Consider the following 144,179-nt stretch of genomic DNA (forward strand, 5'->3'; position numbering starts at 1 on the left):
GAAACAATATGCATAAGATAGAAATGATCTGACCCTTGAAGGTTCAATAAAACTTGCCTGTAAATCCTTCTTAGTATCTTTTAGGTGTGGAGATTTTTAACTAACAATGAATTTGAATGGTGGTCATCACTAGTTTGTAAGCTTTGCCCATTATATACTATACAACATTTATTTAATCACTCTGTGTCTTAGTTTCATCACCTGTAAATCAAGGGAAATGAAAGTACTTATTTATAAAGCTTATAAATATTATTCATTTTTCTAATCTTTCTTCTTGAGAGAATTTTGGTCCTATGATTTTACAGAAATATAATTTTCATATTTATTATATAAAGTTTTTTATCATTTATCGAATTGATTTCCTATCTGTAGTGATGTCTCCCTCTTTATTGTACAGACTTTTTAGTGCCTTCTTTTATCCCCACAATACATCTTGCTTGAGGTTTTTTATATTTTTCTTTTCAAATAATTAGTTTTCAGTATTATCAAGCCTATTTAAATTGCGTTTGTTTTTATACTTAATTATTTTAGTGTTCACACAAAGACTTGTACACAAATATTAGTAGCAGCTCTATTTTTAATAGTCAAATCTGAAATTAACCCAAGGGTCCCACAAGAAGTGAATTTTGGTAACATAGGGCACCTGTTGTCCACAGCTCCTTTGGCTCATATAGGCAGTGCCCACCAGAGGGCACTCTAAGCACCACTCAGTCTATTTGCTTCCATGTGCACCTCCTCTGCATTCCATTTTCTTAGCCCTACTCTCTGCCTGTATCAGTCAGCCGAAGGGGTGCTGATGCAAAATACCAGAAATTGGTTAGTTTTTATAAAGGGTATTTATTTGGGGTAGGAGCTTACAGATAACAGGCCATAAAGCATAAGTTACTTCCCTCACGAAAGTCTATTTTCATGTGTTGGAGCAAGATGGCTGCCGACATCTGCGAGGGTTCAGGCTTCCTGGGTTCCTTATTTCCTGGGTCTTGCTTCTTCCTGGGCTCAGGGTCCCTCTCTTCCTGGGTCTTGCCTCTCTCTGGGCTCAGGGTTCCTCTCTTCCTGGGGCTTCCTTCTCTTTCCTCTGTGATCTTACTTCCAGGGCTCCAGCTTAAGGCTTCAGCATCAAATTCCAACATCAAAACTCCAACATCAAAAACCCTCAACTCTGTCCTTTGCCATGCCTTTTATCTGTGAGTCCCCATCCACCAAGGGGCAGGGATCCAATGCCCTAATGACATGGCCCTATCAAAGCCCTCATCATAACTTAATCACACCCAGGTACAAACCAGATTACAAACATAATCCAATATCTATTTTTGGAATTCACAACCATATCAAACTGCTACATTTTTATGTCCCCTATATACATGCCCTGGAGAACTCCCTCCCAACCATGTGCCCCCCATCAATAACACCCCACACCAGTGTTCCTCCCCTGCCATAGTTGAACCTCTTTGTGATCCAAAATTTCTTCAACAATGAAGCCTAATATATTGCCAAATTCAATTAATAGGAAAATTAAATACAGTGATGGGTTTAAAGATTAGAAATAGAATACATACTAATGTAGAAATACTAAAATAAAGTAAAAAATTTAAAAAATGAAAAAAATTATAAAGCTTTGTTTTTAATGTTTTGCCTTCCATCACTGTAAGGAAGGATGGTCCAATGATGAGCCCTTGATACTGAGGACTATGCTTATGAGTCTATGTGCCTGAAATATAAACTAGAGCTGCAGGGTGCCTAAGTGTTACCTCCTGAGAGCCTCCATGTGGCCACTCTCTAAGCCAAACTCAGCATGTAAATGCATTACCTTCCCCCCAGTGTGGGACATGACTCCCAGTGATGAGTCTCCCTGGTGCCAAGGGATTACTACCAATCACTAACACCTGATGCAACTAGAAAGGGACCTTGAATAAAAGGGTCAACTCAGACCAGCAGAATATCAGCCTACATGTAGGATCATGTGGTAAAAACTGCTTTTTGACCTTGAATAAAAGGGAGAAATGGCAAAGACAAATGAGTTTATATGGCTAAGAGACTTCCAAAAAGAGTTGGAAGGTCATCAGAGAGGTCACACTTACGCACACCTCAGCAGGACCCCAGAGAGAGCCAAAGTAGATACAACCCTAGGTACTGGTTATCCTGAAGGCTATGGAGACCCACAAGGTATATATGGTCATGGCAAGTGGATTTGGAGTTCTGTGCCATGTCAGAAGGCCCTACTTTGGAATTTGTGCTCCCGAGTGTGATGGAGCTGGACTCAGATGTGACCTTCCTACACATGCCTCTTCTGTCACTTTTACTGAACCTGTGGTTGAAGCTAGAGATGGTGCATACTCAGGGGTCTTGAATCTCTGGACTGCCCATGTGCCAGCTGGGCCCTGAGCCTCAGCAGAGTTGCAACTCCTACTCTCTGGGTCGTTGGACTTACCCAGGTCACATAGCAGGGAGGTGAAGATAGTCAACCACCACACCAGGGAATCAAGAGTGCCTACAACTGCAAGTAGAAGAATTGCACTCATCATCCATGGGGAATCTAAGCCCCCTCTTGATCTATAGGTGGAGTGGACATTACCATCCCAGGGTCCACAGAATGGAGGAATAACATATGGATTAGAGTGGACTTACTGATATTCTACTATAAAACTATTGTGACTAGTAATAGAAGAAATTGTAGCACTGAGGTGGAGAAAATGGCCACAGTAGTTGCTGAGGGCAGAGAGGGAAGAAGAGATGTGGGGGCATTTTTGGGACTTTGAGTTGTCCTAAATGATATGGCAGGGTCAGATACTGGACTTTATATATCCTGCCATAACCCACTGAATGTTCTGGGGGAGAGTGTGTACCACAGGGTAAACTATTATCCATGTGATGCAGCAGTGCTCAAAAATGTGTTTGCCGAGTACAATGAGTGTGCCACAGTGATGGGGGAGGTTGTTGGTGTGAAAGGAGTGATGTGTGGGGGGATGGGGGGGTATACGGGAACCTCATGTTTAATGTAATATTTTTTGTGAGGTATAAATCTTCAAAGATGGGGGTGGGGGTGAGGAGAGGGTTATATGGGAACCTCTTAAGTTTTTTAATGTAAGGTTCTCTGTGATCTATTAACTTTAATTTTTTTAAAGTGTAAAAAAAACGGCTACACTGCCTGTGAGAATAAGAGGTCAACTGTACCAATTAAGCCTTGCCAAGAGTTATTTAACATAGTGTCATTTCAGTTCACTTGGTGCTTTCACACAACTGAAAACGATGTTTCCCAAAAGGTGCTAAGGTTGGAATTTCAGACAATATGGGTGGCTGAAAAGGAAGGTATTTGGGTCAAACGCTCTTTTAGACTTCCTCAAATCAGACTGCAGGAGGTGCATAAGACTAGCCTCTTCTGAAATGAAAACCGCAGTACAGAGTCCTCAAATTTAATGTGCATAAGAATTATCTTGGGGCGGCGGACTTGGCCCAGTGGTTAGGGCATCCGTCTACCACATGGGAGGTCCACGGTTCAAACCCCTGGCCTCCTTGACCCATGTGGAGCTGGCCCATGTGCAGTGCTGATGTGCACAAGGAGTGGCACCCGTGCCACGTTGGGGTGTCCCCCACTTAGGGGATCCCCACGTGCAAGGAGTGCACCCTGTAAGGAGAGCCGCCCAGCACGAAAGAAAGAGCAGCCTGCCCAGGAATGGCACCACACATACGGAGAATGACACAACAAGATAATGCAGCAAGATGATGCAACAAAAAGAAACACAGATTCCCGTGTCACTGACAACAACAGAAGCGGACAAAGAACAAGCAGCAAATAGACACAGAGAACAGACAACCGGGGTGGGGCAGGGGGAAGGGGAGAGAAATAAATAAGTAAATAAATAAATCTTTTTTTAAAAAATTCCTTCTTCAACATGTAAATATCCAAGTTTCTCAATCAATATTTACTTAGTGAATGAAAATTTTCATGTGCTTGTATTCAGAGTTCACCAGGCATCTGTATTTTTCCTTATAGTTCTTATGTACTAAAGGAAAACCTTGAATCTATTGAACTGATATGAAACAAAATGATTCTAGTTTTGTCTAACTTATATCTCTAAATCTTTTAGAACAGAAGGAAAATACATGAGAATTTGTGACAAAGTATGATGACTTTTAAGTCCCAGTAGGTTCTGCTGATAATTCTGCTGGTAGTGAAATGGGAGGGTGGTGTCAGAGTATTCCTAGCAAAAGAAAAACTTCTATGACATTAGGAAGGGGAATGCCTGGGTTTGTTAGAAAAGAGTAAACTTCAGCTGAATTGAAAAGGTTGAATAAGGATAAGAGAATTAGTAGTCTCGGGGTCCTAGTACTATTTTAATCTTTAAAATTTGTCTATCCTAAATTTTCAACTAAATTTATTAGGGAATTTTCTCACCATTAAAATACATCCCCAGTTTATAATGGTCACCATGAGGACCCAGCTTATGTGACTAACTCTTTGAAGCCATCCCAGACTCCTTCAGATACCTCTGCCACCTAGGCTTTCTCAAATCCTCCACAGTCTTGTCAACTGAGGGAGACTGCCAGCCTCTGTTCGGGTTTTCCCTTCCTGTGCTGTGGACTGGAAATTCTCTCTGGTCAATAATCTGGAGCGACCATGGACTTACCTTGTTTCCCTTTGCACAGGAACCACTGCCATGTGCACCCTGTTGTTCAATATCTGAAAACATTGTTTTTCTAATATTGTTTTTCTAATATTTTTCCAATATTGTAGTTTTTCTAATATTGTTTTTCTAATATTGTAGTTGTAAATCCAGTTCCTATTACTATGACCAGAAGTGAAATTTCCATGACCCAAATTTCTATATGTTCTTTTAATTTGCATTTGATTTGAAATATGTTCCCATTTCCCTTGTGATTTCTTCTTCAATATATAGGTTATTTGAAAGTCTGTGGACAATTTCCAGATATTTAGAGAGTTTTCCATGTATCTATCAGTCATTGCTTTTGGTTTAGCCCATTGTGTTCAGAAAACATTTTATGTGATGCCCATTCTTTTAAATTTGTTAAGAACTGGGTTTGGGCCCAGAATTTGGTGTATACAGGTCCATTAAAAAAAGTTTTGTTTTGCTTTTCTTGGGTGAAGTGTTCTATAAATGGCAATTAGATCAAGTTGGATAATAGTGCTGATATGACCTTCTAGATCTTTGTCAATGTTTTGTTTAATTGTTCCATCAGTAACTGAGAGAGGAGAGTTGAAATTAACCTACAATTTTGGGTTAATCTATTTTCGTTTCAGTTCTATTAGTTTTGCTTTATATATTTTGAAGCTCTGTTATTTGTTGTATATACACTTAGGCTTGTTTTGTCTTCTAGATGAATTAGATTCTTTATCATACTGTAATGTCTCCTTTCACCCCCTGTAATATTACTTGCTCTAAAACCTAGTTAATCTGATATTAATATAACCAATCAAGATTTGATTTTAAAGGACTTCTGGGAAGATGGATGATTAGAGAAACGGAGGGAACACTTCTTCCCCAGAAAAAATAGCTGAAGGACAGGTGGAGACTATCTGGAATACTGCTCTGAGACTCAGTATATCAGGGAAAGGGGAGAAGCCACCCAGGAGAGGGGTAAAGCAAAGGAGTCTCAGCTGGCTGAAAAATTCCGTGAGTAGAGGTACAAAAGCAGGTGACCATTCCCCCACCTTTGGAGCAAATAGCAGTCTGCTGTCTGCAGCAGCTGTGGACTACAGTGGAGGGGGTTACAGGGGTTTTCTCTTTCCCAAGAAAGGGGAGAAGGAGAGATACAGCTTACAGAAAATTCAGATTTTGTCCAGAGAACTTGGTCTGCTGCGTTGGAGGGGTTGCACAGTTCCAGGCTGTATGGGGATCGGCATTATTTACACTGAGAGTTGGCAGAGACCTAAAGATAATTTGCCTTCTGGAACACCCTCCATATTGCCCCAGGCTGGTTGCTGAACAGACAGAGGGAGGGAGGCTGAGGCCAGTCAATGATGGAGAACAGCCTCTGAGAAAGTTTGTTTGTGAGGCTTGGCCAACCCTGAGGGCATTGCTTTTGTTTTTTTTTGTTTTTTTTTTTTTAATTTTTTTATTTTTTATTGACTTTGTAATAATATTACATTAAAAATATATATGTGAGGTCCCATTCAACCCCACCCCCCCACCCCCCCCTCTCCCCCCCCCCCAACAACACTCGTTCCCATCATCATGACATATCCATTGGATTTGGTAAGTACATCTTTGGGCACCTCTGCACCTCATATACATTGGTTCACATCATGGCCCATACTCTCCTCTATTCCATCAAGTAGGCCCTGTGAGGATTTACAATGTCCGGTGATTACCTCTGAAGCACCATCCAGGGCAGCTCCATGTCCCGAAGACGCCTCCACCTCTCATCTCTTCCTGCCTTTCCCCATACCCTTTGTCCATTATGTCCCCTTTTCCCAATCCAATGCCACCTCTTCTATGTGGACACTGGATTGGTTGTGTCCATTGCACCTTTATGTCAAGAGGAGGCTCAGATTCCACCTGGATGCTGGATGCAATCCTCCCATTTTCAGTTGTAATCACTCTAGGCTCCATGGTGTGGTGGTTGTCCTTCTTCACCTCCATCTTAGCTGAGTGTGGTAAGTCCAATAAATCAGATTGTAGGTGCTGGAGTCTGTTGAGGCTCAGGATCTGGCTATCACATTGTCAGTCCAGAGATTCAAATCCCCTAAATATATCTTAAACCCCAACATTAACTGCACCTCCAGCACATTAGCATGGAAGTCTTATGAAGGGAGATCCCATCTGAGTCCAGATTCATCACACATAAACACCATTTCCAAAGAGGGGCCATCTGGAGGGCATTGCTTTTGTACCACCCACCCACCCACCCAAGGAGTTACAATGAATGCATGGACCCCTGGCTCCTGAGGTCTGAGCTGAGAGGTCTGCCAAAGAGCACCATCTGCTGACCAGATCAGAAAAGTGCATAAACAGGGAAAAATAATAAATAAATAATAAGTAGATAGATAGATAGATAGATAGATAGATAGATAGATAGATAGATGACAAATAGGTACCTTTACTGCCACCCTCTCCAAAGTCCTTGGAAACTGGCCTGCCAACCTATTACTCGGACCTTTTGAGCAGTTAAAAGGGGGCAATCTTAAAGATCTGAGTAAATATCTGAGTAAACTCAGCATCAGAACCAGTTGCCTAGACATCAGCAAGAAATTACAAGCCATACAAAGAAAAAGGAAGCTATAACTCATGCAAAGGAATAAATGAAAGCTCCAGACAAGACACAGGACTTGAAACAGCTAACCAATGAGGTTCATATAAACCTCCTAAGTCAAACCTTAGAGTTGAAGGACAACATGGCAAAGAAATAAAAGACATTAAGAAGGCACTGGATGAGAACAAAGAAATATTTGATATCTTGGACAGAAAAATAGCAAAGCTTATGGGAATGAAAGACACAATAATTCAGAATAAAAATATAATAGAGCCACACAACAGCAGATTTGAAATAATAGAAGAAATAATCAGCAATGTAGAGGAAAGAAGACTAAAACTGAAAAGAGAAGAACAGAGAGAGAAAAGAATGGGGAAAAAATGAGCAAGGGCTCAGGGAGCTAAATGACAACATGAAGCACACCAACAAATGTGTTATGGAAGTTCCAGAAGGAGATGAGAAGGGAAAAGGGGCTGAAAGAGTATTTGAAGAAATACTGGCTGAAAATTTCCCAATTCTCATGAAAGATATGAATACACTTGTCCAAGAATCTCAGTGCACTCCAATTAGAATAAATTCAAATAAAACTACCCCAAGACATATAATATGCAAAATGCAAAATGCCAAAGATAAAGAGAAAATTCTAAAAGCAGCAGGGGAAAAGCAAAACATCACATGTAAAGGATATCCAATAAGAAGGGTGGATTTCTCTTCAGAAACCATATAGGTGAGAAGACAGTGGTATTATATAAATAAGGTACTGAAAGAGAAAAGCTGCAAGCCAAGAATATTTTATCTGGCAAAACCATCCTTCAAATATGACTGTGGGTTTAAAATGTTCACAGATAAACAGAAACTAAGAGCATTCATAGACATGAATCCAGTTCTACAGGAAAAACTGAAGAGGGTTAAGATAAGAGAAGAGCAAAAGTCTTGGAGGGGAGTGTAGAACTGAAAACTATTGGAAAGGATAAAAAGATGAGCAAAAATAATAGATGATGTATGAAAGTCAAAGGATAAAACGGCTGAAGTAATGGCTTTACAGTAAAAACATGGAATGTTAATGAATTAAACTCCCCAATCAAAGGACATAGGCGCCAACCATAGGCTGTATAGAGAGGACTCACCATAGGCCCAAGGATGCAAATGGACTGAAAGTGAAAGTTTGGGAAAAGATATTTCACTCAAATAGTAATCAAAAGAGAGTGGAGTAGCATTACTTGTATCAGACAAAACAGACTTTAAATGCAAAAAAGGTATAAGAGATACAGAAGACCATTACATTTTAATAAAAGGGAAAAATCTACCAGGTGGAGTAACAGTCATAAATATCTATGCACTTGACCAGGGTGCTCCAAAATACATGAGGCAAACTCTGGCAAAACTGAAAGGAAAAATAGACATGTCTACAATAATAGTTGGAGACTTCAACATGCCACTCACATCAATAGAACAATGAAACAGAAGATCACAAAAGAAACAGAGTGTTTGAATAACATGATAAATGAGCTGGATCTGACAAACATATACAGAACATTTTATTCCAAGTCATCAGGTTATACATTCTTTTCAGGTGTTCATGAGTCTTTCTTCAGGATAGACCACATGTTGGGCCACAACACAGCTCTCAATAAATTTAAGAAGATTGAAATTATACACAATACCTTCTTTGGTTATAATGGAATGAAGCTAGAAATCAATAATACTTGGGAAAGGGGGAAATTTGCAAACATGTAGAGGCTAAACAACACACTCCTAAACAATCAGTGGGTTGAAGAAGAAATTGCAGTAGAAATTAGTAGATATCTTGAGACAAATGAAAACAAAAACAAAACATCAAAACTTATGGGATGCAATGAAGGCAGTGCTGAGAGGGAAATTTATAGTCCTAAATGCCTATATAAACTGCTTAATAAACAAATAAATTTTGCAATTGTGCAAGAATAGCCAGAAATGGCTGCTATGGATAAAGCAGATACAACCCCCAGATATTGGTTCCTTTGAGGGCTAAAGAGACCCATGGGAGTTATGGTCATGGCCGATGGGGTTAACTACCAGGGCAGATGGCCCCTCTTTGGAAATGGTGTTTATGTGTGATGAATCTGGACTCAGATGGGATCTCCCTTCATAAGACTTTCATGCTAATGTGCTGGAGGTGCAGTTAATGTTGGGGTTTAAGATATATTTAGGGGATTTGAATCTCTGGACTGACAATGTGATAGCCAGATCCTGAGCCTCAACAGACTCCAGCACCTACAATCTGATTTATTGGACTTACCACACTCAGCTAAGATGGAGGTGAAGAAGGACAACCACCACACCATGGAGCCTAGAGTGATTACAACTGAAAATGGGAGGATTGCATCCAGCATCCAGGTGGAATCTGAGCCTCCTCTTGACATAAAGGTGCAATGGACACAACCAATCCAGTGTCCACATAGAAGAGGTGGCATTGGATTGGGAAAAGTGGACATAATGGACAAAGGGTATGGGGAAAGGCAGGAAGAGATGAGAGGTGGAGGCGTCTTCGGGACATGGAGCTGCCCTGGATGGTGCTTCAGAGGTAATCACCGGACATTGTAAATCCTCACAGGGCCTACATGATGGAATAGAGGAGAGTATGGGCCATGATGTGAACCAATGCATATGAGGTGCAGAGGTGCCCAAAGATGTACTTACCAAATCCAATGGATGTGTCATGATGATGGGAACGAGTGTTGTTGGGGGGGGGGGAGAGGGGGGGTGGGGGGGTGGGGTTGAATGGGACCTCACATATATATTTTTAATGTAATATTATTACAAAGTCAATAAAAAATTAAAAAATTAAAAAAAAAAAAAAAAAGAAATGGCTGCTATGTACAGCAGGGGAAACAGAGAGTTTGAGAGGGGAGGAATTTCCTTGTTTGTCTGTTTTTGTTTATTAATATCATTGTTGAAATAAGAAAAAGCTTTAATAATGATTGAAGTTAGGAATGCAGAGCTATGTGATTGTACCACATACCACTGATTGTATACTTTGGATAAATTTTATGCTTTATTAATATGTATCAATAAAATTGATTCGTTAGGGGAAAAAAAAGAAGTAAGAGCTAAAATCAAAGATCTAACCTAACAACAGGAGAAACTGGAAAAGTAACAGCAAGCCAATCCCAAAGCAAGCAGAAAGAAAGAAAGAAAGAAAGATTAGAGCAGAAATAAATGAAATTGAGAACAAGAACAAAAAAAACAGAGAAAACCAACAAAACCGAAAGCTGTTTGTTTGAGAAAAACAATAAAATTGACAAACTCTTAACAAGACTAACAAAGAAAAAGAGAGAGAAGATGCAAATACATGAAATCAGAAATGAGAGGGGGGTGATTACAACTGACCCCACAGAAAAAAAGGATCATAAGAGGCTATCATGAGAAACTGTATGCAAACAAATTAGACAACCTACATGAAATGGACAAATTCTAGAAATGCACAAGCAACCTACATTGACTCTACAAGAAATACAGGACGTTAACAAACCAATCACCAGCAAAGAGATTGAATCAGTCAATAAGTATCTTCCAACAAAGAAAAGTCCAGGACAAGATGACTTCACAGGTGAATTCTACCAAGTATTTCAAGAAGAATGAATACCAACCTGTTTTTTAAAATGCTCCCAAAAAAAATTGAAGAGGAGGGAAAATTACCCAACACATCACCCTAATATCAAAGCCAGATAAAGATACTACAAGAAAAGAAAATTATAGACCAATGTCTCTAGTGAACATAGATGCAAAAATTCTCAACAAAATACTTGCAAATCAAATCCAGCAGCATATGAAAAAGAGTTATACACCATGACCAAGTGGGTTTTATTCCTGGTTTGCAAGGGTGATTCAAAATAAGAAAATCAATCAGAGTAATATACCACATTAACAATTTGAAGGAAAAACCCCACACAATCACCTCAATTGATACAGAAAAGGCATTTGACAAACTCCAGCATCCTTTCTTAATAAAAAAAAAACACTTCAAAAGGTAAGTATAGAAGGAAAATTCCTCAACTTAAGAAAGGGAAAATATGAAAATCCCACAGACAACATCATACTCAGTGGGGAGAGGTTGAAAGCTTTCCCTCTAATATCAGGAGTAAGTCAAGGATGCCTACTGTCACCACTGTTATTCAACATTAGAGCTAATAAATGAGTACAGCAAAGTGGCAGAATATAAAATCAACATGTAAAACTCAGTAGCATTTCCATACACTAGTAATAAGTAAGACTTTAATGAATGGAAAGACATTCCATGGTCATGGATTGGAAGACTAAACATCATGATGAACACATAATGAAGCAGTGCTACTAACCATGATTTGTAATTTACATTGTGGTTTACACTTTGCACCACACAATTTTATAGGTTTTGTCAAAATGTATGATGGCCTGTATCATCATTGCAATGTCATGCAGAACATTTCCAATGCCCCCAAAATGCCCTATGTTACACCTATTCTTCCCTCTCCCTCCCCGCAGAACCTCTAGTGACCACTGTCTTTATGTCAGTGTTAAAAGTTCTACTCTACTTTAGTCCATGGTCGCATTCCCCCTTATGTTTGTTCATTCTTCAATCTCAACTTTCATTGGACCCTGCATGCCTGTGTCACAGAGGGGTCTCTCTTTATGCTCCCACAATGGTAGACTGCTGTCACTCGTTAACTGGTATGAGTTGTGTGATGGAGGCCATGGGCTCAGGGAGATTGGAGATTTCTCAACATTTCTACTCCTCACCCTACTCCATACCCATAGCCAAACACTTGTCTACGGGAAGCCTTGGGCAAATGAGTTTCTTGACTCTCACAACCCCAATTGTAGCAGATCTCATCTTGGATTCTGGGCCTGATTGGATTTCCTGTTCTTCCCTCAGGAGCAGACAGCTTTGCTTCTACACTTCCCTTATCGTCCCAGGAACTCTGCCCAGATCTGGGCAATTTCCTGACCCTCCTTCTGTGGTAGACTGCTAATGCTTGTTAGTCAATGCAAGGTTTATGATGGGGACAGGTGGATTTTCTACCCCTTCCCCCACCTACAGAGAGAGTGTTTACTTCTACCCCTTTCTCAGTGGCATTATAACTTTTTTCTGGGACTAGGGTAGGGAGAATTTCCTCATCCCTCTTCTCCCCTGATGTTTTTCACTATATCTTCCCCACTTCCCCAGCTAGAGGCAGTGAACCTTTGTCTGGGCCCTGAGAGAAGGAGGGTTTCCTGCCCCTCCCTCAGCATGTACAGCTCTTGTTTTGTATAAGAGAAGGGTCTGGGATTCCGTGGGCTTTTGAATTCCTGCAGCACCAAAGAGGGACTTTCTCAGATCTCCTTCCCTATCCCCAATCTTTCTTCCTTTTTTTTTTTCCTCTCCCCTTCCCACCCCCCACCCCAGTTGTCTATCCTCTGTGTTTGCTGCGTCTTCTTCTTTATCTGCTTCTGTTGTTGTCAGCGTAACAGGAATCTGTGTTTCTTTTTGTTGTGTCATCTTGTTGTGTCAGCTCTCTGTGTGTGCGGTGCCATTCTTGGGCAGGCTGCACTTTCTTTCACGCTGGGCGGCTCTCCTTACGGGGCGCACTCCTTGCGCGTGGGACTCCCCTACATGGGGGACACCCCTGCATGGCAGGGCACTCCTTGCGCGCATCAGCACTGTGCATGGGCCAGCTCCACACGGGTCAAGGAGGCCCGGGGTTTGAACTGTGGACCTCCCATGTGGTAGACAGACGCCCTGACTCCTGGGCCAAGTCCGCTGCCCCCAATCTTTCTTATAAGCTCTACATGGACGTTGGGTGAAAAACCTGACCAATGAGCATTTAGTAAGGTGACCAGTCCATCTTCATCTGCCCTGGAATTTCATGGTTTTAGCACTGAAAGTCATGTGCCCCTAGAAGCCCCCAGTCCTGAGCTGATCTGTGTCATCCTAGTAGATTCCCTTTGTGTCTGAGATCCCCAGGGAGTCTAATCTCATGCTAGCCTCCCATACTATGCCAAAAGTGAAACAGTTTGTATGTTCCATTTTGCCCCCTCAGATTCAGTTCTTCTTGGTTGCCTTCCTATCTCAGCTCTTTAAAGGGCTCAAGAAAAGTGATGATTTTATAGATTACATGGCTTTTTTCTCACTTTTGGGGTAGGAGTGATGATCTCTTGTGGCTTTCTACATACTAAGTGGGGGCAAAACTCCATGGCCCTTTATTTTTCCTCTCATAATTTTTTTCCACATTTATTTATTTATTTATTTATTTATTTATTTATTTATTTATTTATTAAGCAGTTTTTGCTTTCAAAGAATTGAGCACTAGTATTAAATCACAGTCCTTGTGGGAATGTTATCGGAGAAGGTGTGTAGGTGTCTAGGTTCTTGGTTTCATCACTAGAAAATACAAGGACAGGCCATAAATCAATTAAACAAGCAGAGTATTTATTGGGGGTAAAGTAAGAAAAAGAAAGTACACTTTTCTGAGTTACAGACGGCATTTTCAAGGGAGAAAATGCAAAGTTCTGCCCTGGGGTCCCCAATTTTATGTGGGTACAGTACTCCGGGGTATGCACTGATAAGCAAAGGCTTAAGGTATGGGAATCAGGGGTGTGGGGTGCCTAGGAGTATGGGGGACTGCTGTCCAGTGGCAATTGGCTTCTGGCTGCTGTCAATGACCTCTACAGGGCATGTTGACCCATAGTTATTAGCCTCTGGTCACTGTCCTCGAGGTGTGATGTCACTGTCCATGAGGTGTGGGGTAACCTGAAAACTAGGTGGGTGGATGGTGGTGATGCCCCTCTCGCCCCTTCCCTCTTTGCTGGCTGCCTTCTGATAATACAGGCTTTGGGTGCGTGTGCTGCAAGCTGCAAGGTGTGGGTGCTTGTAAGCTGCCCCTTTCTAATTTGCCTATGTGACTCAAGAAGCTAGTACTAGTAATCAGGCCTTTGCCTCAGTTTCTCTTATTAGGTTTTCTGCCCCCTTCCTCCTTAGATCCCTATTTCATCCTGCCTCAGGAGGCCATTATAAGAAGCCACACAGAATTAATCACTGTATTTATTAGTAAGATGTTTCCATGAATGTAATTCCCCACACCTTGCAGAGAAAAAAATTTATCATAAACTATTGCAGTACCAACAATAGTTGTGCTCCCTGATCAATGAGTTCCTTTTTTTTTCTTCTTTTAATCTTATGGACACTGTAAACTTAGCAAAGGATCATTTCAGCATCAAGGATAAATTACTGCAAACAATTTCTTTAATGAAATAGTAGCTGAAAAGCAACTTGTGATGAATGCAATAATTAAAACTTTACTTGATTTTTTAATGGTATTTACTTTCTAAGCAACTCTTAAAAAATGCGTCCTTAGAGAGAGGAATCCTTTCCTTTAGAGCCTCTGTAGTAAAGGAAAACAGAGATCATGAAAAAGGGGAAACCCTGAAGGATGTTTATTCCTTTGAATGGTCCCTTCTGCCCATTGGCTTCATGGACCTTGCACACTGCCACACACTTCTCAGAATAATTACATCACCCCATTCTCATGTCACTGGTACAGGCTTAAAACCATCTTTATGAGGTGAGCAGACAGAAATATAATTAACTTATTTATTGTAAGGCACAGTCGCATGGTTTGTGTTTAAAGAAACTCAATTCCTTCTCATATGAAAAAGGAGTTCTATGAAGAGCTTCTTCTTTCTCTCAGAGGGACTTCTTTGTTTGGGAGCATTAGGAGGGGGTCAGGTTTACCCAGTCCAGGCACAAGGGAAAGGGAAGAAGCTCACTCTTTCAGGGGAAGCTACCCTCTCCCAAGACCCTTTGCTTGACTTGACTGCCAACTCCTCTTGTTTCCCACATATCTCCCCACCTTCCTCTACTTTTTCCCTGTTCTTCTCTTCCTAGCCAGGCTCCATCTGGTAGAAGATATTGGATATCACTCATCTGGACTCTTACCACACTGTACAAAGCCAAAAGCTGAACCTTAAAAGGCCAAGACTAAAGGAAATAGCACAGCTAGATGTGTTTTTTAACCTTCCCCCATAATTCATCTCATTCCCAAATCCCAAGCCAGGATGGTAGGAAGAAATGAGATAAAAGACACAGAACACATAGAACCTCTTAAGATCACAGCTCAGTGGACTCAGAGAGAGAATGAATAAATCTTTTACTTAAAAATTAAATCTATTCAATGGGCTATTACATCATCTAAGCACCCACATTGCCATCTGGCTCCATGCCCCTTCTTTTATCATGGGTTATTATAGATGCTATTAAACCATCAACAGTTTTCTCTAGAAGGTTTGGTTTTACATATAATATTGCACTGTTTATTTGCACTGCCTGGACCTCAGCCCATGGCCTATTAGAGAATTAAAAGGCCAGGCAGGAAAAGAAATGACTCTTCATGAGTTCATTCCTTCATGAGGTTTGCTCTCGTGCTTCTTAGTAAGATTACCATGAGGTTACCACACAAATTGCAAAATTACAGGGCAGTAAAATCATAGGTTTATTTATTTGTTCCTAAAATGATTTAAGCCACCTAAATCACTATTTAAGTACAAATTTCTCATTAGAGCTTTTTTCCTTTTAGAATACAGAGGAGCCAATGTTGCTCCCCATCAAGATAAGTGTTAGGGATAAAGAGAGTTTGTGACTTGAAATCTTTTCCAGACTGAGCACAAATGTAATCTGAACTACATGTAGGTGGAAAATCCCATTTTGCTAAATAGGTTTATGACAAGGGCATCAGCCTAATCCTCCCACAGAAGGAGAGAAACAGATTATACTCAAGCATTCACATGAAAGTTGGCATGTATTTGAACTCTGGTATAGAATTTATGCTTTGGCTATTTTCCTCCTGTATGAGTTCTTTAAAATTTCAAATTGCAGCCACTAAAGTGCAAGAATCATGTCTAAGTCAACAATATCCTACTTCTTAATGTTTTCCATTTCATAAACACTCAATAAATGGTTATTGCGTGAATAACCATGCTAGGCCTTAAAATCCACAGCCATCTGGGTTGGCTCTGTTGGGTCTCTCTTGGAAAGGCTGCTAAGTGTTAAAGAAAGCCCACTGTCCCTCAAAGGGATCAGATAAGATGCCTATTCAGTCCAGCTACACGACCTTAGGGAGGCATTTTAACTCTGCTGGTCTCAGGGGAAAACAGGCTCACTGTGGCCAGATCCTCCAAAGTTTCAATGGAAAGAAGAATACCAGAGTTTGATGTAGAAACCTCCACTGACTTTTAAATTTTGGATAGTGAATGTAAAAAAATAAAATAAAAAATAAAACTAAGTGTGAAACACTGTCTGAGCCGAACAAAAAGGCTTTCTGCCCAGATGCTCCCCTCTGGTTGCAGTGCTCAGTCAATGTCCTCAGGACATTTGGTGACTGATTTTCAAGCCACCCCCAGGAGATATCACCTTGAGCAGGTCCTGAGAATCATGATGAAGAAAGTCCAGCAGAGACAAGTTGCTCATTGCTTCCTGTGTACTTCACAGTCATTGCAGCTATAGCCCCAAGGCAAGCAGTATACAATCTTATTCTTGAATTCCCCTTATTTGCCACTTTCTCATTATTTGCATATTTCTTCCGGTTTCTAAGAATATGAGATTTTGTGGTGTCTATTGTAAAATACTTCTTTATTCTCACCACAATCATCCAAGGCCATTTCTTTTACCTTGTAGTCATTAAAACCCATCTCTACACATGCCTCTTCTGTCACTGTTACTGAATCTATGGTTGGTGCTGGGGTTGGTGTATGTCCAGGAGACTCAAATCTCTGGACTGTCGGTGTACCAGCTGGGCCCTGAGTCTCAGCAGAGTTGCAACACCTTCTCTCTAGTTCATTGGACTTACCCAGGTCAGCTAACAAGGAGGTGAAGATATCAACCACACCAGGGAACCAAGAGTGCCTACAACTGCAAGCAGGAGAATTGCATCTATCATCCATGTGGAATGTAAGCCCCCTCTCAATTTAGAGGTGGAGTGGACATCATCATCCCAGGGTCCTCAGGATGGAGGAATAAAATATGGATTACAGTGGACTTGCTGGTATTCTACTACAGAATTATTGTGACTCTAGCAATGGAAGAAACTATCATTGATGTGGAGACAGTGGCCACAGGAGTTGCTGAAGGTAGGGAGAGGGAAAAAGAGGTATAGTATGGGGCCACTTTTGGGACTTGGAGTTGTCCTCAATGATATTGCAGGGACAGATGCAGGGCATCATATCTCCTGCCATAACTCACTGAATGGACTGGGAAAGAGTATAAACTATAACATAGACTATAATCCATACTGTGTAACAGTGCTCCAAAATGTATTCATCAATTGCAATGAATGTACCACACTAATGAAAGAAGTTGTTGTGGGAGGAGTGAGGGGTGTGAGGAGTAAGGTATATGGGAACCTCTTATATTTTTAAATATAGCATCTTGTGTGATTTAAGACTTGACTGGGTTACTGTTGTAGAGGGGTGTGGAGGAGATTTGCTCTGTGTCTGTGTGGCTTCAGAATTTAAATATCTCCTAATTTGTATAGGTGTAAAGCATGTACCTTTAGCACTACCTCCAACCGAATATTTCTTGTCTACAGAGCTGTCCTATATTGATATACAGTGGGTATAAAGCCACAATGCACTTGACTCTCTCAACGAAAAAAAAAAAGTAGGAAAAGTTTTGCACTTTCTAAGAGAAAAAGCAAAGAAGCAAACATCTCCATGTGGAAAAGGGCCTTGTTGAAGCCTCAGTAGATGAGGCTAAAGCCCTGGGAGGAAGACAGAGCACACTAACGGGAAAGCCATTCAGAATTCCCAAGTCAGTTGCCGGGACACTGAGAGGCCTGCTAGTATATATACAGCAGAACTTTAAAAGTTATGGATTCAGCAGCTTGATGCTTTTCGTTGGTATTGTAGGAGTTTGCACTTTCTTAAATTCGGTTTCTTTAAAAGATGAATGGAATAAGGACTTTCCGAGATTTAGGGTAGTCCTCAAACATCTTGAGGTAGAACCTAAAAGACAGGAAAGGAATAAATATAAAATGGGTTCAAACAGCGGTCACCAGTTGAATTTTGCTGTGTCTGAAATCCTTGCTACAAGCCACCTGCAGTTATTCAGGGCCTAACTTTTGAAGATGGCCATTTGTCCATCTTCTTTCTCCTTCCTATAGTCTATCTCTTAGAAACTTTGAAGCTTCTCCATCCCATGATAAATAAAGGCATTGGTGGGGGGAGGAGAGGGTGAAATAACCAGAAAGATCCACCCATTTGGATTCAGCTGAAAAGTACACCAGAGACCCCAAAGACTATGGACATGGTTAAATTTGAGGAACTGGCAGGGTTCCCAGGAAAAATAGCCCTTTATAAGGCCTGGGCAGTCCAAGAAAATGTTGCCTTGTAAAAAGGCTTTTATCACCAGGCTGTCCTCTGAACTAGTTGAAGCCGGGAGCCCTCAAGTTATAGTCAAAAAGATATTCGTTTGTGAAAGTACCTTAGTTTAAACTTGGGGACAAATGATATTACAAGAGATGGCTGCTTTTAAGTGATGTGATTTGAGGGGACCGGTGGACTGCGTCTCCCACAAACGCTTGCCCATGCTTTCTAAGAACCTGGACAAAGTCCACTTAGTGTTATAAAAAGATGCCCCCCCAGGTTCCTCTGGGCTGCTTCACATAACAGAAGAGGGCCTCTGTTTGGGATTTCATGGTTTGTTACATCAGCTGGAAACTTCTGGTGGAATTGCTGGGCCTTCCCTGACCAAGCACGGCTAATTCCAACTTCTGAGGGCTTCTTCTCTGCCTCAGGGTGGGGCAACAGACCCAGCCTTGAAGGGGCAAGGACTGTTTCACTTAACCCCTCACAGGCTGGGGACCTTCCGCTGCCCTCCCCCACCGAGTCTGGGGGGAATGGGATTAGGACGTGAGTAGAGCTGTTGTTTCAGTCATTTCTGATGGGTCTGTGTCTTTAAAAAGGAACCCACTCTTAATCTAACGGTCTAAACTACAAAATTAGCCATGAACCAGACTGAAAGAGCTAGGAAAGGGGTTAGGGGGTTCCCCCAAGACCCTGGCCCCAAGTCTGCTCCCCCTTTGGGTGTCTCCTCCCTCTCCCTCTATCCTCAGTAATCATGGGCTTTCTCTTTCCTTCAGCCACGAAAGTCCATCTTTTAGGGAAAGTTTTGGAAATTCACACTTGGTTTAAAGCTTGACAGCTTAATTAGCTACCCTTTCCCTTCCAGGACAATTTTCGGCATTCATTCTCCCACCGCACCCCAGGTTTGAGGGGAGCGCGGGTTAGGAAAGCTTTGGGTTTTGCTGGTAGCATAAAGATTCTAAAATGCTGTAATTCCCACATGCCCCAGCAGTTGGGGCAGTCCTGAAATCACAGGACACAAGCGCCATCTTCCCAGAAAACCTGCAACATCCTTGGCTATGATTTATTGAGGGTGGGTAGGACGTAAAGAGGGAAGTATCAAAATAAGCCCTGGTATTAGACAGAATTCAAGGAAAATAAAACTTCTGGAGTTTCCAGGGCTCTATAAGTACCCCAGGCTGTTAGCACCAAACCCAGAATTAAAAATGGCCTCACCGGGCACCAGCCAGTGCTTTTCCCATGGTTCCCAATCCTGGCTGTTCCTCAGAATTAGCTGTAAACCTTTCTAAAAGTGCTGGCCACGGTATCCCCTATCGGGCACACTTTGAGAAACGTGATACAAGTGAACTGAGTTGAAGCATGGAACCAAAACAGGTATCTCGTGGCTTGTTTAGAGCATCCTGCCAACCAGGAGCCATCACCAGGTAAGCTTGCAGGGAGGACACAGTCTGACTTCATGTGCACACTGCCCGTGGCTCAGGCCCTCTGGTGGGGAAGCGGTTTTCAACAAGGCAGGCACGGTGGCTGTCTGCAGCCACCCTGGGCACCTCGGTCTACACTGGTCTGCTTTTGCTCTTAGAAAACATTTATTACTACTACTGTCATCCTGCTAGATTTCAACTTCAGTGAAAGCTTACAAAATCATAATTTACCAGTTTAAATTATTGTATCAGCTTGACCTTATAAAAATAAATATCTGAGGTTTTTAAAGCTGATCTCCTGTGCTAAAAGCCTGTTTACAGAAAAAGGCTACATAGATACTCCGTCTTTATTAAAAAGTTTACCTATGGTGGTGAAAAGCTCTCAGCCCAAGAAAACAAAGCGTGAAAAATGCAAATGCAAGTGCTGGGAAAGACCAAGTGGCCAAGGCATAGCCCATCCATTCAATGATCTCGCCAAGGAAATTGGCTCCAGAAATATACTTGAACAATCCACCTGTGTGCACAAGAATGAAAAGGTCAATAATCAGAACTGAATCATTGTGACATTAAACCCCCTATTTTATTTCAATGTAACAAGGGCTGCTAGAAAGGAATGGAGCTTGAGAGACTAAAGCAACAGCAACCTGTAGCCTTAGAATGTCCTGGTATCTGACTGTTTGAAGAGACCCATCCATTAACTTGGGGCAGAACAAGGAAGATGTGCAGAAGGCTGAGGTTTTGTTTCATCCCATTATGGAAAGTTTCCAGGTCATCTCTAACCTCCCCATTCCTTTTTCCTGAACACCCTCCCTGATGATCAGCATATTGCACGTGCACAGTCAGACAAAGTATAACAACACACTGCATTAAAAATAATACAACTCTAATTGATACAAGAAGTAACTAGATTCGCTTTTGGCATTTACCCTCTCATCTCTGCACAGAAGTATACACTGTGCAAGTTTAAAGTAGGGAGTAGGAGCTATAGGCATTTGCCCTGGTTGAAGCTGGTGAAGTCTACTTCAATTGCTTCATTTTCTACCCAACCAAAATAATTGAGTTTGAAGAGGACTTCAGACATTTCTGCTTTCAGAACTGTATCCACAATGAACATATTTCAAATAAATTAAATATATCCACACCCAAATTTTCTATCCCACACTAAACTGGGAAAGTTTTGCCCAAAACAATTTTTTTCTTTCCATAGTTATATAATGAATACTTTGTTTTAAAGTGTTGTAACTCAGCAGTTGGAAACTAATCTTGGAAATCTAGCTTTTAAGTGTTTTCTCTGTGCTTCTTTATTTATCTAGTTATTGAGTGAAGATTTAAAAAATTAAAGTTGTCTTCCTTAAGGCTGTCAAGGCAACAGTGGTTCCGGACCTGTGATTCTCCAGGCGCCCCAGGGGAAACGTGGAGCAATTGCAAAGCATCAATGAATTGTCTATAAATATATAAATGATATGTCTCATATCTACTGTATTATTTTGCTTGGTGTGGGTACTGTTATGATTCATTTAAGTGTTAACTGAATTCATAATAGTTTTGTCATGATTTTCTTTACCAATGGATATTAACATACACTAACACCTTGTCATAATTCAGTAAATTTTTTTATGTAAATAAAATGTTTTAAGACAAAAATGATGGGAGCCACAGACCTATATGATTACCACCTGGAATATATGGAAGAATTACTCTGGCTGATTCACTTGCACCTGCTCATATTTGTTAACATTACATCCTAGTTTCCTGGGAACATTAGGATTTCAAAATAGTCTGCAACTTTTCCTCCAAAATTGCACGTGTGCTTATAAGAGTTCCTATCCTAATTTTTGTTTCCATAAGTACACCTTTAAGAGTTCACAAGGAGCAGGAAATATACAAGCACTTACCACTAGCTAAGTCTAGATCAGTTTGAGGGGACACACTTGGTCATACATTAGTCAACTTTACTAATCTAGGAAGGATTGACACTCTGCATGCATGACAATTTGATGTACTGCAACTAGGCTGTAGCCTAATGCCACCCTACCCCCAAACCCTACTCCCTCCCTTCTTCTGGCTCTCCCTACCCTCCTGAGGGTTCACAGACATCTCTTTGGCTTCCACATTTAAATCAGAAATGCACACATGCTGCAGGTGGGATGGGTTGTGGAGGAGAAGTCAGGGGCAGGTTGGGATTATCCAGTCATCCGTGACCTCACTGTCCCCTCTCCACTTACTGCTCATAGCATACTCGGCAGAGAGTCTCCCAAGGAAGAGTGGGAATCAGGAGGACAGGGGAGACATTACCTTGTGGAATACTGTAGTTGACTTCTCCAGGCTTCCTGAGCTGGCGCAATATATAGTCACTATGAATGTTGATTCCCATTCCCACAATAAACAAGAAAACACCTTGGCAAAGAAGAGAGAAGGGAGAAGTTAAAAATGCATCATGATTTTGATGTTTTCCCCACAAGCTAAGATTTTTCTTCTAAAAATGAAGAGAAAAACATTTAATTTCTAATTCCGAAGGGTGGAACTAAGATGTAGAGGAAAAAAAAATAGTTGGGGGTGGACACTTACCCCTGGTCTGAAGTTTGGGTGGTGGGGCTATTCTGCTTTATGGACCAAAAGGCTGAAACTTCAGAGTGACTCATGATGAAAGCAGTCAGGATAGGCGAGAAAAAGAGGCAGCACCACTGCCCAATACTTAAATCAACAAATAGGTAAATAAACAAATAAATGAATAAATAAATAGCAAGCCCTTGGCTCATTCACAAATCCACTTGTGGCTGGCCAGCTCAACAGCCAATTCCAATGCCCTTCCCCACTGCCATCCCTCCCCTACAGAGGATGGAAAAACAGCAAGGTGATCATGTGACCCAGTTCTGCAAGTTGTAAAGGAAGTCTTCTGGGGGTTTCCTTGGAAACCTTCTGCTTTCCTGATAAAAAGAAGCCTCTACTTCCTCCTCTTGCCTTGATTGCCACGTGTGATGCCCTGAGCTACAGCAGCAGCCTTCCAACTATGACATGACTAACATGAGGAGAAGCAAACATGCTAAGACCAGTGGAGCAGAAATGCAGAAATACAGTGTCATTCTTAATGACACTGGTAAGCAACCAAACCAATGCAGAAACCACTTACCTTGGGACACCTCTGGTTATTATGTAAGCAATAGGAACTCTTAATTATTTAAGCCACTGTTAGTTTTCTGTGACTCGTTGTTGAAAGCATTTGTGACTGAAGCACTCACTCTTATTAAAGTAATGAGAGCTGGATTGGAGGGTTTGGCACCTGAACATCCATTTTCCACCACGGCTGGTTCATAGACACACACACACACACACACACTCCTTCCCTGCTCACCGGTACCAACATGACCCTGGTCTGAGGAGAGAAGAACCCAGGATCAGGGACACCAGGTCCTGTATCCCAACAGGCACTATTACAACCCAGAAACACATTCCCAACAGACACCCAACCTCCCTCTCACCAAAGTGCATTTGTGCTGAGTTGCATTTTAAAATCTACTAAAAACAAGGTGAGATCTAATTGGTGGAGTTTCGGGGGAAAGCAGGAACCTTGCACCAGTTGTCTGTGTCCCTGGGCAAGTCACTTAATCTCTCTCAGCCTCAGTTCTCTCACCCGTAAAATGTAGATTTAATAGTATTATTAAAGGGAGAATTGGAAGCAGCCCACCTGCTTATTTTTGTTTATTTTTAAGTTTTTTTATTAGAGAAGCTGTGGGTTGACTGAACAATCATGCATAAAATATAGGATTCTCATACACCACCACCCATCAACACCTTGCATTGGTGTGGAACATTTGTTACAACTGATGATAGTACATTTTAAAAAATAATTGAACAATTTAAGCCCATGGTTTAACTTAGTTTCCCTGTGTATGTAGTGTAGTTCCATGCACTTTTTAATTCGTTTATCATATATACAGCCTAATATTTCCCCTTTTAATCATATTCAGGTATATGTTTCAGTGCTGTTAATTGTATTCACAGTATTGTGCTACCATCACCACCATCCATTCCCTAAACATTTCCATCTTCCCAAATAGGATTCATGTGCATTTTAAGCTTTAACTTTCTATTACTTATCCCCACTCTGACCCCTATTGTTTCAAATCTAGAGATCATACAATATTTGCCCTTTTGTGTCCTGTTTATTACACTCAAATGATATCTTCAAGGTTCATCCATGTTGTCACATGTATCATAACTTCATTCCTTTTCATGGCTGGATAATATTCCATTGTATGTATATAACACATGGTATTTACCCCCACATTTTATTTATCCATTCACAAGTTGCTGGACACTTGGGTTGCTTCCTCTATGGGAAATTGTGAATAATGTTGCTATGAACATCAGTGTGCAAATATCTGTTTGAGTTCTGCTTTCAAGTCTTTTGAGTACATACCTAATAGTGGGATTACTAGGTCATATGGTAGTTCTATTCTTAGCTTTCTGAGGAACCACCAAACTGTTTTCCACAGGGCTGCACCATTTCACCAACAGCAAAGAATGAGTGTTCCTATTTCTCCACATTCTCTCCAACACTTGTTATTTTCTGTTTTGTTTTGTTTTTAATAGCAACTATTCTAATGGGTGTAAAATGTTACCTCATGGTGGTTTTGATTTGCATTTCCATGGTGGCTAATGATGTTGATCATCTTTTCATGTCCTTTCTGGCCATTTGTGTATCTTATTTAGGGAGTTCTCTATTCAAGTCTTTTAAATTTTTGTTGTTTGTCTTTTTATTGTGAACTTGAAGAATATCCTTACATATTCAGGATATTAAATCTTTATTAGACATGAGATTTCCAAATAGTTTCTCCCATTGTGTAAGTTGTCGTTTTACTTTCATGATAAAACCCTTTGAGATCCAAAAGTTCTTAATTTTATGAAGTCTCATTTACATATTTTGGTTGTTGTTGCTTATTATTTAGGTGTAAATTCTGAGAGACCATTGCCTAACACAAGGTCCAGAAAATGCTTTCCTACATTTTCTAAGAGTTTGAGAGTTCCAGCTCTTATATTTAGGTCTTTGATCCATTTCAAGTTGATTTTTGTATATGGTGTGAGATAGGGGTCCTTTTTTTTTTTTTTTAATCAAATGAAGATCCAGTTTTCCACCATTTGTTCAAGAGACTGTTCATTCCCAATTGAATGGTCTTTGCCACCTCATCAAAACTCAGTTGGTCATATGTGAGGATCGCTGAACTCTCAATTCACTTCCATTGGTCTACATTTCGGTCCTTGTGCCAGTGCCACTCTGTTTTGATTACTGTGACTCTTTAATATGTTTTAAGATCTGGAAATGTGAATCCTCCAACTTCATTCTTCTTTTTCAAGATGGTTTTAGCTATTTGGGGCCCCTTATCCTTCCATATAAACTTGATGACTTTTCCACTTCTTCAAAGAAGGCTGTTGGAATTTTGATTGGGATTGCATTGAATCTTTAAATCACTTTTGGTAGGATTGATATCTTAATGATAATCTTCCAATCCATGAACACCGAATATCCTTTGATTTATTTAGATCTTTTTAAATTTCTTTTAGCATTTTTTTAATGTTAATTTTTTCTTTATTTTTGAAGAAGTTTTAGATTACTTTAAAGTTACATAAAAAAATATAGGGGATTCCCATATACCCCACCCCCTCCTCCACTCACATTTTCCCCTATTAATAACGTCTTTCATTAGTGTGGTACATTTGTTACATGTTATGAACAAATACTGAAGCATTACTACTAACCATGGTCTGTAGTTTACATTATGGTTTACATTTTGCACCATTCAATTTAATAGGTTTTGACAAAATGTATAATGGCCTGTATCCATTATTGCAATATCAGCAGAACAATTCCAATATCCCAAAACTACCCCATGTTACAGCTATTCTTCCCTCTCACTCCCCTCAGAACCTCTGGTGACCACTGTCTTTATATCAGTGTGACAAGTTCTTTCATTAATAGAATAATAATAAGTCTACTTTGGTCCATAGTTGCACTACCCCCTTTATGTGTATTCATTCCTCAATCTTGAGGATTTTGGATTGGTGATGCCCACTGCATCCAATTGAGAGGGGCTTAAATCCCATGGGGCTAATGGATGGAATAGTCTTGCTTGCAGTTGTAGATATTCTCTGCTTTTTAGGATGGCAGTTTTCCATTATCATCATTTTGTTTGTTGTCCTGGGCAAGTCCAATGAACTGGAGAGTAGGTGTTGGCCACAACTCTGCTGAGATTCAGTGCTCAACCAGCATATTAACAGACCAAAAATTTAAGTCTCTAGGACATATGATTAATGGGTATAGTATAATTATAGGTGCAAATAAAAGAGGCATAAGAATGATGTATAGGAATATTATAAATGAGTAACTCTGTTATATTGGGGAGTTAGGTTATCATATATTCCAAGGTAAGGCCCACCGATGGGGTACCAATTTTCTGGGGTTGTCTGTCCTGCCTATAGTATCCAGATGTTTATAGAGCCCTCAAGAGCTCCACTGCTTGAGGCATTGTTTACTGCAGCAGTCAGTGAGATCCTCTTGAGACATGCATAAGTATAACCTCTGGAATGACCTCCCAACTCACTTTGAAATCTCTTAACCATAAAAACTCATTTGTGTTTAATACCCCCCCCTTTTGATCAAGGTCTTTTTCCAAATGCATCACTAGTTGGTGCTCAGCAATAATCCCTCAGTGTTAGGGAGGCCCATCCCTAGGAGACATGTCCCACACCGTGGGGAAGGCACTAAGCTTATATGCTGAGTTTGGCTTAGAGAGAGAACACATTTGAGTAAAAAGGAGGTTTTCAGGGGGCAACTCATAGGCAATATATTACTAGGATAAGTTTCAGTTTTACGAGAACAAGGTTCATAAGTACAAACATTAATTTCAAGGGCCTGGCATATTGATCTACCCTCTTCCACTAGGCACAACTTATATACCTTATAGAGATTCTTGCCATTCTATTAGAGAATGTAGCAGGTCTCCCCAGGATGAGAATTTAATATTGTTTTGGTTATTGTGAGGATAACCCACCGAGATAACACCCCATGTCCACATAAACACATTCATATCCCATAAAGACAAGCCCCAGGTACATCCTTCCCCACACATCCCCCCACCACTGACACCCTGCACCAGCGATCCTCCCCTGCCATGCTTGTAATTTTTCTGTAATCCAAAAACTCACCAAAAACAAAAACAAAAAAAATTATTGCATTGTGCCTTTCATTACCATAACATCTGTTCTTTATATGTATATTTACAATTTCTTCTGTATGTTCCCCCAGTGTCTTTTTTTTTTCACTTTATTTTCAAAGAAGATTTAGATTACAGAAAAGTCACATCAATTGTATAGAGGATTCCACGTACTTTACCCCGCCTCCCCTCACATTTCCCCTATGAATTACATCTTACATGAGGATGGTACATTTGTTACAAATGATGAACAAATATTGAAGCATTGCTACTAACCATGGTCAGTGGTTTACATTATAGTTTACACTTTGCACTGTATGCTTTTATAGGTTTTGACAAAGTGTATAAAGGCCTATATCAGTCATTACAAAATCATGCAGAATAATTCCAATGTCCTAAAAATGCCCTATGTTCCACCTATTCTTCCCTTCCCTTCCCCTCAGAAACTATGGTAACCACTAAGTTTCAATTTTTCAAGAATAAAGGTCATAGTTACATGCATTAATATTGAGAGGCTGCAGGGGAGGAGCACTGATGTGGGGTGTAGTTGATGGGGGATTCATGGGTGGGAGGGAGTTCTCCAGGGCATGCATATAGGGTATTTAGATATGTTCTGTATGGTCTAATGATGGGCCCTTGATACTGATGACTATGCTTATGAGCCTGTGTGCTGGAAATTTCAACTAAGCCCAAAGCTGCAGGGTGCCTAAGAGTTATCTCCTGAGAACCTCCATGTTGCTCAAATGCAGCCACTCTCTAAGCCAAACTCACCATGTAAATGCATTACCTTCCCCTCAGCATGAGACATGACTCCTGGGAATGAGCCTCCCTGGTGCTGAAGGGTTACTACCAAGCACCAGCTGGTGATGCAACTAGAAAAAGACCTTGAATACAAGGGGGAAACTGTAAAGACAAATGAGTTTATATGGCTAAGAGACTTCAGAGTGAATTGGGAGGTCATCAGAGGTGTCATGCTTATGCAAATCTTAGAGGATCTCAGAGACAGCCAAAGTAGATACAACCTCAGGTAGTGGAGCTCCTTAGGGCTATGGAGACACTGAGGTCTTACAGTCATGATAAATGGCTCTGTAGTTCAGTGCCTTGCCAGTTGACCCTGCTTTGGAATTTGTGCTCCTGAGTGTGATGGAGTTGGACTCAGATGTGACCTCTCTAAGCATGCCTCTTCTGTCACTTTTACTGAACCTGTGGTTGGTGCTGGGGTTGGTGCATGCTCAGAAGACTTGAATCCCTGGACTGTCTATGTGCTAGCTGTGCTCTGAACCTCAGCAGAGCTGCAACACCTACTCTTCAGTTCATTGGACTTACCCAAATCAGCTAACAGAGAGGTAAGGATGGTCAACCACCAGGGGACTCAAAGGGTCTACATCTGCAAGCAGGAGAATTCCATCCATCAGCCATGTGGGATCTAAGCCCCTCTCAATTTAGAGGTGGAGTGGACAATTGCCATCCCAGGGTACTCAGGATGGAGGAAAAAAATATGGATTAGAGTGGACTTACTGGTATTCTACTATAGAATTATTGTGACTCTAGCAATGGAAGAAATTATATCATTGATGTGGAGAGAGTGGTTGCTGGAGTTACTGAATGCAGGGAGAAGGAAAAAGAGGGGCGATATTGTGGCATTTTTGGGACTTGGAGTTGTCCTGAATGATATTGCAGGGACAGATGCAGAACATTATGTATCCTGCCATAACCCACTGAATGGACTGGGAGAGAGTGTAAACTACAACATAAACTACAATCCATGCTGTGTAGCAATGCTCCAAAATGTACTCATCAAATGCAGTGAATGGACCACACTAATGAAAGAAGTTGTCAATGTGGGAGGAGTGGGGGGTGGGGGGAGTGGGGTATAAGGGAACCTCTTATATTCTTTAATGTAAAATTTTGTGTGATTTATTTATCTTCAAAAAAAGATAATAAAAAAATATTGAGAGCTTGACATGCTGGTATGTTTTCTTCTATTAGGCACTGTATTAGGCAGGCAAAGGAGTGCTAATGCAAAATATCAGAAATATGTTAGCTTTTACAAAGAGTATTTATTTGGGGTAGAAGCTTACAGTTACCAGGCCATAAAGCACAAATTACTTCCCTCACCAAAGTCTATTGCCACATGTTCAGGCAAAATGGCTGCCAATATCTGCCAAGAGTTCAGGCTTCTTGGGTTCCTCTCTTCCTGGGATTTTGTTTCTCTCTGGGCTCAGCTACTGTGCTCTCTCCACAGGCCAGCTGTATACTATCAGGCAAATGGCTCTGTCTCTTCCCAAGGCTTCTGCTTTGTCTAAGGAGCCATCTCTATTCATCTGTGTTCTTCTCCTGTGTGCTCACTTCCCAGGCTCCAGCTCAAAACTCAAAACTCACTTCTCTGTGGTGTGGTTTCTCTGTGAGTCCCTACCCACCAAGGGGGTGGGGACACAACATCCTACCGACATTGCCCAATCAAAGCCTTAATCATTATTTAATTAAGTAAAAGTGAAACCTATAAATCCAATATACTCTAATATGCGTGGAGGGATAGACCCAAATATAATCTAATATCTATTTTTGGAATTCATAACCATATTAAACTGCTACAGGCACTGCCTATATATTTGAGAGATTCTTAACCCTCTATTTGATAAAGCAGGAGGACTTCCCAGAATGGAAGTTTAACATTTTCTTGTTTATTGTGTCGTCTCCACCCACTGAGATAACACACTATGACAAGATGAACCCATTCATATTGCATAGAAGCATGCCCCAGTTGCACCCTTTCCCACATATCCTCCCACCCCCAACAACCTGCACAGTGACCCTCCCCTGCCATATTTTAGCATTTCTTTGGTAGTTTTCTATGTACATTCCTTTATATTCTTGGTTAGATTTATTCCTAGATATTTGATTCTTTTAATTGCTATTGTGAATGGAATTCTTTTCTTGGTTCCTTCTTCCATTTCTTCACTGCTTATGTATAGAAACACCATTGATTTTGGGGTGTTGATCTTGTACCCTGACACTTTACTGAATTCATTTATTAGATTTAGGAATTTGGTTATAGATTTTTCAAGATTTTATGTCTATAGCATCATATCATTTGCAAGTAGGGTAAGTTGTACTTCTTCCTTTCCATCCTGGATGCCTTTTGTTTCTTTCCCTTGCCTAACCACTCTGGCAAGAATTTCAGTGCAGTGTTGAACAATATTGGTGATAGTGGACATCCTTGTCTTGTTCCGGATTTTAGAGGGAAAGCTTTTAATTTTTCACCATTAAGTAGTATGTTAGCTGTGGACTTCCAGATATGCCCTTTATCATGTTGAAGAAGTTTCCTTCTATTCCTAGTATTCTAAGTGTTTTTATCATGAAGAGATGCTAGGTTTTGTCAAATGCCTTTTCTGGCTCAATTAAGATGACCATGTGGAATTTTTCCTTTATTCTGTTTATGTGGTTTATCACATTAATTAATTTTCTTATGTTGAACCAATCTTTCATATCAGGGATAAATCTCATTTGATCATTGTGTATAATTCTTTCAATATGCTGTTGGGTTTGGTTTGCTAGTATTTTATTATGTTGAGGATTTTTGCATCTATAGTAATAAGAAATATTGGTCTATAGTTTTCTTTTCTTGTGGTATCCTTATCTGGCATTGGTATGAGGGTGATGTTAGCCTTGTAGAATGAATTAGGAAGTGTTCTCTCTTCCTTAATTTTTTGGGAGAGTTTAAGCAGAATTGGAGCTAAATCTTCTTGGAATGTTTGGTAGAACTTCCTGTGAAGCCATCTGGTCCTGGGCTTTTCTTTGTTGGGAGGTTTTTGATTACTGAGTCATTGATTTGTTGAGATATTCTATTTCTTCTTGAGTAAACATAGGTAATATGTTTCTAATAATTTTTCCACTTCATCTAAGCTATCTAATTTATTGGTATACAGTTGTTCATAGTATCCTCTTATTGTTCTTTCTATGTCAGCAGGGTTGGTAGTAATGCCCCCTTTTCATTTCTGATTTACATTACTTTTATCCTTTCTCTTCTTTTCTTTGTCAGTATAGCTAAAGATTTGTCAATTTTACTGATCTTTTCAGAGAACCAAATTTTGGTTATGTTAATTCTATTGTATATTTTTTTTCTATCTCAAAATGTAGATTTTAACAGTACCTATCTCACAGGGATCATATGATGATCATTCATATATTTATTCATTCCATTAATATTTATTGAGGGTTTACTATATGCCAAGCACTGTCCTAAACCCTGAGAATGCAGCAGTGGGAAAAATAATAAAAGATTTCTGTTCTTATGGAACTTACATTCTACTGGGAGAACACAAGAATGAATCAAAAGAATTTAAAAATTAAATTGCACCCAAATGCCCCTTACAGCTGGTTTGTGAAAACCAGGATCCAATATAGGACCACACCTGATATCTGGTCTTTATGTTAAGTAAGGCTCTTTTTTAAAATATATATTTTATTAGAGAAGTTGTGAACTTACAAAACAATAATGTACTTGTGTGGAATTCCCATTCCACCAAATCACTATAATGTTGGTGAACATTTATTACAGACTATGAGACAATTTCATCAGACTACTACCACTAACTATGGTCTATGGCATGCATTTGGTATATTTTTTCCATACCCCCTATTGTTAATACAGTACATCTTTGGCACTGACACAAGAATATTACAGTATTGTTGCTAACTCTAATCCATAGGTTACATTAATTGTATTTTTCCCATGCTTCTCCACTTTCTACCACCTTGCAATAGTGATGCACATTTGTTCTAGTTCATAGAAGGACATTTTTGTATTTGTACTATTAACCACAATTCTCATCCACCTCTGAGTTCACTGTTATTAGTCCTAACTAAGTCTCTTTTAATCTAATCCAGACCCCCACTTTTTTTTCCCTTTTCAGGACATTAACTTGTCAAAGAGACTAGATCCATTGTCCCTCCGAAAGCCCCCTTTCTAGATATGCCTTGCCTATTTCTTCATGAAGGTGTTTAACTTGTTTATTATCTGCATTTCTTGTAAAGTGGAATAAATCATTTTCCCATATGGTTATGTTAGTAGTTTGATATGTAGTTAGATACATTTATTTGTTTGTTTTCAATTTGGGTGTCTTTTCTTCAAATTAGTTTGTTCTTTTTAAACTAGATAATGAAGCCTCACAATTCAAAGAACTAAACTATAGTAAAGGGAAATCTTGGCTTCTTCTCCTGCCCACCCACCTTGCTTTCTGTACCCAAAGACCTATAGGTAAACTTTTTAATTGAGTTCTCTCTTTCTCTCTCTCACACACACACACACAGTCACACACACATTTTCCCTCTATCCCATTCTTACATAAAAAATGGCATACAGTATACACTGTTCACATCTTTATTTATTTTTATCTAACCATATATCTTGGAGATATTTCCACAAATACACACAAAAGTCTTCCTGGGTTTTGTGTTTTACTTGCTTATTGTTTGTTTCTGTGGCTGCATAATACTCCATTGTGTGGTTGTACCAGCATTCATGCAATTAATCCATTAGCCATTTGTGGGGGGTTTTTTTGTTTTTTTTTAAGATTTATTTTTTATTTATTTCTCTCCCCTTCCTCTCCGCCCCTTGGCGGCTCTCTATGTCTATTCACTGTGTGTGTTCTTCTATGTCCACTTGGATTCTTGTCAGCGACACCAAGAATCTGTCTCTTTTTGTTGCATCATCTTGCTTTGTCAACTCTCCATGTGTGCAGCCCCACTCCTGGGCAGGCTGCACTTGTTTTGTGAGGACGGCTCTCCTTATGGGGCGCAATCCTTGCGTGTGGGGCTCCCCTACGTGGGGGACTCCCCTGTGTGGCACAGCACTCCTTGCGTGCATCAGCACTGCATGTGGGCCAGCTCACCACATGGGTCAGGAGGCCCTGGGTTTGAACCCTGGGCCTCCCATGTGGTAGGCAGACACTCTATCAGTTGAGTCAAATCTGCTTCCCAATTGTGTTCTTAAATATCTACTCTGAGTGCTCTGTGGCTAGCAGGCTCTTGAAGGACTAGAATTAGAGGTCCTTGTGGTAGTCCAGGCAAGTGATCCTTGACTTGGACTAGAATGATAGCAGTGAAATTGATGAGGAATTATACCAGTTGGCACATGTTTTGGAGATAGAGCCAAAATATCAAGTTTATGGATGGAATGTGATATATGATGCGAAGAAAAAAATGAAGGCTAATCCCTATATTTTGGTTTGATCCAAAATAACGTACAAACCCTTGCACCTTCCGAAACTCCGAAACTCTTGCAGAAAATGAAAAAATAATCCACAATCAGTGAGTTCAACTATTTTAGATAAGGTGGACAGGAAAAGTCCCTTTGAGGAGGTACAAATTGGAAGGTACCTAAATAAAGTGAGGGACCAAGCTCCAAGAAAATACAGAAGCAGAGTACTCCAGGTGGTGGGAGTGGTCTGTATAAAGGCTCTGGAGTAGGACAACTTGACAATTTCCAGCACAGCAGGAAGGCCATTGAGGCCAGACCACAGTGAATGAGGTAGAAAGAGGCAGGAATGGGTTGGAAAATTGGGCAGGACCAAGAATATTAGAGTTTCACAGGCAGTGGTAAGGAATTTGTATTTCACTCTGAGTAACAGAAATCCATTTGTTTGAAATGAGAATGACATGATATGTTTTTAGAGATCTCTCCAGCAGCTATGTAAGGAAAAGGCCGGCTGGGGTAGGGGTGGCAGAGGGGTAGAATAGATTCATTAGTGGTTTATCTCAGTGGTGTGGAGAGAGAGGGCAGGGACTTAGACTGTAGAAAGGAATGTTAGCAGAGAAATGGGGGAGAAGGGTCAGATTTACTTACCCAGGCTAAACCGTGTATCAGTGTACCATTCTTCAGGGTATTCAGCACAGTAAATCAGATAGTAGCCTTGAAGTAATCCATTTCCGAAACAGAAGGCAAAACTTCTGAAAATTAGTAAAACTGGAAGAGGCCTCCCTCTAGTGAGCAATGAGTAAATAAATGTCCTGGAATACATGGGGGTGGGGAGGGAAGGAAGGAAGGAAGGAAGGGAGTGAGGGAGGGAGAGAGGGAAAGAGGGAGGGAGGAAAGAAGTGAGAGAGAAAGGAAGGAAAAATCAGTGAGAGCAAAGGTTTCAAAAAGATAACCACATCAAACCCACTTTTAAATACCATTTCCCCTTAAATCTGTGGACTAAAAGAGCATTATCTGATTCTAGGGCAAGCATTTCTGCCATTTTTTGTCTTGTTTCATTAAAATTCACAAGTAGCAACCAGTTACTCATCTTATTTTTTCCCTGCAAAAGCCTCGAGAGGCAAATATCATTCCCATCCAATAGTTAGTAAGTTAATCTTTGAGCCCTAGATTGGAGATAAGCTTTATATAAATCCAGAAGTGAAATCTAATTTATACGGGAAAGTGGGGAAACTGTCTTACCCCAAGTGTCGAGGGAATTGCATTTTGATAGAAACTACTTGACCACAATATGTGCTCCCACAGTGCTTCCCACATGTTTCTAAACATGATTTAGATACTGATATTGTAGCATTCCCTAGAATATGGGCTGCAGAACCCCTGGAGAAAAGAGAGAAACCCTTTTAATGGTAGGTGTATATCTTTAAAATTATAAATGCTTTCGAAATAAGAAATTGCCTAAAATATAATGCTAAATACTAGACCACAAGTGATGTCTTCTTCATAATTTCTCTTCTTTGAAGGTGCAATATAATATTCATACAGAAGACTCCATTAACATATGTGAAGAGTTTAATGAATAATTGTGAAATAAATACCCATGTAACCACTATCCAGGTCAAGAAATAAAACATTTCCATCATCCAGAATCCCCCTGTGTTCACAATCCTACCACTCCTGGAGGCAACCACGGTCCTAATTTTTGTAATAGCCACATCCTTTTGTTCTTTCAAGTTTTACCACAATTATTGGTATCTTTAAAAATATAGATTAATTCCATATGAATGGAATCATATTCTATGATTCTTGGAGTATTTTTCGCACCTTGTTTCTTTAACTCATCATTATATTTATGAGACTCAAGCATGTGACTGCATATAGCTGTAGTTCCTTTATTTTCCTTGCTGTATATTATTCTTCTTATATGAATATTTCACATGGGTTCATCTATTTTACTTTGATGGGTGTTTGCATATTTCTAATTTGGGGCTACTATAAACAATGTTATTATAAATATTCTTTTTAATTTGTATTTATTTTTTATTTTTACTAACACTCCCACTTCCCCCTTTCCATAAATCCCCTTTCCCAACACATGTTATTTTCTGTTTTGGGTGGTTTTTTTGTTTTTTTTTTTAATAATAATCATCCTTGTGAATGTGAAGTGGTATCTCATTGTGGTTTTATTTTGCATTTCCTAATGGCTAGTGATGTTGATCATCTTTTCATATGTTTATGGATCATTTCTGTATCTTCTTTAGAGAAATAGCTATTCAAGCCTTTTGTTAATCTTTTTGTTGTTGCATTGTAAAGGTACTAATATATGTTGGATATTAAACCCTTATTTGATATATGGTTTGCAATTATTTTCTTCCATTCTATAGGTTGTCTTTTCACTTTCTTGATAATTTCCTCAAATGCATAAAAGTTTTTAGTTTTTATGAAATTAAATTTATCTATTGTTTCTTTCGTTGCTTGTGCTCTTTGAGTCATACCTAAGAATCCATTGCCAAATCCCAGGTCATGAATATTTGTCTCTATGTTATTGTTTAAGAGTTTTATAGTTTTAACTCTTATATTTATGTACTTGATCCATTTTGAGTTTATTATGTATATGGTGTGAAGTAGGTATTTAAATTCATTCTTTTGCATATGGCTATCCAGTTGTCCCAACACTATGAGTGCTTTCCCTATTGTTTGTGTGGTAAACTTGTCAAAGATCAGTTGCCTATTGACACAGTGTTTTATTATCTGGACTCTCAATTCTATTCTATTCATCAATATATTTTCCTTATGCCAATAACACATTTTCTTGATTATCACTGGTTTTTTCCACATTGGAAAGTGTGACTCCTCTTACTTTGTTCTCGTTTTTCAAGATTATTTTGTTATCCCTTGCAATTACATATGAACTTTTAAATCAGATTGTCAATTTCTACAGAAAAGTCAGCTAGAATTCTGGTATAGATTGCCTTGATCTGTTGATCAATTTGAGGCACATTGCCATCTTAAAAATGTTAAGTTATCTCTGTTTATGAATATGGGATGTTTTTCCAGATACAGTTTGTTTTTATCTGGCAAGGCCAATACTACATTTTCACAGTCTTGCCTCGGGGTCACATCAAATCTCCTGCTCTCTGCCATAATATAATCATCAAATATATTGATCATATTAACATACCAAAAATATCACACTGGTCCACTTCACTGATTTGATTTGATGAGCAAAAATGGAAAGTACTTTAGATAGTAAAATATAAGCAAATTAAAGGGTAGAAGATAAACCCTACAAAAATTCTCAGTCCCACAACCTCAGTGAGGTTTCAATATGAAGCAAATTAAGATAATTCTGCAAAGGTAAGAGTAAATTGCTTGCACTGCATGCCACCAGAAAAGAAGTACAATGTTTGTCAAGTCTTTTTGGATTTTGAAGACAAGGCAACATACTCCACTTTTGAATGTGCTACTTTAAAACAACTATAGTCCCCATATGTTTGCCAGTTTTGAGTGTGGACCAAAACAAAAGGGAGCTCTTTAGTTCAAATAGCTCACCCATTTGGGCCTTGTGATCCAGCAGATGCAATGATACCCAAAGCGCCCATGCTGTATAGTAATACTGTATGGAGCCTCTGAGAAACACCAATGGAATTACATTGCTAATCTCCAGGATTTTAGAGAAAATCTATTGTCCTCCTCTGCAGATAACTATTCTCCTTTTGAGAAAAAACTTCTGGATTGTTACTGGATCTCAGTAGAAATGCACACTAACCATTAACTCTGTACTTCACACCATAAACTGGAGGTTGTCTGACACACCAAGTCATAAGATTTGGCACGTGTAGCAACAGTACATCATTAAGCATAAATAGCATATCAGAGACTGAAACCATGCAGATAGCTCAAGCAGGTCGTCTTATCAGCAAGTAGCTCAGACAGACTTCTTTAAAATCAATTCATTCTGTATGCCTCCTAAGTTGATGTTTATAGTTTCATGGATATTTACTTATAGACAGCTGATTGAGAATAAAAAGATTCAAGATTGGCTTACAGAAGGTTCTGTACCCCATGAAAGTCTGTGGCTGCAGATTTACAGCCCCTCTCAGAAGAGTCCAGAAGAACAGTGGTGGAAGGAAATCCTCACACTGACCAGAACTTCTGCACATGATTTGTCTGTCCACTTCATCACAAGTGAGACGTGGCCAGAAATGTGAATCTATACTGATTCATGGTCAGTTGCTAATGTTTTAGTCAAATGGTCAGTGACTTCAAAGAAAAAGAATTGGAAAGTTGGTAACAAGGAATTCTGGGGAAGAGATGCATGGATAGTCCTCTTGGAGTAGGTTCAGACCTTAAAGATATTTGGTTTTTTTTTTGTTTTTTTTATTTTTATTTTTTATTGATTTTGTAAAAATATTACATTAAAAAAAATATGAGGTCCCATTCGACCCCACCACCCCCACCGCACCCCTCCCCCCCCAGCAACACTCACTCCCATCATCATGACACATCCATTGCATTTGGTAAGTACATCTCTGGGTATCTCTGCACCTCATGGTCATTGGTCCACATCATGGCCCACACTCTCCCCCATTCCATCCAGTGAGCCCTGGGAGGATTAACAATGTCCGGTGATTGCCCCTGAAGCACCATCCAGGGCAACTCCAAGATATTTGTGATTCATGCTCACCAAAAGGCATTAAGGCAGAGAAAGCTCTTGATAATCAAGAGAACAAAATGGTACTCTCTGTTATTAATCTTAATGAATAGTCTATGTATAGTTGGAAAGAATGCATATTCTGAAATTGTTAAATGTATTTTCTATAATATCAGTTAGGTTGATTTTGTATACAATTAGAGTTGTTCAATTCTTCTACATCCTTGCTGCTTTTTTTGTCTACATGTTTATTCACTTAATGAGAAAGGAAGCCTAAGTTTGATTGGAGTATTAAATGCCCTCAAAGGTAAAAACAAAAGAGATTCTGTGTTCTGTTGTTATGCTTACTTCTTCTAGGTCTTACACCTCCATTTTAATCCAGTGATTCTTTATTATTTTATCACCTCAATGATGCAGAGTCATCTTTCTTCAACACACGGCAGCTGTCTTTGGTGAGAAAGCACCTCTGATGGTGCCTTCATTTAGATATTTTACAGTCTCAGAACTGTAAGCTTTTACCCCCAAATCAACCCCCTATATAAAAGCTAACCCATTTCTAGTACTTTATATCAGCAGCCCTTTAGCAAACTACAATAGATAGCAAAACAGACTTAGAATAAAGACAACATGATCCAGATATATGCAGTATATATATGAGACACACCTTAGATTTCAGTGCAAATATGTTGAAAATAAAGGGAGGAAAAAAGATATACTATGCAAATGGCATCCAAAAGAGAGCCAGAGCAGTCACACTAATATCATACAAAAAGACTTTAAGACAAAAATTAACAAAAAATTGAGACACAGATATAAATTCTAAAATGATAAAAGGGCCAATAAACCAAGAATATATAGCAACTATAACCATATACATACTTAATAACAGAGTCCAAAAATATAAGTAGTGAAAAATGACAAACTTGAAGTGAGAAATAAACAATTCAACAATAGTAGTTGGAGATCTCAATATTCCACTTTTGTTAAAGGAAAGAACAACTACTCAGAAGATCAGCAAGAAAACAGAGGACTCGAACAATATTATAAGTCAAATAGGTCTAACACACATCTACAGAATATGTCACTCAACAACAGAACACACATTCTTCTCAAGTACATATGGAGCATTCTCCAAGACACCAAATATTAGATCTTAAAACAAGTCTCAATAAATTTAAAAGGATTGCAATTACACAAAATATCTTCTCTGACCACAATAGAATGAAGCATAGTCAATAACAGAAGAGACACTGAAAATCCTTAAAGATATAGAAATTAAACAATATGCTTTTAACAACCAATGGGTCAAAGAAGAGATCCCAATGTAAATTATAAAATACTTGGAGACTAATTAAAGTGAAAACACAACATACCAAAACCTACAGGATGCCAAGAAATCATTGCTCAGATGGAAATTTATGACTGAAATGCCTACATTAAAAAAGAGAAAAAAGATCTCAAATAAATAACCTAATAGTACACCTTAAGGAACCAGGGAAAGAAGGGCAAACCAAACACAAAGCTATCAGAATAAAAGAAAATAAATATTAGAGCAGAGATAAATGTAATAGAAAATAGAAAAATAACACAGAGAATCAACAAAGCCAAAAGTTGGTTCTTGAAAGGATAAACAAAGTTGACAAACCATTAGAATGACTGACCAAAAATAAAAGAAGACTCAAATTACTAAAATCAGGAATAAACAAGGGAACATTACTATTGATCTTAAATGAGTAAAAAGGGTTATGAAAGAATACTATTAACAGTCATATGCCCTTAATTAGATAATCAAGATGAAATTTTAAAACTCTTAGAAAAACACAAACTAACAAAACTGGTTCAGCAAGAAATAGAAACCATATATAGTTTATCAGTTTCATGAGACTGCATTATCATTTCCCAATTCACTATACCTCAATTTTTTGCCCATTGATATGAGAATAAATAGATAGATATGATAAAGATATGAGATTTTATCAATAACATAGCAAATATGTTAAAATGCCTTTTCAACATCTATGAAAATAATGATATGGTTTTTTCTTTTATATTTCCCAATATGGGAAATTATATTAATAGTTTATATATCCCACCTTGTACTCCTGGGATAAAACTTATCAGGTCATGGTATATTATCCTTTTAATGAATAACTAGATTCTGATTGCTAACATTGTAGTTAGAATTTTTTGCATTGATATTCAAAAGAGAAATTTGGGGAAGTGGATATGGCTCAAACCATTGGGCTCCTGTCTACCTTAGGTCCAAAGTTTGATTCCTGGGGCCTCCTGATAAAGACAAACTGGCCTGTGCAGGAGTGCTGGCCCACACAGAGAGCTGGTACAGCAAGATGACATAACAAAAAGAGACACAGAGGAGAGACAATAGGAGACACAGCAGACCAGGGCACTGAGGTGGTACAAGAGATTGAACTCCTCTCTCCTACTCCAGAAGGTCCCAGGATCGGTTCCCAGTGCTGTCTAAAGAGAAGACAACAGACACAGAAGAACACACAGTGAATAGACACAGAAAGCAGACAGCAAGTGCAAAGCAATGGGGGGAGAGGGGTTGGGGAATAAATAAATAAATCTTTTTTAAAAAAGGAGAGAAATTTGTCTTTTCTATTCAAACATCATTAGATTTTGGAATCAGTGTGATACTTCTCTCTTAAAAGAATCTGGAAACCCCTTCTTTGGCCATGCTCTGGGATGATATAAATAGCATTATAAATACTTAGTCTTTAATATTTAGTAGAAGTTCTTTGTGAAATCAGAGATTGTATTATCAAGAGAAGTGGTTGTTAATATTACTAACAATATCTCTATTTCTTTCATGGTAATTGGTTTGTTTAGATCTTCTATGCCTTCTGGCTATCCTGATGAAATCTGGAAAATTATAATTTCTTAGGCAAAAATTATAACTTCTTCAGGTGAGCTAATGGTTTATCCGGGATTTGGGGGCAGGGTGCACTTTTCAATGATTCTTCTGTGTTCTTTCAAATTCATTTTGCCCTTTTTTGATTCTCCAGAAAAATTAATTTCTGCTTTTGGTTAATACAAATTTCCCTCTACTTTAATGAAGTTTATTATGTTGTTCTTTTTCTAACTTCTTCAAATTTATGCTTAATTAATCCATTGCTTTTTATTTCTTTTGTGTTTACCAATAAACACAGGTGCTTAAGGTTGTGAATTTTCCTCAGAGAACTGTTTTAACGGCATCCCAAAGGTTTTATGATATAATGCTTTCATTACTGTTATTTTCAAAATATTCTTTAACTTCAGTTTTTATTTCTTCTTTGACACAAGATGATTTAGAGAGGTGTTTTATTTTGTTTGGCAGGGACTTTCAGATTTTATTAATTTCTCATTTTATTTTACTATAATAATAAATATCTGTCTGTTCTTGCTATGCTTTCTGAAATTCATTGAAGTTATATACTTCATGTTCTATAAGCATTTGAAGAACTGTATTCTCTATGTTCACTGTAGAGTGTTTCAAATGTGTATCATTTAGAAATGCCTTATTAATTATGTTGTCATTTTTCTCTTAACTTATTTAAGGCTGACAGGTGGATTAAAAATCTTCTACTAATTCACTTCTATTTCTACAGGTGTTTAATCTTGTCTTCCTTTATGGATAATAATAATAGTAATAACAACAACAATAACAGTAATAGATAACATTTGTTGAGTACTTATCAAACACTGCTCTAGAGGCTAACCAATTTTATTAGAAACATATTCATAATACCTATATCTTCTCTATGGCTTTTACCTTTTATCACTCTAAAATGCTTTTCTTTTCTCACTTCATATTATTGGCCCAGAGTTCAGCCTTGTATAAAATTAAAGGCATGAATCCCAGCTTTCTTCTTATTTGCATTTGTTGGTACACCTTGCCCATTACTTCCCATCATTATAAGTCATTTTATTTTAGTTAAGTCCTTTGTATAAATACATTGTTATATTTTTCTTTGTGATATAGTATGAGACTCTTTTCTTTCAATCAAGTTATAGCTGTTTGATATATTGATATGATAGTTCTGCTTGGTCTTAGTTCAGGCATATTATGCTTTGCATTTTCATGAGTTTTAAAAAATTCATTGAATTATGTTTTCTTTGATTTTTGTTTTGTTGTGATTGTTTGAAGGGTTTACATTTTTATTCTGATGATTACCTTGATAATTTTAACTTTAGGTAAAATATTTTTTCTTTATTTCTTCACATATTATTTTTTACTTCCTACTGTAAGTAGAGATGAAATTAGTATATTTCCACTTAATCCCATCTCCATCACACCTCTCCTTACCCTATTTTTTGTTGATTTTAATATATTTTTCTGTTTACCTTTATAAATATAAATATGTGTGTAGGGCAACCTCTTTATTCATCAGTGCTAAAAGATATCATTTGACTTCTAGCTACAAAAGATCAGAGAATCATTGAGTTGACATTACTTCCAACCTTCTCTTTCCATCCATCTTTCAACTTTTGTTTGTCTATGTTTGTAGATATATCTACATCAAATCTACACAGACATGTCAGTTTCAAACCCAGTAGTTTACTTCATGGCAGAACACAATGGACACACTTCTGCTAAGTCAGGAAAAGGCAAGGATGCCTGCTATCTACATTATATTTGAAATTGCACTGGAGATATTAGCTAACACAAACAGACTCTGACAATGGAAAGTATTGGAGGCATTCAATGAAGAAGAGAATTCAATAAAGAACAATATAAAAGAAATCAGTAGTTTTCACATATGTAAACAACAATTAATTAAAACATATGAGCTCTTATTTACATTAAAATAGAGTATACAAAACCTAGATATAAGCTGAAAAGAAAATATGCAAATTCTATGAGAATTACTTTGAAAGGGCACAAAAAAAGATATGAACAGATGCTCTTAGATAATACAGCTCAACCTTACAATGATGTTAATTCTCCCTAGATTAGCAAATGTTATCCTAATAAAAATATCAATAAGGTTTTTACTCTGGAGGTGACAAATGACTCTAAAGTTAATGTGGGGGCGGCAGACTTGGCCCAGTGGTTAGGGCGTCCGTCTACCACATGGGAGGTCTGCGGTTCAAACCCCAGGCCTCCTTGACCCATGTGGAGCTGGCCCACGTGCAGTGCTGATGCGCGCAAGGAGTGCCCTGCCACGAAGGGGTGTCCCCTGCATAGGGGAGCTCCATGCACAAGGAGTGCACCCTGTAAGGAGAGCTGCCCTGTGCGAGAGAAAGTGCAGCCTTCCCAGGAATGGTGCCACACACACAGAGAGCTGACACAACAAGATGACACAACGAAAAGAAACACAGATTCCTGTGCCGCTGACAACAACAGAAGCGGACAAAGAAGATGCAGCAAATAGACACAGAGAACAGACAATCGGGGTAGGAGTGTGGGGAAGGGGAAAAAATAAATAATAAATAAATCTTTAAAATATATATATAGTTAATATGGAAAAACAAACAAGCCAGCCATATCTTGAGACAAGGGTGGGGGTGGGGAAAAAAGAAAACTTACCCTACAATATATAAAACTAACTATAAAGCTTCCATAATTAAAACAATTTTATACTGGTGCATGAATAAAATAAAATAATAGAACATCCATAAAAAGACCTAAGTACATATGGAAAAAATGGAATCTAAATCATTATGGGAAAAGTAGATTTTTAAACAACTGGTTCTGAGACAATTAGATAGCAAAGGTAGAATTGGATCCACATCTCACATCATACCCCAGAAAAGACTTCAAAATAATGAAAGCGCTAAATATAAGCATGAAACTATAAAATACTAGACAAAAACAAGATTGAACTCTTTTATAACACAGAATGAAAAAAGTCTTTCAAACCATGAATCAAAATTCAGCAAAAACCAAAAGAACAGATTGATCAATTCTGTTATATTCCATATAAATGGAATTATACACTGCATGACCTTTTGTGTCTGGCTTATTTCATTTATCATAATTTTTTTAAGTTTCATTATGTTACAGCATTTATCAGCATCCTATTCCTTTTTATTGTCAAATCCATTGTATGAATATACCACTTTTTGTTCATCACTTCATTTGTTGATGAGCATTTCAATTGATTTCACTTTCTGGTGATTGTGAATAATGCTGTTATGGACATTCATATTCAAATTTTTATGTGAAAGTATGTGTTCATTTCTCTTGGTAGATATGTAGAAACTGAGTTACCTGGTTATAGGTAACTTTACAATAAACATTCTAAGGAACTGACAAACTATTTTCCAAAGTGGGTATATTTGCTTATTTTTGACCAAAAAACAACACACACACACAGCTAAAACCACAAATGGGAAACTAATTTTTTAAAATATTTACTTTATAGAATATGAGAAGAGTGGGGGATAAAGGGTAGGAAGAATTGAGATGGGAGTGAAACTTTTCCCTTTTTATATAGTTTTGTCTTTGGACCATATAAATGCATTCTCATATTTAAAAATAAAATTATGAAAAAAAGAGCAAATCCTAACACTGAAAACTAAAACTAAAACAAATGAATCCAATTATATGCAAAAGCCAACACAACCATCTACAAAAAATAAAGTAACATTTCAAGTGACTTTTGAACATAGTTTTCATATTGTACATCCTTAGTGAGACATATGAAAGGCAAAAAAAGAATCCAGAAAGAATGGAAGGACTATCAATGGCCCAGAATCTTCAGGAATGAAGGCTTGGGTCACCCCACCAGGCAAAGAACTATGACCAGCTGACATGCTTGCTGAGGGAAAAGGGAACATGGAATGGACAGTGGAAGAAGTAGTGATAAATACAAACTTCAACCACATGACCAGTTACAGAAACAAGGGCTGTAATGGTCATAAATATTTCTTTCTTGTTTTGTTATGAGTATGTTTGTATATGAACATAAAACAAATATCTTTGTTTTCTTCCCTATCCTTTCCCCTTATCATATGACATAAGTTGTATTAGTTTCATGTCATAGATTTAAGGATGTCAAGTTTAAGAGTGAATATTACCCAAGGGCTTGTACCCTAATCTGGAGGGATTTAGTGCATTTCTATGTATGCAGAAGAGTTGAGTATTGTTAGGCAGAAGAAGAAAAAACATGTACACTGTCGGAAACTGAGGCATAGTGGCCTCTTAAGGAAAGATGTGCTGTCTCCATGCTAGTGCTGTCTCCGTGGCTACGCTTGCAACCTAAGGAATGCGGTTATTAAGAGTTCCCGGCAAATGGGATGAAGCTGTTAAAGGCTGAAAGAAAAGAGGAGCACGTACCTTTTGTAGTGAATAGAACACTTAGACTTTGTACCTTAAAACAGATTTTTTTAAAAATTCCTTAGACTATGGGTAATGCTGATAGTTAATACGTGTTGCTGCTTGATGACACATAGGTTATGTGTTTATGCTTATTGGCATGTAGGCTACGTATGCCTACTTCTTGTCATGTACACTGGGGTATATACAGAGCCCCTTGTAAACAATAAAGTGGTCTGAGGAGTTATTACTCACAGACCCCCTGATCCCAGCTCTCTCGTTCTTTTTCTCTCACTCTTTCTTTGTCACTGTTTCCTTCTCTCTTTTCTCTTTCTTTCATTCCTGATACCCTTTGAATCCAAATCTCCAACAGTACACATATATGTCTGTTATTGTTTTTATTTAGAAAATAATTATAATTTAAGGTGATGTGTATGGCTGCCAAGTTGACAAGGAGTGGACTGTGATGGTCAGGCTAATGTGTCAACTTGGCCAGGTAATGGTGCCCAGTTGTTTGGCCAAGCAAGCACTGGGATAACTGTAATACAAGGGCATGGGTTTTAATCATCCATGAGTTGGTTGCTTAGATGGCTTGTTACATCTACAATCAACTGAGGAGATTGCTGTCAGTAACGAGTGAAGTCCCATCCAATCAGTTGAAGGCCTTTAAGAAAGTGATTTTGGCATTGAGAGAGAGAATTCCCATCTCTATTTCAGAAAGACAGCTTCTCCTGGGGAACTCAACTAGGACCTTCATCAGAGTCCTTGGTTTGCAGCTTGCCTTATGGAATTTTCATCCCCTTATGAATTCCCATTGTTGCATGAGACAATTTTATAAAATATACTATTATAGATATTTCCTATTGGTTCAGTTTCCCTAGAAAACCCTGACTAATACAACTTTATTCACAAATTATTCCATTTATTTGTTATACCCTGGCTGGGGGCTACCTGATGTAAGGTACTCATATCCATTTCACCTAATTCAGAATACACTCAGGGCAGCAGAAGAACAGGCATTAATCAAAAACATTGTAAGGTGAATGAAAAATCTGCCACCACCTGGGGCAAATGACCATGGTTGAGACATATAATAGACTGCCTAAGGCCAGGGATCAAAAGCCCAGAGAGGAGTTTCTTTGAGAAATTAGAATAATCAAAAGCCCATATATCCTGGGGATTTAGGAAAACACATGCATTTCCAGGACCAGATGCATGTTCAGAAAAGATCATAAAAGATCCTCACTGGTCTCTAGGCTCAGTGCAAGAAGGAACTGAAGGCTGAGGTAGAGTTGTAACTGGTCTGCCTAAGTGTTAAATGAATGCTCCAGGCCAGAGTCAATCCACAAACACTGGAAGAGGTGTTTTTTTAAGCTCCAGGAAGTCAAAGAAATTCTGTCAAAACACTTACTGAACACAAGTTAAGAATTCAGTAATCAAGACTAGCAAACCCTGGGGAAAGGGGGAGTCTGATTTCCAAAGTTACCATATTATAATATTTGAAGGTCCATTTTTCAACAACAGCAACAAAAAATAATGGCAAGGCATTGAAAGAAACAGGATAGTATGATCCATTCAAAGGGAAAAAATAAATTGACAGAAATTGTCCTTGAAGAAGTCCAGGCATCAAACTTTACTAGACAAAGACTTAAGATCAACTGTCTTAAATATGCTCCAAGAGCTAAAGGAAACCATGTACAAATAAAGGAAATCAGGAAAACAATGTATGAACAAAATGAGAATATCAGTAAAGAGATAGAAATTATAAAAGGCAACCAAATAGAAATCCTGGAGATGAACATTAAAATAATAATGAAAATTCACTAGAGGGGCTCAACAGTGGATTTAAACAGGCAAAAGAATGAATCAACAAATTTGGAAATAGGATAATTAAAATCCAGTCTAAGGAGCAGAAAGAAAAAGAGAATTAAAAAAATTAACAACCTAAGGGACCTGTGGGACACTATTAAACAGACCAACATATGCATCATGGGAGTGCCAGAAAGGGAGCAAGAAAGAAAAAGGCAGAAAGAACATAATGGCTGAAAATCTCCCAAATTTAATGCAAGACATAAATCTATACATCCAAGAAGCTCACAAAATCCAAGCACAATATATTCGAAGAATTCTACAACAAGACACATGTTAGTTGAATTGTTAAAAGACAAAGAGAAAATCTTGGAAGCAGCAAGGGAGAAACAATTCATCAAACACAAGTGATTCTCAGTAACATTAACAGCTGATTTCTCATCAGAAACCAAGGAAGCCAGAAGGCAATGGGATGACATATTTAAAGGGCTGAAAGAAAAAACTGCTAACCAGTAATTATATATCCAGAAAAATTATCCTTTAAGAATGAAGGAGAAGTTAAGACAGTCCCAGACAAACAAAAACTAAGAGAGTTCATTACTAGTAAAATCTTCCCTACACAAAAAAGCTAAAGGGAGTCCTTCAGACTGAACGAGAGGACACTAGATACTAACTCAAAGCCGTATAAAGAACTAAAGGATACTGGTAAAGGTAACTACATAGGTAAATACAAAAGCCAGTATTATTGTACTTTCAGTTTTTAATTCCTCTTTTTTTTCCTATATGATATAATATGTGATAATAACAAAGTAAAGGGAGGGCAGAGATGTATAGGAGCAGAGTGTTAGTACACTATTGAACCTTAGTATTACTCCAACTAGGTTGTTATTAGTTTAATACGTTAATTGTAATTACAAAGGAAACCACTAAGAAAATAGCTTAAAAAATATATTGAAAAGTAAAGAAGAGAATCAAAATGATTCACTAAATATAAAATCAGTTAAATACAAAAAAGGCAATAATAAGGGAACTAAGGAATAAAAAAAAATCTAAGACATAAAGAAAGCAAAAAGTTAATGGCAGAGGGAAGCAGACATGGTTCAACTGATAGAGCATCCACCTACCATATGGAAGGTCCAGGGTTCGGTACCCAGGGCCTCCTAGCCCATGTGGTGAGCTGGCCCATGCACAGTGCTGCTGAATGCAAGGAGTGCTATGCCATGTAGGGATGTTCCCTGCATAGGGGTGCCCCACATGCAAGGAGTGCACCCCGCAAGGAGAGCCGCCCTGTGCGAAAAAAGCGCAGCCCGCGCAGGAGTGGCACGGCACACACAGAGAGCTAATGCAGCAAGATGACACAACAAAAAGAGACACAGATTCCCAGTGCTGCCTGACAAGAATGCAAGCGGACACAGAAGAACACACAGCGAAAGGACACAGAGAGCAGACAATGGGGGAAGGGGGAGAGAAATAAATAAATAAATAAATCTTAAAAAAAATTACTGGCAGAATTTAGTTTTCATTATCAGTAGTTATTTTAAATGGATTAAACTCTCCAGTTAGAAGGTAAAGATTAGCAAAACAGCTGTCTACCAGAGACTTTTTTTTTTTGGGGGGTGGGTAATCTTTATTTTTTAATTTTTATTATTTTATTATTAAAGTTAATAGATCACAAGGATTACATTAAAAAAACATTAAAAAACAAAAAACTTAAGAGGTTCCCATATATCCCACTCCCTACCCCCTACCACATCATTTTTGTAAATTATATTTTTTTGAAGATATATACATCATAAAAAAAAGTTACACTAAAAAATATAAGAGGTTCCTGTATACCCCCCACCCCACTCCTCCCACACCAACACCCTTCCTCATCATTGTGGCACACTCATCACACTCGGTGAACACATTTTGGGCACTGCTGCACTACACAGATAATAGTTTACCCTGTAGTTCACATTCTCCCCCAGTACATTCAGTGGATTATGGAAGGATATATAAAGTCCAGCATCTGACCCAGCAATATCATTAAGGACAACTCAAAATCCCAAAAATGGCCCCCACATCACATCTCTCCTACCCTCTCCCTGCCCTCAGCAACTACTGTGGCCACTTTCTCCATCTCGATGATAAAATTTCTTCTACTACACATCACAATAGTTTTGTAGTAGAATATCAGTGTGTCCACTCTAGTCCATATTTTATTCCTCCATTCCTAGACCCTGGGATGATGATGTCCTCTCCACCTATAGATCAAGAAGGAGCTTAGATTCTACATGGATGACGGAAGAGACTCTCTTTAGATACAAAGACACATGAGGTAGAACGTACAAGGATGAAAAAATATATTCCATGCAAACAATAACCAAAAGAGAGCTGGGGTGGCTGTATTATTATAACACAATGTAAATTTAAGTCACAAAGGGTGAACATAGGCAAAGGACATTGAATATTGATGAAAGATGAACCCACCAAGGAAACATAACAACTATAAACAAATACACACCTAAAATCAGAGCCTGAAAATAAATGAAGCAAAAATTAACAGAATTGAAAGGAGAAATAGTTTTGCAATAATAGTTGGAGACTTCCAATACCTCTATTTCAATAATGGATAGGATAAACACAGAGACGATCAACAAGGAAACAGAGGACTCAACACTATAAACTGGTTACCTGATAGATATATACAACACTCCACTCAGCAATAACAGAACACACACTCTTCTCAAGTGTACATGGAATATTCTCCAAAACAGTTCATATGTTAGGCCACAAAAAAAGAGTTAATAAATTTTAAGAGCAAAACCATGCAAGGCATCTTTTAAGACTGCCAAGGAATAAACTAGAACTCAATAACAAAAATGAAAATGGAAAACAAAAATATTTGGAAATTAAATAATATACTCTTGAAAAATAAATGTATCATTAAAAGACATAAGAAAAAATGGAAAATACATATACTAATAAAATAGCCTTCAAATAGTGTGAGTACTCTGTTAAAATGTAAAGATTATAGACCTTTCTTTATGGAACATAAATATAAGAAAAGCACAGTTTTCCAGGAAAATGTAAGAAAGTCTAAACTTTGTGTTTTGAAGAAGTGCAATTTAAAAATAAGCATGGGGAAGATTTAATAATATAAAAATGTGTCATAGAATTCTTACAACAGCACAATACAAAATTAGATGTATAATAAATATTTTTCTTATAATCTTTCACTCAAATGTCTTTGTAACTGATGCAGGAGAAATGTGGTACTGGAGTTTAATGAACCTAACCCTATTTGAATTGTTGTACAATAAAATGAGTTGAGTACACAGCCAGGGTGTGCTTCTCATTTGTTTCCTATCCCTCCATCTTCTGAAGCAAGTGAAAAAACTGGGCTGTGTTAGAAACACACCAAATCAAGAATTAATCTAAAAAGAAGCTTAAAAGCCCTATTTAAAAGGCAATTTAATGGGGTCATTACTATCAATCTTACAGAAATAAAAAGGATTATAAGAAAATATATGAATAATTGACTGCCAACAAACTAGGTAACCTAGATTAAATAGGCAAATTCCTAGAAACAGACAAACTATCAAAACTGATGCTGGAAGAAATAGAAAATCTGAGTAAAGAGTAACAAGTAGAGATTAAAACAATAATCAAAAACCTTCCAATAAAGAAAACCCCAGGATCACATGGCTTCACTCATGAATTTTACCAAATATTTAAAGTAGAATTAACACCAATCCTCAAATTTTTCCAAAAAAAATTGAAAAGGGTGGAACTCCCCCCAATTCATTCTGAAGCCAGCACTGCTCTGATGCTGAAATCAAACAAAGACATCACAAGAAAAGAAAACTATGGAAATCAATAATCCTTATGAATATGGATCCAAAAGCCTTGACAAAATACTAGCAAACCAAACTCAGCAAGATATTAAAAGAATTATACATCATAACCAAGAGGGATTTATCTCAGGAATTTAAGGGTCATTAACCATAAGTAAACTAACCAATGCAATACACTACACTAAAGAAATAAAGGTAAAAACCACATGATCATCTCAATTAATGCAGCGAAAGTTTTTGACACAATCAACACCCTTTCATGATTAAAAAAAAAATCACTCAATAACTAGGAATAGAGGGGAGTTTCCTCAGCATGATAAAAACCATATATGAACATACATACAACAATGGCAAAAGATTGAAAGCTTTTCCCCTAAGATCAGTACAAGACAAGAGGCCTGATTTAATCACTTCTACTGAACATAGTCCTGGATGTTCTAGCAATAAATATAGAAATAGAAATAAAAAGCATACAAATTAAAAAGGAGGAAGTAAAGCCATCTCTATTCTCAGCTGACATGATCTTATATGTATAAAACTCTAAAGAATTCATGAAAAATGGATTGATTTAACTTAATTCAAAGAAGTTGTAGAATATCTATTTGACATGCAAAACTCAGTTGTATTTCTATACATTGACAGTGAACGATCCAAAAAGGAAACTAAGAAAACAATTCCATTTACAATAGTATCAAAAAGAATAAAATATTTAAGAATAAATTTAAGCAAGGAGGTACATTACTTTTATATTGAAAACTACAAAAGATTCTGAAAGAAATTAAAGAAGATATGAATAAATATTAATAGAAAGATATCCTGTATTCATGAATTGGAAGACTTGATGTTAAGATGACAGTACTACCAAAGTGATATAAAAGCTCAATGTAAACCCTACCAAAATCCTAATGGCATTTTTTGCAGAAATGGAAAAACTCATCTTAAAATTCATATGGAGTTCCAAAGGGCAATATATGTCAACAGAAACTTCTCAAACAGAAAAGCTAAGAGAAAAATGAATGAAAGTAATGGAATAGAATATCTAGGGAACTTGCAAGAACTAGGGAAATTGCAAAGATGCAACATATGCAATATGGAAATACAAATTGGAAAAGAAAGAGAGAAATGAACAGAAGAAATATTTGATGTAATAAAGACTGAAAATTTTCCAGATTAATGATAAATATCAAACCATAGCTGAAGAAAGCATCATGGACCAGAGAACATCAAGCAGTATTAATATAAAAATTTAAACCTATGCATATCATATTCAAACTGCAGAAAATAAAAGACAAAGAGAAAATCCTGAAAGTAGTCAGATGAAAAAAAACTTCACCTATTTTGATAAGAATTACATCAGACTTCTCTTCATAATCTAAACAAGCAAGAAGAGAGTGGAGTGAAATATTGAAAATATTGAAAGAAAGGGAAAAAAACTCATCTAGAACTCTGAATCCAGTGAAATTATCCTCCAAAACTGAAGAAGAAATAAAGACTGGCTTAGACAAACAAAAATCAAGGGAATTTGTCACCAGTAGATCTACCGTGAAGGAAATGCTAAAAGATATTTTTCACTAAGAAGGAAAATGATATAGATTGCAAACTTGGGTCTACATAAAGAAAGGAAGTGCATTTGAGAATGAATAAGTGAAGGCAAAATAAATTATTTCATTTTTCTTATTCTTAATTGATCTAACAGGTAATAGTTTATTCAAACTAATAATACATGCAAAATACTGTGTGATTATAGCTTTTGGACAAGTGACGTATATGACAGCAATATCAGAAGGAATAAGAAGGCAAATTAGAAAGACTCTATTACAAAGTACCTGCACCATCCATGAAATAGTGTAGTGCAATATTATTTGGAGATAGACTTATACTCTTTGTAAATATATATTGCAAAGTCTAAGTTAAACACTAATTTTTAAAATAAGCATAATTGATATGAGAGGAGAAAATACAATCATATAAAATGCTCAAATACTACTATGGAATTATTATGATTCTAGCAATGGAAGAAATTATATCTTTGATGTGGAGACAGTGGCCATGGGAGTTGCCAAAGGCAGAAAGAGGTAAAAAGAAGTGTGATATTGGGCATTTGGGGGACTTGGTGTTGTCCTCAATGATATTGCATGGACAGATGCAGGACATTATATATCCTGCCATAACCCACTAAATGGACTGGGAGAGCATATAAACTATAACGTAAACTATAATCCATGCTGTGTAGCAATGCTCCAAAATGTACTCAGTAAATGCAATGAATGTACCACACTAATGAAAGAAGTTGTCAATGTGGGAGGAGTGCGGGATGTGGGGAGTGCAGTATTTGGGAAACTCATATTTTTTCATATAACATTTTGTGTGATATGCATCTATAAAAAGTATAATAAAAATGAAAAAATTATATACAAATATAAAAAATAAAATAAATTAAAATTTAAAAAATTTAAAAATCTTTAAAATGCTCAAATAAAATCAGAAAAGGCAGGAAAAGAGTGTAAGACCAAAAAAAATGAAGAATATGGATAATGAATAGAAGACAGTTGCAAATATGATAGGTATTAATCCAACTATATCAATAATCATTTTAAATATGAATGGCTTAAATACATCAATTAAAAAAAGAAAAAAGACCAAAAGTATCTTGTATACAAAGAAAATTTTACTTTAAAACTGAAGAAACAAAGTAAAGGGGAGGAGGCAGTTCTGGGAAGATGGTGTCAGAGTAGGCAGGCTGGGCTCAACTCTCCCATGAAAACAATGTAGAAAGAGCCAAAAGATGTCTGAAAGGCCTTTAAGGGTCAACAGACCTGGACATTCCTACACAACTCCTAGGAGTTTGAGGGACAGAGAGGCAAAGGATCTGAAACAACAAACACGAGTGACCAAACCCCCACCGTGACTGGGAAGGGCTCTCCTCCTCCACCCCTAAGATATTAAGCTTGGGTAAAACCTTTGACTCACTGCAACCGAGAGGGGAAAAGACATCTTCCTCCCTGTTAGCTGCTATAAGGACAATGGGAGGGGAAGTTGGGGGGCTTCTCTTCAGTAAATTTGGCCACCAGAGCCTGCTTTGAATCTTGGCTCTGATCAGACCAAAACTTAGGAAAGCAGAGATTGAAACACCTCCATGGAAAGGTGTGCTGATGAGCGCCATTGCTGGCTAGTCAGGAAATTGCATGGACAAAATCTGCTTTGGGGTCTCTCTGTACCCCAACTACAAGGAGAAAATCTGTGCCCCATTAGTGAATCTCTGGTCAGATTTTTATAACTTAAGCTGGACAGTTTTGAAGACTTAGAATAAGTTGAATCAACTATCAAAGAAAAGCTGTGAAATAAAAACAATCAGCAAGGGAGAGAGATTGGTCATCAGAGTAAATTCACCAACATATTCAGATGCCTAGACATCAGCAAAAAATTACAAGCCATACAAGGAAACAGGAAGATATGGCAGAGCCAAAGGAAAAAACCAAGTATCCTGAAAAGATACAGGCTTTAAGATAACTGATCAATGATAATCACACAAATCTCCTAAATCAATTTAAAGAATTGAAGGAAAATATGACTATGAAAGAAATGATGGATGAGATTAAAAATACATTAGGTGCACATAAGAGCAGATTTGAATTGCTTAAGACAGAACTAGTGATTTAGAAGGCAGACCATCTGTACTGGAAAAGACAAGAGAAGAGAATGGAAAAAATGAAACAGGATCTCAGGGAATTGAAGGACAACACAAAATGCATAAACATAAACATTATCAGGGTCCCAGAAGAAGAAAAGAATGGAAAAGAGGCAGAAAGAATATATGAGGAAATAATGATCAAAAACTTCCCAACCCTTATGAAATACATAAATATCAATATCCAAGAAGGACAATGCACCCAAACAGAGTAAATCTGAATAGCCTTCCCTGAGACACATACTATTCAGAATGACAAATATCAGCAATAAAGAGAGGATTCTGAAAGCAGTAAGAGAAAAGTAAAGCATCACATTCAAGAGAACCTCAATGAGATTAAGTACCAACCTCTCACAGAAACCATGCAGGCAAGAAGAAAGTGGTATGATGTATTTAAGGTACTGAAAGAGAAACTGCTGGCCAAGAATTCAGTATCCAGCAAAACTATCTTTAAAAATGAGTGTGAGTTTAAAGTCTGTACAGATGAACAAAAATTGAGGGAGTATGTTACCAAAAAAACCAGAGTTATAAGAGATATTACAGGGAGTGCTGCAGCCTGAAAGGAAAAAACAAGGGTGAAAGACTTGGAGAAGAATGAAGAAATAAAGATTATTAGGATGGGTAAATAAAAGGGTAAAAAGACAGACAATAGTACAATATGACAATGGAAAGTTGAAGGACAAAGTGGATGAAGTAAGTAATGCTTTTATAGTAATAACATTGAATGTTAATAGCTTGAACTCCCCAATCAAAAGACATAGACTGACAGAATGGATTAAAAAAATATGAGTTATCTCTATGTCATCTACAAGAGACTCCCTCAGATATAAGGACAAAACCAGGTTAAAAGTGAAAGGTTGGAAAAAGATATCCCATGCAAATAGTAACCAAAAAAAATCTGGAGTAGTAATTCTAATATCTGACAAACTAGGTTTTAAATGCAAAACTGTTATAAGGGATGAAGAAGATCATTATATATTAATAAAAGGGGCAATTCTCCAAGAAGAAAAAACTATACTAAATATGCACCTAACCTGAGTGCCCCAAGATACATGAGACACACACTGGAAAAACAGAAGAGAGAAATAGATGTCTTTACAATAATAGTTGGAGACTTCAATGAACCATGCTCAATATCAAATAGAATATCTGGACAGAGGATAATTAAAGAAACAGAGAGTTTGAATAATAATAATAAGTGAACTAGACCTATCAGTCATCTATAGAGCATTGCACCCCAAAACAGAGGGGTATACATTCTTCATAAGTGCCCCTGGATCCTACTCCAAGATAGACTATATGTTGGGTCACAAGACTAGTCTCAATAAATTTTAAAAGATTGAAATTATTCAAAACACTTTCTCTGATCATAATGAAATGAAGCTGGAAATCAATACTGGATAGAAAAATGGAAAATTCATAAATATATGGAGATTAAACAACACACTCTTAAATAATCACTGAGTCGAAGAAGAAATTGCAAGACAATTCACCAAATATCCTGAGATGAATGAAAATGCAAACAGGCTCAGCTGCTGTGCTCTCTCTACAAGGCCAGCTTGCAGACTATCAGGCAAAGGGCTCTGTCTGTCTCTCCTAGGCTTCTGCTGTGTCTAAGGAGCCATCTTTATTCCTGTGTTCTTCTCCTGTGTGTTTACCTCCCAGGCTCCAATATCAAACCTCCAATCTCCCTTCTCTGCCCCACCACCAAGGGGGCGGGGACTCAATGTCCTGCTGACCTGGCCCAGTCAAAGCTTTAATCATTATTTAATCAAGTAAAAGTAAAACCTCTGAATCCAATACACTCTAATATGCCCGGAAGGACAGACCAGTTTACAAACATAATCCAATATCTATTTTTGGAATTCATAATCAATATCAAACTGTCACACTACCCAATTTAAAAATGGGCAAAGACTTGAAAAGACATTTGTCCAAAGAAGAAAGACAAATGGCAAAAAAAAAACACATGAAAAAATGTTCAACATCACTAGTGATTAGGGAAATACAAATCAAAAATACAATGAGATATCATTTTGGACATATTAGACTGACCGCTATTAATAGGTCAGAAAACAGTAAATGTTGGAGAGGATGTGGAGAGATAGGAATGCTTATTCGCTGTTGGAGGGGATGGTAGAATGGTACAGCCACTGTGGAGGACTATTTGACAGTTCCTAAGGAAGTTGAATATAGACTTGCCATAGGACCTGGCAATATCATTACTTAGGTATATAGTTAGAAGAACTGAGAGCAGTAACATGAACAGACATCTGCACATTGATGTTCAAAGTGGCATTATTCAGTATTGCCAAAAGTTGGGAACAACCCAGGCGCCCATCCATTGATGAATGGATAAATAAATTGGGTGTACCCACACAGTGGATTATGAAGCTGTAAGAAGAAATGAAGTCTTGAAGAATTGATAATGTTGAGTGACCAAGCCAGACAAAAAAAGGACAAATACTGTATGAATGTACTATTATGAACTAAATATATTACATAAATTCGTAGAGTTAATAATTAGAATATAGGTCACCACAAAACAGAATGAGAATGGAAAGCTGAGGGTTATTCTGCACAGAAGTGGTTAAAAGGTTATTTGTAAAATCTTTGGAAATGAATGGAAATGGTGAGAGTACATCATGCTGGTTATGACTAGCAGAGCTATTATATGTGTATAACAGTGGTTGAAATGGACAGTCTAAGGACATGTATATTACTAGAAGGACAGCTAAAAAATGTAACATGGGACTGTATAGCATAGTGATACTACCTGTAAAATATGAATATAGGTAATATTGCACATATAAGACTGTTTTACAAAATATAAATACAAATATACTAACGAGAAGGAAATGGAATAGCAGCTATGTACAGAAAGGGAAGCTTCAAGAGATTGAGAGGTGATGAGTTTTGTTTGTTTGGTTGGTTGGGTTTTGTTTTTTATTCTTATTGTTTCTGGAATAATGAAAATGCTCTAAAAATTATTGAAGTGATGAATGCACAACTATGTGATTATACCAAATACCACTGATTGTACACTTCAGATGGATTTATGCTTTATTAATAGGTATTGACAAAATGTATTTGTTTAAAAAAAAAAAAAAGGTAAAGGAGAGAGCTAGTGGCTGAATGCTTGCTTCCCAAGTATGAGGTCCTGGGTTCAATATCTAGTACCTCCTAAAAAATATATAAAATAAATAAAATAAAATAAAAATAAAAAGTATTTGAGTATAACAGGAAAAAAATTAGATTAAAAAATTAATGAAATTAGGGAGTCCCCAGACAGGTTAAAACAGATAACCACTATTCTTTGAGAACAAGATCCACTCTGCTCCCTCCTGCACCAGAAACGCACCTTGGGAATGCTGGCTTCCATTTTCAAGATGACCACTGCTCTGTTTGAGGGGGAATGGGGTAAGGTACTTTGGAAGTTCATCTTATGGGCTTCAAAGATATCCTAGAGAATGTCCCTGGATGAACAAAAGCAACATCAGTTGCACCACCTGGTTGGAGTCCAAGTGAAACCATGATATCATGAGCAGAATGATTAAAAGTAAAAGTGGAAGTAGTCAAAATCTCCTAAAAACTGATGATTTGTTCAATGATGTGTGCTGTTTTGAAGCTGGATAATACTGTGGTTGATCAAACTAGTTGAAAACCCATTCCAATCAGTCATGTGGTCAGAAGTTTACACTGGAACTAGACAGGTCACGTGACAGTTTATTGCCATGACTGGCAGTCTCTGTGTGCTGTAAAATTTCTGATTTAGGAGATTTTTTTGGACAATGAATGCCATGGCATGTGTCTCTTTTTGGAACCACAGGGTACTTTATTTGCAGAGGTTACATTTTTAATCCAGTTACTGAAAGAAGACCAAAACTCCAAAGGCAAAAGAACATTTTTTTCAAAACAAGGCAAAACATTTCTCAGAGCTCCTCGAATGAATATTAATATTGCCGCTTGGGGAAGGCCTGTGAGAAGAGCTATTCCTACAGTAAATCATTCTGGCACCTTCAGCCTCAAGCTCCTGTGCCTGCTACAGTACCAGTGGTTGATGTTCGCATCCCTGCACTAACATCTCTAGCTAGGGATTCCACAGTAACCAAATTGGACTTTCATCTTGAACCTGAACTTCCTCCAGCCCCACCTTGGGCTTCTTCCCTTGGATAATTAGATGAGTCCCCTAAATTAAGACTGATGGAGGGAAGCGGATTTGGCTCAACTGATAGAGTATCCGCCTACCACCTGGGAGGTCCAGGGTTCAAACCCGGGGCCTCCTGACCCCTGTGGTGAGCTGCACCACGTGCAGTGCTGATGCGCACAAGGAGTGCTGTGCCACACAGGGGTGCCCCCGTGCAAGGAGTGTGCCCTGTAAGGAAAGCCACCCCGCGTGAGAAAAGTGCAGGCTGCCCAGGAGTGGCACCGTACACACAGAGAACTGACCCGGCAAGACAACACAACAAAAAGAGACACAGATTCCCAGTGCCGCTGACAAGAATAAGTGGACACAGAAGAACACACAGCGAATGGACACAGAAAGCGGACAACTGGAGGGGGTGGGGGGAAGAGGAGAGAAATAAAATAAAAAATAAATCTTTAAAAAAATATAGTATAGGGAAACGGACTTGGCCCAGTGGTTAGGGAGTCTGTCTACCACATGGGAGGTCCAAGGTTCAAACCCCGGGCCTCCTTGACCCGTGTGCAGCTGGCCCATGCACAGTGCTGATGCGCGTAAGGAGTGCCATGCCACATAAGGGTGTCCCCAGCGTAGGGGAGCCCCATGCACAAGGAGTGCGCCCACAAGGAGAGCCGCCCAGCGTGAAAGAAAGTGCAGCCTGCCCAGGAATGGCGCCGCCCACACTTCCCGTGCCGCTGACGACAACAGAAGCGGACAAAGAAACAAGACGCAGCAAATAGACACAGAGAACAGACAACGGGGGGGGGGGATTAAATAAATAAATAAATCTTTAAATATATATATATATATAGTATAAAAAAAAAAAGACTGATGGATACACCAGGACAGGAATCAGAAACTGCTTTTGATATTGAAAAAGTCAGAAATAGTATATTTCCAACAACCAAATCTGAGTACGAACCTGGTATTCCTCATTCAGGCCTAGAATATAGTAGCATTTGAGAACTTGAGGATAGAAGGTACTTTGGTCTGAATATAAATACACAAATGATGTGTTTGCTGTAAAAGCCCTGAAGAAAGGAGATGCTGTGGCTCGAGATGAGGTAGACAGTCTAATGTGAATTAAAATAATTTAATTATTAATGTAGTCAATTAATATAATTGAACAAGAATTTTTGAAACTGTGAAGAAGAGTTTAGGGCGTCCCTTTTTGGTGAAACTTTTTGCATGTTTCCAAGCCGATGAGCACATTTGCTTTGCGATGGAATATGCTGCCAGCAGGGACCTAATGATGAACACTCATAGCGATGTCTTTTCTGAACCAAGGGTTGTATTTTATGCTGCATGTGTAGTTCTTGGGTTGCAATTTTTACCTGAACACAAAATTGTGTATAGGGATTTGAAACTGGATAAATTATTGATAGCTACAGAGGGCTTTGTGAAAATTGCTGATTTTGTTCTTTGCAAAGAAAGAATGGGATATGGGGATAGAACAAGCATATTTTGCAGCACTCCTGACTTTCTTGCCTCAGAATTATTAACAGAAAACATCCTTTAGCAGAGTTGTAGATTGGGCCTTGGTGTACTTACATATGAAATGCTTGTTGGTGAGTCTCCCTTCCCTGGTGAGGAGGAGGAGGAGGGTTTTGACAGTATTGTAAATGAAGAAGTAAGGTATCCAAGGTTCTTATCTACAGAAGCTATTTCCATAATGAGAAGGACACCAAACTGCACAAATGATTATAGGAGTTTTATTCATAATTGCCAAAAATTGAAAGCAACTAAGATGCCCTTCAAAAGGTGAATGGATTAACTAAACTGTGGTACATCCATACAATGGAATTTTATTCAGCCTTAAAAAGAAATGAGCTATTAAGCTATGCAAAGATATTAAAGAAATTTACATGCAGACTGCTGAGGGCAAGAAGCCAGTCTGAAAGTCTACATGCTATATGATTCCAATTATATGACATTCTGGAAAAAGCAAAACTATAGAGACGATAAAAAGGTCAGTAGTTGCCAGGGGTTCAGGGTGAGGACGGTGTTGAAAATAGAAAGCAAAGGGGATATTTAAGACAATGAAACTAGTCTATATAATACTGTAATGGTGGAGACATGACATTATGCATCTGTCAAAACTGATAAAACTACAACAGAGTGAACCTTAATGTAAGCCATGGATTTCAATTATTGATAATGTATGACGATTGGTTCATCGTTAGTGTGGTACTACCACACTAATACAAGATATTAATAATAGGAGACACTGTGTGCAGCAGGGGATGAAGGGGATATATAAGAACTCTCTGTACTTTCTGCACAATTTTTCTGTAAGCCTAAAACTGCTCTAAAAATAAAGTCTATTTTTTTAAAAAGTTTTCGCTTTCAGAGGAATAAGAGCTAAGTGAGGAAAGGAAGATATAAAATTAGGAAAGCTGTCATTCACAGGCTTTCAAATCACTCCACAGATTATGTACTAATTACAGAGGGACATACACTTTAAAATGGTCACCACTTCGATCAAGTCACCACACCTGGCATCACTAAGTATGGGAAAAAATTAATATGCATCTCCTGGTAAGATGTACCATGTATTATGCAGCAACTCCTACAAAGCATTTTTCCAAAAAAATGTTTAACCCAGGTGCGTGAGGTGAGCAGGATCAGAGATAAGACCAGGGTCCAAATTGGCATCTGACAAGCTGGCTGGGCTGCCACAAAGGATTATCAAGGAAACCCAGTGTTTGCTGGCAGAACCAATTCTAGTATTAAAGCAGAACCAGAAGAGAACACCGTTATTTTCATGTGGCCATTGCTTGCCCCCAAAATTCCCTCTTTAAAGGAGGCACTTTTCAACTTGAACTATTCCTTCCAGAAGAATTCCCAATGGTAGACCCTAAGTACTTTTCATGACCAAAATGTATCACCCTAAAGTAGACAAGTTGGGAAGAATATGTTTAGGTATTTTGAAAGGTAAGTGGTCCTCTGCACTGCAGATCCACAAAGTTCCGCTATCAATCCAGGCTTCGTAAAATGCTACCAATCCAGATGGTCCATGGGCAAATTATGTAGCAGAGCAGGGGAAGACCAATTAAGACCAAGCTGTAGAAAGAGCTAGAGCATGGACTAGGCTCTATGTCATGAACAATATTTAAATCGATCTGATCATCAAGTGTGCATCACACCTCCTATTCTGCCAAGACTTCTTTTTTGTTTGCGTTTAATGAACACAGTTTTAGAAACATTACAGAATAAAAGCCCAGACATCTTCACTCTTTTCGTGATTAAATGCACATTAGCAAATCTATGCCTTGTCCTGATGGCTGTTGGAAAGCATGCGCGGAGAGGCTAGAAGTGCCACCTGGATTTTGTGAAATGTTTAAAAGCCATGGCCCTGTCCTCCTTTTATTCATTTCCCCCATCACGGTTTAAGTATAAAGCACTGTGAATGAAGGTAATTGTCAGGGTTAGCTGCAGGGGTGTGCATGTTTTTTATTTTATTTTTATTTTTGAGGAGAGAGGTAGTTTTACTTTAATTTTATGAGCTCCTTTTTATGGTGGCCTAATTAAATGCATTGGTTAAAAGCAACTAACCAGTTGTTCTTAGAATATACTCTCTACCCACACAGTGGGAGAAAATATTTGGCAACCATATATCTGATAAGAAACTTATAACTTGCATATATAAAGAACTCCTATATCTTGAAAATAAAAAGATAAACAACCCATTTAAAAAATGGGAAAAAGACTTAAACAGACACTTCTCCAAAGAAGAAATACAAATGGCTAAAAAGCACATGAAAAAATGTCCCAATTCTCTAGCTATCAAGGAAATGCAAATCAAAACCACAATGAGATACCATCTTACACCCATAAGATTGGCAGCTATGAAAAAAACAGAAGAATACAAGTGCTGGAGAGGATGTGAAGAAAGGGGAACACTCATCCACTGCTGGTGGGAATGCAGAAGGATCCAACCATTCTGGAGGACAGTATGGCGGTCTCTCAAAAAACTAGCCATAGATTTGCCATATGACCCAGCAATACCACTGCTGGGTATATACCCAGCAGAACTGAAAACAAGGACACAAACCGATATATGTACACCAATGTTCATAGCAGCATTGTTCACTATCGCCAAAAGTTGGAATCAATCCAAATGCCCATCAACAGATGAGTGGATCAATAAAATGTGGTATATACACACAATGGAATACTACTCGGTTGTAAGAACAAACACACTACAAACACATGTGATAGCATGGATGAATCTTGAGAACCTTATGTTGAGTGAAGCAACCCAGACATTGAAGGACAAATACTACATGACCTCAATGATATAAAATAACCAAGCTGCCCTAGATAGCAAGAGACTGAATGATAGGCTTACAGGAAATCGGAGGGTGGAGGAAGGATGTGAGCCGATGTCTGCAGGGGTGGAATTTAAGACGAGATGGTGGTAAGTATGAACACAAAGAAGAGATAAAATGGGGGCAAGGGGTTGCCTTTGGTTGGGGCTTTGCGGGTTTGAGAGTGGCTGGGGATGGGCAGATGGGTAATATTGCCCAAAAGTGGGGGGAGGGAGGGGTAGCATATGAACACAGGAGAGTGTCAGGTGTTGGTGGAGAGTAAAATGCCGAGAAAATCATATCAAAATATAATAAAGAGGGAAACGGACTTTGGCCCAGTGGTTAGGGCGTCCGTCTACCATATGGGAGGTCCGCGGTTCAAACCCCGGGCCTCCTCGACCCGTGTGGAGCTGGCCATGCGCAGTGCTGATGCGCGCAAGGAGTGCCGTGCCACGCAAGGGTGTCCCCCGCGTGGGGGAGCCCCCACGCGCAAGGAGTGCGCCCGTGAGGAAAGCCGCCCAGCGTGAAAAGAAAGTGCAGCCTGCCCAGGAATGGCGCCGCCCACACTTCCCATGCCGCTGACGACAACAGAAGCGGACAAAGAAACAAAAGCAGACAAAGAAACAAGACGCAACAAATAGACACCAAGAACAGACAACCAGGGGAGGGGGGGAAATTAAATAAATAAATAAATCTTTTAAAAATATATATATATAATAAAGAGGGTTACCTGTTTAGAATGCTCGGAGGGGAGGGTTGATGCAGGACGGGCTCCTGGGGAATGTCTAAATGCTCATTCTGCCAGAGTGGGTGACACCATGGGGTAGAAACCCAAGTAGTGAGAGTGGGGGTGGACCCACATCCTGGGGAGGTCTAATGCCATCAAATAGAGGGAATTGTATCCCTCGAGAGAAAGGGTGGCTCCCAGGGCATTGGGGCAGTTGAGCAAGTTAGGCCCTGAACACTATTTCATCTATCTCTGGAAGTGGCTCCTCGGGAAACAGAGGTTGGCTGTCACTGTGGGCACCAAGGTGGAAGGGAAAATGGACGTTAAATGTGTGGAACCAAGGTAAATGGGGGGTAAGAGAGGAGTTTCGTGAGAGTACACAAGGATAGATATAAAACATGTAATATTACACCATAACATATAGGAGATGACAGACTGATAATGTAAACCATAATGTAAAACATAGGATAACTAAGAATTTAAAAAACTGTGTATCCTAAAGTATGCACCACAATGTAAGCACAGATGTCACCTTGTTTGAAAGCTATTGTCTCAGACTCTGTACATCACGTTAAGTAAATATGATGTGAATAGGGTGTAAGAGTATCGCTGTGGAAGGGAAAAGGTTTTGTGGTGGATGTATGGGAGTGCTGTATATTATATATATGCATTGCTGTGGTCTAGGGCTCCTGTGAAGTTCAATAATTAGGGGAAAAAAAAAAAAAGAAAAAGATAGGATGTAGAATTTTTTCCAAGTCAACACGTATTCTTTATCTAACCTTTAAACCCATCGCTATATGCCATTTCCTAGTTAGGGATCCTGACATTATATTGGGCTTCAAATTTCGGGGAGTTCTGGATCACAGAGTGGTTCAACAATGGCAACGGAGGAATACTGGTATAGGATACCACTGACAGGTGATATATGGCTGACAGGGAGCTGTACAGAACATATGTCCAGGGTGCATGGTAATGTTTGGATATACTCATAGTGGCAACAATTAAAAACCACAGCAGGGGGGGTACTGGGTTCCTGGCCAGTGGTGCTTTGTCATGGTCCCTAGGGGAGCAGCGACAGTCTCCCAGGTGCAGCGGCGGGGACCGGGAGGGAGTGAGGGTCCAACAGTGAGCCCCTGACGCTAATGACTATGCTTGTGAGCTGATAAGCCTAAAATAAGAACAAGGCCTAGAGCAGCATTGTGCCTGGGAATTTCCTCCTGTCAGCCTTCATGTTAATCAAATGTGGCCAGTCTCGAAGCCAAACTCAGCATGTAAATGCAATGCCTTCCCCCCAGCGTGGGACATGACACCCGGGGATGAGCCTCCCTGGCACCGAGGGACCACTATCAACTACCAACTGATGATGCAACTGGAAAATGACCTTATATGGAAGGTTCAATGCAGATCAGCAGAATATCCCTGTCTACATAAAATAACATGACTTTAAAAGGCTGTTTGACCTAATGTAAGGGGGAAATGGAAAGGAGAAATGAGTTTATATGGCTACGAGTCTCTAAAAAAGAGTCTGGAGGCTGTCAGAAGGATTGCCCTTATGCACAACTGAGCAGAGTCTGAGAGACAGATAAAGCAGATACAACCCCCAGGTATTGGTTCCTTTGAGGGCTAAAGAGACCCATGAGAGTTATGGTCATGGCAGATGGGGTTAACTACCAGGTCAGATGGCCCCTCTTTGGAACTGGTGTTTATGTGTGATGAATCTAGTCTCAGATGGGATCTCTCTTCATAAGACTTTCATGCTAATGTGCTGGAGTTGCAGTTAGTGTTGGGGTTTAAGATATATCTAGGGGATTTGAATCTCTGGACTGACAATGTGATAGCCAGGTCCTGAGCCTCAACAGACTCCAGCACCTACAATCTGATTTATTGGACTCACCACACTCAGCTAAGATGGAGTTGAAGAAGGATAACCACCAAACCATGGAGCCTAGAGTGATTACAACTGAAAGTGGGAGGATTGCATCCAGCATCCATGTGGAATCTGAGCCTCCTCTTGACATAGAGGTGCAATGGACACAACCAATCCAATGTCCACATAGAAAAGGTGGCATTGGATTGGGAAAAGTGGACATGGTGACTGATGGGTATGGGGAAAGGCAGGAAGAGATGAGAGGTGGAGGCGTCTTTGGGACATGGAGCTGCCCTGGATGGTGCTTCAGGGGCAATCACCGGACATTGTAAATCCTCACAGGGCCCACTGGATGGAATGGGGGAGAGTATGGGCCATGATGTGGACCATTGACCATGAGGTGCAGAGGTGCCCAAAGATGTACTTACCAAATGCAATGGATGTGTCATGATGATGGGAATGAGTGTTGCTGGGGGGGGAGAGGTGGGGTGGGGGTGGTGGGGTTGAATGGGACCTCATATATATATATTTTTAATGTAATATTATTACAAAGTCAATAAAAAAAAAAAGAATATACTCTCTAGCCAAATCTAACTTTATTTAGACACTGTAGATGGACAAGCTTGATTGTTCGACCCAAAATGAGAACATTAAGCAAACATCACGGCCCTCACTAATAATATTGTGAATTTGCTGTCAAAAGCAGAAGTTTCCATTGGCCAGACAGCCCCATCAGGCATTTTCCTCACCTGACTCTCAGTGCCACCAAGGGCTCTCCCTTCTGGCCAGACAGTGCCATTGAGGGTCCTCCCTACAGGTAAAGAAGCCCACCTCAGGTTCTTCTGACAGACCAGGTGGTCCCAACAGAGCTTCTTGCTCCATACCATCCAATCTTGAGGGAGGGTTCTACCTGTGAACCAGAATGTCAGCCCCAGTATTCAGCTCAGTCAGCCTGTAGCGTCAGGAGTTCTGATGGACCAGTCTGTGAGGGCTTGGGTCCTGCAGCTTGATCAGTCTATTACTACCAACCTTCTGCTGGTGAGTCAGCCAGTTAGACCCAGTGCTTCACAGAATACCACTGTTAACCTCTGGCTCTATTCTCAAACAGATAATACCAACAGGCAGACAGGTCAGTGGAATTCCTGCATACATACTTGCACCAGCGTCCTTCACTTTGCCTGTTCTACCTGGAAGCATTGCCACTCTCATCCCCCTGCACACACATAGGTGTCCATTCAGCTTCTGCAGCCAGGGGCACCTGCGCAGATAGTTCCACGGCGGGTGTGTCCCCCACAGGTGATAAATGCCACTCAGAATATGTTTGTGCAGGCTTCTTTGTGTCAGGCAAATCAAGCTCTCAAACAGGCTAAGCAATAGAAAACCTGTCCTGTTTGCAACAAACTCTTTCCTTCCAATGTCTACCAGGTCCATGTGGAAGTGGCTCATAAAGACAGAGAGTCCAAAACTGGGGAAAGACTAGAACCTGAGAAACTTGTGGCTTGTGCACCATTTCTGAAGTGGATGAAAGAAAAGACAGTTTGGTGTCTGTCATGTAAATGCCTGGTTTCAGAGAAAGAGTTTATCTGTACTTGCTAATGTACAGCCTGGAGTGGTTGTTCCACCCATGCACTTTCTATGACATCAGAGGTCTTCTGGAATATAGCCGGACCAGGGACCTAGGGAAGAAGTTGCCTGTGGATTACAGTAACAAAGGCTTTCAGTTAGACATTGATGCTAATGGCAGCCTGCTGAGTCCCCATATTGATTTCATTACCATAGTGCCAAAGGAAGAGGTTGGAGAAAGGAAAGTCTTTTTGGCAGTACCTGCTGGCATATGCTCCAAGTCATTTGTAACTGTGTACATTAAAGTGAGGCCTCAGGCTGAACATATACCCAGCAGCCCTAGCACACAAGCGCTCATCTGTCCCTTTTGCTTTGGTACCTTTGTGACCATAGAGGCGTATGAGATCCACTTGAAGGAGAGCATCACATCATGCCCACAGTACATACAGTTTTGATGTCTGCTTTCAAGTGCATCCACTCCTGTGGTATTTACATCAGAAACATGACACTGGCCACAATTGCTGTACACTTGGTGCACTGCAGAAGCGTGCATAAAGATAGCAGCTCCCACCTTCACATGCGACCTGGTTTTATTGAAAACAGTCAGTGGTGAGGCGATCCATGATGACCTTTTCTGTGAAGAGAAAGCTGGCTGATAGCCCTTCTTGGGCAGAAGACCACAGGGCAGGCAGGGAGCAGCCTTTGATCATAAATGCCAGTATAGCTCCTGTGCCAGATAAAGTGGTGACTGCTGTGCCTTTGAAGAGGCACAGGAATGACAGTTGGATAGAGAATGTGCTGATTAATGATTAAACCCTAAAAAATAGGAAGACTTCTTATGAAGAAAAAAGCAGCTTCTTAGAGATTATTTCTAAAAGAGACCATATCCTAGTATAAAGGTATAGAACTGTTATCCTCACTCTTGTGGGTGTGGAAATTGATATACCTTCATTTTTTGGAAAAGGAGATATATTTGCATGAAAGTAATTTAAAAATCACAAGCCTTACGTACTTGTAGGCTTTGATATGTCTAAGCTTAAAAATGTTAAACACAGGCGGCAGACTTGGCCCAGTGGTTAGGGCATCCGTTTACCACATAGGAGGTCTGCGGTTCAAACCCCGGGCTTCCTTGTCCCGTGTGGAGCTGGCCATACGCAGTGCTGATGTGCGCAAAGAGTGCCGTGCCACACAGGAGTGTCCCCCGCATAGGGGAGCCCCACACTCAAGGAGTGCGTAAGAAGAGCCGCCTAGCATGAAAGGAAGTGCAGCCTGCCCAGGAATGGTGCCGCACACATGGAGGCCTGACACAACGAGATGACACAACAAAAAGAAACACAGATACCCGTGCCCCTGACAACAACAGAAGTGGACAAAGAAGACGCAGCACATAGACACAGAGAACAGACAACCGGGGTGGTGGGGGAAGAGGAGAGAAATAATAAATAAATCTTTTAAAAAAAAATGTTAAACACAAACTGAACTTAGAGTAAGAACCACTAAACTTGTAAAGAAAATTAAGAAATCTGAAGTACTAGGTAATTAATGGTTTTTTCTATTGAGGTTCAAAATATGTCCTTCACTCTTGTGTTGAAATAATGGATTTCAGATAATTGCTTTTTAGATTAATTTCAGGTGCTCAGAAAGACTGCTATATAAGGAAGCAAACTTCTTTCAAATTTATTGCTTCCTAAAGTTTGCATTTGTAATGATTACTTTTAGTGTTTTTCTTCAGTCATATAAATTATATTTTTTGATACTTCATTCTCATCTTGTTTTCTCAGTATTGTCAGTATTGTGTGATAAAAACTGAAATCCAGAAATGCTGTTTGTTTTTTCATATAAGGGAATATTAACTTATTTCAGAATATATTAACTTGATTAACTGCAAATTAAGGCATTGTTGTCCTTCAGTTAGCTTCACATGTAGCAGCAAATGATACAATGTTTAGAGATGTGGGTACAGAGGCTTGGGATGTATAGATTTCTTTTAGGCTGTACTGCATTATTTTACACAGATTTCTTCTTAGTAAGATATTTGCAATAGATTATAGTTTTGATTTTATCTTTTTCAAAAAAAAAAAAAAAAAAAGTAGAGGTTTCCCTTCAAAGAAATGACTATTTTGTAGGGCTTGTCTGGACACTTTTACAAATCTCATGTTTGAGTGAAATATTTTGTGTTGGGTTTGTTTTTTTTTTAATGTTTAACCTGAATTTAATCAAGCCCTTAGAACTTACTTTGAGTGAAATGAAACATGGGGAATAGAGGAACAACTTAATTGATACCACAAGGAAACAGACAAATCCAGAACATGAGATATGCTATAAGGTAGCTAGCCTGGTTTTTTTAAATCTCAGTGAAAAAGGCGTATGGGAGGTGTCAGTTCTAGGTTAAAAGAGACTCAAAAGGGGAGCGGATGTGGCTCAAGCGGTGGAGTGCCTCCTTCCCACACGGGAGGTCTCACATTTGGTTCCAGTGCCTCTTTAAAACAAAAATAAATAAATAAGCAAAATAAATGATGTGGCTCAGTGGTTGAGCGCCAGGTTTCCACACACAAGGTCCCAGGTTCAATCCCCAGCCTCTGGTTCCTCAAAAAAAAAAAGAAAGAAAAAGCCATAGCCACCTATGAATCTTGGTAAGAAAAAACAGCTGTCAGTGATATTTGGTGGACTGCTAAGGAAATCTGTATATGAACTGGAAACTAGATATTAGTAGGGAATTATTAATTTTCTTGAGTGTGTTGTTTTGTCAGAGAATATCTTCTTTGGAGAGGTTTGTTAGCATGGTTCCAAATAGTTCATCAAAAATAAAATTATTTTTATGATACTACAGACACATGTAAAATATCAAGCAAAAATTTCAAAATACTAAAAATTGTTAAATTTGGTATTGGGTATATAGATGTACTGATCTGTCAACTTATCTATCTAAAATTTTGCATTTAAAATTTTTGGGAAAAATACTACTCCACCAAGAAATCTAGCCAAGCAAGAGAACAATCAAAAGAAAAAGCTTGAGAATGGGGAAAAAATCCAGGTAAAGGAACAGGGGATGGGTATTTATATACTGAGATACAGGAATAAGATTAAATAACTACGGAAATTGTAGGTACATCATAGAATATAAAATTATAACTAATAAAATTTACAGAACTGGGGGAAATTTCTTCTCATCTTTTATATCAGTGAATCAATAGATATGCGTGAAGTTGAAGGAATAGAAGAGGAGGACTTGGAAAAATATGATCTCAACCTCTTGATATTTTCTGAATTTCTTCTTATCTTTACAGGCAGGAAACTAACAGTATCTCCAATGGAAGAGAAACAAGTTTTTGATATCCAGAAATTCCTTCCGTTTTACCTGAGTTTCTTTTTCTCCAGTTAATTCATGTAATCCTAAATCGAATACATTTAATTAATATACCGTATAGTGTGAATTCCTGTTATTCTGAAAGCATTTCAATCTATCTCACTTCCCAACTGCAACTGATTATGGTGGGAGGCCTGGAGTGGTATTTGCTAAATGTTGGCAGCTATTATTTCTAAAATATGGGCGTTAGGATGTTTGGGGTTTATTTTATTTTATCCACTCCCCGCCCCCGTGGCTTTTTGTGTGCTGTCTGCTCTCTGTGTCCGTTCACTGTGCGTTCTTCTGTATTTATTTTTATTTATTCCCCCCTCCCCTTGCGGCTTGTTTATGCTATCTGCTCTCTGTGTCCGATTGCTGTGCACTCTTCTGTGTTTTTGCTTGTCTCCCCTTTTGTTGTGTAACCTCGCTGAGTTGGCTTCTCCATGGCACTCGCGGGCCCGGCGGCACTCCGCGTCACCCTGGCTGGTGGCTCTCCACAGCAGGTGGGCGAGCCTGCCTTCACAAGGAGCCCCAGGGTCGCGAATCTAGGGCCTCCCATATGGTAGACGGGAGCCCAACTGATTGAGCCAGAGCCGCTTCCCATTAGGATATTTTGATTTATTCTTTGTGCTTTCCTATATTGACCAAATTTTTATAATGATCATGGATTTGTTTTCCAAAATAAGTCACTGTCATAAAAAAAAGTTTTGAGCAAAAAATTACAAACTGCTTGCAGCAATTACCATTGTTGGGTATGATTATGGGTGTTCTTTTCTTTTTCTCCTTATTGTTAATCCTCATTTTCTAATTTTCCTATAATGAATGTATATGCATATGTGTATTTCCTACACATATATTTGTATTTTCTAATTCTCCTGAGAATGGATACCAAAGCCACTCCACACTGGTCTCACTGGCAGGCATACTGTGAAGTTTACATTTCCTCTGATTCTTGTGGCTTCCAGGTGCCTGTCTCCCTCTCTTTCTCTCTTCCTCTCCTTCTTCCCCACATTCCAGTTTCAGAAATTCTTCGGTCCTTTTTCTTCCTCCTCAGGTGGTCCAAAGGAGAATCCAATCTGCTCCCCATGTCTGATCCATAACATTTCAGAGCTTCCACACGTGGTCTCCTTTTGGAAGAACCCATGAGTACTACCAATACGTTGGCATTATCCCAATTAACACTCAGGTTTCTATTACCCTTTTAAAAAATATTAATGAGATCCTAGTTTCAATTCAAACTCCTAACTTCAACTGACTCTCTGTGGTCCCTCCCAAAGTACACACTATTTTCCCCTTAGGGTTCTTATTTAACATAAACTTTCTTCGATTTTTAATTGAGTTGGGTCTATAATCTGGAGAAGAGATCATAACAAAACAATTTGATTCAAGAAACGGTCTTTAGATGACTGATTTTAAAACAGTAATAAATACAGAAGACTAAATGAGTCAGGCTAGAGTCATCAATAAGTTTATTAACTCAATTTTCCCTTTGTTATTTGGGTATCATACATAACAGCAAACTAAAATGGGCTATTGCTTCCCTCCCTCTCAAAATCAATTCTAGGAAAATGGCAGTAATGTAAAAACTGTGAGAACTCCCTGGGTAGACGGAAGCCTATGACCTGGCAGGGGTGGGAATGGGGACTGCAGCACCATCCTAGGGCAAACAGTAGCCTGATACAGTATAGAAGGATTTCATATTTTACTCTCTGGCCCCCTTTCCCTTCCACCCTGAGAAGAACATTCCCTGCCCTTTACCACCGAGAATGGCAACAGTCCAAGTTGCCTGGAATCAGGGCAGTGTAGGCATCCTGCTGCAGTGAGGAATGATGAAAACAGGAACAGATTTACCAGCCATTCTAGGCATTCATTCCTCCCCCCCTTCTCTCCAAATTCCCAAGACTAGATGAATGAATTACAGTTCACAATTTCTTCTTCCCAGCGTCACTTCTAAGCATGTAAAGGCAATCCCTGACTCGTTGCCTGGATGACATGGGAAGTCAAGGAAGAGCAGTTGTTGGTGCTTGGTGCTGTCACCCAAAAGAGCAATTTAAGATTTCATAGAGGTAAGACATGATCCATCATCAGTCAGTTTCAGATTCTGAATACTTTTTATGTTTGGAAGGTTTTTTTTTTTAATATCCCACCAGTTTAGAGGTAGAAGAGACCTTAGTTATGTTAACACTCATTTTTAAAAGATGAGGTGTGAGTCATTAAGTAGATTAGGCAGAATTAAGACTAAAACACATGTATTCAACACCCCTGACCACCGAGTATGTCACACTAGCTTTAAAATAAATAGACAGAAAGATAACACTTTAGAGGTAAAATCTTATCAAATTCTTTCATTTTACACATGAGAAAACTAAGGCCCAAACATGTCAAGAGTATAGAGCCAATTGGTGATGAAGTAAGAACAAGATCCAAGTTTTCCGATTATAAGCCCCATTCTCTACACTAAACCTTCCTAGTTACTCCAGATTAGCATATTCCAAAAGATGTACTGTCACAGGATGTGAATGAGTGATAGACCTCTAAAAAAGGGTTCTATATTCAATAAGTTTGGAAACTGCCAAATAAACAAGGCCAAATATTTACTTACTGTGGGACCTCTTCAAACCTTAACATGCTAAAGCATATTATGAATTCGACTAAAGAAACATTCCATTGTGCCACATTCATCACAGAACTGGAGCACAACTACGGAAAATACTTTTCAAAACATGGCTGATAATACAGAAGATTGGATACCGAAGCTTTGAGAACTGAAATTTGACTGTACAAATTTCATATTAATTTTGCACGTGTGCAAACACACACACACACACCAACATACTTCACACACTTCTAGAGCATTCGTCTGACCCTTTGCAGACAAAAAAGAGCAGATAGGGTCTGGAGATGGTCACAAATTATCACAGCAGGTTTTGGATATAGACACCCAGTTTCAAAGCCTGAGATGTTGGTCTTAGGTCAGGAAATGTGGGTCAAAGCAGCCTCACCTGAAAAAGGGGTAATTCCTATCCTGTCACCTCCAAAGATTGTGGTGAAGATGACATTAGATAATATATGAAGAAGTACATTTTAAACTGTAGGATGGTTGGCAAAAGTGTACTGGCAGACACTGCATTACGTGTGAGCCAAACTTTGTTATATGCACCACTGAAAGATGCAAACCATCAAGATGGCCTTGAAACTCTGCACTTTTCTCATTAGCAACAAGTTCCATTTCTTTCCTCTTTTGACTCAGACGTTAACAATCTTACTAGAATAGAAAGGCTGCCTAGAGGCAACAAGAATCAAGTAGTCCCAGAGGTTGGTGACTTGTCTATGAAGGATTGACCTTAAGCTTTGCCTTCTGATCCCAGGGTGCGGCACATTCTGCCAGAGACTCCGTTTTCTTGATTTGGGACTGTATAACTTTAATTCTCTCTATTTCTAATGTAAATTTTCATTCTTTTGTGTTTGTTCTGCTACAGAGACTGAAAAATACTTTGTAAATATAAATTTTCAAACACTGATAAGCAAATATTCCCTTGGGGGAACTCTTATTGGAAAGGGTTAATTAAAATTGCAAATCCAAATTAAACCAAAGAAAAGAACTTTAAAAGTACACCTCATGTAGACCAATTCATATTTAACTAAGTCTTCTTCAAATATAAATGCTATTGCTAAGATTATCAAGCCTATTGAAGACTTCTTACTATATGAGATTTAAGACTTCATTGTCAATCAAAATAAATTTAAAATCTGTATATAAATATAAGATTTCCATGTATATATTTACCTGTTATGTGTAGTAATAACCCCTTCCTTGATTCCATATCCCCCTTCATGCACTAACCCATTTTTCTGCTTTCCTTTATAGCAAAACTCCTCCAAAGAATTGTCTATACTTGCTGTTTCTATGTGTGCTCCTTTTCTTTCCTGTTCTTCATAGAAACAGATTTTAGCAAAGTCACGAGTGACCTCCATATTTCCAAATCCAAAAGCCAATTTTCAATTATCTTCCTATTTGACATGTTGATCACACCTGCCTTCTGGAAATACTTAGTTCATTTGAAGTGGTGGTTTAGATATATATGTACCCCAGAAAAAGATGCTCTTAAATCGAATTCATTCCTGTGGATATAAACCCTTGTTAGGTAGGACCTTTTGATGAGGCTACTTTGGTTAAGGTGTGACCTACCTGATTCAGGATGGGATTTAATTCTATTACTGGAGTCCTTTATGAATGGATTGACTAGAGAGAGAGAAAGAAAGTCACAGAAGCAAAAACTGAAATCAGTGAAAGCCAGAAGAGAAGAGAGAGACCAGTAGATGCTGCCATATGTCTGACCATGTGTCAGAGGAGCCAAGGATTGCAGGCAGCCATTCTTCAGGAAGAAAGCATCACCTTGATGGTGCCTTGATTTAGACATTTTCTCAGCCTTAAAACTGAGAAAAACATGAAACTTAAAACAACAAATTTCCATTGTTCAAGCCAAACCATTTCATGGTATCTGTTTCCAGCAGCCTAGGAAACTAAACTATGAGGCAACCTGCCTAAGTCTACATAGCTACAAAAAGGAAGCAAAGGTGGGATTAAAATGGGGGTCCTCTGCTTTGCAACTCACTCATTTACAAGTGGAAAGGGAAATTGTGATCGACATTTACAATTGTAGGAAAAGGTTCCACATACCCTTCGAAAGAATCCAAGATTGGTTTTCAACCATTTAAATCCAAAGATCTGCTGTATTTGCCACCCAATATCCATTCTCCCTTCTATGAAAACTATCTTGATTCTCTACCATGGACTGGCTTCCTGTCTTGTTCTTAGCCCATGAGCTAAGAGGGGTCATCTTCTTCAGGCTTTTAAACCAATAAGAACAGGGAATAGCCTTATCACCATGATTTTTTCAGAAATAGACATGTGACCCAATAAAGTTTTGTTTATTCTAGAACCTGTTTGTTTCCCACCTGCCTTGAACCCAAGAGGATATACAGTCTTAGAGACAACTGCCATCACCAGGGATAGCCTTTCTGAGAATAGAGCTGGTAAAAAGTAGAGCCAAGAGCTGGACGGAGAAACCAAGTCCTGATGGTATCAGGAACCATTGCATCAGTCTGGACCTGAAGTCAGAATTTTCCAGTTATGAGAGTTAATAAGTTCAGGTTTACTTAAGCCTATTCAAGTTGACTTTTCTGTCAGTTGAAACCAAAAGAGTCCTGATTAATGCACCATCACAATGATCTCTTTTGAAATAAGCATCAGAGTTTTTCAAGTTTAAAGCCAGAGTTGGTGATGGTTTTTCATTTGTATTTAAGCACAAAATATGGGGGTTTCCCCAAATTATTCCCTCAGAACAGAACCCATCAATGAGCCTTTCTTTGCTGGAGTCTCCCTATATGCCAGAGCATCCTCTGAACCCATGACCCACTACCTTGGGTCCTTGCCAAGAAATAACCACAAACACCAACAATGAACTATTCCTTGTCTCTGTCTTCAGATAGTACCTATCATTGCAAATAATGGTTTGTAGCATATAAAAATGTGGCATGGAAGGCAAAATGCAAAGGTGCTAAGCATAGAAAGAGCTGGTGGTGACATTCACATTTACCATGACACCTTGTGTAGTGGATTGAATGGTGACCCTCAAAAAAGATATGTCCATGTCCTAATCCCCAGAACCCATAAATATGTCCTTATGTAAAAAGTAACCGGCAAAAAACCTGAATAATACCTTTTGGCAAAAGAAGTGATTAAGCTAAGGAGTTTGAGAGGAGGAGCTTATCCTGGATATACAATCTTATGTATCCTTATAAGAGAGAGGCAGAACACGAGAAGACAGACACACAGAGGAGAAGGAAATGCAAAGATGAAACAGAGAAAGTTGCCACCACAAGTCCCAGCTTGCAAGAGCCATCAGAAACTGGAAAAGTAAGGAATGGGTTCTCCACTAGAGCCTCCAGAGGAGTACAGCCCTGCTGATGCTTTGGTTTCAGAATTCTGGCTCCCAGAATTGTGAGAGAATAAGTCTCTGTTATTTTAAGCCACCCAGTTTGTGGTAATTTGTTACGATATCCACAAGAAACTAATACACCTAGCCAGAGTAATATTAGGCCATTGAAATTCATTTCAGTTCAGACACTAGTAAGGAAAATGTCGGCAAAGAAGCAGAAACTGCTAGTATTTATATAGTGCTTACTATGCTACAGGTAATGTTCTAAGCACTTTGCATGTATTAACTCATTTAATCTTTACAACAACGCTAAGAAATAGGTACTATAATTATCATGCCCTGTGATGGTTAGGCTATTGTGTCAACTCGGCCAGGTAATTGTGCCCAGTTGTTTGGTCAAGCAAGCACTGAGCTAACTGTAATACAAGGGCATTTATGGACTTTGGTCACCATTGACTTTACTGCAGTGGTAAATCATAGATAACTGGTTATAATTACATCAATCAAGGAGATTGCCATCAGCAGTGAGTGAGGCTTTATCCAATCAGCTGAATGCCTTAAAGGGGAAGTGATTCCAGAATTGAGTGAGAATTTTCCAGCTCATCTTTGGACAGCCAACATCTCCCAGAATTCGTCAAGAACCTTCACTGGACTTTCATCAGAGATCCTGCTTGCAGCCTGCCTGCAGAACCTGGACTTGTACATCCCCACATGTGAGAAACTGTGATAAATCTCATACTATCAAAAGATATCCCTTGTTGATTCAGTTTCCCTAGAGAACTCTGACTAATATAGCTTGGTACCAGGAGTGGTTCTTGAGGAACAGAGTCTTAAACAAGGGATGTCTGAGGTGGTTCTGGGAGTTTTGCAATTGTCTTTCTATTCTAATTGGACTCAAGGGTACTGACAACTCCCTTTCCAATAAAGAAGAGGCTGCTAACAGTCCATGGTGCGAGTTGGCCATCAAGATCCACAAAATAGCATCACTGGATTCCCCTACTTCCACGCTTGTAAGAAGCAAGGATCTGGGTGAGTGTGTTTTCAACACCTTAACAGAGTTTTGTGGAGTCAAACGGTATAATGATGTTGGGTGGCTCCTCCTAGATACTCTGGATACTGTTACCAAAGAAAGAGATGAGTTAAGTCTTCAATTTTGAAACTTAAACACTGAATGGATGATACAAAAGTTTCTAATTGTACTCTGAAAGAAAACCTTGCCTCCTGTAGCCACAGGCTCAAAATAGCTGAAAACCAAACTCAGACTCTCATCCTTGGAGTAGTGGAGTTAGAAAGGAAACTAAAATCTCAACCCCACAGGGTTTCTGCAGTTAAAGTAAAGGCATTGATTGGAAAAGAGTGGAATCCAGAGAATTGGGATGGTGACATGTGGGATGATGATGATATTGATGGAGACATTGGAATCCTGAATTCTGCTGAGACTTTGCCAGATAAGTCTGCCATGGCCTGCCCTGTCCAGACTACACGTTGTCAACCTTTATCATCCAGCCTCCGGCCTGCCCCAGGGAGTCTGAAACAACTTCCAGCCCTGAGGCACATACCAGCCAAACTCCAGCATGCACAGCCAAGCCTCCAGTCTGTCCTGAGTAAACAGTCTTCCAACTCCTGCCTGAAGAGGTTAATACAGTCTCACCAGAAGAAAATGCAAGGGAATGCCCTGAGTTCAGTAGCTTGCAAGGCAATTCTAATCCTTCTCCTTATTCACTCCCACCACCTCTCTTGTCTTCAAGACCTATCACTAGACTAAAATCACAACAAGCCCCCAAAGGTGAAATACAAAGTGTGGCCCATGAGGAATTAAGGTATATTTAGAAAGAACTGCATGAGTTTGCCAACTTATATAGGCAGAAATCAGGGAAATATGTGTGGGAATGGATATTAAGGGTATGGGATAATAGTGGAAGGAATATAAAGTTGGATCAGGTTGAATTTAGAGATACGGGCCCATTAAGCAGAAATTCTGAATTCAACGCTATAGCCCAAAGGGTTAGAAAGGGCTCTAACAGTTTGTTTGGGTGGCTGATTGAAACATGGACCAAAAGATGGCCTACCATGTCTGAGGTTGAGATGCCCAATTTGCACAGCAGAAGAGGGAATTCAAAGGCTTAGGGAGATTGGAATGCTAGAATGGATTTACCATTTGAGAGCTGCCCACCCACCCCAGGATTGTCCAGAGGACACACCTTTAATCAGGACTGTAAGGAATACATTTGTAAGACTAATTCTATCTTCCCTGAAGAGCTCTGTGGTTGCTCTTCTCTGTAGTCCAGATATTACTGTAGAGAGGGCTGTGATGGAATTAGAATCCTTAAACATTATGGGGATGATTGGATGTCGATCTGGTAAAAGTCAAGTGTTCGTAGTTAATTGCCAAAGTCAAGGTGGGTGTAGCTACCACAATGAAATGCAGATTCAAAATAGCACTCAAAATAGTCTGACTCATGTAGAATTATGGCGTTGGCTAATACATAATAGGATACCTAGCCGTGAAATAGATGGGCAGTCTACTAAATTTCTTCGGGATCTATAAACAGAAGGGCTCTGGGTTGAGTGAAAGAAACCCTAGCTCAAATTACAGACACAGAGAATCATGGCCCCTTAATGAATTCCCAGACTTGAGACAGTTTATAGACCAGAGCCCCTAGAATGAGGAGAGGGCCAGGTCTCCTTGGGGAAGGATCCTGTTAAAGTGCAAAAATTTATACTCTTAATCTTCTTCCCACCTTTCCCCAAGGAGATCTATGCCCTTTTACCAGAGTAACTGTGCATTGGGGAAAAGGAAATTATCAGACATTTTGGGGATTATTAGACCCTGGCTCAGAAGTGACATTAATTCCAGGAGACCCAAAATGTCACTGTTGTCCACCAGTCAGAGAAGGGGCTTATGGAGGTCAGGTGATTAATGGAGTTTTAGCTCAGGTTCATCTAATAGTTGGTTGAGTGGGTCCCCAGACCCATTCTGTGGTTATTTCCCAGTTCCAGATGTATAACTAGAATAGACATACTCAGTAACTGGCAGAATCCCCACATTGGATCCCTGACTTGTGGAATGAGGGCTATTATGGTTGGAAAGGCCAAGTGGAAGCCACTAGAACTGCCCCTACCTAGCAAAATAGTAAACCAAAAGCAATACTGGATTCCTGGAGGGATTGCAGAGATTAGTGCCACCATCGGGGATATGAAGAATGCAGGGTGGTGATTCCCACCACATCCCCATTCAATTCTCCTATTTGGCCTGTACGGAAAACAGATGGATCTTGGAGGATGACAGTAGATTACTGTAAACTTAACCAGGTGGTAACTCCAACTGCAGCTGCTATCCCAGATGTGATATCATTGCTTGAGCAAATCAACAAGTCCCCTGCTACCTGGTATGCAGCTGTTGATTTGGAAAATTCTTTTTTCTCAATTGCTATTAGTAAGGACCACCAGAAACAGTTTGCTTTCAGCTGGCAAGGCCAGCAGTATACTTTCACTGTCCTGCCTCAAGGGTATATCAACTCTCCAGCCCTATGTCATAATATTGCCCACAGGGATCTTGATCGTCTCTCCCTCCCACAAGACATCACATTGGTCCATTAAATTGATGATATCATGTTCATAGGATGTAGTGAGCAAGAAGTAGCAGAGACTCTATACTTAGTAAGGCATTTGTGTGAGAGAGAATGGGAGATAAATCCAACTAAAATACAAGGTCCTTCCACCTCAGTGAAATTTCTAGGTGTCCAGTGGTGTGGGGCATGTCAAGATATTCCTTCTAAAGTGAAGGATAAGCTGTTGCATCTGGCTCCTCCTAAGACCAAAAAAGAGGCACAATGCTTAGTTGGTCTCTGTGGATTTTGGAGACAACACATTCCTCATTTAGGTGTGCTACTCAGGGCCATTTAGCAGGTGACCAGAAAAGCTGCTACTTTCAACTGGGGACTGGAACAAGAAGAACCTCTGCATCAGGTCCAAGCTGCTGTGCAAGCTGCACTGCCACTTCATCTGCATGATCCAGCAGATCCAATTGTGCTGGAAGTTTCAGTGGCAAATAGAGATGCTGTCTGGAGCCTTCGGCAGGCCCCTATAGGAGAATCACAGCAAAGACCCTTAGGATTTTGGAGCAAAGTCCTGTCATCCTCTACAGATAACTACTCCCCTTTTGAGAAATAGCATTTGGCATGCTACAGGGCCTTAGTAGAGACTGAATGCTTAACCATGGGCCATCAAGTTACCATGAGACCTGAGTTGCCTATCATGAGCTGGGTATTGTCTGACCCACCAAACCATAAAGTTAGGCATGCACAGTAGCACTCCATAATAAAGTGGAAGTAGTATATACAAGATAGGACTCGAGCAGGTCCTGAAGGCACAAGTAAGTTACCTGAGGAAGTCGCCCAAATGCCCATGATCACCACGCCTGCCATGTTACCTTCTCTTTCCCAGCCACAGCTTTGACCTCTTGGGGAGTCCCTTACAATCAGTTGACTGAGGAAGAGAAAACTCAGACCTGGTTTACAGATGGTTCTGTGTGATATGCATGTACCACCTGAAAGTGGACAGCTGTAGCACTGCAACCCCTTTCTGGGATATCCCTGAAGGACAGTGGTGAGGGCAAATCCTCCCAGTGGGCAGAACTTCAAGCAGTGCACCTGGTTGTTCATTTTGCTTGGAAGAAGAAATGTCCAGAGGTGCGTTTGTACACTGATTTATGGGCTGTTGCCAGTAGTTTGGCTGGGTGGTCAGGGACTTGGTAGGAACTTGAATGCTGACAAGGAGGTCTGGGGAAGAGGTATGTGGATCGACATTTTTGAGTGGGCAAAAAAAATGAAGATTTTTGTGTTCCACATGAATGCTCACCGGAGGGTAATTTCAGCAGAGGAAGATTGTAATAATCGAGTGGATAAGATAACGTGCTCTGTGGCTAATGCTCAGCCTCTTTCCCCAGCCACTCCTGTCATTGCCCCGTGGGCTCATGAACAAAGTGGCCATGGAGGTAGGGATGGAGATTATGCATGGGCTCAGCAACACAGACTTCCCCTTACCAAAGCAGACTTGACTACAGTCACTGCTGAGTGCCCAATCTGCTAACAGCAGAGACCCACACTCAGCCCCCAATATGGCACCATTCCTCAAGGTGACTAGCCTGCTACCTGGTGGCAGGTTGACTACATTGGACCACTTGGTCCACTTGGAAGGGGCAGCAATTTGTTTTAACAGGAATAGACACATATTTTGGATATGCATTTGCATTTCCTGCACGCAATGCTTCTTCCAAAACTACCATCTGCAGACTTACCAAATGTCTTATCTACTGCCATGGCATTCCACACAGCATTGCTTGCAATCAAGAAACCCATTTCACAGCAAATGATGTGCAGGAATGGGCACATGCCCATGGAATTCACTGGTCTTACCATTTCCCCGTCACCCTGAAGCAGCTGGATTGATAGAACGCTGGAATGGCCTTTTGAAGACTCAATTACAGTGCCAACTAGGTGGCCAAACCTTGCAGGGCTGGGGCATTGTTCTCCAGGAACCTGTGTATGCTTTAAATCAGCATCCACTCTATGGTGCTGTTTCTCCCATAACCAGGATCCATGAGTCCAGGAATCAAGGGGTGGAAATGGGAGTGGCTCCACTCACTGTTACCCCTAGTGACCCACTAGGAAAATTTTTCTTCCTGTCCCTGCAGGCTCAAACTCTGCTGTTCTACAGGTTTTACCCCCAAAAGTAGGAGTGTTGTCACCAGGGAACATAAACAATGATTCCACTGAACTGGAAGTTAAAACTGCAACCTGGCCACTTTGGGCTCCTCTTACCTCTGAATCAACAGTCAAAGAAGGGAATTACTTTACTAGCTGGGGTGATTGATCCTGACTGTCAAGGGGAAATAAGACTGCATCTGCATAATGGGGGTAAAGAAGAGTTTGCCTGGAATACAGGAGATCCTCTAGGGCATCTCCTAGTACTGCCATGTCCTATGATTAAAGTCAATGGGAAATTGCAACAACCCAATCCATGCAGGACTAAGAATGGTCCAGAATCTTCAGGAATGAAAGTTTGGGTTACCCCATCAGGCAAAAAGCCATGGCCAGCTGTAGTGCTTGCTGAGGGTATTAGAAACATGGAATGGGTGGTTGAAGAAGGTAGTGATGAACTTTGACCATGTGACCAGTTACAGAAATGAGGACTATAATGGTCATGAAACTTTCTTCCTGGTTTCATTATAATGATAATATATATACACAAAATGAATTTGTTTGTCTTCTTCCCTGAATTGTCCCCTTATTCTATAACAAATTGTATCCATTTCATGTCATAATATTGGAGGATGTCAATTTTGAGAGTAAGTATCACCCAAGAACTTGCACCCTATTCTGTATGGAATTAATGCATTTCCTGTTGTATGCAGCAGAGTTGAACATTGTTAGTCAGAAATATATATATATGCATGTCTGTTAATGTTTTTACTTAGAAACTAAACATGGTTTAAGGTAATGTGTGTGGTTGCCAAGTTGACAAGGGATGGTCTGTGATAGTTAAGCTATTATGTCAACTCAGCCAGGTAATTGTGCCCAGTTGTTTGATCAAGCAAGCACTGAGCTAACCGTAATACAAGGGCATTTATGGACTTCAGTCATCATTGACTTTCTGCAGTGGTAAATCATAGACAGCTGTTCGTTTGTTTTTTTAAAGATTTATTTATTTATTTACCTCCCCTCCCCCTATGCCCTAGTTGTCTGCTCTCTGTGTCCATTCACCTTGTGTTCTTCTGTGACCACTTCTATCCTTATCAGCGGCACCAGGAATCTATGTCTCTTTTTGTTGCATCATCTTGTGTCAGCTCTCTGTGTGTGCGGCACCGTTCCTGGGCAGACTGAACTTTCTTTTGTGCTGGGTGGCTCGCCTTATGGGGCACACTCCTTGCATGTGGGGCTCCCCTACACAGGGGACACCCCTGCATGGCAGGGCTCTCCTAGTGCGCATCATCACTGCACGTGGGCCAGCTCCACATGAATCAAGGAGGCCCTGGGTTTGAACCGCGTACCTCCCACATGGTAGACAGATGCCCTAACCATGGGGCCAAGTCCACTTCCCAACAGCTGGTTATAATTACATAATCAGAGAGATTGCCATGAGCAGTGAGTGAGGCTTTATCCAATCGGCTGAATGCCTTAAAAAGGGAAGTGATTCCAGCATTGAGTGAGAATTTTCCAGTTCGTCTTTGGATAGCCAACATCTCCCAGAACTCATCAAGAACCTTCAATGGACTTTCATCAGAGATCCTGGTTGCAGCCTGCCTGCGGAATCTGGACTTGTTCATCTCCATGGCTGCATTAGAGACTCTGATAAATCTCATACTATTGAAAGATATCCCTTGTTGATTCAGTTTCCCTAGAAAACCCTGACTAATACATGCCCATTTTACAGTTAAGAGCCAGAGAAATAATTACTCCAGCATCACTATCTTGCCACCTTCTGATCTCCTGCTGGGATTCTCCATTGGTCAAATTCAACCAAAAATTAAAGGGAAATGGAGCCTTTTGATGTAATCCATATAGTACTATTTCAAGGGGCAGAGATCAAGGTTGAGAAGGGTGAAGAGCAGATCTGGAGGGAGTGTAAACATGAGAGCTCTGAAACTTTCCACCCCTCCTGCATCTCAGTTATCACCCAACAGAAAGAACAACAAAGTGCCAATTTTATCATATCACTGCAGGCATGTCAAATCAGTCACAAACCATGTGAAATCTAAAACATTAGCCACCACCAGTGTTCTTTAGATAAGGTAGCAGGGAATGAAAGAAGGAAATGAATCAACAGGATAATATAAAACATAGATACTAACCTTCCTGTTTCTGCTACAGGGCTACCTTCTTTCCACCATCCATACCATGTTCCCCTTAACCTCTGCTGCACCTCAGAGCCCAGGGTTCTTTACCTGGGGCAGGGATCCAATCCTTAATCCTGTAGGATCTGAATCCATGGTTTGTTTGTTTTTTTCCTTTATTAGGGCACTACATTTTTACACTGACCATGGAAATTAAGAGACAAAGAGGGCCCAATCAAGATGGTGAAGTGACATGTCTCAGGACTCAGGCCCTCAAAGAGGCTTTGAACAAACAGCAAAAACTGGCAGAAAAATCTTTCTATAGTTCCAGAAAACAACAGTAACAGGGCAAACACTGAACCAAGGAAAAGGTCACTTAAAAGCTGTGGGGTCTCCTGGCACCCTGGCTGGCCCCTCCCACATCACACTGACAAGTCAGGTTCCCAGAGAGGCAAGTTCCAAGATGGAGAGTTGAGGGGACCTGTGTCCCTGCTGGGAGCATGTGTGAAAAAATCTGTCTGATGGTTCCCTGAGGAACCTACCATGGCAGAACTTACCCTGCATGTAGAAGGCAGCTCAGAGCACTCTCCTGGAGAATGCTGTGAGAGACCAGTCAAGTCATGCTACTTGAAGCAAATGGTTGCTGGCTGTAGGGCCTACAGTGCAGTGCCCAGGACCATGAGGATGCTGTTCCTAGGGAAGAGGGGATGTTTGTAGCCACGTAAACTGGGAAGCCCCTAGGGACACGTGCGCATGCCCAAGACAAGACGCATGGGCAGAAAGAATCAGAGAGGCCCCTAAGCACTGACCTGGAGCTATACTCATATAACCCATTGCATGGATAAGCCTGAAGAAGAGTGCTTGTACAGGTCAATATTCAAAGCCTGGGAAAGGTCTTTTTCCTTTTTCCTTCTTCTTTTTGTAGCTCATACTGTAGAAACTAGGTCATAAAAGAGCTGGATTCAAGCTTGAAGAACAGATGTCACAGAGCCTAAATTTCAGTGATAACATAGTAAAATGCTGAAATGTGCAGATTCAACAAAAGGTTACAAACCATACAAAGAAATAGGAAGTGATGACCCAAACAAAGGAGAAGATTAAAGTATTAGAGCCATCATAGAGGAGGATCAGACCTGAAACATATCAGACAAAGACTTTTTTAAATTATCCTAAATATGCTCAAAGAGCTAAAGGAAAACATGGACAAAGAACTAAAGGAAATCAGGAAAACAACAGATGAACACAAACAGAATATCAATAGATAGAAATTAAGAAAGGAACCAATTAGAGCTGAATACCACAGGGACACAAATTTAAAATAGAGGGCTTAAAGAGCAGATGGTATTTGCAGAAGGAAGACTCAGTGAACTTGAAGTTAAAACAACTGAAATCATATAGTCTGAGGAGCAGAAAGAAGAAAGAATGAAGAAAAGTGAACAGAGCCTAAGAAACCTGTGGGACACCATCGAGCACATTGTGGGGGTCCCAGTGGGAAAAGAAAGAGAGAAAGGGACAGAGAGACCATCTAAAGTCAGGATGGAGGAATGAAATAGGGATTAGAGTGATGTGAAGACAATGGCCACGGGAGTTGCTGAGGGCAGGGAGAGGGAAAAGGAGGTGTGACATGGGGGCATTTTCAGGACTTGGAGTTGTCCTCAATGATATTGCAGGGACAGATGTAGGACATTATATATACTGCCATAACCCACTGAATGGCCTGGGAGAGAGTGTAAACTACAACATAAACTATAATCCATGCTGTGTAGCAATGCTCCAAAATGTACTCATCAAATGCAATGAATGTACCACTCTAATGAAAGAAGTTGTTGATGTGGGGGGCATGGGGGGTGTGGGGAGTGGGGTATATGGGAACCTCATATTTTTTATTGTAACATTTTGTGTAATCTATGTATCTTTTAAAAATAATAATAATAAATTTAAAAAAAAGAAAGGCTGAAGACTTCTCAAATTTAACAAAAGACATGAATATATACATCCAGGTCACTCAATAAACTCCAAACAGGATAAGCCAGAATAGAACCATGCCATGGCACATTATAAACAAACTATCAAATTCCAAAGATAAAGAGAAAATTCTGAAAGCTGCAAGAGAGAATCAATAAGAGTAAATGCCGATTTCTCATTGGAAACCATAAAGGCAAGAAGGCAGTGGGAAGGCATATTTCAAGTTCTGAAAGCAAAAAATTGCCAACCAAGTATAATATTGTACATGCTGCAAAACTGTCTTTCAAAAATGAGAGTGAGGTTAAAACATTCCCAGACAAATAAAACCTGAGATAATTCATTACCACTAGACTAGGCCAAGAAAAGCTAGAGAGAGTTCCTTGGGTTGAAAGGAAAGGACACTAGACAACAGATCAAAGCCACATGAAGAAATAAAGATCTCTGATAAGAGTAATGACAGGGGCTAATAAAAATGCCAGTACTATTGTATTTTTGGTTTGTATTAACTTTTAATAAATTTCTTGCTTCCTACAGGATCCAAAAGGCAAATGCCTAAAATGTAATGGAAAAGCAATGGTTTTGGACTCATAGTGTGTACACATGTAATGCGAGACAAGAACTACATAAAGATGGGGGCCAGAAAGGTATAGGAATACTGTACGTGTATGCTATTGAAATTAAGTTGAAGTCAAAGCAAACAAGATTGTTAAGGTTTAGGATGTTAAATTTAAGTGGCATGATAACTACATAAAAAATATTTTAAAAATCAGAGAATATACAAGTTCACAGAATCAGGTGTAAAGGATTGGGGGATTGGTGTTAATGTGAAATGGATATACAGTTCCTTTTTGAGGAAATGGACAAGTTTTAGTAATGGATAGAGGTACAGGTACCACAACATTGTGAAATGTGATTAATCCCACTGAATGGCATGCTTGGGAATGGATGAGATGGAAATTCACATTGTATATATATTCCCACAATTAAAATAAAACATGGGCAAATAAAAAGACAATGACAATTAAAGACAATCCATGACCCTAGAAAGGATGGGATCTAACAGAAGAAGGCTCAATATTACATTATTGGGACATAGGAAAAACATTGTAATATAGACTAAGCTTTAGATACGTGTCGAATTTCTTGAACTTGATAACTGTACTAATGGTGGTACATAAGTGATTTTACTTGTTCTTGGGAAATGTACATGGCAGGATTAAATGTTCAAGGAGCATGATATATACAACCTACACACAAGTGTTCAGATGTATAGAGAGCTGGATTGATAGAATGATATGGTGAATGTGGCAAAATGTTAAAATTGGTGGATTAGGTTATCTGGGAAGACAGGAATATATTAGAGATCTTTGCATGCAGCTTGTATTATTTTTGTAACTGTCCTGTGTTTGAAATTATTTCAAAATAAAAAATTGAAATTTTTACAAAAGCTTTCCAGGTTGTCCCTGAATGATGGAAAGAGCAATAATACTTGAGGTATGTTATAGATGGAATTGTGTCCCCCTTAAAGTTACGTTTAAGTCCTAACTCCCAGTCCTCTAAATGTGAACTCATATGTAAATAGGATCTTTGAAGATGTTATTAGCTAAAATGAAGCCATACCTGGTTAGCCCTAATCCAGTATGATTAAAGTCCTTATAAGGAGAAGATATGTGGGCAGAGGTCCAGACAACTGATGAAGAGATGGGGAGGGGGGGCATATGACAAAGGCAGAGATTGTTAGAAAGTCACCACCAGAATCCTGCAGACTTCAGAGGAAGCATGGCCCTGCTGACACCTTGATTTTGGATTTCTCATGAAACTGTAAGACAATGAATTCCTGTCTTTTAAAGCAGCAGGTCTGTGACAGTTTCTTCCAGGTCCTGACAAACTAAAACAGGGTACATCCTTTTAAAGGAAACAGGCTACTGTGGTGGTAATTCACGTGTCAACTTGGCTAGGTTATAGTTGTTCGGTCAAAGCCCACACTGGCCTGATTCTCACTCTGAGAGTATTTTATAGATGAATTTCCATCTCTAATCAGTTGATTATATCCACAGTTGATTGCATGTATAATCAACAAAGGAGACTGTCCTCAGTAATGCCCAGCATCTCCTCATCCAATAAGCTGTGGTCTTAAGAGTTAGAACTGAGAATTATGGAAGTCAGCCAACCAGCTTCTCCTAGGGAATTCAACTTCACCTTTATTGGAGTTTCAACTTGCAGTCTGCACTATGGTGTTCAGACTTGCCAGACTGCAAAATCACTTTTCAGAGTTTCCAGGCAGCAGCCAGCACTATAGAATTCAGTTCTGCTAGACTCCATGGCTGTGTGAGCCAATTCCTATAGTAAATCTCCTATACCTATATACATACGTGTGTGTATGTATGTATCCTGTCAGTTCCATTTCCCTGAAGAATCCTGACTAATACAGTGACTGATCTTTGGCTCTGTTTTTTAATACTCCAGAAGATCAAAATTTGAGTATATAAAGAGAATGAGATCAACCCCTTGGTCCGAGTAGATAATTTATTTGAATAACTAGTATACCTCATTTTTTTCTTTAAATAGATGGACTCAGGCCAGTGTTTGCACTGGGCAAGAACACCTGCTTGGCCACCTGTGCTAACTGGTCATAACCAAATTTTTAAAAAATCCACGTTATAGCATGTGGTGGTTTTCAGCTGGAAGTTCAGCAGGCCTACCAACCACTTTCACAACCCAAGGACAAAGAATCTTCGGGACGGACACAAATACAACATTTCTCTAGGTTGAAATGTTGTCTCCTTTATTTCCCATTGTTTACAAAAAGAAAGGTGTGAATTTCTAATTCAAGATTTGTGGATTCAAGTGAAGCCCAGAGAGCTTCTGATGTCATTTGGGAGCAAATGGCAACAAATGGCTGTGCAGCAATAAGGCCTCAATTCTGTCATCACTCTGAGAAGTTTTAATGAGCTTCCATGTCGTTTAAATATTATCCTGGCATTCAGTAGCCCTCATAAGAGGGCACAAAATTCCAAGATGGATCCACCTCAAAGCATTCCCCCCATATTTCCATCCATTGTTCACTTTGACACCCTCCCCCCGCCCAAAATAAAAGCACTTTCGAGTTCTCTGCTAGCAAAATTTACCATATGAAAGTTTCAGAACTGTCATTCATAAGCACCTGCTGGTATCTCCCACACTTTATCCTCCACCTTGTAACCCTAGGGCCACCTTACCAGCTACAGCTACAAGGAGCCTTAGGACTCATGTAAAGGAAGACATCAATTGAAATCCTTCAAGGCAGTGCCTACTTTATGGTGTCTTATAAAAAAAATTATTTCTTGGGTAAAGTCCTAGGAATGAGCTGGATGGATTATACGGTAGATTATATGTTTCACTTTTTAAGAAACTACCAAAATATTTTCCAAAATGGTTGCTCCATTTTACATTCCCATAAACAATCCATGAGAATTCCAGCTCCCCCACATTCTCACTAACACTTGGTATGGTCAGTGTTCTTAATTTGAGACATTCTAGTAGATGCATAGCAGTATCTCATTGTGGTTAACTTGCACTTCTCTAAAAACTAATGAGGTTAATTATCTTTTCATGTTTGCCATTTATATGTTTTCTTTGGTGAAGTGGCTGTTCAAATCATTTTCCCATTTCTAATTTTAAGGTATAAAGCTAATTCATTAGAGAAAGAATAATCTTTTCAACAAATAGTGCTGGAAAAATTGGATATCCAAATGCAAAGTTTGAAAAAAAAAAAAGAAAGAACTTTGAGTCATACCTCTCACCTTATATAAAAATTAGCTCAAAATGGATTATAGACCTAAATTTAAAACATATAAAACTTCTAGAAAGAAACATAAGAGAAAATCCCTTTGACCTTATGGTTAGGAAAAGATTTCTTCTATACGACTCTAAAAGCATAGGAAGAAATATAAAAATTGTACTTCATCAAAATTATAACCTTCTCCTCTCCAAAATACACTGTTAAGAGCATGAAAAGACAAGCCACATATTTCAAAGCATATGCCTGACAAAGGACTTGTGTCAAAATATATTTTAAAATTCCTAAAATTCAATAATAAAAAGGCAAACAATCTACTACACTGGTATTTAGTTTTGTTTATCAGATATGTAACTTTTGGCAAGTAAAGAACTTTCTATACTGAAGCACATAAAAGATAAATTTTGAAGGATAAAGGACTTAAAGTCATATACTGCTAAAGAAACAAAGAAAGTGGTATGGGAATGTTTCATGGTCAAATAGGGAATATGTCAAAAACAAAATGCCCTATTTCACAGTACTCCTGGGATCAATCTTGACAATATGGAGCAAGTATAATGGAACAATTTTGAAAATGACCCAGATCCTGGTTTAAGACTTGGATAGAAAAATTGGAAATAACATGGCAAAGATAAATGAGATGTTATGAATTTAAAAGTAGACAGATTTTCCAAGACTGACTCTATGGAGTTCAGGCCAATTTTGCGTCACAGATCACCAAATGGCCACTTTTCCTGACTGAACATTGCATTTCCACCCATTTATATGGGAAAAGACCATCCTTTGAGGACCAGATTAAGTGCTCACTTTCCCATCCTCACTCCCACTCCTCCCCACTAATGATTCTGCAATCAGACAGGTATTACTGTGAAATGGGAGTCATAATATCTATTGTCTCAAGGACAAAATGAGATAACCAATGTAAAACACAACACAATGCCTGGAACACCTAGAGCTCAATAATATTGGTTTCCTCTTCTGTTCTCCCCAGCCCATAACTAAATGAAAGGCAAATTGCACTATTGCTCCCAGTTGAGAGGTTTTTTAAATTTAGGGCACCTATGTTGAGCTGAGTCTTATTAAAGGTTCCTGGGTTGACCACAGCAACTTTTTAAAGAACTTGGGTCTAAACTTTGATGCTCACATTGCATACATAGCAAGGAGTCAAAAAGCAAAACAGGAAGTACCCCAGGTTCCAGAACCCAGTTGCCAAACTCCAGAAAAAAAAATCAGTAGGTACGTACAACTCTTGTATTCTGATCAGGAAAAGCGTTTGGCTCCCCCTCCTGCTTGTTTTAGGACTTCCATTAGAGCCTGGGCTTTCCACCGTCCCTCATACATCCCTCCCCAGGGAAGGAGAAGTGAATTACCTGATTGATAAATTTGAAAGAAGGAAGTCTCAAAAGTGAAGCCTATAATACCCATTCTCTCATACTGATGTCTTTTCAAAAAGGGATCCCCGGGAGAGACGCTTTGTTGATCACGCATGCTTACTGCTTAGTATTTTTGAGGAATAGTGTTGGAAGACCCATGTAATCCAAAATCTAAGCCACATTCCCTCAAATCAGCTTACCTGGTAGTAAGGGTAGTAATTTCTGATTTCTTTATCTACCTCTTGTCTGATTCCTTTCGTTCTGAACTTGGGCGGGGAAATTCTGAACCAGAGCAGCCCCCTCAAACTCTACCATGGTGCCCCCATCCACCCTCTATCCAAGCACAGTCCTACACACACATACTCAAGCACAGACAGGCCCCAGGGCCCTCCGGGTGTTCCGTGGAATGACTATGGTCCCCTCAGGCCTTTATCATCCTCAACTTGTATTTTCCCACCTGTTGTGGGCCTCTCAGACTGACATTGCCACCATTCAACACTCACACCAGAAAGAATAATGGGCAAGGAATGATGGGTCTTTCCTGCCTTCCTCCTGGAGGGCACGCATCAGGAATTGGGCTTCTTTTGTGTCTCTTCTTGGATCTAGCAAAGCTCCGAACACAGTGGAACCTCACTAAAGAATTAGGAGACCCAAAGCCCACTCTATAACTTCCTTGCTATGTGACTTCATATGTGTCATTTTGCCAATTTGGACCCTTGTTTCCCTATCTTGCTTGTTCTTTTAAGACATTAAATTAGATTTAAAATGAACAAGATATTGGTTCTTTCCTCTGTGTGTAAAAGTGGAACAATCAAGATCTCTAAATCTTGTTTACATTTTTGGCAAACATAGCCATATATTTTTCAGATGTGTTTATGAGGTCATCCCATCTAGAATGTAAATGTCAAGGCTTCTACTATTGCCTATAAATGTTCAAATAAAGGACTTGGAACCCAAGAATTTTCAGAAAATGATGTTTACTAACCAATCCCTACTTAAATGTAGCAGAATTTTTTCTAATACGCGCCTACTGTTTTACTATAGAATTGGATGCAAAATTTTGGTACAGAATTGCCAGGCACTGATTGTAAGGCTATGCCCTTCATGGTTTTCTAAAGCAGGGGGTGGCAAACTATGGTCCACAGATTAAATCTGGTCCAGTGCCTGTTTTGTAGGTAAAGTTTTATTGTAACACAACCACGCTCATTTGTTTACCTATTGTCTGTGGCTGCCTTCACCCTTCAACAGCAGACTTAATGTATTTGCACCAGAGACCATATGGACTGGAAAGCCTAAAATATTTACTATCTGGGTCTTTACAGAAAGCTAAAGAATCCATCGAATCATCTTAATTGATCCAAATTATGTCTCATGAATATCCTTAACACATGATTAAGCAACCACAAGAATGCGGCTTATCCTGCCCGTCTTGTTCTTCTTAAACGGTAAAAGGTGAACATCATCTAGATTTTTTCCAATCTAGACACAGATTATCATTCTAATTCTCAACTAGTGAGTAATCTCCTTCGTGAGGTATGATTACAACATTTAGATCTCTGCTCCTCTTACGAAACAGGAATATTGGCAGGGACCCATCAAAAGTCTGAAGTTCCAGTCCCAGCTTTGCCCCTAACTGACTCAATCTCTTGGTGTTTTGCTTCTATAAAATGAAGATGAAGTTTAAGTTTCCTTAGAATGCTACCATCTCCTGATTCTGTGATTCTGAATTTTTTCGCAGGTATAAGACATCTGAAAGTATCTTTGGACAAAAATCCCTTTGTCAGAAATCTGATACTCATAAAGTCAGTGGACAGATCCCTCCTGGGGCTACCATGCCCCCATTACTATGTTGGACACTGGGAAACAACGATGAATAAGAACCAGCCTCTACTTTAAAAGAGCACAGTCTTGGAAGTGGTGCCAGACAAGTGAGCAGGTAATTGTGATCCTGCGTGTGAAGTGCTTTGTGGAAGGCCAGAACGGCTGCCGTGAAAGCCCAAGGAATGGAAGAGAAGAGCCTCAGAGAAGGTCTCTTGAGGAAATGGTGGAATTCATGCTGCTGGAGAATAAGCTGACCAATAAAGCAAAACAGCAATCTAGGGCAGCTGTCTCTTCATTTGGCTGATTAGGAAATGGTCATCTCTTTCAACATCTAAACCCTGAGGAAGATTTTCTAAATTCAGACACTGATGTGTGCATTATGCTCTGCTTCCAGGTGTTTTTCATGAAAAGGCTCACTGCCCAGCAAACTTTTCACAACATAGTCAACTTTTTTTTTTTCTTTTCCACCCAGTTCTCAAGGTCACATCCAAGTCTTGAAAAAGACCTTAGCTGTTCCAGGCACAAGTGATTTGACCACCAGTGCATAGAATACCAAGATAAATCAGATATGAATCAGAGAGTACAGCAAAGGACCATTTGTGGCCTGTAGCTGAGGTCAACAAGGATGAGATGACTCTGGCTTCAAACAACTTTGGCAGTAGGATTCTCCCATATGCTTAGACAGCAGTCATGTTCACGTGGTTGAACAATCCCAACTTTCACAACAGTGCATTCTGAAGGAAGATCTATCCGAGCTGAGTTAGCCATGCAATCTCAGCAGTAATAATTCCTAAGTAATCTCTAGTTCTTCTATAATTCTAAGTGCCATACTGAAGTTGGAAGTAGAGGCAAACTTCAGTGAGTACCAACTCTGTCCAGCACTTTTCTACACACAGGGGATGCAGCCATGATCAAACTAGACAAAAACCCTTGCCCTTGTGGAACTTACATTCTAGTGTGTCATCCTTGAAGGGAGAAAAGTACAATGAGTTTTATCTTCTATCCAGTGGAATATATGACTGCTCTGGAGAATCCCCAAGGGACATTTTGCAAAGGGGTCTAAGCCAAATATAAGCCAGCCTTCCTCCTGAGCCCTTATTCTCTACAACAGAGAAATGCCAGGCAAAGAGTAAAGGCATGTGTTTTCCTTAATGCTCCCTCATTATCAAGCCAAATGACTCCTTACATCTCAAAGTAGATACGCAGCAAAGCCCTAAAAACTGTGCATAGCCTTTGACTCACTTCTGGGAATCCTGACTAAGCAAATAGTTGCAATTTGTGAAAAGAATTTAGGAGCAAAAATGGGCATCACAGCTTTATTTAAACTAGCAAAAATATGGCAAAATTCAAGTCCAACTATAACTATAAATTACTGGGTAAGTAAATTATTGTTTTACATCAGATGAAATAATAATCAGCCATTAAAATATTTACAAAGATTTCATGCCAATGTGGGAAAATACTTATGATATAATGTTAGGTGATCAAGTAGAACAAAAAAATTATATATTCAATATAACAAGCATGTGTAAAGATCTACTAAGGAAAGTAAAAGACATGTGGAAATGCTTCAAAACATTAATAGTTAATGTATTTAGGTGTTGAAATTATTAATATTTTTCAACATTTTGGATTTTCCACTTTTTCTTTAGTGAACATGCATTCTCTTTATAATAAAAAATAATTTTAAGCTTAAATGTAGTTTTTAAAAGGCAAGGAAGAGGTAGAAAGAACAAGTTTAAAGTACCTTTGTAGCTAAGAGCCTGAACTCTGGATTCAAACTGCCTGTGTTTGAATCCTGACTCCCCAACTTCCCACTGTATAATCTTGGACAAATTATTTAACCTTCATTGCCCCAGTTTCCCACCTCACAATGGGGTGATAATAGTGCCTACTTTTTGTGGTATGAAGATTAATAATTCACATAAGGCATATAGCACAGAGTCTAACACCCAGTAAGCACTCCACAAGTGATAACATGCGCAATACTCCAATGGCCTCAATGAAAGAGACCCACCTCAGGGAAAGGTAGGCAAATATCATCCTGATACCTCAGGGACTATTAACTCAGAGTTGTACTTCCAGCAGGCAATTTTCCCTCAGTCAGAAACAATCCCAAAATCCTTTACTAATATTTAAAAGCTTCCCCCTGAAAATAGATGGATAGTATAATAGATATTATTTTAAGTGTAAATGCCTCTATGGTTTTCTGATTGCACTGGTTGTAACTCATTGCACAAAGTAGTTTTTGGTTTTAAAAGCAAGTCTAACAATTATGACAATAGGATTGTCAGAAAACACTTATGATTATTTTAAGACGAAATGACCTCAGAAATTGTTTATGGTGCTAACAGAAAATAGTTAATCTGAAGATAAAAATAATTGGTCTGATACAAGCATATTTTTCTGTCCAATGCTTGTTCCAACAACCGTGAAGTCAAATGTCAAGCTCTTATCTCCTACACCCAAAAGCCTTCTTTCTGTGTAAATAAACCATCTAACTATAGCATCAAAAGGCAATTGAGGGAAACAGACTTCGCCCAGTGGTTAGGGTGCCCGTCTACCACATGGGAGGTCCGCGATTCAAACCCCGGGTCTCCTTGACCCGTGTGGAGCTGGCCCACGTGCAGTGCTGATGCGCGTGAGGAGTGCCCTGCCACGCAGGAATGTCCCTGCATAGGGGAGCGCCATGCACAAGGAGTGCGCCCGGTAAAGAGAGCCACCCAGCGGGAAAGAAAGTGCAGCCTGCCCAAGAATGATGCCGCACACACAGAGAGTTGGCAGAACAAGATGATGCAACAACAAGAAACACAGATTTCTGCGCAGCTGACAACAACAGAAGTGGACAAAGAAGAACATGCAGCAAATAAACACAGAGAACAGACAAACTGGGGGGGAGGAGGGAGGGAAGGGGAAAGGGAAAAAAAAAGGCAATTGATCGATAAAAGAGTGTCAGAGGGCTGATTATGATTGTTAAGTGAATGGTAGAAAGAGTGGTTTTCTACCTTAAATGTCTTATAAACCACCAATCACTCTTAAAGAATCTGGGTGCCATGATAGAAAAAAAGATATATTTTTACAGAGCAGGTGTAACTCAGTGGTTGAGCATGTACTTCACATGTTTTGGGTCCTGGGTTCAATTCCCCTGGTACCTCCTTAAAAAAAAAAGTGGTTGAATACTAGTCCTGCACTTTGACCACACGATTTGCCAATATTTGTCTTTTAAGAGTCAGAAATCATTTGACTGAATAAATGATAAATGATAAATATTAAATCTTAACCAATAAAAATGATTCAGAGGATAAGAAGTGATTGGGAAAGACAGGTTCAAATTTGCGTCTCAGCACCTCTCTGAAATGAGGCATCAAATTTCCCTTATGGAAGAGAGAAGAACATGCTTTTAGTTTCCAGAGGCATTCTTTACTCTCATTTATTATTATTATTATTCTAATTTCTAAACTTAATTTCTTCTGTCTTTTGACCTGGAATTTTTTCTGTAGTCCAAATAAAGCTGTGCTTCTGTCCAACTTCATGGGTCGCCTTTAGCAACCTTTCTCTCCCTGCATGGAATATCTGCCTACTAGGTATATTGAAAAGGTCTCGAACCAGAATTTCACAGCCCTGTAAACATCTTCTTTCAGTCACATAACCTTATTCAACCTCAATTTCTTTGTCTACAAAGTGGGGATAATAAATTCATATCTCACAAGGCTGCAGTGCGGCCAAGTGAAACAGATGCTAACTGATTTGAGCATGATAGGCAACTTCATAATAAAGTATTCCCTTCCCCAAACCTCTGTGAAACTTTCTTGGGATATCACAGCCATTCTCCAAGCCCTGATATCCCTTATTGTCTTTGCTTTCTTTCCGTTCCAGATTAGAAGGCAAAGTTCTTCGAAAATTGAGATTTTTTTAATTTAGAAGAATATTTGAGTTCTAAGTTAACTTTGACCTCTGACAATGCAACTCTCAGGGAATTGGCAAGGCAGAAGAGTTGGTAGCGAGTTAAGTTCCTTTTGGGTGGACCCTGGCAGGTGAAAGCCTCTCTTTGGCCAGTAGGCTTCCACCGCATTCCCTTCCTCGCCCCCGAACTCAGGGTCTGGACTCTGCCCACCTCGCTCGCCACACCCACACGGACTAAGCTCATCAGCCCCCCTGTCGGAGCTGAGCTCCCCTCAGGAGATGCCAACACTCACCCTCTTCCAAGATCTCAGAACCAGCCCGCCCCATTCAGCAGGGGAAAGCGGAGAACTAAAGAGAAGGCGGGGGCGAGGAGCGCCGCAGGGGACAGTGGACTCAGCTCTCTAGCTCTCCTCTCGCCCCGCTGGGCCTCCTGCCCCGGAGCCAGAGCACGTGTCCTCCGGAGTCCCGCAGCGCCCGCAGGAATGAAGGCCGAGTCTGTCCAGCGCCGGCTTCCCCACTGAACCCCTTCCAAACCTGCCCGCAACCCAGCCCCGGCCCCGCAGGTGCTTCCCACCAGCTCTGGCTCCGCGCTCCCCGCAGCCGCAGCGAGACGTCCCCCGCACTCCCTCTGCGCGCGCCGCCCGCGGTGCTCCAGGACCGGAGCCCGGCGGTGCCCCGCACCTCGCGCCCGCAGGGAAAGCTACCTGTGGAAGTAATGGGCGCAGAAGAGGCCCAGGAGCACCGTCCCCGGCGGGCCGAAGAGAGGGCAGGGCTGCCGGGCGAGGATCGCTGCGGGCACCACGAAGGAGGGCAGCTCCTGCAGGAACCAGGCGGCGCGGGCGGGCAGGCGGGATGCCCCGGGTGTCTGGCTCCCCAAGTGTTTCCCGTAGCCGGAGGGCTTCGCCAAGCACAGGACCGTGACTCCCAGGGTGGCCAAGAAGGTGCTGCCGGCCAGGACCGGAGTCAGTTGGCACCGAACTAGCATCTCGCTGCGCTCTCCGCCGGTGGCTGCCGCCGGTACTGAGGAGAGCGCGGGCCCCCACGGTCCCTTTATGGAGCGCCAGACGCCACGCGGTGTCCGCCCCTTCGGCCTGGGCTCCCTCCCCTCCAGCCTGCCTTCACCTCCGCGCAGTCGGCCCTGGCTAGGCTGGGCGGCGCCGCGCCTCGGGGAGACAGCACGCGGGGAGGATTGAGGCTTTCGTGGGGTTGAAAACGCGTGCTGGGGCCCTGAGCTTTCAACCCGCCCCGACCCTCGCCCCACTCTCCGGGCCACCCCCTTCGCCCTTCCACAGGTTCTCCCCCTGAAACCACCCTTCCCTGAGTCGTTCTTCTGCCTTCAGCCTCTAATGCTGCAAAAAATACAATTTAGAAAAATGATGGGGGTGGGGAGATGGGGAGGTGGGGAGTGGGGTCTATGGGAACTATGTTTTTTAATGTAACGTTTTGTGTGATCTATTAATTTTTTTAAAAGATAATTTAAAAATAAAATAAAATACGGTGGGAAAACCAGAGGCGCGATTTAGCCGGGGTCGTCCCCCGCCCCGACACGCGCAGCCCCCCCCCCCCCCTCTGGCCCCTAGCTCCTCGCATTCCCTGCACTCCCCCCACTCCCTGCCTGCTCAAACCCAACCCCGAGTCCTTGCTTTGATCCTGGCATCCTGGCGCGTCTCTTGCCCGCCAGCCCCGTGGCCTTCGCCATTCTCAGCATCACTGCCACCTATGCTCTACCAAGCCCCCTCCACAGGTACCAGAACCTTCCCCCCGCCCCAAGCCCTACGCGGCTTCTCTCCGCAACCCCGCGTGCGTTCCACGTCTGTCCGACCTCCCCGACAGCCATTGGCAAAGCGCATCCGCGGAGCGAGGGCGGGAGCGCTAGGACTGCAGCCGGGACCCGTGCTTCTGTGGGACTGTCCTGGCCTCCCCTACACCCGCAAACATCCCGAGCTAGCCCAGTCGGAGTCTAACGCGAACGGCTTCTGCCGCGGGACGCCCCCTCCCGGCTTCTCCAGCGGAGGAGTCGGGTTCTAGAGTCCACTGCGCTCGGAACTTCTCTCCAGCCCTTGCGCACCCAGACGCGGTTCGTTCTTCCATTTGTCGCTCTTTTCCCACCCTCCATCCGCTTGTTCGTTCTCTTGTCCCATTCGTTCGTTATCTATTTCCTCTTCCCATCTCTGATTCAGCAGCCAGATTTCCCCGGCTGCCCTCCACCTCTGGGTTTGCCCCTTCTTTCTCCCTTCTTGGCTTCCTTTTTCCAGGCTGCTTTCCTCACTCTTCCAGTTTCCTGTCCTTGATTTTTTCATCCTTACTAATTTTCTCTTCAGGCCGCCACTTCTGCCCCCACCCCAAACTTTCCTAATCTCTCTCTTCCCTTTCCTCATCCTTCCGCCTTAACTACTCTCACTGCCTCTCAGGAGCTCAACTCACTATTTTCCCATCCATACCTGCCGGGTCATACAGGCTGCTCAGTGGAAGGCTGATGCCCGCAGCCCCTCCAGTTTGGGGGTGTTTCCTGACTCCTTGGAGCATGGTCTCTTTGTGATGACGCTTTAGTGCTCTGCTTGCTGTCCAAGAGGTATTTAACATCTCCCTGTCTGATGAAAATAAAAGACAATAATAATCATACTTCAGAGTTTAATTGGTCACCACAGAGGAATCACCCACGCTTGACTGAAGCACTTTTCCGTAGGATAAGAAGGTGTCGGCTGTCACACTTGCTTCGTGCTCTCTTTGCACTGGCTTTATAGTTGCAAGTCCAGTCGCTTCTCCTCAGTTGCTACTTGATTGTTAAGAATACCGAAATCTAGATTTCCAGCCAAAACCTGAGCTTGGGATCTGCATTTCCCCTCTGCTAGACATCTCCACTTGAATGCCCTTCAGAGACCTCAGACTCAGCCAGACCCAAAACTTAACCCATTTATCTTTCCCTCCACCCCAGCCGCACCCAAATGCTCCTTTTGTGTTTTTTGGTTGCATCTCTTCTCTCCCTCAATAGTCAGAGACTTTCTGGGAGGCTAGCTTGTAGACTCTTAGGAAACTAGATCTCACTCTTGATGCCAGACAGAATCAGAGAACAAGGGGTGTGACATTTCAAACCTCAATGGAAGAGAACATTTTTTAAAAAGATTTCTCTCTGCTTCCCTCCCTCCCCCCTTGTCTCTTCTCTGTGTCTATTTGCTGCATCTTCTTCTTTGTCTGCTTCTGTTATTGTCAGCGGCACAGGAATCTGTGTTTCTTTTTGTTGCATCATCTTGGTGTGTCAGCTCTCCATGTGGGCAGTGCCATTCTTAGGCAGGCTGCACTTTCTTTCACGCAGGGTGGCTCTCCTTATGGGGCGCACTACTTGCACGTGGGGCTCCCCTACATGGGAGACACCCCTGTGTAGCACGGCACTCCTTGCGCGCATCAGCACCGCACATGGGCCAGATCCACATGGGTCAAGGAGGCCCGGGGTTTGAACTGCGGACCTCCCATGTGGTAGAGAGACGCCCTAACCACTGGGCCAAGTCCGCTTCCCAGAATAACATTTTTTAATGAAATTATTCCTGCCTCAATTTCCTCCTCTCCTTTCTTCTAACTTTGCCAGTTTTTTGTCCTCATCTGTTTTGCACTACTGTATCAGTTTTTGCTGCATAATAAACCATCCTAAAAGTTAATGACTTAACAAAATCATCAATAGCTTATGCATCTGTGTGTTGGCTGGAGGTCAGCTGACCTAGCCTGGGCTTGGCTGATCTTATTTTTTTGTGGAGCTACTGAGAGCCGTGCTTCAGGCTGGGTTTCTTTGGGGAACTTCAGCTGATCTGTTCAACAGGGCTCTCATCGTGGAGAAGGGTGCTAGCCCCCAGCACATCTAGCTAAGGCACCAACAGAAGCACAAGAGCTCAGGTAGGAACACACAAGGCTTCTTGAGGCTCAGGCCAAGAACTAACACACTCTTACTTCCTCTTCCTTTGGTTGGCAAAATCAAATCATATCATGGATCCCAGAATAACAGTGAGAGGGTGCTGTCAAGTTGCATGGCAAAGGGCAAGGATATAGGAAGTGGCAGAGAATTGGGGAGAAAAACGAAACTGTTTCTTATCACATACATTTTTTAAATGCCCGAATTGTGTTCTGTATTAACATATGTAAAGGAAGTGTCCAGCTTGATTTTCATAAACTGAACACACTTTTGTAACAGCACTGTGATGGTTAGGCTAATGTATCAACTCAGCCAGGTAATCGTGCCCAGTTGTTTAATTAAGCAAGCACTGGGCTAACAGTAATACAAGGACATTTGTGGACTTTAGTCACCAGTGACTTTTCTGCATATATAACTTGTTACAATTAAATCAATCAGGGAGATTGCCGCAGCAATGAACGGCAATTTATCCAGTCAGTTGAATGCCTTAAAAGGGGAAGTGATTTCAGTATTCAGAGAGCATTTCCAAGCTTGTCTTTGGACAGCCAGTGTCTCCCGGAAACTCAGCAAGGACTTTCATTGGACTTTCATCGAGATGCCTGGTTTGCAGCCTGCCTATGGAACCTGGACTTGTGCATCCCCATGGTCACATGAGAGACTCTTATAAAATCTCTTACTACTGACAGATATCTCTTGTTGATTGTGTTTCTCTAGAGAACCCTAATACAAGCACCTAGATCAAGAAAGAGTTTACTAGTATATCAGAAGCTCTCAATGTGCTTCCTTTCACTCCCTCCCAGAATACCCACTACCCTGACCTCCAATACCATAATTTTGCCTGCTTTTGAGCTTTATATAAATGGAATCATACATTATTTGCTCTGCGTGTTTGATCCATCACATTGTTGCATAAAGTTCTGTTTCTTCTCAGTCTTGTGTAGCACTCCATTGTGTATGTATACTACAGTTTGTTTAACCATTCTATTGCAGGTGGACATTTGAATAGTAAATTGTTGACAAAGGTTTGTATAGGTTATTGCCCCTTTGACATTGCAAAGCCTCCTTTGGTTCAGCTTCCCTCCATTATCATATTTACCCATATCATACAATAAACAGTACCATGCCTAGCATCACTGGACAAGATGAATACCAAAATTATATATAAATCCTATATTTTTAAAAAGATGAAGAAAAGGGTAAATTATTCTACATCTTAACTTCCAGACCAATGCTAAACAACCTTTATTAGTTAGTGCCAACAATTCATGATTTTATATTGTAACAGTTTGATATGGTTCATGAATTCCAAAAATAGATATTGGATTGTTTGTAAACTTGTCTGTTCCTAGGCATGATTAAATTATGATTAGGGCTTTGATTGGGCCATGTCATTGGGGAGTTGGAGTTTTTGATGTTGGAGTTTTGATGCTGGATTCTTGAGCTGCAGGAAGTAAGTACACAGAGGAGTTTGGTCATGAGGAAAGAGAAAAGGTCCCAAGAAGTGAAACAAGCCATTCACCTGATAGTCTACAGCTGGCCTTGTGGAGATAGCAGAAGAGCTGAGCCTGGAGAGAAGCAAGCCCTTGGAAGAGAGGAACCCAGGAAGCCTGAGCCCTCACAGACGTCAGTAGCCATCTTGCTCCAACACATGACAATAGACTTTGGTGACGGAAGTAACTTAGGCTTTATGGACTGATAACTGTAAGCTTCTGCCCCAAATAAACATCCTTTATGAAAACCACCAACTGATTTCTGGTATTTTGCATCAGCACCCCATTGGCTGATTAATACATATATATATATATTTTAATATATATGAATATATATAGATTTTATATATATATCTCCAAATAAAATAACTTCATTGAATCCCATAAATAAAACGCATATCCTAATATCTACCTCTTTGGGTTATTAGAAAGAACATATACATATATATGTATATAATATATATTTATTATATAGTGTATAATATATATAATGCATATATAATTGATATTATATACATATGTGTATGTGTGTATATAGTGGGTGGGGTGAGATTAACTCATGCCTGACCAGAAAAATATTAATGGCAACTTTAAAACTGTTCATGATATTGGTGATAGTGGTGGTAGTAATAATAGTAGCTGATGTAATAGAAATAATATCATCATTAAGAAATTTGGCACTGCTTTATAGACAATAAAGCAGGTATATTTAAGAAGTAGAACAAGGACAGTTTATTAATATTTTATCCATTACTTTTTCATAAAGTTATAGAATTCACTGAGCAGTTTCCATTCATTATCTCGTTTCCTTCTTGAAGCAATCATCTGAGCTAGTTACTTTTATAATCGTCACTTCATAAATGGGTTAATTGGAACTGTTAGAGAGTCAAAGTTCATACCATGACTTTACAAGGGATTTGAGCTAGAATTAGTTCAGATCATTCAACACAATGGTCATTGATCCTTCCCTCCAAAAACACACTCTCGGCTTTTTGGAGGTAGAAGGATATTCTCTCTGCTTTGGCAGGTGGGCTATGGTAGCATATGTAACTTTGCCTTTTCTCTCCTTTGTATTTCCAGCTCTTTTGCCCACTCCAACAGTGGCAGCATTCCTGAATAGTTAAAACTACTATCCCCTTTAATTTGTGGCTGATCAACAGCTCTTGTACTAGAGAGCAGAGCACAACCTGTTTTTCTGGAATTCTGCCATGCTGTTTTCCCCGAACTGCCCAATCACCCCTATGTCACTAAACCTTTCCATCAATGTATAGCTTCTGCCCTGCCAAAAACATCTGTTCCTTTAGGGTCTGTTTCCTAAAAAATCACACATGTCCATTGTGTGCCTTGATAATTATTGTCAAGTCATGCACTTTTGGCAAATGCGCTGCCTTCTTTAGAAGGCAGCTTCCCCTCAGCTATACATAGACATGCTACATAAAAGACCTCTCTCCGTTGGCAGTAGGTGTGGGCAATCCAGCTTGGAAAAATCCTGTCTCTTCTCCTGCCACCGAGGATGAGGGCCCCACGTAAGTGCCCTAAATAAATGCTAATTATTCACCAAGCTGGACTTGTTCGAGTCTTTCTTTGGTCTGAAGTATCTATCAGATTGACAGGAAACTGTTGATTTCCACAGCTCCTTGCCATATTCATGGCAGCTATGCAGTCTAAATCACTACGAGTTTTCCAGGTAGGTAAGATAAAGCTCTGCATCACGGTGGAATGGTACGTGGCTCCTGAAGCTTAAAGGCTCTTAACCCCTGGAGCATTTGTGTCCTCACCCAACTGGATATACATTCCTTAAGATGAGCAATTCTAAAAAATGCTTCTCTTACTTTTCTAGGTGATTGCTCTAGAGGCTTTTCACCCACTAATCCTCTGCGTGAGCCAAAGCTATCTTTGAGATTAGATTTCAAGTCATAGGAAGATAGCGTGAGGAATAGGGGTCATAGGTTTTTTTTTTAAATCTCTGAACCAATCCATAAATCCCTTCAAAGGACTTCTAATCAATAGTTCATAATTATAGTACATCTCTCCTACTCAAATACATTGCAAGGATATATGAAATAAAGAGAAAAACCAACAAAAATCTCCCAGCTCAAAAGCAAAATAAATACCACTGTGGAACAGAAATTGAGCAGAAAGCAAAATGATGAGAAGATCTAAAGCCATAAATTCCTTGGATCCAGGTCTTAGGGCAGGCAGTGGCAGCCAGGAGTTTGGATCCTGCAGAATAAAGGGAATGGAAATCTCTTGTGAAACAGGCAGCCAGGCTTACCACTTGAAGCCAAAGGCTGTAAAGGGGTTCTCTCACTTGTGAAAGGAGTTGAATAAAATTGCTGCCAAATCTTCCCTGGGTTATGCTTTATTATAAACTACAGGACTATGGAGGCAGAAGACTATAGACACAGCCTCACAACCAAGAACTGAGCCAAGCTTCCATGGGCTCATCAGTTGAATCTATGCTATCCCTGTTGTCATCAAAGGACAAGAACCTCCAAATTCTTCACAAGACCTGATTTGGGCTAGGGCTCTTGAGGATTAAAGGAGAAGCAACCATAAACATCACTGCCAATGTCCTTTTATTAACATTTCTCCCTTAGTTAAGAAGGCATCAATTCCATCATAGGAATTTTTCACCTATACCCTTTTTTTTTTTCTTAAAGATTTATTTATTTATTTAATTCCTCCCCCTCCCCCCGGTTGTCTGTTCTCTGTGTCTATTTGCTGCGTCTTGTTTCTTTGTCCGCTTCTGTTGTCGTCAGCTGCACGGGAAGTGTGGGTGGCGCCATTCCTGGGCAGGCTGCACTTTTTTCGCGCTGGGCGGCTCTCCTTCCAGGCACACTCCTTGCGCATGGGGCTCCCCTACGCGGGGGACACCCCTACGTGGCACGGCACTCCTTGCGCGCATCAGCACTGCGCATGGGCCAGCTCCACACGGGTCAAGGAGGCCCGGGGTTTGAACCTCGGACCTCCCATGTGGCCTTTTAAGTCCAAATATGCTTCTAAAAGAGTGAGTTTCAGTATGAGAGCTTCAACTTCTTTTTAATGCAGTATCATCTGTTGGATGTCAACTTAAGATAATGGCTGTAAAGCACCATTAAACATCTAAGTATAAGACAATGGAAGAGAGCATAAATGTATGAAGACAACATCAAATATTATAAGAAATAATTGGAACCTATTTCACATCCACTTCCTACTTTTAGCTTTGGCTTTAAAATATAATAAAAAAGAAATGTATATATTGAACATATTATTTTAATAAATTATAGCAGTTCCCGATATACAAACATGTTACCTTGTAAATATGTTTATATATCTCTGAAACTATTCTATCTAGTACAATCTCAAGCATTTATATAAATTACATCCTACCAAATAAATCAACCTATCTTTCTCCAGATGCAGAGAAAATGAGAAGACCAGAAACCAAAACTTGTCTTGTCTAGCTACTTCTGTCAATGAGTACACACATATATATATTCCTTTTCAATTTTTAAGTGAAAAAAATCATCATGTATATTAACGTGGTTCAAAGGTGTTTTTACATCCTTTAACTTCTTAATCCAGAACCCTTCAATAGTGTACAAAAATAAGAAAAAGATAAATAAAATCTAAGTTTAGTGACTAATGTATTTATTATTACTTTGATTAGAAATTGTTGGGTAGCCAAAGGTTAATTAACTAAATTTAGTATTAGTCTAAGGTATTAAAGCTAAGGATCTATAAATTACTGTTTAAGCTAACATACTATGTCCTTATAATATGTAGCACCGTAATAATTAAATCCCTTTAAAACAGATATTGCTACTATAATTTAACTTAGCTAAGATATTTACAACCTTACCATCTAAAATTAATTAATGTTAGTATATCTGACCAGCAAAACCAGCAGAAGAAATATAGAGATCTTATCTAATTGGGCTTTTCATGAAAAAAATATATAAACCCGAGACTTATAAAAACTAGATTATACCAATATTTTTTATGTGGTGATAAAATCAAGTAGAAGACATGTAGCTGATTTCAAACCAAAGTTAATTTGCTCAAGAAGTGAGCTCGATTAGGAATATTACATAAACTTACTTCTGATACAATTATATATTAGGTAACAAATTTTTTAATTGTTTAAAAGTAATCTTTTGTTTCTTATGTTGAAATCTAGTTGCCAAGACCACCAATTAAACTCATAGCTAAGTTTTTTGTTCTTTTCAATGAATTATGAATTTAGCTGTGGGAAGCTGCCTCTGGCGCTGGTGTTGTATTGGCAATCTTGTTGCTAAGCGCTATTTTTAGATACTAACCCGGTTAAGTTTCCTTTCCCCACCCTCCTTGTAGTAATTAAGTTTCTATCCTCATGCCACTCAGACGGTTGTTTTGAAACCTCGGGGAAAAGACTTCGTGAGGTGGACCAATCAGATCTGTGGCGCAAAACCTCATTCATCCCTGGCTATAAATACCCCTGATTGACCCTCAATAAATGACACTTGATCAGAATCCTGTCTTGTCTCCATTCTTTGTGTCTCTTGTCCCTCAGGTCTTGGTTTGACTGATCCACGTGTCTGGTCATTTAGCAAGAAAAATTCTTTAAAGGGCAGCATATTAAAAGCTTAAAAATTTGGCATTATGGAGGAAGGGAGTCCAGACTTACCTACCATAGACAAATAGAAAACTGTTCAAAATACATGAAATAACTATTTTCAAACATTGAAAGAGAAGCAGAGAAGGAAGGTGATCTCTTAATAAGTAAAGTAAGTCCTATGATCACCCCAGCTTTTTGCCTAGAGGTACATTCTGGACCACATTTCAGAGGGGGGATACTCAAGTAACTCATGGCTGTTTCAATTCATTGAACCCTCAGAGATTGAAGATCAAGCAGTTTTGAGTAACTGTATGTTGTGGGGCAAAGACTGAAACTGTGTGGGGCTATTAGAAAAAAGGATTTTAATAAGTTTGCATGAGATCCATTTATCTCCTCCTGAATAATTCCCAGAGCTAACATAGAATGTGAAGACATTTGAGATCTGACCATCCATAGTGAGGCATCATTATCAATTACCTGAGAAATTCAGTTGAGATCCCAGAAATTTGTACCTTAGTACTAGGAATAATCTATTATTATTAACAAAGTTAAAATTTTAATCCCTAAAAGGATCAAAATAACTCAAAGTACTTACAAAGCCAAATACTCTTGAAAAGAAGACAATGAAATCCAGACACTGAATGCAGCCTTCACAATATCCAATATCCAATCAAAAAGTATTGGGCATGTCAAGAAGCAGGAAAATGAGACATGTAATGATAATAATCAGGCAATAGAAATAGACAAACAAATGGCAAAAATGATAGAATTAGCAGACAAGTACTTGAAAATACCTATTTTAAGTATGTTCAGTGTAGCAGTTTGGCATTATTTATGAATTCCAAAAATAGATATTGGATTGTGTTTGTAAACTGGTCTTTCCCTCTGGGCATATTATATTATGTTGGATTCAGAGGTTTACTTGATTAAATTATGATTAAGGATTTGATTGGGCCACATCAGTAGCCCCTTGGTAAGTGGGGACTCACAAATAAAAGACATGGCAAAGACCAGAATTGGAAAGTTTTGTGCTGGAGCCCAGGAATTGAACACACAGGCGAAGAACACAGCAGAAGCTTATACACAGCAGAAGCTCTGGGGAGAGACAGAGTTATTTGCCTGAGAGTCTACAGCTGACCTTGTGGATTGGGCACAGTAGCTGAGCCTGGAAAGAAACAGAGCCCTGGGAAGAGAGGAGTCCAAGAAGCCTGAACTCTTGGCAGACATCAGAAGCCATCTTGCCCCAACAAGTGGCAATAGACTTTGGTGAGAGAAGTAACTTATGCTTTATGGCCTGGTAACTGTAAGCTTCTACTCCAAATAAATACCCTTTATAAAAGCCAACAGATTTCTGGTATTTTGCATAAGCACCCTTTTGGCTGACTCATACATTCAGAATGCTCAGTATTAGCATAATGAGATAAGAAATGGATGATAAAAGAATGGCGCTTCTAATGATGAAAAGCATTTTGAAATGAAATAGTTACTGAAAGGAATTAACAATAGATTAGGCACTGCACAAGAAAATTTTAAGATATCACAATGAAAAGTACCCAAAATAAAGCTCACAGGAGTAAAAGAAACTAAAAAAAGAGAACAGAGGCTCAATGACCTGAAGAGATCAAGAAATCATATATATTCAGATAGATATAGGTATAGATAGAGATAGATATAGATGATATAGATATAGAGATAGAGATAGAAATTTCAGAAAGAGAAGGAAGGAGAACAAAACATTTTTGAAAAAACGATGTTTGGAGATTTTCAAAACTTGATGAAAACTATATCTCAGAGATCCAAGAAACTTGATAAACCCCAAACAAGATACACACACACACACACACAAACTGCACCAAGAAATATCATAATCATCTTGCTGGAAATTAGTGATAAAGATGGGAAATCTTAAAAGCAGACAGGAAAAAAGACCAAGAGAATCAAAGGTAATAATAACAGACTTCTCAAGTTCTGCCAGTCAGAAGACAATGGAATGATATATTTAAAGCGCTGAAAGAAAAAAACCTTTCAACTAAGAATTTTATATCCAGTGAAAACATCCTTTAAAAATTAAGCTAAAAATTTTTGCTTCCATGCATGATGGACTGACAGTCTACCAGACAGAAAGAAGAAACACACCCTGACTGCAGAAAGCAATAAAACCTGCAAGGAAGTCTATTTAAAGGTACTAGAGAAGGAACAGTGGAGACAGATACTGATAAGGGACTTCATATACACATGAAGGAGGGGAATTGAACAGCTATACACATACTTCACCCTTTTTGAGTAAAATTCATATACTAAGTAAGTCTGAAAAGCTTACAGAGCAGCAGAAGAGGCACTGGTCTGGTGAACTAGAAAAATGATGTTGGAAAACTCTGAATACCAAAGAGAGTAGGGGAAATCCTGGGAGGAAAAGATGCAGAGAGGGGATACCCAAGATCTGCCTACCCCTGCCCTGTCTCTGAGTATTCCCAACTTCACTACACAAAAAAGATTAAAATCTGTAAAGCTAAAGTTAAAAAAAAATGTTTTTGTATTGAGACTCTAGCTGCTGCCCTGAAAGTACTGGAGAAGAAAGAATAAATATTCTATTGGAAACTCATGCTTACTTGGGGGAGGAAAGAAAGGCATGCACAAATAAATTTCCATCCTTATGCCTTTTAGACTAAGGCTAAGTAAAATCTATAAGGCATACATAGTGACTTGAAGAAGTACACATGGAATAACCAACAATCTTTGTGATCTAGAGAACCAGAAAAGAGGATCTGGAAAACTGAATGATAAAGAGAGTAAGGAAACCTGGAAAAGAAAGAACCAGAGAAGGGAATCCATGAATTCTGTCTACCTATATCTCTGCCTGACACCTGAACAGGACGTATAAAAAAAAATCAAAGCAGCTAAGCTAAAGACAAAAGGCCTGAACAGAGATACAAGAAACAATTTTAACTTGAAGCCCAAACAAGAAATTACCTGTGGAAACAAAGGAAACACAATACTCATGAGGGAAAAGTAATGCAACACATAATCTCTACAACTTAACATTTACAATATCCAGAATACAATCCAAAATTGCCTGATATATGAAGAAACAATAAAATCAAACACATTCTTAAAATAAATGAAAGTCAATTGAGTAATTCCTGAGATAAACCAGATTTTAGAATTAGCAGACAAAGATGTAAAGTGGCTATTATAATTAACCTCAGTAAAGTTTAAAACAAGCATGCTTGCAATGCATGAAAATCTCAGCAGAGAAATGAGAAATCTTAACAGAAATATAGAAAGAATTTTTAAAAGATGGAAATTCTAGATTCAAAAAATATTATTTCTGAAATAAAAAATTATGGGACAGACATAGCTGAATAGATGAAACAGAAAAAATAGTAAGTGAACTAGAAGATCGAGCATTAGAAAAAGGATTGAAAATAAATGAACATAGCCTCAGAGACCTTGTAGATGAAATCAGTCGAAAATATGTGTAATTGGAATTACCAAAAGGAGAAGTGTTGCAGATTTTGATATTAAAATAATGCAAAGAAATATTGGCTAAATAGTCCCATTTTTTATGAAACACAGAAATTTGCAAATTCAAGGTAAACATTAGGTAGAAAAAAACAAGAAGAAGCCCACAATGAGCCACATCATATTTAAATTATTGAAGGCCAAAGATAAAGAGCAAATCTTAAAAGCAGCAAGAGAAAAACAACATATTGCATACAAGAGAACAACAATCTGACAGCTGATTTCTCATAAAGAAACATGGAAACCAGATGAGAGTGAAAAAACATCTTTAAAATGCTGGAGGGAAATGTCAGCATAGAATTCTATCTATATCCAGCAAAATAAATATTCAGTAATGAAGAGCAAATAGAGTATTTACTGATAAGCAAAATAAAGAAGATTCTTGTATAGGCAGTAAGATAGGAGTCCTCTTTCACTATTTTGGTTATGGATATCCAGTTCTCCCAGCATCATTTGTTGAAAAGATTGTTTTGCCAAAGTAAGGTGGACATAGTAGGTTTGTCAAAAACCATTTGGCCATAGAAGTGAGGGTTTATTTCTGGACTCTCAATTTTATTCCACTCATCAATGTGTCTATCTTTATGCCAAGACTATGGTGGTTTTGTTGTTGTTGTTGTTGAAGTTCTAGAGGCTGAGGATTGCATACAGGACCTCATATGTGGAAAGCCAGCACTCAACCACTGAGCCACATTAGCTCCCCTGAGTTTTTTTTATTTGTTTTGCTTGTTGTCTGTGTTTTTTTGTTTTTTAGGAGGCACTGGGAATGGAATCCAGGACTTCTCATGTGGGAAACAGGAATTCAACCACTTAAGCCATATCTGCTCCCCAGCATGATGTTTTGAACACTGTAACTGCATAATATGTTTCAAGGTTAGTTAAAGTCTTCCCACATCATTCTTTTTTTAGAATGCTTTTGGCTATTCGAGAGAACTTACACTTTATTTATTTTTATTTATTTATTTATTACCAAATAAATTTGGTAATTTCCTTTTCCATTTCTTCAAAGTAGGCTGTTGGAATTTTAATGGGTGTTGCACTGAATCTATAAATCAGTTTGGGTAGGACTGACATATTCACAATTTTTTGTCTTCCAATCCATGAACATGGAATGCCTTTGCCTTTCCATTTGTTAAGTTCTTCTTTGATTTCTTTTAGCTTTATTCTGTAGACTTCTGAATATGTGTCCTGTACATATTTGGTTAAATTGATTCCTAGGTATTTGAATCTTTCGTTGCTATTGTAAAAGGAATTTTTTCCCTGATTTCCACCTGACTGCTCAATACTAGTGTAGAGAAACATTACTAATTTTTCTGTACTGATCTTGTATCCTGCCACTTTACTGAACTCATTTATTAGCTCAAATAGTTTGCTTGTAGACACGTCAGAATTTTCTAAATGTAGGATCATGACATGATCAACTAGTGAATATTTTATGTCCTCTTTACCTATTTGAATGCCTTTTTTTTCCATGTCTATTTGCTCTATCCAGAACTTTTAGTACTATACTGAATAACAGTGGTGACAGTGGGCATTGTTGTCTTCAGATTGTCTTTGATCAAGGTGATCATGTGGCTTTCTCCTTCAATTTATTAATGTGGTGTTTTATGTTAATTGATTTTCTTACCTTGAACCACCCTTGCATATCAGGGAAACATCCCACTTGGTCATGGTGTATAATTCTTTTGAAATGCTATTGGATTCTATTTGCAGGTATTTTTAGAGAATTTGTCATTTCTGCTTTTATTTATTTGCATTTTTTCTTCTTTCTTAGTCTAGCTAAGGGTTTGTCAATTTTATTTTTTGTCTTTATTTTTTTAATATTACATTCAAAAAATATGAGGCCCCCATATACCCCCCACCCCCCCTCCCCCCACTCCTCCCCCCATAACAACAATCTCCTCCATCATCATGAGACATTCATTGCATTTGGTGAATACATCTCTGAGCACCGTTGCACATCATGGTCAATGGTCCACATCATAGCCCACACTCTCCCACGTTCCACCCAGTGGGCCATGGGAGGACATACAATGTCTGGTAACTGTCCCTGCAGCATCACCCAGGACAACTCCAAGTTCCAAAAACACCTCCACATCTCATCTCTTCCTCCCATTCCCCAACCCCAGCAGCCACCATGGCCACTTTCTCCACACCAATGCCACATTTTCTTCAATTACTAATCACAATAGTTCATGAATAGAATATCAGTAAGTCCACTCTAATCCATATTCTATTCCTCTATCCTGTGGACCTTGGAATGGTTGTGTCCACTCCACTTCTATATCAAGAGGGGGCTTAGATTCCACATGGATGCTGGATGCAATCCTCCTGCTTTCAGTTGTAGGCACTCTTGGCTCCATGGTGTGGTGGTTGACCTTCTTCAACTCCATGTTAGCTGAGTGGGGTAAGTCCAATAAACCACAGTGTAGGAGCTGAAGTCTGTTGGGGCTCAGGGCATGGCTATCATAAGGTCAGTCCAGAGATTCAGGTCCCCTGGGTATATCTTAAACGCCAGCACCAATTACAGTTCTGGTAAAAGTAACAGGAGAGGCTTGTGAACAAAGATCACATCTGAGTCCAGCTCCATCACACAGAAACACAAACTCCAAAGAAGGGCCAACTGACATGGCACTGAATTCCATCTGCCATGTCCATAGAACCTGTGGGTCTCTTTAGCCCTCAGAAGAACCAATACCCAAGGTTGTATCTACTTTATCTGTCTCTGGGACTCTGCTGAGGTGTGCATAAGGGCAACCTCCCAGCTTTTTTTGGAAATTCATAGCCATATAAACTCATTTGTCCTTTCCATTTCCCCCTTGGTCCAGGTCAAAAAGCATTTTTAACTCCTGGTATTATATGCAGACTGAGATATTCTGCTGGTCCAAGTTGACCCTTTTATTCAAGGTCATTTTCTAGTTGCATCATCAGCTGGTACTTGGTAGTAATCCCTCGGCACCAGAGAGGCTCATCCCCAGGAGTCATGTCCCACGCTGGTGGGAAGGCAACGCATTTACATACTGAGTTTGGCTTTGAGACTGGCCACATTTGAGCAACACAGAGGCTCTCAGGAGGTAACTCTTAGGTGCCCTGCAGCTCTAGGCTTTGTTCTTATTTCAGGTGAACAGGCTCACAAGCATAGTCATTAGTATCAAGGGCTCACTGTTGGACCTTCCTTCTTTTTTGGTCTTTGCTGTTGCACTTGGGGGATTGTTGCTGTTCCTTTAGGGACTGGGATAGAGCTCCCCTGGCTAGGAACTCAACACTCCCTCAGTTGTTGTTTTTAATTGTATCCACTATGAAAATATCCATACATTTTTATGTACCCTGGATATATGCCCTGGAGAACTCCCTGCCAACCATGTGTCCCCTGTCAATAACATACCAAACCAGTATTCCTCCACTGCCATTGTTGAACCTCTCTGTGATCCAAAACTTCCTGAAAAGTGAAACCCAATATATTGCCATGTTCCATTAATAGTAAAATGGAATATAGCAATGAGTTTAAAGGTTAGATATAGAATACATATTAATTTGGGAAAATTACAATAAAAATAAATTGGGGTATCAAAAAATTTTTTTAAATGCAAAACTTTTTGATGTTTTGTCTTCCATCACTGCAATAATGTTGCCCTGGATGCAAATTGGCAAGGCAACTACTTCCATCTTTTCTTCCGTGTCTATGTCCTATCTTTTTCTTTTCTTTTTTCTAATTATTAAGCTTATCTTCACAAGAGTTTTAGATCACAGTAATTCATATATACAATATACAGTACTCCCACATATCCAACATAAAACCTTTTCCCTTCCACAGCAATAATCTTTTAATATATTCATACTATATTTACTGAAACTGCTGTACAGATATTGAGACAATAGCTTTCAAACAAGGTAACATTTGTGTTTACATTCTGGTTTATATTTTAGATGATACAATTTTCTAAATTTTTAGTTATCTTATGTTTTACATTATGATTTACATTTTAGCCTATCAGCCCCTATATATTTTTGGTGTAATTAAAATGTCTTATATCCATCCTTGTGTAATCTTGTGGAACACTTCTATTGCCCACACAGTTTCATTGGTTCCATCTATTCAATACCTCTTTCCCCCTCTCCTTAGGGTCCACAGTGACAGTCAATCTTCATTGCTTGAAGGGCCATGTTCAGAGATATTTGCAACAGTGTTGAGGGTTTGACATGTTCAACTGCCCTAATGCACTGGGAGCCACCATTTCTCTTGAGAGATACAATTCCCTCTATTTGAGGGCATCAGACTTCCCTAGGATGTGGGCATACCTTCACTCTCATTATATGGATCTCTATCCAATGATATAACCCACTATGGCAAAATGAGCATTCACATATTCCCTAGGAGCCTGTCCTGCGTCAGATTATCCCCTTTAAGCATCTTAAACAGGTAACTTTCCTTGTTATATTTTTGAAAAGGTTTTCTCAGCATTATACTCTCAACCAAATACCTGACAATCTCCTATGTACATATGTTGCCCCATCTCTCCCCAATTTCTTGGGCAATATTACCCATCCTTCCATCCCTAGCCCCCCTCAAGCCTGCAAAGCCCCACCCAAAGGTAACCCTATGCCCCATTTTATCCCTTCCCTGTACACATACTTACCTCCAGCTTATCATAGATTTCACCCATGTAGGTGTCAGCTTACATCCTTCCTCTACCCCCCAATTTCCTGTAAGCGTATCATCCAGTTTCTAGCTCTCTGAAGCAGCTTGGTTTACTTATTTCATATCATTGAGGTCATGTAGTATTTGTCCTTCAATGCCTGGGTTGCTTCACTCAACATAAGGTTCTCAAGATTCATCCATGTTATCACGTGTGTTTGTAGTGTATTTGTTCTTAAAGCCAAGTAGAATCCATTGTATGTATATACCACATTTTATTTATCCATTCATCTGTTGATGGCATTTGGGTTGATTCCAACTTTTGGCAATAGTGAACAATGCTGCTATGAACATTGGTGTGCATATATGGGTTTGTGTCCTTGTTTTCAGTTCTATTGGGTATGTACCCAGCAGTGGAATTGCTGGGTCACATGGCAAATCTATGGCTAGTTTTTTGAGAGACCGCCAAACTGTCCTCCAGAATGGTTGGATCCTTCTGCATTCCCACCAGCAGTGGATAAGTGTTCCCATTCCTCCACATCCTCTCCAACATTTGTAGTCTTCTGTTTTTTTCATAGCTGCCAATCTTATGGGAGTAAGGTGGTATCTCATTGTGTTTTGATTTGCATTTCCCTGATAGCTAGAGATTTGGAGCATTTTTTCATGTGCTTTTTAGCCATTTGTATTTCTTCTTTGGAGAAGTGTCTGTTTAAATCTATTTCCCATTTTTTAAATGGGTTGTTTATCTTTTTATTTTCAAGATATAGGAGTTCTTTATATATGCAGGTTATAAGTCTCCTATCTGATATATGGTTACCAAATATTTTCTCCCATTGTGTAGGCTTTCTTTTCACTTTCTTGACAAACTCCTTTGAGGTGCAGAAGGCTTTAATTTTGAGGAAGTCCCATTTATCTATTTGTTCTTTTGCTGCTCGTGCTTTTGGTGTGAAGTTCATGTAGCCAATTCCTATTATAAGGTCTTGTATATGCTTCCCTACACTGCTTTCCAAAGTCTTTATGGTCTTGGCTCTTATATTTAGGTCTCTGATCCATCTTGAGTTGATTTTTGTATAAGGTGTGAGATGGTAATCCTCTTCCATTCTTTTACATATGCATGTCCAGTTTTCCAGGCACCATTTGTTGAATAGGCCATTTTCTCCCAGTTGAGAGGGTTTGGTGGCTTAATCGAATATTATATGACTATATATATGAGGATCTATATCAGAACTCTCAATTCAGTTCCATTGTTCTGTGTGTCTCTCCTTGTGCCAATATAATGCTGTTTTCACTACTGTAGCTTTGTAGTATGTTTTGAAGTCAGGTAGTGTGATTCCTCCATTTTCGTTTTTCTTTTTCAATATGTCTTTGGCTATTCAGGGTTCTTTCCTTTCCAAATAAATTTCATAGTTTTTCTAGTTCCTTAAAGAATGCTGTATTAATTTTTATTGGGATTGTATTGAATGTGTAGATCAGTTTTGGTAGGATAGACATCTTAATAATATTTAGTATTCCTATCCATGAAAAGGGAATATTCTTCAATTTATTTAGGTCTTCTTTGATTTCCTTGAGCAGTCTTGTGTAGTTCTCTGTGTATAAGTTTTTTACATCTTTAGTTAAATTTATTCCTACGTATTTGATTTTTTAATTTACTATTGTAGATGGTATTTATTTCTTGATTTCCTCCTGAGCTTGCTCATTATTGGTGTACAGAAATGCTACTGATTTTTGCTCATTGATCTTATAACCTACAACTTTACTGAACTCATTTATGAGTTCTAGAAGCTTTGTTGTAGACCTCTCAGGGTTTTCTATGTATAGGATCATGTCATCATGCAAATAATGAAATTTTGACTTCTTCCTTTCCAATTTGAATGCCTTTTATATCTGGTTCTTGCCTCAGTGCTCGAGCAAGTACTTCCAAGACAATGTTAAATAGAAGAAGTGAGAGTGGGCATTCTTGTCTTGTTCCTGATCTTAGAGGGAAGGATTTTAGGATTTCACCATTGTAAACAATGTTGGCTGTGGGTTTTTCATATATACTCTTTATCATGTTCAAAAAAATTTCCTTGTACTCCAATCTTTTGCAATGTTTTTATCAAGAAAGGGTGCTGTATTTTGTCAAATGCTTTTTCTGCATCTATAGATATAATCATGTGATTTTTTTTCCCTTCAATCCGTTTATATGGTGTATTACATTGATTGATTTTCTTATGTTGAACCATCCTTGCATACCCAGAATGAATCCCACTTGGTCATGGTGTATAATTCATTTAATGTGTTGTTGAATACAGTTAGCAAGTGTTTTGTTGAGGATTTTTGCATCTAGGTTCATTAGAGAAATTGGTCTGTAATTTTCCTTTCTTGTGGTGTCTTTGTTTGGCTTTGGTACTGGGTAATGTTGGCATCATAGAAGGAGTTAGGTAATGTTCCTTCTGGTTCAATTTTTTGGAAGAGTTTCAGCAGGATTGGTGTTAGTTCTTCCCGGAATGTTTTGTAGAATTCACTTGTGAAGCCGTCTGGCCCTGGGCTCTTCTTAGTTGGGAGGTTTTTAATGACTGATTTTATCTCTTTACTTGTGATTGGTTTGTTGAGATCATCAATTTCTTCTTTCGTCAATATAGGCTGCTTATGTGTTTCTAGGAATTTGTCCATTTCCTCTGAATTGTCATTTTTGTTGGAATATAGTTTTTCAAAGTATCCTCTTATGATAGTCTTTATTTCTGTGGGGTCAGTGGTGATATCTCCTTTCTCATTTCTTATTTTGTGCATTTGCATCTTCTCTCTTTTTTTCTTTGTTAGTCTCACTAAGGGTTTGTCAATTTTATTGATCTTCTCAAAGAACCAGCTCTTGGTTTTATCTTTTCAAGTGCTTTCTTATTTTCTATTTCATTTAGTTCTGCTCTTATCTTTGTTCTTTCTTTCTTTCTTCTTCCTGTGGGGTTACTTTGTTGTTTTTTTACTAATTCCTCCAAATGTGCAGTTAGTTCTTCAATTTTGGCTCTTTCTTCTTTTTTGATGCATGAATTTATGACTATAAATTTCCCTCTTAGTACTGCTTTTGCTGCATCCCATAAGTTTTGGTATGTTGTGTTATCATTTCCATTAGTTTCAAGGTAGTTATTAATTTCTTTTGAGATTCCCTCTTTGACCCACTGTTTTTCTAAGAGTGTTCTGTTTAATTTCTATATCTTGGTGTGAAATCTTACCCTCTGGCCCTTGCAGATTTCCAGCTTCACTCCATTGTGGTCAGAGATATTATTTTGTATGATTTCAATCTTTCTGAGTTCACTGAACCTTTCTTTGTGGCCTAGCATATGGTCTATCTTGGAGAATGATCCATGTGCACTTGATAAAAGTGTATATCCTGCTGTATTCAGGTGTAATGATCTGTATATGTCTATTAGATCCAGCTCTTCTAATATACTGTTTAAAGTTTTTGTTTCTTTATTGATTCTCTTTTGAGATGTTCTGTTCAAAGTTGATAGTGGTGTATTAAAATCTCCCACTATAATTGTAGAGGCATCTATTCTTTCACTTAGCGTTTCCAGTGTTTGCCTCATGTATTTGGAGGTGCCCTTGTTAGGAGCATAAATATTTATGGTTGCTCGTTCTTCTTGAGAGATTATCCCTTTCAGTAATATGTAGTGTCCTTCTTTGTCTCTCACAATTGTTTTGCATTTAAAGTCTATTTTGTCTGATATTAATATAGCTACTCCTGCCTTTTTTTTTTTTTTTTTGGTTATTGTTTGCTTGTAAGATTGTTTTCCAACCATTCACTTTCTTTTTTATTGACTTTGTAATAATATTACATTAAAAAATATATATATATATGAGGTCCCATTCAACCCCATCACCCCCACCCCACCTCTCTCCCCCCCCCCCCCAAGCAACACTCATTCCCATCATCATGACACATCCATTGCATTTGGTAAGTACATCTTTGGGCACCTCTGCACCTCATGGTCAATGGTCCACATCATGGCCCATACTCTCCCCCATTCCATCCAGTGGGCCCTGTGAGGATTTACAATGTCCGGTGACTGCCCCTGAAGCACCATCCAGGGCAGCTCCATTTCCCAAAGACACCTCCACTTCTCATCTCCTCCCGCCTTTCCCCATACCCATCAGCCACCATGTCCACTTTTCCCAATCCAATGCCACCTTTTCTATGTGGACACTGGATTGCCAACCATTCACTTTCAACCTCCATGAATCCCTGGGTCTAAGATGTGTTTCTTGTAGACAGCATATGAATGGGTCATATTTCCTTATCCAATCTCCCAATCTGAAACTTTTGATAGGTGAGTTTAATCCATTGACATTCAGTGTTACTACTTTCAAGGAATTATTTATGTTAGCCATATTTGGTTTAGACTTGTGTTTGTCATGTTTTGTTTGTTTTTTTCCTTCTCGTTGTGTCTTTTTTGCTGCTCTTACACGCTCCTCCAACTCTGCCTCTCCTGTTTTTTCCTATCTTCCTGCAGAACTCCCCTTAGTATTTCTTGAAGGGCAGGGTCCTTGTTGGCATACTCTTTCAATTTCTGTTTATCTGTGAATATTTTGAACTCTCCATCATTCTTGAATGCTAGCTTAGCTGGGTAGAGTGTTCTTGGTTAGAAATTTTTTTCTTTTAGTACCTTGACTATATCACACCACTGCCTTCTTGCCTCCTTGGTTTCAGATGATAAATCAGCACTTAATCTTATGGAGCCTCCCTTGTATGTGATGGTTCTCTTTTCTCTTGCTGCTTTTAGAATTTTATCTTTGTCTTGAGCGTTGGATAATTTGACAAGTATATGTCTTGGGGTGGACCTGTTGGGATTTATGGTGTTTGGGGTGTGTTGTGCTTCCTGGACATGTACATCCATCTCTCTCAGTTGATGTGGGAAGTTTTCAGCAATTATGTCCTCCAACACCCCTTCTGTCCCCTTTCCCTTCTCTTCTCCTTCTGGGATGCCTATAATACATATGTTTGTGCATTTTACATTGTCATTCAGGTCCCTAAGTCCTAGCTGGATTTTTTCTATCTTTTTATCGATCAGTTCTACTATCTGTTTGATTTCAGATGTACTGTCTTCCACGTTACTCATTCTCTCCTCTGCCTCTTCTAATCTGCTGCTATTTTCTAAGAGTGTATTTTTGATTTCTTGAACTGTGTTCATTGCCATCATATCTGTTATCTTTTTGCATATGTCTACAATTTCCTCTCCAAGTGTTTTCTTCATATTGTTAATCTCTTCCTTTACTTCATTAAGTTGGTCTCTAATATATGTTTTGAGATCTTTAATTACTTGTCTGATGTTCTGCTCCCCTTCCTAGTTTTTAGTTTGTTCATTGGATTAGGCCTTGTTTTCCTGATTATTGGTTTGGTTTGTAGTTTTTTGTTGCTGTCTGGTCATCCTTTTATCTTGATGGGTTTAATCAGTTCCTTAGTTTCTTTGTCTAGTCTTGGGGATTTAGTTGTTGTTCTTGCATATTATGTCTTCTCTTTGTCACTTTGTTCTTATTACTCTATTTTCTTGTTGCTGGCTAAGTTCACTTTGAAGGAAAATATTAGGGCCAGGGAAACCAAAATGAGTAAGAAAAGAAAATGTATATAGTATTGATAATAAATGTTAACAGAGCAACAATGTGAGATCTAGGATAATGGATATTAGACTCATGCAAATTGTGTAGAGTTATAGCAGTAAGTAGAGTACCTATAATGAGATAGTCAACTGAATATGGGGAGGAATATAGTATGAATTAAAAAGCCAGTGTTTTATGTGATATCCAGGTCCTGAGCCTCAACAGACTCCAGCACCTACAATCTGACTTATTGGGCTCACCACACTCAGCTAAGATGGAGTTGAAGAAGGACAACCACCACACCATGGAGCCTAGAGTGATTACAACTGAAAGTGGGAGGATTGCATCCAGCATCCATGTGGAATCTGAGCCTCCTCTTGACATAGAGGTGCAATGGACACAACCAATCCAATGTCCACATAGAAAAGGTGGCACTGGATTGAGAAAAGTGGACATGATGGCTGATGGGTATGGGGAAAGGCAGGAAGAGATGAGAGGTGGAGGCATCTTTGGGACATGGAGCTGCCCTGGATGGTGCTTCAGGGGCAATCACCAGACATTGTAAATCCTCACAGGGCCCACTGGATGGAATGGGGGAGAGTATGGGCCATGATGTGGACAATTGACCATGAGGTGCATAGGTGCCCAAAGATGTACTTGCCAAATGCAATGGATGTGTCATGATGATGGGAAGGAGTGTTGCTGGGGGGGGGGGGGGAGAGGTGGGGTGGGGGTGGTAGGGTTCAATGGGACCTCATATATATATTTTTTTAATGTAATATTATTACAAAGTCAATAAAAAAAATAAAAATAAAAAAAAGGATTAAAAAAAAAAGCCAGTGTTTTCATGAGAGAGGGAAAGAGAAAAGAAAGACAATAATATCAAGAGTGGATAAAAGACAGAAAACAGAACAAAGGTATTAGAAATAAAAAATCAGACAATTCAGGGGCCAAAGAAAGGGAGTTAGAATGTAAGAGAAATAGCAGATGATGGAGGATAGAAAGATGTGGGGGAAAGGGGATAGTGTAGGTGGCCAAAATCAATACACACAGAAAAGAGGAAAGGGAAGATGAGGAAACACAGTAAGTGTGAAGCGCTCCCTGCGGCACCTATTATATAAAGAAAATAAAATAAAACAAGAAGAAAAAGAGAGAAAAGAAAAAAAAAGAGAAGAGAAAAAGGGGGTGGGCAAAAAAAAGGGAGGGAAACAAGCAAGTAAAATAAAAGGAGAAAAGAACTAAATAAATGAAAAAGGACCTTCGGGGATAAAACAGGAGAAAAGACCAGGAGACAGTGCAATATTAGCAACCAAGACAAAAGAAAAGAAAAGAAAAGAAAAAAGGAAAAACACAAATGCCGAGGGCTAGGGTAATAAAGGATCTCCAATGGACCTCAGGGTATGGTGGATTCAGGGATGTGAAGTCTGTGATATTGCAGACTCAAGGTGTTGAGTCTCTGGATCATGAGCCACCAGGGTTTAGAGGAGACAGACCTGGGAACCATGCATCCGGTTAACAGGGGGCCTGGGAGCACCACAGTGCAACACAGCATTCAGGGATCCTCAGAGCTGGGCGCCAGCTCTAGGGGGAGGGGTCCTGCCTGCGACCTCTGACCTCCATGTCAGAAACCCAAATTTCCACCTCTCACAAGAATCTCTTCTGTCACTGTCTCACCAAATCGACATCCAGACACCTCCTGCCTTGCAAGCCCCCAAAACCACCAACTGGGGGTACCGCTGCACTACAAAGAGTTCAGGCACTGCCATGGATGGGCTGCCAGCCCTAGGCGGAAGGGTTCCACCTAGAACTTCTGACTTCCGTGTCAGAAACCGAAAGTTCCAGCTCTTGCAAGAATCTCTTCTGTCACTGTCTCACCAAATTGACATTGCGACACTTCCTGCCCTGCAAGCCCCCAAAATACCCCACACAACAAAGTTCCCAGGGATCACCATGGCCCAGCTGCCAGCCCTAGGGGGAGGGGCTCCAGCCAGAACCTCTGACCTCCAAGTCAGAAACCCAAAATTCCACCTCTCTCAAGAATCTCCTCCGTCACTGTCTCACCAAATCAACTTCCAGACACCTCCCATCCTGCAAACCCCTGAAACAGCCTGCTCAGGGCTTGGGAACTCCCCAGCACAGCAAAGCCTTTAGGAATCACCACCTCTGGGCCGCCTACCCCAGGGGGAAGGGTCCCATCCACAACCCCAATCTCCGTGAAAGAGACCCAAAATTCTACCTCTTAGAAGAATCTCCTCTGTCACCATCCCACCAAATCGATGTACAGACACCTCCTGCCCTGCAAACACCCGAAACAGCCTGGTTCAGCAGGACTCCAACCTTACTCAGCTGCTTCTTTGCAGGAGAGATTATGAGGTACGCTCACTCAGACACCATCTTTCTTTCAATTTTATAGATCTTCTCAAAGAACAAGCTGTTGGTTTTGTTGATTTTCTTTTTTTTTTTTTTTTTTCTTTTTTTGGCTCTGAGTTTAGTTTACTTTTGCTCTAATCTTTATTATTTCTTTCCTTCTGCTTGCTTTGGAAATGGTTTGCTTTCTTTTTCTAGTTTCTCCAGTTGTTCTGTTAGATCTTGCATTTTAGCTGCTTCTTTTGTAATATAGGTGTTTATGGCTATAAATTTCCCTCTCAGCATTGCCTTCCCTGTATCATGTAAGTTGTGATAAGTTGTGTTCTCATTTTCATTCTTCTCAATATGTTTACTAATTTCACTTACAATTTCTTCTTTGACCCACTGATTGCTTATAAGTGTGTTGTTTAGCCTCACACATTTGGGGATTTTCCCCTTTCCTGTCTATTATTGATTTCTAGTTTCATTCCATTATAATCAGACAAAGTATAATTTCAATCTTTTTAAATTTATTGACATCTGCTTTGAGACCCAACATGTGTTCTATCCTGGAAAAAGATCCAAGAGCACTCAAGAAGAAGGTATAACCCACTGATTTGGGATAAGCATTCTGTATATGTCTGTTAGGTCTAGCCTGTTTAACATGTTTAATTTCTCTGTTTCCTTGTTGATCTTCTGTCTAGAACAGACATTTTTCTCCCTTTCAACAATTACAAGGAAATATGGAGAATAAGTCAGAGGGCTTCTCTTCAGTAAATTCAGCCAGCAGAACCTGCTTTGAATCTCAGCTCTAGACAGACCTGAAACACTGGAAAGCAAAGATTGAAGGAAACATATCCATGGAAAGGTCTGCCAACAAGTGCCATCTGCTGGCTTGTCAGGAAATTACATAAAGACAAATTGCTTTAGGTCTCCCTCAAGCCCCCTGGGAGAAGATCCGTGCTCCATTAGTGAATCCCTTCCCTGATTTTCATAACATAAGCTGGGCAATTTTAAAGACCTATAATGAGTTGAACCAAAAATCAAAGAAGAGCTGTGGGGGAAAAAATACTAGGTAACACAGAGAAATTGACCACCAAAAGAAAATTTACCAACATATTCAGATGCCTAGACATCAGCAAAAAATTACAAGCCATACTAGGAAATGGGAAATGATGGCCCAGCCAAAGGAACAAACCAAAGTTCCTGAAAAGATACAGGATTTAAGACAACTAATGAATGATAATCACACAAATCTCCTAAATCAATTCAAAGAATTGAAGGAAAATATGACTAATGATTAAAAGACACTGGGTGACCATAAAGAACAATTTGAAAATCTGCAAGGAAAAGCAACCAGCTTATGGAAATGCAAAACACAAGGAATGAATTAAAAAATACATTAGAGGTATTTCTTTTTCCTCTTCTGGGGATGGTTCTTAGAGGCATAAAATGGTCTAGTATTTGATGTGCCATCATAGATTATCCTACAATACTGCTTCTAACATGATGAGACTATTCTAGACCCTTGGTAGTAAAATTGGTTACCTTTATACCAAGAAAGTTGGGAAAGCACCAAAATCTGCATGTGGTGTGCACCCAGTCAACTTTGAGGGGTTCATGCTGTGAGGCTTAAAGTTCTTCTGAGCATGTCAGCAGAGCCTATGGTGGTTTCATATGTGCTAAATGTGCCCATGACAGGATCAAGTGTGCTTTCCTGATTGAGGAGCAGAAAATTGTTGTGAAAGTGTTGAAAGCACAAGCACAGAATCAGAAAGCTAAATTTAAAAATATAAGCTTTTTTTGAGTAATAAAAATCAAAGGCTTGTTTTAAAATATACATTCAAGGCATACAAGAGCAGATTTGAATTGCTCAAAGACAGAATTGGTGATGTCAAAGACAGAACATCTGAACTGGAAAAGAAGAAGAGAAAGATAAGAGAATGGAAAATGGGGACAGGGCCTCAGAGAATTGAATGATAATGCAAAACACATGAATATACATGTTATGGGTGTCCCAAAGGATAAGAGAATGGAAAAAGGACAGAAAGAATATTTGAAGAAATAATGACTGAAAACCTCCCAACCCTTACGAAAGACATAAATATCAATATCCAAGCAGGATAATGCACCCTATATCTGAATAGACAGACCTACCATGAGACACCTACTATTCAGAATGAAAAATAATACCAGAGATTGAGGATTCTGAAAGCAGCAAGAGAAAAACAAAGCATCATATACAAGGGAATCTCAATAAAATAAAGTGCCAACCTCTCATCAGAAACCATACAGGCAAGAAGAAAGTGATATGATGTATTTAAAGTACTGAAAGAGAAACATTGCCATCCAAGAATTCTGTATCCAGCAAAACTGTCTTCAAAAATGAGGGTGAGTTTAAAGTCTGCGCAGACAAAAACTGAGGGAGTATGTTACCAAGAAAACAGAATTACAAGTGATATTAAAGGGATTGCTGCAGTCTGGAAGGAAAAAACAAGGGCAAGAAATTTGGAGAAGAATGTAGAAATAAAGATTATTAGGAGGGAAGTGGATGTGACTCAAGTGATAGAGCTTCTGCCTACTAGGACCTGGGTTCAATCCCTGGGGCTTCCTGGTGCAAAAGAAGAAGAGAAAGAGTATCCATGCAGCAAGCCAATGCCCATGCAAGTGCCCATGTGGCAAGCCAGTGCCCCCACGAGTGCCTGCATGAGTGCCCACATGGTGAGCCAGGGCCTGCACAAGTAAGCAATGCAGCAAGGTGATGATGCATCAAAAAAGAGGCAAGGGGAATATCAAGGTGAAATGCAGCAGAAACCAGGAACTGAGGTGGCAAAATTAACAGAGAACCTCTCTCCCCATCAGAGGTCTCCAGGACTGAATCCTGGTGAATCCCAGAGGAGAGAGAATGAGAAGAGAAGACAACATAGACAGAAAAAACAGCAGGGCGAGAGGAGGGGAAAGGGGGGGAATAAATTAATAAATAAATCTTTTTTAAAAAAGATTATTAGTAGGGTAAATTAAAGGGTAAAAAGACAGACAATAGTACAATATGACAATGGAAAGCCAAAGGACAAAATGGACAATGTAAGTAATGCCTTTACAGTAATAACATTGAAAGCTAATGGCTTGAAGTCCCCAATCAAAAGACATAGACCAATAGAATGGATAAAAAATATGAGCTATCTCTATGTCATCTACAAAACACTCACTTCAGATATAAGGACAAAACCAGGTTAAAAGTGAAAAGCTGGAAAAAGATATTCCATGCATATAGTAACCAAAAAAAGAGCTGGGGTAGTGATACAAGTATTTAACAAACTAGATTTTAAATGCAAAACTGTTAGAAGGGATTAAGAAGGTCATTATATATTAATAAAAGGGGCAATTTACCAAGACGAAAAAACTATATTAAATATTTATGCACCTAACCTGAGTGCCCCAAGATACATGAGGCACACACTGGAAAACTGAAGGGAGAAACTGATTTCTCTACAATAACAGTTAAAGACTTCAAAGTGCCACTCTTAGTATTGGATAGAATATCTGGACAGAGTTTAAATAAAGAAATAGCCTGAATAATATGATGAATCAACTAGACTTAACAGACAGCTATCGAGCTTTGCACCTCAAAACAGCAGGATATACTTTCAAGTACTCATGGATCCTTCCCCAAGATAGACCATATGTTGGGTCACAAGACAAGTCTCAATAAATTATAAAAGATTGAAATTATACAAAACACTTTCTCTGATCATAACAGAATGAAGCTCAAAAACAATAATGGATGGAAAAAGGAAAAATTCATAAATATATGGAGATTAAACAAAATACTCTTAAATAACAAGTGGGTCAAAGAAGAAATTGCAAGAGAAATCAGCAAATATCTTGAGATGAGTGAAAATGAGAACACAATATATAAACTTATGGGACATGGTTGGTGGTAATAGTCTCATGATATTATCTTGTAATCCATAACAAATGTTCCACCACAGTTTGGTGTGTTGGTGAAGGGGTGTTGTATGCGAATTGTACACATGTGTATAATTGTTTTGTAAGTTCACAACTTCTGTAATAAAAATATATTTTTAAAAAATATATGGGCCACCAAAAAGGCACTGCTGAGAGGGAAATTTATAGCCCTCAGTGATTACATTAAAAAAGAAGAAAGATGGGAAGCAGAATTAGCTCAACTGATAGAGCTTCTCCCTACCATATGGGAGGATCTGGGTTCAATCCCTGGGGCCTGTTGGTGAAAAAGAAGAGAAAGCATGCATGTGCAGCAAGCCAGTGACCACATGGTGAGCCAGTGCCCTGTGCAAGTGAGTCATGCAGCAAGATGATGACACAGCAAAAGAGAGACAAGGGGAGAGTCAAGATGAAGTGCAGCAGAAACCAGGAACTGAGGTGGTACAATTGACAGGGAACATCTTTCCCATCAGAGGTCTCTAGGACTGAATCTTGGTGAATCCTAGAGGAGAGAAAATGAGAAGAGAAGATAACACAAACAGCAAAAACAGCAGGGTGGGAGGAGAGGATGGGGGGGAAATAAATACATAAATAAATCTTTAAAAAGAAGAAGAGCTAAAATTGAAGACCTAGCTACACACCTGGAGGAACTAGAAAAAGAACAGCAAACTAATCCCAAGCCAAGCTGAAGGAAAGAAATAGCAAAGATCAGAGCATAAATAAATGAAATCAAGAACAAAAAAAAAAAAAAATTGAAAAGATCAACAAAATTGACAAACCCTTAGCTAGCTAGACTGACAAAAAAAGAGAGAAGATGCAAATAAATCAAATCAGAAATGAGAGGGAGGATGTTACCACTGGCGCCAAAGAAATAAGAGAGGTCATAAGAGGATACTATAAACAACTGTATGCCAAAAAACTAGACAATGTAGACAAAATGGACAAATTCCTAGAAACACACAAAACACCTACATGGACCCTAGAAGAAATAGAAGATCTCAATAAGCTAATCACAAGTGAAGAGATTGAAACAGTCATCAAACACCTCCCAAAAGCCCAGCCCAGGACCAGAGACTTCACAGGTGAATTCTACCAATCATTCACCAATGATCTAATACCAATCTTGCTCAAACTCTTCCAAAAAATTGAACAGGAAAGAATGCTACTAAACTCATTCTATGAAGTCAATATCACCCTAATACCAAAACCAGATAAAGATACTACAAAAAATAAAATGAAATTATAGACCAATATCTCTAAGGAATATAGATGCAAAAATCCTCAACAAAATACCTGCAAACTAAATCCAAAAACACAGTGAAAGAATTATACACCATGATCAAGTTAATTTTGTACCAGGTATGCAAGGGTGGTTCAACACAAGAAAATCACTAGTGTAATAAACCACATTGTTAAATTAAACTCTGTGATCCTCACAATTGATGCAGAAAAGACATCTGACAAAATATAGCACCATTTCTCAATATGGTAAAGTGCATATATGAAAAACCTACAAAATTTCAACCTGGTCTAGTGTTGCAGAATGCCTAAGAGTTACCTCCTGAGAGCTTCCCATGTTGCTCAAATGTGGCCACTCTCTAAGCCAAACTCAGTATATAAATGTATTACCTTCCTCAAGCATGGGACATGACTCCCAGGACATGGACTTCCCTGGCACCGAGGGATTACTGCCAATCACTAACAGCTGATACAACTAGAAAGAGACCTTGAATAAAAGGGTCAACTCAGATCAGCAGAATATCTCAACCTACATATTGGATCAAGTGTTAAAAACTGCATTTTGACCTTGAATAAAAGGGGCAAATGGCAAAGACAGATGAGTTTATATGGCTAAGAGTCTTCCAAAAAGAGTCAGGGGGTCATCGGAGGGGTCAAGCTTACTCACACCTCAGCAGAACCCCAGAGAGAGTCAAAATAGATACAACTCCAGGTGCTGGTTCTCCTGAAAACTATGGAAATCCACAGGGTATATGGTCATGGCAGATGGATTTGGAGTTCCATGCCATGTCAGAGGGCCCTACTTTTGAATTTGCACTCCTGAGTGTGATGGAGCTGGACTCAGATGTGACCTTCCTACAAATGCTTCTTCTGTCACTTTTACTGAACCTGTGGTTGGAGCTAGGGATGGTGCATACTCAGGCATCTTGAATCTCTGGACTACCCATGTGCCAGCTGGGCACTGTGCCTCAATGGAGTTGTGACTCCTACTCTTTGGTTCATTGGACTTACCCAGGTCAGCTAACAGGGAGGTGAAGATCGTCAAACACCACACCAGGGAATCAAGAGTGCCAACAACTGCAAGCAGAGGAATTGCACTCATCATCCATGTGGAACCTAAACCCCCTTGATCTAGAGGTGGAGTGGACATCACCATCCCAGGATCCACAGAATGGAAGAATAGAATATGGATTAGAGTAGACTTACTGATATTCTACAATAAAAGTATTGTGACAAGTAATAGAAGAAATTGTAGCATTGAGGTGGAGAAAGTGACCACAGTAGTTGCTCAGGGCAGAGAGAGGGAAGAAGACAGGTGATGTGGGGGAATTTTTGGGTTGTCCTAAATGTTATTGCAGGATCAGATGCTGGACTTTATATAACCAACAATAACCTACTGAATGTACTGGGAGAGAGCATGAACTACAGGGTAAACTATTAACTATGTGGTGCAGCAGTGCTCCAAAATGTGTTCACCAAGTGCAATGAGTGTGCCACAATGATGGAGGGGGTTGTTGGTGTGGGAGGAGTGGGGTAGGGGAGTGGGGGGTATACAGGAACCTCTTATATTTTTTAATGTAACATTTTTTGTGTGATGTATATATCTTCGAAAAATACAATTTATAAAAAGGATGGGGTAGGGGTGGGGAATGAGGTATATGGGAACCTCTTATGTTTTTTATTTTTTTTTATGTTAATGTAACATTGTGATCTATTAATTTTAATTTTAAAAAGTGTAAAAAAAAACCCCATGATCCTCTCAATTGATGCAGAAAAGACATCTGACAAAATATAGCACCATTTCTCAATATGGTAAAGTGCATCTATGAAAAACCTATAAAATTTCAACCTGGCCTAGTGTTGCAGGGTGCCTAAGAGTTACCTCCTGAGAGCCTTCCATGTTGCTCAAATGTGGCCACTCTCTAAGCCAAACTCAGTATATAAATGTATTACCTTCCCCCAAGCATAGGACATAACTCCAGGGGATGAGCCTCCCTGGCACCAAGGGATTACTACCAACCACCTTCTGGTGATGCAACTGGAAATAGACCTTGAATAAAAGGGGGAAATGGTAAAGATAAATGAGTTTATATGGCTAAGAGGCTTCAAAATGAGTTGGAAAGTTACCAGAGGAGATGTGCTTATGCATATCTCAGCAGGATCTCATAGACAGCCAAAGTAGATACTATCCCAGATATGGTGCTTCTGAGGGCTACAGAGACACCCAGGTCCTAAGGTCATGGCAGATGTCTCCAGAGTTTGGTGCCTGGCCAGTGGGCCATACTTGGAATTTGTGCTCCTGAGTGTGACAGAGTTGGACTCAGATGTGACTTCTCTACACATTTCTTTTCCGTCCTGACCCTGTGGTTGGTGCAAGGGTTGGTGTATGCCCAGGAGACTTGAATCTCTGGACTGTCCTGAGGCTGGGCCCTAAGACTCAGCAGAGTTGCAGCATCTACTCTCCAGCTTGTTAAACTTACCCAGGTCAGCTGACAGGGAGGTAAGGATGGACAACCACCACACCAAGGAACTAAGAGGGTCTGCAGCTGTGGGCAGGAGAGTCCCATCCATCAGCTTCATGGGATTAAAGCCCCCTCTCAATTGCGAGGTGGAGTAAGTATCACCATCTCAGGGTCCTCAGGATTAGGAAATAAAATATGGACTACAGTAGACTTATTGGTATTCCACTATAGAATTATTGTGACTTTAGCAATGGAAGAAACTATTTTATTGATGTGGAGACAGTAGCCACAGGAATTGCTGAAGGCAGGGAGAGGGAAAAGGAGGTATGGGGGCATTTTCGGGACTTGGAATTGTCCTGAATGATACTGCAGGTACAGATGCAGGACATTATATATCCTGCCATAACTAACTGAATGGACTGGGAGAGAGTGTAAACTACAAATAAACTATAATCCATTCTGTGCAACAGTGCTCCAAAATGTATTCATCAAATGCAATCAATGTACCACACTAATGAAAGAAGTTGTTGGTGTGGGGAAAGTGGGGTGTGTGGGGAGTGGGGCATATGGAACCTCTTATATTTTTTATGTAACATTTTGTGCAATCTATGTATCTTTTAAAAATAAATTTAAAAAATATTTTTTAAATATCCTTTCAGTATTCACAACCTTCCCCCACTCATTCCATTCTCCAAACATTGCTTTCTTTGGGTTCCCTTAGAACTCTACACAAAAACAAAGCAAACCAAAAAAACCTACAGCTATCATTGTACTCAATGGTGAAAGACTGAAAGCTTTCCCACTGAGATGAGGAACAAGACAAGGATACCCAATATCACCACTGTTGTTCAATATTGTGGTAGAAGTTCTAGCTAGAGCAATTAGGCTTGATAAAAAAAAAAGGCACTCAAATAGGAAAGGAAGAAGGAAAATTTTCACTATTCACTGACATGACCCTATATCTAGAATCTCCTGAAAAAAATCTAAAACAAAGCTATTAGAATAGAAAAGTTCACAAAGTGAAAGGATACAAGATTAATACACAAAAATCAATAGCATTTCTATACACTACTGATGTGCAATCTGAGGACAAAATAAGAAAAAAAATTCCATTTATAAGAGCAACTGAAACAATCAGATACCTAGCAATAAACTTAATCAGGGACATATAGGACCTATATTCAGAAAACTATAAAACAATGCTAAAAGAAACTAAGAAGACTTAAATAAATGGAAGAATATTCTGCTCATGGATTGGAAGACTGAATATCATTAAGATGTCAATTCTACCCAAACTGATTTACAGATTTAATACAATCCCAGTTAAAACCAGAAGAGCCTTTTTTGCAGAAGTGGAAAAACCAATTATAAAATTTATTTGGAAGTGTAAGGGACCCCAAATAGCCAAAAAGTTCTTTAAAAAAGAGAACAAACTTGGAGGTCTCTCACTTCTACTTTAAAAGCATATTGCTTAGCCAGTGTGGTAAAAAAAAAAAAAAACAAAAAAAACAAAAAAAAAAACACCAGCATGGTACTAGCATTAAGACAGTCACACTGACCAATGGAACTGAATCGAGAATTCAGAAATAGACCCTCGCATCCACAGTCAAGTGATTTTTGACAAGGCTGTCAAGCCCTACCAGCTAGACCAGAACAGTCTAGTTACCAAATCGTGCTGGAAGAACTGGATATCCGCATGCAAAAGAAAGAAAGAAGGCCCGTATCTTTCACCTCATACAAAAATTTACTCAAAATGAATGAAGGGCCTAAATATAAAAGCAACAGCCATAAAACTCCCAGAAGAAAATGTAGGAAAATATCTTCAAGATCTTGTGGTAGGCAGTAGTTTCTTAAACCTTACACCCAAAGCCTGATCAACAAAAAAGAATAGATAAATGGGACCTTCTCAAAACTCAACACTTTTGTACCTCAAAGGGCTTTGTCAAAAGGGTGAAAAGGCAGCCAACTCAATGGGAGAAAAAATTTGGCAATTACATATCCAATAAGAGTTTAATATCCGTGATATACAAAGAGATTATACAACTCAATAATAAAAAGACAAACTACCTGATTAAAAAATCGGCAAAAGCAAAAATGTTTTTAAAAAAGAAAACAAAATTGGAGGACTCTCACTCCTGCCTTTAAAGCATATTACTTAGCTACAGTGGTAAAAACAGCATGGTACTGGCATAAGAACAGACAGATTAACAAATGGAACTGAATCGTGAACTCAGAAATTGAATCTCACATCTACAGCCAAGTGATTTTTGACAAGGCTGTTAAGCCCACCCAGCTGGGCCAGAACAGTCTATTCAACAATTGGTACTGGGAGAATTGGATGGTCATATCCAAAGGAAAGAAAGAAAGAAAGAAGACCCCCTGTCTCTCACCTTATACAAAAGTTAACTCAAAAAGGATCAAGGCCTAAATATAAAAAAATAACCATAAAACTTCTAAAGAAAATGTAGAAAAACATCTTCAAGACCATGTGGTTGGCAGTAATTTCTTAAACCTTCCTCCCAAAGCATGAGCAACAAAAGAAAATTTAGATAAATGGGATCTCCTCAAAATTCAGCATTTTGCACCTCAAAGGACTTTGTCAAAAGGGTTAAAAGGGGAGCAGATGTGGCTCAAGCAGTTGGATGCCCACCTCCCAAATGGGAAGTCCCAGGTTCAGTTCCCTGTGCCTCCTTAAGAAGACAAGCAGACAGTGAGTGGACACAACAAGCTGACAACAAGTGGACACAAAGAGCAGAGACAATGAGCACACAGCAAGCAAACAGATGAAGGAACCATCTCAGGGACAGGAGGAAGGGACAAAAAGGCAGCCAACTTAATGGGAGAAAATATTTTGGCAATCACATATCTGATAAAGATTTAATATCCATGATATATACGAGATCATACAACTCAACAATAAAAAGGCAAACTACCTTATTGAAAAATGGGCAAAAGACAACTGTCCAAAGAAAAAACACAAATGGCAAAGAAACACATGAAAAAATGTTCACCATCATTAGCAATTAGGAAAATGCAAATCAAAACTACAATGAGAGATCAATTCACACCATTAGACTGCCACTATTAAAAAGTCGGAAAACTGTAAATATTGGAGAGAATGTGAAGAGATAGAAACACTTGTTCACTGTTGGTGGGAATGTAGAATGGTACAGCCACTGTGAAGGACTGTTTGGCAGTTCCTCACAAAGTTGAATATAGACTTACCATGGGACCTGGCAATACCATTACTAGGTATATACCTAGAAAAAATTAGAGCACTGACACAAACAGACATCTGCACACCAATGTTTATAGCAGTGTTATTCACGATAGCCAGATGTTGGAAACAACCCAGGTGTCCATCAACTGATGAATGGATAAACAAATTGTGGAGTATACACATGATGGAATATTATACAGCAGTAAGAAGAAAAGAAGTTGTGAAACATATCGCAACATGGTTGAACATGGAGGACATTATATTGAGAGAAGCAAGCCAGACACAAGAGGACCAATACTGTATGACTGAGCTTTTATGAACTGAATACATTATATGAAATGTAAATATATTATCTGAAACATGAATACATGTAAAATTGCATATATAAAGACCGTCTTTCCTTGAAGTTGAACAAATGTAGGTTAATACTACAAAATGTTAGTATCAGACCAAAAAAAATTATACTAAGTGAAGGAGACCAGACACAGAGTACTACATATTGTATGATTCCATTTATATAAAATGTAAATATAAATCAATTTATAAAGATGAAATGAGATTAGTAGTTATTGGGCTGGGGAAGGAATGCTAAGGGGCATGGAGTCTTTTTGAAATAACGAAATTGTCCTGAAATTTTTGAGATGATGAATGTACAACTTTGTGATTATACTAAAAGCCATTGCTTATACACTTTGGATATATCATATGGTAAGTGAATATATCTCAATAAAACTGCATAATAAACAAATAAATAATTGTGCAAGAGGATAAAGTGATTAAAAAAAATGTGCAAGAATATCCAGAAATAGCAGCTATGTACAACAGGGGAAACAGCGAGAGATTGTGATGTGAGGAATTTTCTTTGTTTTTTATTATTATCATTATTGAAATAATGAAAATTCTCTAATAATTGTTGAAGTGATGAACAGACACCTCTGTGAGTATATCAAATACCTTTGTACACTTTGGACGAAGTGCATGTTTTATTAATATGTATCAACAAAAAAATTTTTTAAATAAAGTCAGAAAACTGTAAACGTTGGAGATGATGTGGAGAGATAGGAATGCTTATTCACTGTTGGTAGGAATGTAGAATGGTACAGCCACCGTGGAGGACCGTTTGGCAGTTCCTAGCAGACTTGCCATGGGACCCGGCAATACCATTACTAGGTATATATCCAAAAGAACTGAAAGCAGAGAAATAAACCTTTAAAAAACAACACATAATGGAATATTATGTAGCTGTAAGAAGAAATGATGTCGTGAAGCATATGACAACATGGATGAAACTGGAGGACATTATGTTGAGTGAAGCAAGTCAGGTACAAAAGGACAAATATGCTATTATAAATTAAATATATTGTGTAAACTCATGGAGTTAATAATTAGAATATAGGTCACCAGAAAATAAAATGAAGCTAGAGAACGAAAAGCTGAGGTTTAACCTGTGCAGAATTGGTTAAAAAAAAAGTTGTTTGTAAATCTTTGGAAATGAATAGAAATGATGAAAACATATCAGGGTATTTGTAACTAGTAGTATGGGTATGACAGTGGTTGAAGGGAAAGTCTAAGGTCATGTATATTGCTAGAAGGAAAGCTAAAAACTAATATGGTACTGTATTGACAATAAAACCTCATGTAAAACAAGAATATGGGTGATATTGCACATATAAGGCTGTTTTTCCAAGATATAAATACTAATATACTAGAGAAAAGGAAAAAGAATAGCAGCTATGTATGGCAGGAGAAGCATAGAGATATTGAGAAGTGATGAGTTTTGTTTGTTTGTTCTTGTTTATTACTATTGTTATTGGAATAGTGAAAGTGCTCTAAGAATGACCGAAATGATGAATACACAAATACGTGGTTACACCGAATACCATTAATTGTACACGTTGGATGGATTTATGCTTTATTAATACGTATCAATAAAATAATAAAATTATTTGTTTAAAAAAAGATCAGATATGAGAACATATCTTTCCCCCTTCTTAATAAATATATCCTTGGTGTTCCCAGTTTTTACTTAGATGGCTTTAACTATTAAGTAAATGACTCTAAAAGTCCAAGACATATGGTAGCTTGTCATTAGCTAAAGCAAAATTAGTTGGATTGCCTGGAGCATCTGATTTTATTCCTTTTCAAGAAGATCACAAAGGGTATAAAATCCAAAAGGTAAAAAGGGACAAATAGTGTAAAGTAAGTCCCTCAATTATCCCTGTTGTCCAACTCCTCAGTTCCACTCCTAAGAGGCAAGCACAGCTGTCCATTTTTATGTATCCTTTCTGAAATACCATGTACATACAGAATTAAATGCTCATGTGTATTACACAAACACCACCAAATTGTATGCTTATTTTGTACCTTTCTTTATTTAATTGAAGATAACATCCCTAAAATACATTAAAAATTATCTCATTCTTTACAACAAATGCATAGCAGATCATACTATGAATGTGACTAATGTTTTATTACATGAAGATTGCTTGTAAAATATTGTCATTACAAATAATTGTGTGTGTGTGTGTGCACAAGTATCAGTATGTTTGTAGGATGAATTCCCAGAAGTAGAATTGTTGAGTCAATGTGTGGGGGCATGTTTTATTTTGATACATATTACAAAATTACCCTCTTTTGAGGTTATAGAAAACTATATTCTTGCCCCCCTCAGCAATATATGAGAGCTAGGCACTGTGAGGTTGGTGGGTGCGGAGAGCTGACTGGTCCAGTAGGAAGCCCAAGCATGTGCTGAACGCACCAGCAAATCAACAGCAAAAACTGTTGAGAGCTAGAGGGAGAGAGAGAGAGGGAGGAGAAGGAGGAGAAGAGGGGGACAGAGGAGGGGAGGGGAGGAGGGGGGGGTGGGGGAGGAGAAGGAAAGGGAAGTGGATGGGGAGAGAGACAATTTCTTGAAAAAAACCTTTTATTTAAGATGTCACAACTACAATTAAAGTAGTCATCATGGGGAAAAAATGAAAATTTATTTTCTGATTTAGTATTATTTTCTATTCGATTTAGATATGTGAGGAGACAGCTTTTTCAGAGTTTAGACCACTAAAGGTCTAGCCCAACCAGGTGTGTGGGAGTTGGTGACCTATTAAATGAGTGACCCTAGTCAGGCACCCAGCAACCACATTTCAACAGAGCAATAACATCAAGCATTTGCAGCTTAAGCTAGCCAGAATTGAGTTTTGTTGCTCATTATGGTCCAAGGTAGATGTCAGGCCACCTCAAAGGCAGTCAGACTCCATTAGGGCCAGCCCATATGTGTTTGTCTTTAGTGCATGTTCTAGTCCCTAGACCAATCGTTATGGTCAAAAAGCCAGAGTCACACCACATTAAAAAGAAAAGGACTGTTTCAGTCCGCTTTCCTCAGAAGAGGGCAGCCTAACTGGTGGGCAGTCACCCAGGTGGATCATCTATGAACTTGAACCTGAGAATCATTAGGAAGCCTGTTCTCTCCTTGAGATATATAAAACTTTCTGGGCTTCAGTTCTATTTGAAGCTTCCAGTCACAATTTTTAAAAATATTTTGTCTTCTGGATAGCACTCTTAAACATTTATTTGGACAATTTTGTCTCTATAGTTTACATGCTACAGTTGCCATGGCACTAGCATTCATAGGAAAGACTGGCAGAAGACAAAATTCCCTTGGAGGCCTTCTAAGATATGCTTCTATCTCCTGCATTCCCTCCTTTGTCAGCCTCTGGGATTTGCTGCCCTCTACGTTAATAGGTGTCACTTCCAGAGATGGACACATACTTATCTCTAGAATCTGGCGATGTTTCATCATGCTTTCTGGCATATTATAGTTTTTATTTGGTATAGGTTGTTGGTTAGTGATTCTGTCTCTCCCACAATTTAAGCAGCTGCTAGCTATTCCATTTCTCTTACCTTGAACTTAATACTTTTAGAAAAGGATGCATATTTTACTCAGTCGCACTCCATGGGAAAATGAGAGATAATCAGTTGGCCCAGCCTGGTTCCACTCCCTATTGATGACCTATCCTGCAGACACCCCTCCCCACTGGCTCTGGACATATTAGACAGGACTATTCTTATTGTGAACAATTAACACCAACTCCCACTCCACTATATATTCAATTACAAGGACCCCATGTTCTCAATGAGAAAATTTTAAAATTAAAAATAATTAATTTTTAGCCCATATAGCTATGTATACTTTGGGAATTTAGATAAAATATTCCAATATCCATGTGTGATACTTGCCTTGTTATTTTTACTATGTATACTTTAAATTTTATAAAAACAATATAGTTAAAAATTATCATGTTAAATATACTTGTAAATAAATTCTGTGCATTTGTCTAAATTATTTTATCCAAACTCTTCTGATGCATCCTCAATATCATTGTCTAAATTACTCGGCACAGTTTTCCCAGAGTGTATCATCTTCAATTCCAGGTTTTTCAGACACAGCATTTCTTGGAACTGTACATATTGTTCCTGAAAGTTTTGTCCTAAACCAGAAGAGCATTCACATAGTACAGGGCAAAGTTTTCTTCCTAGTCCCCCACAGATGTGTATATATCTGCTATCCATAACTAAACTTCTTACTGTATTATTATGACATCCAAAATGGTGGTAAGTTTCTTTGTCCTTTTATTTTTACCATTTCTAATCAAATGTACTCTATAAGCATCCAAAACTAGTACTGGATTAGTTATTTCAGGCTCAGGTATTACCCAAACAGTACTTTGTTATTCAAAGTGAAGCAAATGAGAAGGAACCCCAAATCTGATAAACTCTTTTTCTGATGTATAATTAAAGCAAAAATAAATCTCTCTTACATTAGAGCAGATATGGCAACTCAAGAAAATAAAAGTAGGGGAATGTGAACTGGAAGGACCCCAGGATGGGTCATTAAAGCAAAGAAAGGACAGGAAAGACCAGGTAGCTCTGTAGATCTGATGTCTCTGCTATCAGGGCCTTCTGTTTCTTCCCTCTGTTTAGCTTCATCCTTCTCCCATAGAGAGTTTTTCTAATGAAAACTTGGTCACAGTCCAAATTCTCATCCTTTTCATTCAATGAGTTAACAATAAATCATCACATTCCCAATTGCATTACATAAAATTCCAGGAAAGATTTCTAGTGTCAGTATTCTAAACCAAGCACATAGTGTAATTCTATTCTCGCCAACACTAGAAATAATTAAAAGATAATTACTAAAATTAAATACAGAGTCCCATTCAAAAACAAGATGGACCTCTTAGAAGATCAGAAATGGTGAAGAGTTTTCAAGACCCTGAGAGGAGATAGAATTGGACAAAAAGGGAAACCACAGACAGACAATGAGAGCCCAGGGGAGGGCACTACCACACAGGTGTGAGCATCATCATAAGAACTCAATATCTGCAGAGGTCAGCACTGAGAGAGGAAGGGGCCAATGTAGAGCAAGAGGAGCTCTGTGGGCATGCCTCAGGAGGAACAACCAGACTGATTAACTGTACATCTGCACTTGCCTTCAGCAGACCAGGCACCTGCAACAGAATATCTATCTCCAGGTGGGAGAGGTGCAGGGCAGAGAAGTAGGGTAGTACATGTATATCTAATAATTTCAGGAGAAAAGGGTCACAGTTCAGTTCAGAAGACTAAATGATGATGTATTACTCCTAACTCATATTCGACTCATCTCTCACTCTCAGAGGAAACAGTACAAAGTACCAAGACTTAACAGCAGCTTCGCCTCCTCTTCTCTAGTGAACTGTGCAAGCAAAGTTGGCTTTGCAGCAGAAAATCTAATCTACAAAAATTATTCCATAACCAAAAATACCTAGATTTCTGAAAAGTAAGACATGTAAGAGAAACAACGAATGAAACAACTCTTGAGGGAAAAGATCTAATCAAAATAACTAGAGGAGTACCCTAAAAAGAATAGTGTATTTTATAGACAAGGGGGGATTTTGCATCCATGAAATAGGAACAGTTGGATATGAAAAAGAGCCAAGTGGAGACCTATGAAAAAAAAAAAGGAAATATAAAAATTCAATTATTGCCTATCTGATTGGATACAGCAAATTAGTGAGTTAGAAGATGCTGGGTGGCGGACTTGGCCCAGTGGTTAGGGCATCCATCTACCACACAGGAGATCTGAGACTCAAACCCCGGACCTCCTTGACCCATGTGGAGCTGGCCCTTGCGCAGTGCTGATGTGCGCAAGGAGTGCCCTGCCATGCAGAGGTGTCCCCCATGTAGGGGTGTCCCCTGCGTAGGGGAGCCCCACGCACAAGGAATGCACCCCGTAAGGAGAGCCACCCAGCACGAAAGAAAATGCAGCCTGCCCAGGAATGGTGCTACACACACGGAGAGCTGACACAACAAGATAATGCAGCAGAAACACAGATTCCCATGCTGCTGACAACAACAGAAGGGGACAAAGAAGATGCAGCAAATAGACACAGAGAACAAACAACTGGGGTGGCAGGGGTGGTGGGAGGGGAGAGAAATAAATAAATCATTTTAAAAAAAGGTGGAGAACCAAATGTTAAAAAAAAAAAAAAAAAGATGCTAAGGAAGATTGCATCATAGAAGGATAAAGACATAGAGAATACATCCCAAAGTGTCAACCCAGATCCAAAGAAGAAAGTAGACCTGAAGAAGCAATCTGGAGATTTTCTCAGAATGAAAGGAAATTTTAAGTTCTCACATGGAGAACTTCCCATTGAGCAGCTGTTGTCTCTCAGCTTCACACCCATTCTCCTATGCTCTGCTTTGTGATTTTGGCACCCTGTTAGCATCTGTGAATAAGGGACATTAGAGTGAAACTGGAAACCTGAAGGAAAGATAAGGACTTTGCCCTTCTTGTTTGCTCCTTGTTCTGTTCAGTGTCACTACAGCAATTGTTCATTCGGTGGCACTATTGATTCCAGTTTGCTTTTTTTTTTTCTCTCTACCAAAATCAATCATATTGTGCCCTCTAAGAGCTACCAAAAACAGCCAGCTCACACCTCTTCCTCAGAAGTCTGGGCGCCAGCTCCAAGGGATCTCTGTTCAAAGATCCTGAGGCATCACTAGCAATGAAGAAGTCCCCTCTTAAGAAGTCTGTGTCCAGTTTTGTGAGCCTGTCCTCCATATTCTGAGGTATCAGTACCATCTTAGCAGTGTTCCCCTACCCAGGATCAGAGTTCCATATTTGCAGGAACCCCTCTTCTAACCCTCAATGTTTTATTAATCCCAACCTTTTCCCATTGTTCCCTCAGCCCTAGGATGGTAGCTGCTTCCTGCTATTGCTACCTCCAGGATACCTCAGTGTTTCTTTTTGTCTTTTCATTATATGAGATTATATCTGATAAAATAATTGGTATAACTTTTGTCTCTTGATGAAACCTGAATGATACAACCAAGATTTCAGGTATGAATATAGCTGCATAAGTCAAAAATCTTACCCTTTGTCCTACAAGGACATCTGAAAATAAGCCAGATAAGGTGAATGAAAAATATCCTTCAAACTCCATATTTAGTGAAACTAAGAGACAGATAATGTTTTCAAGTTCCAAAATGTGTGTAAGAGTTATCAACCAGTTACAGGATGTTAGCTGACCCTTAGGAGGGACACAGTCTTGGATGAGGCCAGCCTATCTGTAGCAGTTTAATATGGTTATGAATTCCAAAAATAAATATTGGATTATGTTAATCTGGTCTGTACCTGGGCGTGATTAAGTTATGACTAGGGCTTTGATTGGGCCATGTCATTAGGGCTTTGAGTCCCCACCCCTTGGTGAGCGGGGACTCACAGATAAAAGGCATGGCAAAGGACAGAATTGGGGGCTTTTAATGTTGGAGTTTTGATGTTGGAGTTTGATGTTGAAGCTGGAGCCCCAGGGAGAGAGACAGAGCCATTTGCCTGATAGTCTACAGGTGACCTTGTGGAGAAAACAAAGGAGCTGAGCCCAGAGGAACCCAGGAAGCCTGAATCTTCCCAGACGTCGGCAGCCATCTTGCTCCAACACATGAAAATAGAATTTAGTGAGGGAAGTAACTTATGCTTTATGGCCTGGTATCTGTAAGCTACTATTCCAAATAAATACCCTTTATAAAAAACAACCAGTTTCTGGTATTTTGCATCAGCACCCCTTTGGCTGATTAATATACTATCCATCTGAGAACAATGGGGAAAGAAGAATGGCTGGGTGGCATGCCACAACATCCCCTAGTCTACCTTTGGGCTTCTTGGATCCACATGCTTTGTATAAGTTCTGGGAACAGCTCCTTGGAAATCTTGGTGAGCCTCTTTTCTTGATGGAAACTTACAAGGAGGTTAGTGACATGATCTTCAGTATCCACTGTTTCAGCGACTTTTGATATCACAGTTGATAGTCACTGCCCCTATCCATTCTTACTGTCTATCCATTCTAGATTTCCCTCACTAGCTAACATCTCACTTGGTGTGGCAAGTTGAATTATGAACCTCAGCAAACATATTTTAAATCTTAAACTATATAAACAGGACTTTTGAAGATGTTATTTTTAGTAAAGCTATGGGGAACTGAATCCATGTTACTGAAGGCCTTATAAAGTGAACCCAGAATCATAGAAGCTAGAAAGGAAAGGACATGGCCATGTGAGGGGAGGCATATATACAGGTCAGAAACCCCAAGGATTTTCGGCAGTCAGCACAAGAATGCTGCAGACCCCGGGAGAAAGCAATCCCGGCTACTACCCGATTTGAGACTTCTTCCACCCTCAAAACCACATAGACTGCTATAAATTGTCTTATGTACTTGAAACAAATTGTATTTTAAACACCCGAACTTAATCTCAAGGGTCAAAAATATGTGTTTAAATAGTTTTCTAAATTATTATGCTTATTCTTATATTATTTAGCATTAACAAATAAATTTAATTCATATAACATATATCTGTCAAACTATTGTTCTTAAATTTAAATTACTTCTAAGTAGACATCTGCAATACTGTGCATATTATATTTATTAAAAATATAAAATAAAAAAAAAATTTTTTTTAATTAAAAAAAAAAAAACCATGAGCCAATAAATCCCTGTTGTTGAGCCAAAACTAGTTTGTGGTATTTTGTGATATTATCTCTGGCAAACTAAGATAGTTGGTCTATGAGGGCTACCTGGTAGGGTGCCCTCTACACTTATCCCTAAGGAATGCAGACCCAATCACCATATCCTTCTTTTTTTTTTTAAGATTTATTTTTTATTTATTTCTCTCCCTTTCCCCATGTCCCCCCAGTTGTCTGTTCTCTGTGTCCATTTGCTGTGTGTTCTTCTGTGTCTGCCTGTATTCTTGTCAGTGGCACTGGGAATCTATGTCTCTTTTTGTTGCATCATCTTGCTGCATCAGCTCTCCACATGTGCGGCACCACTCCTGGGCAGGCTGCACTTTTTTTGCACTGGGTGGCTCTCCTTATGGGGTGTACTACTTGTGCAAGGGCTCCCCTACATGAGGGACACCCCTGTGTGGCACAGCACTCCTTGTGTGCCTCAGCACTGTGCATCATACAGGTCAGGAGGCCCTGGGTTTGAACCCTGGACCTCCCATGTGGCAGATGGATGCTCTGTCCATTGAGCCAAATCTGCTTCCCACCATATCCTTCTTAATCTATGGCAGTTGCACTCATCAAAATTGGACAGGGATATTTTACTTCCCTTTAGCATGTAGAAAGCTGAAGATTATGTCACTCCCATCCTTAAACAACAAAAAAGGCAATCTTTCAGAAGTCATTGTTTTTTTTTAAAATGATCAGAGAGCTCTAGTTGCAAAGCAATAAAATGATCTAAATTTGAAAGTGACAAGCCCCCTGTGGAAAGACACTACACATGAACTATTTGACCCTTGGAAGAGTAAAGAAGGACTAGTTCACCATAAAATCAAGTAAAAGAAATCAATTACAATTTTTTACAATAAATTCTTAAAAGCTGATGTGGGGTATATCAGTTTAGAATAACTAAGAACATGACACAAGGAAAGTCTACACTCATTTGAAAGCTCTTTCCATGGACTGTCAC

At 39.4% G+C, this 144,179-nt stretch overlaps 1 protein-coding gene and 2 pseudogenes across 1 annotated transcript; 2 read left to right on the plus strand and 1 right to left on the minus strand.

Moving 5' to 3' along the window:
• Nucleotides 1-13,615: 13,615 nt before the first annotated feature.
• On the minus strand, nucleotides 13,616-98,271 carry SRD5A2 (steroid 5 alpha-reductase 2). Its single transcript, XM_004451080.4, has 5 exons — nucleotides 97,960-98,271; nucleotides 34,041-34,204; nucleotides 22,278-22,379; nucleotides 20,346-20,496; nucleotides 13,616-18,201 (listed from the first exon to the last, which is right to left on the minus strand). The coding sequence occupies exons 1-5, from the start codon at nucleotides 98,238-98,240 to the stop codon at nucleotides 18,135-18,137; spliced, it is 765 nt and encodes a 254-aa protein (XP_004451137.1). The 5' UTR covers nucleotides 98,241-98,271; the 3' UTR covers nucleotides 13,616-18,134.
• Nucleotides 55,006-60,591, plus strand: LOC139436784 (serine/threonine-protein kinase N2-like; annotated as a pseudogene).
• Nucleotides 61,706-68,675, plus strand: LOC139436785 (activity-dependent neuroprotector homeobox protein 2-like; annotated as a pseudogene).
• Nucleotides 98,272-144,179: the final 45,908 nt, after the last annotated feature.

Source organism: Dasypus novemcinctus, chromosome 17, assembly GCF_030445035.2.
Source record: "Dasypus novemcinctus isolate mDasNov1 chromosome 17, mDasNov1.1.hap2, whole genome shotgun sequence".
NCBI classification, from domain to species: domain Eukaryota; kingdom Metazoa; phylum Chordata; class Mammalia; order Cingulata; family Dasypodidae; genus Dasypus; species Dasypus novemcinctus.

Bases quoted from the DNA above. Each gene is read 5' to 3' on its own strand.
- SRD5A2 (XM_004451080.4), bottom strand. From the start codon at position 98,240: ATGCTAGTTCGGTGCCAACTGACTCCGGTCCTGGCCGGCAGCACCTTC. The intron at 34,205-97,959 runs GTAGCTTTCCCT...CATGTATTCCAG, and splicing joins TGCGCCCATTACTTCCACAG to GACATTTATTTACTCATTGC. The intron at 22,380-34,040 runs GTAAGTAAATCT...TTCTTTGCCAAG, and splicing joins TGATACACGGTTTAGCCTGG to GTGTTTTCTTGTTTATTGTG.